The following is a 144,179-nucleotide window of genomic DNA, read 5'->3' on the forward strand; positions in this document are numbered from 1 at the left end:
AAAAAAGCAACTGGGCTTCTTTAGGTGTCTTGAAGACGCTTCACCTCTCATCCAAGAAGATTCTTCAGTTCTAAGAGCAAATGGTGGAGAGTCCCACAAGTGCTTAAATAGCCAGGATTCTCTACCAATTTCTACCAACCATATGCCACAAACCTGTCAAAATAGACCACAAAACTCTCAAAGTTGCACATAAGTCCCAATTATTAAATCTCAAAACAACCACTGTGCATTAACAGGTGTTCTTGCAAATGTAAATAATGCTTGACCTAAATATATGGATCACAATTTGAGCAATTGCTTAACATTGTAATTCCAATATATAAACACTCTAGTATAGGTATATGGTGTATAGAAGTACATATGATTTCACGGTATATATATCATAAAAAAATTCTGTTAAATTTCGGGGGCCTCCTCTAAATAAATGATGTTGGCCACAGAGTGGCCTTTTGTTTACTGTGATTCTCACAGTTGAGCTTTTCTGTCTTTGAAGTGCACTTTTCTTTTGTGCCGCGGTTTGTGATAAGTTTGAGGATTTACTTGTGTGGTGTTTGGGTTCTGTGAGTAGGGAAAACCACTGTTAATTGCAGATTGCTTATCAAGGCCGGGTTGAATTTTTTTTTATTAAGGATGTTTTATAAATTTTAATAATTGTTATTCTAATTCAAAAGTTTGAAGTTTTAAAAGCATTTGACTGATAATCCTGATTTTCTGAACAGCGGACCAGACCAGTTTAAGAAAGTAAGTGGCAGTGGTACGCATACTAAAGACAAAAAACCCTAAGTTTTATTACAATCAATAAAGTCTTTCTTGGTCACTTAAAGTGTGTTTATAGAAATGTGATGTTATATATTTCTGCTGCGTTCTTGGATAGATCGCTTTTTAATGTCAGTGACACTTTTTACCTGGACAAATAAAGGAAATATAAAAGTCACTTTGCCAAAAACTGATTCTATTTTGTGTCAGGAATGTTCTTTCTGGCTCAAAACGAATATCATTAGACCAAGAAAAACAGGCATTTCTCTTGCGTGAGATGCAGGCCATCTTCTTTAAGTCTGCTCAGGACCTCATCCATTTGAGGTGCATCCTCAGGACCACCGACGAGCATGTTGTCCAGGTATCAGTTGGTAGCAATTGGTCCAGTTGGAGCAATTGACCTAGCGAAGCAAACAAGTCCTCAGTGTGTGGAATTGGATACTTATCCACACAGATCTGTGGGTTTAGAAGATTTTGAGCATACGGCACGTTACGTGGTGGGCAGAATTTGGGTACAGTGGGTCTTAGAGGCAGTTCGGCTTTAACCCTTTTCATTTTTCCTAGCTTTTTAGAGAAAACAGCTGCATGCCTCTTTAACACAGTCTGTAACTTGTCTTTTTTTCTTTGCTCTTTGCATGGGACATCTTTAAGTATTTCCTGTTCAATTTAATAAATTTCAACGACTTCCTAACAAACAGCAGTTTAAACACATTAAATCAGGAAGTAAAGACAAATGAATGATTTAGTTCAACAAATGCTCCAGTGAGCTATTGAGGTCCACTAAAACTATGCAGTTTTCAATTGACTTCAGTTCAATTCAATTCAGTTCAATTTTATTTATACAGTACCAAACCAACAGTTGCCTCAAGGCGCTTTATATTGTTAGGTAGACCCTACAATAATACATACAGAGAAAAACCCAACAAGCAAATTACCCCCTATGAGCAAGCACTTTGGCGACAGGGGAAAATCGCCCTTTTAACAGGAAGAAACCTCTGGAAGAACCAGGCTCATTTCTATATTATCATATAGAAATAAAAAAAACCTTGAAGTTGTGTGTTAACTGATGCTGTTTGAACACGCATATCTTGTCATTTAACATGTATATACTTGCCTCAACATTTCAACAAAAACATTCAACATTCACACTTTCCCTCATTCACAGTAGTGCTATGCCACACAACAAATTCTGGTATCAATCCAATACCAAGTAAATACAGGCCCATTATTGCCGATATCGGTATCAATAATTTGAAGTTATTCAGGGAGCTAATTGGGGGAGAGTAGTGTGCCATGACCTTATCGGTGTAACTTTTTGCTGAACATTGGGGGGTGGGGGTCAAGATCTCTGTCTAAATAAATAAATAAATCTGGGTAAATTCCCAGATGATTAAACATGCAACTGTTTTGCTGGTAATACCTGAAATGAGTAAAGAAAATCAACAGCCTATTTATTTTTTTTTGGGGGGGGGGGGGGGGGGGGGGGGGGGTTGTATTGGTTGGGTGTGATTATTGGGGTGGGTGGGTGGGGGGGGGGGGGGGGGGGGGGGCATAATTTCCATGGGCCATAATTATTATGGCCCTGCATGACCTGTGAACTGAATTCTCAATTTGCAATTTCTCGTGTGCCAACTGTGAGAAGGGTTAACTGGTGGCACGGCCATAGCTGGACTGGCCATCGGGCATACGGGCATTTGCTCAGTGGCCCAATGATTTTTTTTTTTTTTTGTAACGGTATAAACAATGAAAGGTGTTGGACTGGCCAGATGCTGGCCGGTGTGTAAAAATAACGCAGTTGTTTGGTGGTGGCATCTTGGAGCTTCCAGAGATTCAGTAAAATTAACAAGTGGTCTTGTTAATTTTAAGTGGTCTTTCTCATCACATAAAAAGAAAAAAGAAAACAAAAATATTCAGGAATTAGAAAAAAACATCAAATCACTAGAAGAAGCCTACGCGTCCCACCAAGATCAGGAAACATTGAACAAAATACGCAAAACAAAACTAGAATTAAATGAGATAATTGATAAAAAAACAAAATTCTTAGTACAAAGACTACGCCTACAAAATTATGAACATGGTAATAAATCCGGTCAATTTCTAGCAAACCAGCTAAAAATAAATAAAGAAAAAACAACTATATGTGCTGTTCAAGATTCATCTGGGAACACAATATATGATCCGATACAAATAAACAACATTTTCAAGGATTTCTATAAAACGTTGTATTCACCACAAATAAACCCATCTAAAAAAGAAATTGATCAGTTTTTGGACAACATAACTCTTCCAAAATTATTAGACACTCAAGCAATGGCACTGGATTCACCACTGACACCAGGTGAACTCCAGGAAGCCCTGATAAGTATGCCCAATAATAAGGCTCCAGGTCCAGACGGCTTTCCTGCAGAATTCTACAAAGAATTCTGGTCGATTCTAGCACCAGTTTTCTACAGAACGCTGTTGGAAATTAAAGAAAAGGGCAGACTTCCATCAAATATGAATTCTGCAAACATTAATCTCCTGCTAAAACCAGGCAAAGACCCTGTATATCCCTCAAGCTATCGTCCAATATCCCTTATAAATGTAGACCTTAAAATAATCTGCAAAGCTCTCTCAAAGAGACTGGAGAAAATAACCCCCCTCTTAATTCATCCTGACCAAACTGGTTTCATAAAAGGTAGGCACTCATCAACAAATACACGTAGATTACTTAATTTGATAGACTACTCATACAGTAAAAACCTAGAAACTACAATATTCTCTTTAGACGCAGAAAAAGCATTCGACAGAGTTAACTGGAAATTTCTATTTGCAACTTTACACAAATTTGGTTTTGGATCTTCTTTCATAAACTGGTTAAAAATATTATATAATTCCCCAACAGCTTGTGTTAGAACAAATGACCAGACATCCTCCAGCTTCTGTCTCTTGAGGGGCACCAGGCAGGGATGCCCACTCTCCCCTTCACTGTTTGCAATTTTTATTGAACCACTAGCAGCAATTAGACAGAATTCAGTAATTAAGGGCATAAAATGCAAGACCATGGAACATAAAATCAGCCTTTATGCGGATGATGTGTTACTCTTTCTCCAAAATTCACAAACCAATATCTCTGGGGTGATTGAATTGATAAACTCTTTTGCAAGAATATCAGATTACTCAATTAACTGGTCAAAATCTACAGTCCTACCGATTAATTGCTCCCTCCATAATTCCTCTTCTACACCACTGCAATCGGGAAATATAAAATATTTAGGTATTAATGTTTCTCCCAAGCTTGCAGATCTAACTAAATTAAACCATATCCCACTTTTAAAGAAGGTAGAAGATGATCTGGCTAGATGGAAATGTCTACCCATATCACTCATGGGAAGGGTTGCCGCTATAAAAATGATGGTCTTACCAAAAATAAATTATTTATTCTCAATGATCCCAACTAAACCGCCACAAGATTGGTTCAGATCGCTAGATTCATGTATGTCCAAATTCCTTTGGAAAAATAAACCCCCACGTCCATCCATCCATCCATCTTCATCCGCTTATCCGAGGTCGGGTCGCGGGGGTAGCAGCCTAAGCAAAGAGGTCCAGACCTCCCTCTCCCCAGCCACCTCCTCCAGCTTGTCCGGGGGAATACCAAGGCGTTCCCAGGCCAGCCGAGAGATATAATCTCTCCAGCGTGTCCTGGGTCTGCCCCGGGGCCTCCTCCCGGTGGGACATGCCTGGAACACCTCGCCCAGGAGGCGCCCAGGGGGCATCCTTGCCAGATGCCCGAACCACCTCAGCTGGCTCCTTTCGATGTGGAGCAGCAGCTGCTCTACTCTAAGCCCCTCCCGGATGGCCGAACTTCTCACCCTATCTCTAAGGGAGAGGCCAGCCACCCTTCGGAGGAAGCTCATTTCCGCCGCTTGTATCCGCGATCTCGTTCTTTCGGTCACTACCCACAGCTCGTGGCCATAGGTGAGGGTAGGGACGTAGATCGACCGGTAAATTGAGAGCTTCGCTTTTACACTCAGCTCCCTCTTCACCACGACTGACCGGTGCAGCGTCCGCATTACTGCAGCCGCAGCCCCAATCCGTCTGTCGATCTCCAGCTCCCTTCTCCCATCACTCGCGAACAAGACCCCGAGATACTTGAACTCCTCCACTTGGGGCAGGAACTCATCCCCGACCCGGAGTGGGCACTCCACCCTTTTCCGGCTGAGAACCATGGCCTCAGATTTGGAGGTGCTGATCCTCATTCCCGCTGCGTTACACTCGGCTGCGAACCGCTCCAGTGCGAGCTGGAGGCCCTCACCCGATGAAGCCAACAGAACCACGTCATCCGCAAAAATCAGAGATGAGATTCTGAGGCCACCAAAGCGAAAGCCCTCCGCCACTTGGCTGCGCCTAGAAATCCTGTCCATAAAAATTATGAACAGAACCGGAGACAAAGGGCAGCCTTGGCGGAGCCCATCACCCACCGGGAACGAGTCCGACTTATTGCCGGCAATGCGAACCAAGCTCTTGCAACGGTTGTATAGGGATTGAATGGCCCGTAGCAATGGGCCAGACACCCCATACTCGCGCAACACCTCCCACAGGACGCCCCGAGGGACACGGTCGAATGCCTTCTCCAGGTCCACAAAACACATGTAGACTGGTTGGGCAAACTCCCATGCACCCTCAAGTATCCTCGAGAGGACAAAGAGCTGGTCCAGTGTTCCGCGACCAGGACGAAAACCGCATTGTTCCTCCTGTATCCGAGGTTCGACTAGCGGACGAACCCTCCTCTCCAGCACCCTGGCATAGACTTTCCCGGGGAGGCTGAGGAGTGTGATCCCCCTGTAGTTGGAACACACCCTCCGGTCCCCCTTCTTGAAGATGGGGACCACCACCCCGGTCTGCCAGTCCACAGGTACTGCCCCTGATCTCCACGCAACATTGCAGAGACGTGTCAACCAAGACAGCCCTACAACGTCCAGAGCCTTCAGGAACTCGGGGCGGACCTCATCGACACCAGGGGCTCTGCCACCAAGGAGTTGTTTAACTGCCTCAGTGACCTCGCCCCCGGAAATCGGTGGGTCACACCCCTCATCCCCAGACTCTGCTTCCTCCCCGGAAGACGTGTCAGTGGGATTAAGGAGGTCCTCGAAGTATTCCTTCCACCGCCCGACAATTTTCTCAGTCGACGTCAACAGCGCTCCGCCAGCACTATACACAGTGCAGGTAGAGCACCGCTTTCCCCTCCTGAGACGCCTGACGGTTTGCCAGAATCTCTTCGAGGCAGTCCGAAAGTCTTTTTCCATGGCCTCTCCGAACTCCTCCCACACCCGAGTTTTTGCTTCGGCCACTGCCCGAGCCGCATTCCGCTTGGCCTGTCGATACCTGTCGGCTGCCTCCGGAGTCCCACAGGCTAACCAAGCCCGATAGGCCTCCTTCTTCAGCCTGGTGGCTCCCTTCACCTCTGGTGTCCACCATTTGGTTCGGGGATTACCACCACGGCAGGCACCAACCACCTTGCGGCCGCAGCTCAATGCAGCAGCTTCGGCAATGGAGACGCTGAACATGGTCCATTCGGACTCAATGTCCCCAGTCTCCCTCGGAATGCTGTTGAAGCTCTGCCGGAGGTGTGCGTTGAAGATCTCGCGGACTGGGGCCTCTGCTAGACGTTCCCAGCACACCCTCACTGCGCGTTTAGGTGCACCAGGTCTGTCCAGCGTCCTCCCCCGCCACCTGATCCAACTCACCACCAGGTGGTGATCAGTTGACAGCTCAGCCCCTCTCTTTACCCGAGTGTCCAGAACATATGGTCGCAGGTCTGGTGATACGATTACAAAATCGATCATCGACCTACGGCCTAGAGCATCCTGGTGCCACGTGCACTTATGGACACTCTTATGTTCGAACAGGGTGTTCGTTATGGCCAAACTGTGATTAGCACAGAAGTCCAATAACAAAGCACCGCTCGGGTTCAGATCAGGGAGGCCGTTCCTCCCAATCACGCCCCTCCAGGTCTCGCTGTCGTTACCCACGTGAGCATTGAAGTCTCCCAGCAGGACAACAGAGTCTCCAGGTGGAGCACCTTCCAGCACCCCCCCCAGGGACTCTAAGAAGGCTGGGTACTCCGAACTGCCACTCGGCGCATAAGCGCAGATGACAGTCAGGACCCGTTCCCCGACCCTAAGGCGCAGGGAACAAACCCTCTCGTCCACCGGGAAAAACCCCAACGTACCGGCAGCAAGCCGAGGGGATATAAGAATACCCACCCCAGCCCGCCGCCTCTCACCAGGGGCAACTCCAGACTGAGACAGAGTCCAGCCCCTCTCCAGGAGACTGGTTCCAGAGCCCAGACAATGCGTAGAGGTGAGCCCAACTATATCTAGCCGGTACCTCTCAACCTCACGCACCAACTCAGGCTCCTTCCCCACCAGAGAGGTGACATTCCATGTCCCTATTGCCAGTCTTGGCAGCCGGGGGTCGGTCCGCCAGGGCCTCCGCTCCTGGCCGCCACCCGGCTCACAATGCACCCGACCCCTATGGCGCCTCCTGCGGGTGGTGGGCCTGCGGGAGGAGCTTAAAAACTTAAAAACACTACAAAAGACCAAGGATAAAGGAGGACTAGAACTGCCTAACTTTCAGCACTACTTCTTAGCCAACAGGCTTCAGTTTATCTCAGGATGGCTAAAACATACCCTCTTAGATGAACCTTGGCTAGATGTAGGACAAGCACTTTGCAATAATCTAGAGATCTCAGACCTACCATTTATCAGCTCAAACATCCAACGACATGAATGCTTTAAAAGCATCAACATCAGCTCTTCTCTGACAGCATGGTGGGAGTTTCTAAAATTGACGGCGTCTTCATTAATCCCATGCAAACGTACACCTATCTGGAACAACCCTGACATATTACAAAACAATAATATGATAAACTTTTCAGATTGGAGTGGTAAAGGAATCAAATATTTAGAACATATACTAGAAGGAACAGAATTTATCTCATTTGACGGACTAGTTACACAATATGGGATCAACAAGAAAAGATTTTTAGAATATCAACAAATTAAATCCATAGTAAAAAAAGAAATTTAACCTCAGTCAAGTTGAATTACAAACACCACCAAGTGTGGTTCAATTTCTTACTCTTAAAACCCCCAAATTACTATCCAAAATATACAGAATGCTTTCTAAAACAGATGAATCAATATCACTTCCTATTGCAAAATGGGAAGCGGATTTATCAGTTAACTTAGACCTAAACTTCTGGTCTCAGATTTGCTTAAAAACCTTTCATCTAATTAGAAATCCCAGTCTTCAATTAATTCAATACAAAATATTACATAGAGTGCACTATACAGGTCATCGGATGTTCAAGATGGGCTTTACGTCTACCAACAACTGCTCACACTGCCAAACCAATTCACCGGACAATTATATCCACGCTCTTTGGTTCTGTCCACCAGTTCAGAAGTTTTGGCGCGAGATATGTGAAGATTTATCAAAGTGTCTGAAATGTAACATTCCAACTTCCCCCTTAGTGTGTTTGTTGGGCAGCTTAGATAATGTCACTTCAGAAAAGAATATCGCTCTCAGGTGGCTGTTTCCTCGCGGCTGCGTGCAGCGGGGCTAGGGGAGGGTCTGTGCTGACGGACATGGGTTACTGACCTGGTAGCCTGGCTGCCCCTGGGTGGGTCCGGGATGGGCGTGAGGTTCTGGGGGCGCTCCGTCTCTGGGCTGGGGCCCGGGCCGGGCCTCGGGGGCTTGGGTCCTGGTTGGTGTGTTGCCGGGGTTGTGGGCGGGTGGGTGCATGGGGGCCCAGCCCTGGAGCAGGGTGCCGCCGGTGCATCGAGCCACCTGGGGGGGCTCTTCAACTGGTGAGCGAGATTGTCACATCTTGCAGGAGCTTTCCTCTCCTCAGGAGCTCTCTCTGCAGGAGGGGGAGATACAGGAGAGGTGGAGGAAGATCTCAGCCTGGGCGTCTATTGTCTTATGTAGTCTGGAAGATGAGTGGATGGTGGGGTGGGTGCAGTTTTCTCTGTGGTGGGGTTGGGTGGACTGTCCCGGGCTCTGTGGGGCCGGGGGGCGCTGCTGCACTGGGCCCCGGTCTGGATGGGCCTGGGCCCCCTTTCCCTGGCGGGTCGCGGAGTATGGGGGTGCCTACTGGGGTCAGCGGGGGAGCTGGCCCCAGGGAGGGGTCACTTGCCCCTCTCTTCCTTCCCTCCCCATCTCCAGCTGCCTCCCTCTTCCCGCTCAACCACCCACACACGCAGGACCTTGGAGTAGGGGTATGTCACCAGGGTGCAGAGGAGGCCACCCCCCCCCCCCCCCCCCCCCCCCCCCCCCCCCCCTCTGTCCCCTTCTGGTTGCCTCTGCCTCAATTTTATCCCACAACTTAGACATTCACATTACTCACACTCTCATTACACATACATATAGGATCTTGGGGGTGGGCGCGATACACGGAATCCAAAGTACCATCAGGGTGTACACCTCACCCCTGGCGTCGTTGCCCACCTCTCAATTTTAAATACACGTAGACATTGAGGGCTAGCAGGAGGGACCATGCGCTTACCTGCTGCTCTCTGGCAGGTAGCTCCATGCCCTCCTGGGTTTTAAATGTACCTTAGAACACACATGCATCAACACTACAATGAGCGGGTGGAGGGAGGTTTGGAGTCTTCTCTCACCCCCATTCTCTGCGACCTGCTGGAGCAGGGGGGCTAGGAGGAGGAGTTGGCCGTCCGACTGCGGTCTGGAGTGTGGGGCCTTCCTGCTGCTGCGGAGTCGGGGCGGTCTGCCTCCCCCCACCGCAGGGAAAAGGGTAACACCACCTGGGTCTGGGTGCAGTTCCCCCTCCAGGGGCAAGGGTACCTAGACCCGGTTTGTAGAGTACGCTTGGGGAGTGTGATCGTGTGTACAGCGTCTCTTTATGTCTGTCTCCACGTTGGTTGAGTGTGGAGTAAGTGCATATGAGAGCATGAGGGTGGGAATGGATGTTTGTATATGTGTGTGCCTGTATTTCTGTGTCTATATGTCAGGTTGGGTGTCAGGCGCCACCTCTCTGGGGACATCTCAGGCCCTCCAAGGTTTGGAGGCCTATCTCCCCCTACCACCACTTCCCCTGCCAGTGGCGGACTCCCTCAGACATCGGTGCGTTGGTGGTTCTTTGTGTCCGGGGATGGGCGTCCAGGTACACACCGGCTCACTCCTTGGCGGCCGCTTATCGGGGCCTGGAGCCTGGGGCTCGCTCGGGCCACTTCGGAGGTGGGGTGCCCCCGGCCTCTCGGCCTGGGGCTCGGTCACTCAGGCTCGGCTGGCTGCCGGCGGAGCTCACGGGCGCGTCACTGCAACTCCCCCTGGCTTCTGCTCCGCGGCTGCTGAGTGAGCCCTCATCTGGGACTCTCCTCAGCTCTTTCTGGGACAGTGGCGCGGCTGCCCCTCTGTTGGTCTTCCTTGGTCTCTTGTGTTCTGGGGGCCTCTGGATGTCTGGAGTTTTGATCTCCTCCATACCTGCTTCATACCCTGGAGGACGGGGCTGTGGCCCCCCCACACCCTCTAGCAGATCATTACATGAAGGAACCTTTTAAAAAAACAAGCGCGTCCATGCTCACAGGTGTACACACGGGTGATCACACCCACAAACTACACCCTTTTTGGCTTCTACCTCAAAGCACACTGTGTTCTGTTGATCTTATGTGCTGCACAATAATGTTTAATATTTAGTATTTACTGTCATATTCCCATATATCATTGTGATGTTGTTTATTCTATTACTGTTGTTCTCTTCTGCTTGTTTTCTTTTTTCTTTCTCAGCAGGTGATCCAGGTGATCGATATATGCATTTTTTTCTTTTTTTTTCCTGCTCGTTCTGTTGGTTTTTGGTTTTTGCCCTTCTCCCCCGTCCCTCTTCTCAGCTGTTTCTCTTTCCCTCTTTCTTTCTCCCCTTCTTTCCCCCAGTCAAGTCTGTCCCGTATTCAGTAAATGAAAATAAAATAAACAATAAAAGGTGAATCAAATGGACCATTATGGCAAGGCTGGGATGGTCAGTTTGGTAAAGTAAATCCGTTGGGCATCTTTCTTTGCCTTTAGACAACAATTCTGATGGCAAAAGAGCCAAACAGGACAGGCAAAAAAAAAAAAAATTAACAAGTGGTGGAGGCCAGCAGGTGGATGAGGGAGATCGGAGGCAGGACGAGGAGAGACCCGGGGCGGCCGCCGGTCTGAGCGTCAGGTGAACTGAACTTCAGGTAAGAAGTTATGACCTGCAGTCTATCTGGGTCAGATATAAACCAAGTTTAGATGGAGTTTATTTTCGTTGTGCTGACTTTTTACAGTCAGTTACAATAACTCGTATGCGTACTAGCTAGCATGATGGAGTTTCTATACAGCTGGGTGGGTGCTTTGATGTTACTGATGTTGAACTTTATTTAATTCATAAGGTTAGTTAGTAGAGTTGCCAACCGTCCCGTAAAAAGACGGAATCCTCCCGCATTCAGAGAAATTATTACGCCTTTCGTGTTAAGCTGAGAGGGAACACAGTTTGTCCCGGACTTCAGCTAGAATGGAAAAGACACAAAGCTGGAGTTATTCTTTGTCTTTGCTGCACAGCTGCCTCTTCTCCTTTCATTCTCTCCCCTCCCTCTCCTGTTGCTACTTCGATCATGAAACTGATCAGTGATCAGCTGATCGGCTTTTCTCTCTTGTTTGTTTATCGCTCACTTTGCGCCAGAAAGAGGAAACCGGCAGATGTCGAGCTAAACAACAGCAGCACGTTTAAGCTTGATCAGCTGTTGTTAGAATTTCTTTAATATTAATTTCTAGTGTCAGCTGATGTTTGCTGGAGCCACAGCTGTAAATAGTGCTGGTCATGATATTGGTTTGTATATGTGGTGAGAGGCAAACATGAAGATGAAACCAGGAGATGTCCTTACTGGATCATCAGAGCTGAACAGGTGAAGGAGAAACAGGTTTACCTTTTAGGTGACATGAATGAGTTGAAGGGAAGTTATGAACTGTTTCTGAGAGACAAATAACACCAATATCATTTTCTAAGTAGCTGACAGCTGGTAACTGTGCAGGGGCGGATCTAGCAAAGTTTTGCCAGGGGGGCCAGGTGGGGCATTAACAAGGAGAGGGGGGCACAAAGAAATACTTTCTTATTTTCATTTAAAATGTCTGGCTGTTATTAAATAATTATCTGAAGCTTACAACCAAAGTTTTTATCTGATGTAAAATGTATAGAAATCATACATATATACCAACAAGACTGTGCATCACTGTCACAACAGCGTTTGTTTTCATTCAAAGGCTTTATGGCTTTAATACCTGGTGGGCCGGTCTTTAGTCAAAATGCCCGGGCTGTTTTTTTGTCCCAGTCCAGCCCTGGGCACGACACACAGTGAGTTAATCTGAGAGGGTGCATTAAAAAATAAATGGCCACGCCAGCGGTGCACATCGCAAATCAGCTCGCATAGACACATTAGTTGTGCCTCTTCTTAATGACGGTATCTTAACTAACAACCCCAACTACCAGATTCTATTTGTAATTGGCTAAAAATAATTTCACCTACTGGTGAGGGGGACGTTGTTAGCTTTCCACATTCTGACACTTCAAAAGCTTCAGGAGCTCTCCGCTCAGCACAGCATCAGCACCACGGAGATACACGGACTCGAGACACAATGCATTTTTGGGACTTTCAGGCATATGGACCAGTGTTTTATTTTCTAATCAAACCAGAAATCTTTAATGAGCTGCTGGATTTGTCTCGCATTAACTGGCTGAGTTAATGCCAGTTAATGCAACATCGAAGCAGCTGGAATCCACAGCTGTGCGTGTTCATGGAGCTGCATTTTCACCTGCTGGACATCACTACCTGACAAGTTTAACTGTCTTCAGAACATTGCAGAGGCATTATTGACAGTATTTGGCTCTAATGTCTGTGTGAGCAGGTTTTCTCTCACATGAATTCAATTCAATTCAATTTTATTTATATAGCGCCAAATCACAACAAAAGTCGCCTCAAGGCGCTTCATAGATACAGAGAAAAACCCAACAATCATATGACCCCCTATGAGCACTTTGGCGACAGTGGGAAGGAAAAACTCCCTTTTAACAGGAAGAAACCTTCAGCAGAACCAGGCTCAGGGAGGGGCGTGGCCATCTGCTGTGACCGGTTGGGGTGAGAGAAGGAAGACAGGATAAAAGACATGCTGTGGAAGAGAGACAGAGATTAATAACAGATATGATTCAATGCAGAGAGGTCTGTTAATACATAGTGAGTGAGAAAGGAGACTGGAAAGGAAAAACTCAATGCATCATGGGAATCCCCGGGAGCCTATGTCTATTGCAGCATAACTAAGGGAGGATTCAGGGTCACCTGGTCCAGCCCTAACTATATGCTTTAGCGAAAAGGAAAGTTTTAAGCCTAATCTTAAAATTAGAGATAGTGTCTGTCTCCTGAATCCAAACTGGAAGCTGGTTCCACAGAAGAGGGGCCTGAAAACTGAAGGCTCTGCCTCCCATTCTACTTTTAAATACTCTAGGAACAACAAGTAGGCCTGCAGAGCGAGAGCGAAGTGCTCTAATAGGGTGATATGGTACTACAAGGTCATTAAGATAAGATGGGGCCTGATTATTTAAGACCTTGTATGTGAGGAGCAGGATTTTGAATTTAATTCTGGATTTAACAGGAAGCCAATGAAGGGAAGCCAAAACAGGAGAAATATGCTCTCTCTTTCTAGTCCCTGTCAGTACTCTTGCTGCAGCATTTTGGATTAACTGAAGGCTTTTCAGTGAGTTTTTTGGACATCCTGATAATAATGAATGAGTGTCCTCAGGTAGCCGTCTGAATGCTGGACACTCGTAGACCTGTGTCTCTGAGTGGGAGACCAGAGATCATATTAACATGTGTGTCTCTGTATTAACAGACATGCCATATTGGCTTAGTTAATTTTTCTTATCATTCTTGTGAGGAGACCATAAATAGCATTTGTATTTTCTGTTGTACAGTTCATTTGTTGTTATGGATAACAAGTGTCTTTCTTTTGTTTCAAAATAGCTGATAACTATTCGCTGATAGCTGTCAACATCTGCAAACAAATATAATTCTAGAAAGTGGTTCTATATAGTGTGTAACTGTTAATATAGAGCGTTATTAAATTTATTGCTAATGCAATCATATGGCACACTGACCTCTGAGGAAATTTTAAATGGCACTCGCCATCAGAAAGGTTGCCGACCCCTGCTTTAAAGTGAGGAAGATTTCATGAGTGTGAACATTTCAGGTGAAATATGTCAAACTTTAGAAACATCAATTTTGGGCAATTTTTGTTTGAAAAATGCTTAAAAACACTCAATTTAATGCACGCGCCATGGAAACGACGTCACTCATTAGAACCTGCGGGAGGCTGACGTCTGACGTCAGTGCGGTCATCCTGGAGTCCTGTTTTTGTATGTGGAGGGTTTGAGTTTACATGTTTTAGCAACTGGCCCTGAATTAGACGATAAAGTTAATAAATTACGAATCTGTATAGAAGCATGATGGAGCTGTGAGAGTTCACAGAGGCACTCGTTGCATTTATAAAGCTGGGAAATTTTGAGGGAGGTTAGGGAGTCCTCGGAGATGTGGCCAAAATTTGATCTTGCACGCATTATGTGCAAAATCAGTTATAGCTACTGATGCTGAATTAAGTATATCATATTTATGTGAGTGCATTGTGTATTGCCGTGTCTGTACAGGTGTCCAGATGTATGTTATGTGCTCGGTGAGAAATTGAAACTGTGTGCATGCAATAAGCAGGTTGGAGGTTTCTCACCTGACTTTAGCTGTTTTATTTCCAACAGACTGATGCTTAAATAAAATAAGAATAAGTGCTGAACATGAATTCATTATTAAACATCACTGAAACTCTATGCAGCCTTACTGACAATGTGTCCATAATTCACAAATATTATGGATGACATTCATTTATCATGAAATGTTGTTCACAGTCACCAAGAACACACAAAGTTATTCTTTACTATGAGCTGTACATTTTTAATTTACATGCAGCTAAAATGTGAATTTGCAAATGAATTCTATCAGCAGGACATTTTTACTGTTTAAACATGCTAACAAGCAGAGTTTGGTGCTGTGATCTTTGGTTTAAAACATGAAATTTAGTCATTTACAGTGCAAAACCATTTTTCTCACCTTCTACCAATCTTAAGGCTTTCATAAAGAGTGAGTTCTGCTGCGGGCCTCTCATTGCTGTGTGTAGAAATAGCATATGATGATATAAAGCCATGTTTTGACATTTAAATCCGTAATTTGTCTGATTATGTCACGATTAACACAGATGATCTTTTTGTTTTCTCGTAGCTGAGCTGGTGAGTCCTGTCAGCATACGCCAGATGTTAATCTCCAACCTGAGGAACCGTCCTTTGAGCCCCAGCCATGTGGACTCTATGAAAAATCTGGTCCTCTCATTAAACCACAACCTGGTTACGGGGACGAAGGCGTTTCCTTATATTGCCTTCAGGGGATTCTTTAACAAACTGCTGCTGACGACACCTTTCACCCATGTGCCAGAGAGCCAGTTGGAGAACACCACTCCATCTCCTCCTACCAACTCACCAGCTGGTTTAATGGTGCTGCCTGCAGGGTCCCACCTCCATTCATGGTTCCTCACACCTCTGCTTCCAGAGAAGGCAGATCTTTCTGTCCTCAAGGCAGATCAGAGGAACTGCGTCTGCACCCTGGATGTCGACGGCGACACGATCACCAGAGTCATTTCCACTGTGTATTGCACAGAGGAAAGGGAAATGACAAATCGATGGAGAGTTACAGACTACACCTCTGACGGCAGAGTAATCATGTCGGTGCTCTGCCAGTTTCTGAAGAGGTTTACACAGGGTGCAAAGAGGAAGCCTGCAGAGGAGGAGAGCAGCAGCAGGAGCCCCACTTCACCAAGGAAACGTCTCCGGCTGTGATCAGCAATGAAGCCTTTCCTGGACATATGGAACATGGATGTTACATATGGATGTTTCCTCGTGCTTTGGAGCAAACTTTCTAACTCCTCATGTCTGCGCTGTGTCTGGAAAGGCTGGAAACATCTCTCCATCTTACACAGAGACCATCATGATGCGGCTAGTCTGAGGAGTTATTTCTGTACATATGTATATAGTTTTTTTTTATTATTGAGATACACAGGTCAGCGTTTTCAGTGCGTCTTGCACTTTTCTTTATTTCTTGGTGCTGGCCTGTGTGTTTGATATGACTGCAAGGACTACAAGACTGACTTTATTATGTAATCTGCGTAAAATGAACCAATAATCCATGAAGACAGTGCAAAGTGTAAATTATCATCTTCTGCATCTCAGACATTGGCGAGAATGAACAATGTGGTAAGTAAAAAGTAATGTTCTGTCTCTAAAATGATGTCCCAAAATATTAGAAAACATCTAGTCCAGCCTAGAAGTAATAAATGCATGAAGTAGTTTTTCAGCGTCACTCTGAGACAGGATATTTCTTATTTCAGAGATATTACACAAAGATTGGAATTGGAAGAAATCAGTTCTAGATATTTATTTAATATGTGCGTTGAAGGGCATATCCTGGTCAATAATGACTCCAAGGTTCCTCACAGCGTTACTGGAGGCCAAGGTAATGCCATCCAGAGTAAGAGTCTGGTTAGATACCATATTTCTAAGATTTTCAGGGCGAGTACAATAACCTCAGTTTGATCTGAATTTAGAAGCAGAAAATTAGAGGCCATCCAGGTCTTTATGTCTTTAAGACATTCCTGCAGTTTAACTAATTGGTGTGTGTTATCTGGCTTCATAGATAAATAAAGTTGGGTGTCCTCTGCATAGCAGTGAAAATGTATACTATGCCTTCTGATGATACTGCATTTAAATTGTAAACAGAATTGGTCCTAGCACATCCATAATTAACCTTAGATAAATATGATACAAACCACTGCAGAAATCAATAGGATGCTCTAATTGCTTTAATAAAATATTACGGTCAAAAGTTTTGAACGTTGCACTGAGGCCATGAGAAGATGATGTGTAACCTTCACTAAAGCTGTTTCTGTGCTGTGATGAGCTCTGAAATCTGACTGAAACTGTTCAAATAAGCCATTCCTCTGAAAATTATCTGTTAGCTTTTTAAAAATTATTTTTTCAAGAATTTTTGAGATAAAAGGAAGGTTGGCGATTCGCCTCTAACTAGGTAGGACAGCAGGGTCAAGAGATGGCTTTTTAAATCAGTGTTTGGGTTTTTTTGTGTGTCTATGTACAGAACAGAAGTCTGAACAGACCAACGACCTGCCAGAGAAATCCTCCTCCAAGCGCTCTGCTTCTCCATCCGTGGAGCTGCAGCTCAACGCTGGCCGGCTGCAGCTTGACGGTCTTCCTCCGGGGGCCGGAGCTGCAGGTCCTGGTCTACGAGTGGCCCAGGTACAACTATTGGACCGCAGAACCAGCAGCAGGCCAAGCAGCCGACCTGGGACTCCAAATTCCAACACTTCATCCACCCCAACCCCCTCAGAGGAGCAGAACGATGGAGAGGAGGAGGCAGCAGAGCCTGAGGATGAAGTTCAGGGTGCAGAGCTTGAGAGTTCTACAGTTTCTGCTCTGACCCGACATAGCGGCTGCTATGGAGAGAAACCCCACTCAGTTTCAGCTGGATTCAGGATGTCATCGCTCTCCAGTGCAGTATCATGCGACACCTATCCATCAAACATAAGGCCTCATCAACAGAGTGGCACTTTGAGCAGAAAGCAAATACACAATCAAGTGGAGCATCAGAGGACATGAAAACTCAGGCCTCATTAGAAAGGACTTCTTCCCCTGACCCCTGCTCTAAAGCTTGCAGTACACCCAGTGACTCCCAGGGGGCCTCTCTTTCCAAGGAAAGCCCATCAGTTCAATTCAATTCAATTCAATTTTATTTATATAGCGCCAAATCACAACAAAAGTCGCCTCAAGGCGCTTCATAGATACAGAGAAAAACCCAACAATCATATGACCCCCTATGAGCACTTTGGCGACAGTGGGAAGGAAAAACTCCCTTTTAACAGGAAGAAACCTTCAGCAGAACCAGGCTCAGGGAGGGGCGGGGCCATCTGCTGCGACCGGTTGGGGTGAGAGAAGGAAGACAGGATAAAAGACATGCTGTGGAAGAGAGACAGAGGTTAATAACAGATATGATTTAATGCAGAGAGGTCTGTTAATACATAGTGAGTGAGAAAGGAGACTGGAAAGGAAAAACTCAATGCATCATGGGAATCCCCGGGAGCCTATGTCTATTGCAGCATTACTAAGGGAGGATTCAGGGTCACCTGGTCCAGCCCTAACTATATGCTTTAGCAAAAAGGAAAGTTTTAAGCCTAATCTTAAAAGTAGAGATAGTGTCTGTCTCCTGAATCCAAACTGGAAGCTGGTTCCACAGAAGAGGGGCCTGAAAACTGAAGGCTCTGCCTCCCATTCTACTTTTAAATACTCTAGGAACAACAAGTAGGCCTGCAGAGCAAGAGCGAAGTGCTCTAATAGGGTGATATGGTACTACAAGGTCATTAAGATAAGATGGGGCCTGATTATTTAAGACCTTGTATGTGAGGAGCAGGATTTTGAATTTAATTCCGGATTTAACAGGAAGCCAATGAAGGGAAGCCAAAACAGGAGAAATATGCTCTCTCTTTCTAGTCCCTGTCAGCACTCTTGCTGCAGCATTTTGGATTAGCTGAAGGCTTTTCAGTGAGTTTTTTGGACATCCTGATGATAATGAATTACAGTAGTCCAGCCTGGAAGTAATAAATGCATGAACTAGTTTTTCAGCGTCACTCTGAGACAGGATATTTCTAACTTTAGAGATGTTGCGCAAATGGAAGAAAGCAGTCTTACATATTTGTTTAATATGTGCGTTGAAAGACATATCCTGGTCAAAAATGACTCCAAGGTTCCTCACAGTGTTACTGGAGGCCAAGGTAATGCCATCCAGAGTAAGAATCTGGTTGGATACCATATTTCTAAGATTTTCAGGGCCGAGTACAATAACCTCAGTTTGATCTGAAGTAAGAAGCAGAAAGTTAGCGGCCATCCAGGTCTTTATGTCTTTAAGACATTCCTGCAGTTTAACTAATTGGTGTGTGTGCTATCTGGCTTCATGAACAGATGGAGTTGGGTGTCCTCTGCATAGCAATGAAAATGTATGCTATGTCTTCTAATGATGCTGCCTAAGGGAAGCATGTATAATGTAAACAGAATTGGTCCTAGCACTGAACCCTGTGGAACTCCATAATTAACCTCAGTGTGTGAAGAGGACTCTCCATTTACATGCACAAATTGGAGTCTATGAGATAGATATGATACAAACCACTGCAGTGCAGTACCTGTAATACCTACAGCATGTTCTAATCGCTCTAATAGGATATTTTGGTCGACAGTATCGAATGCTGCACTGAAGTCTAGCAGGACAAGCACAGAGATGAGTTCACTGTCAGAGGCCATAAGAAGATCATTTGTAACCTTCACTAAAGCTGTTTCTGTGCTGTGATGAGCTCTGAAACCTGACGGAAACTCTTCAAATAAACCATTCCTCTGCAGATGATCTGTTAGCTGTTTGACAGCTACTCTTTCAAGGATGTTTGATATGAAAGGAAGGTTGGAGATTGGCCTATAATTAGCTAAGACTGCTGGGTCTAGAGATGCTTTTTGAGTAAAGGTTTAACTACAGCTAGCTTGAAGGCCTGTGGTACATAGCCGATCATTAGAGATAGGTTGATCATATTTAAGATCGAAGCATTAATTAATGGCAGGACTTCTTTGAGCAGTTTTGTAGGAATGGGGTCTAAAAGACACGTTGATGGTTTGGAGGAAGTAATTATTGAAGTTAACTCAGAAAGATCAATTAGAGAAAAAGAGTCTAACTTAACATCAATGGTACTAAGAGTAGCTGTAGATAATAATCTGTGGGATGATTATTGGTAATTTTTTCTCTAAGGATAAAAATTTTATTTGTGAAGAAGTTCATGAAGTCAGTACTAGTTAACGTTAAAGGGATTGTTGGCTCAAAAGAGCTCTGACTTTTTGTCAGCCTGGCTACAGTGCTGAAGAGAAACCTAGGGTTGTTCTTATTTTCTTCAATCAGTGACGAATAGTAAAATGTTCTGGCTTTGCGGAGGGCTTTCTTATAAAGCAGCAAACTATTTCTCCAGGCAAAATGATGATCCTCTAAATTTGTGACACGCCATTTCCTCTCCAGATTACGAGTCATCTGCTTTAGGGTACGTGTTTGAGAATTATACCACGGAGTCAGGTACTTCTGATTTGAGGCCTTAGTTTTCACAGGAGCTACAGTATCCAGAGTCGTACGTAGTGAGGAGGTGAAATTATTAACAAGATAATCGACCTCTGTTGGGGTAGTGTTCAGATAGCTGCTCTGCTCTGTGTTGGTACAGGGCATTGGAGATGATAACAGTGGGTGGATTATATTCTTAAACTTAGTTAAAGCGCTTTCAGAAAGACATCTACTTTGATAAAGTCTACTCTCCACCGCTGTGTAATCAATTATTGTAAATGTAAATGTTATCAGGAAATGATCAGACAGGAGAGGGTTTTCAGGAAACACTGTTAAATGTTCAGTTTCTATTCCATATGTTAAAACAAGATCTAGAGTGTGATTAAAGTGGTGGGTGGGTTCTTTTACATTTTGAGAGAAGCCAATTGAGTCTAATAACAGATTAAATGCCATGTTGAGGCTGTCATTTTTAGCATCTACATGGATGTTAAAATCACCCACAATAATTATTTTATCTGAGCTCAGAACTAAATCAGATAAAAAGTCTGAGAAATCAGACAGAAACTCTGTGTAAGGCCCAGGTGGACGATAGATGATAACAAGTAAGACTGATTTCTGAGTTTCACAGCTGGGGTGGACGAGGCTAAGCATCAGGCTTTCAAATGAATTAAAAGTCTGTCTTGGTCTTTCATTAATTAATAGGCTGGTGTGAAAATTTGCTGCCACACCGCCCCCTCGGCCTGTGCTTCAAGATTTCTGGTAGTTTAAATGAATCAACACCCCCGACTCATTCTAACTAACATAATCATCCTGCTGCAACCAGGTTTCTGTAAGGCAGAGTAAATCGATTTGTTGATCAATTATTAAGTCATGTACTAACAGAGACTTGGAGGAGAGAGACCTAATATTTAATAATCCACATTTCACTGTTTTACTCTTTGGTTCAGATGTGGATACTGTATTGTTTTTTCTTTGTAATTGTTTATGTTTAAGTTGTTTGTTGCTGGTTTTTAGTTTGTTTTTTGTCTTTTTGGAAGCTGACACAGTCTCTATGGAGATGGGTTTTTGGGGGGTAGCAGGAGGAGAGAAGCTGCAGAGAGGCGTGTAAGACTGCAACTCTGCTTCCTGGTCCCAACTCTGGACGCGGACTCATCAGGGCTAGTTCTTTGCAAATGCACCGTGACACCATGTCAGAACTGTAGGAAACCTAATGGGCCTCTGGAATTGGTTCAGCCTCCCAGAGCCAATGGATAGAAACGGTTAAGAAGGAACCCGAGAGCACTGTAAATGCATGTGCCCAACAGAACTGCCCCACTGCCCCCACGATATGGCCCCACAGTGGCCAACAGAACCACAGGAGCCAGACAGAGCCCCAGGAGGAGTGTGTGAGCACCGATGAAAAGCCCTCCTTCTCAATCGCCAGCAGTTCCTTCACAGATGCACCATCTAGAGGCAGCCAGGAGCACGACACAGTAAAGTTTGGATCAGCACCTACTCCAGGTACACATCAGAAATGTCAAAGCTGCAGTCTTAATGTATCACTTTATACAGCTAATAATAAGAATAAGAATAATATTAATCATGATAATAATAATAATAATAATAATTTATTCTAATAATACTTTAAAGTGTAAGAGATAATGTACAGTAGCTATAGTGAATACGATTTGATCAACTGGTCTCTGAATGCTATTGACACCCTTTTGTCAATGAGAAGTTTGGGCTCGGGAGAGCCCGAGTGCCCTGGAGGGACTTTCCCTGCCGGATACACGATGGACGGGTGACAGACATGGAGGATCGTGTGCCTGGCGGGACTGTCGATCGAGGACGCTGAAGATATCTACCTATTCGGAACCATGATAACAGGGTTCTTGCTGATCGGAGCTGGCTTGGCCCTGGCTTATCGGAGAATTAAGAAAGCGGAACCGGCTGTTCAAACCCCCCCCCCCCCCCCAAGGCTGCCCGCTGGGATTGAAATGATGGGACGAGGTGCGGCTTCTCAGAATGGGCTCACTGAATGCAGCATGGTTAAGAGCTTGGAGGAGCTAACGGCTGCAGTCAAGGCTCAGAATAACACCTCTGAGCGTATATTGAATTACATCAGGGAAGAATCCACTTGGAACAACACCTCTGGGCGGAAGCTGGATTACATCGCGGATCAGCTGGCTGCGGTCGTGAGGTCTCAGAATCTGCTCTGTGAGCAAAAGACTGAAAAGACCACGGAACTGAAGGTAAATAACATCATGGAGAAACTCACAACTACCCAACGGGAGATTGAGAGACCAGTGTCGGTGTTAAAAACAGCTTGAAATTCTCATGAGTTGTTTGTAAAAGAAAAATCACCATTATAATAATGCGTAGCCTCATTCCTCAAAGAGTATGAGGCAAGCCGTCAGGCAACTCAGGAGAGGAAAGCCTGATCTGTGTACAGTGGGGCGCTGCTGACCTTAACTGAGAATATTGTCAGGTGTTGAAAGGAATACTTGGAGGACCTCCTTATCTTCTATAGAGGAAGCAGAGGGGGATGACTTGTCCATCACAGGGGGGTGAGGCCAATGAGGCAATTGAACAACTTCTTGGTGGCAGAGGCCCTGGGGTGAATAAGGTTTGCCATGAGTTCCTGAAGGCTCTGGATGTTGACATTGACAGCTGCAGAGTCTGATGTGTTAAACATGAAACAGGAAGTGTTGATCTGAAATATGCTCAGAATGCAGCTGTGTCACAGGTTCATCCGGCTGGACTGTCAAAGTGACAGTGTAGCATGCGTGGACTAACATCCAGTCTGAGTGCAGATAACATAAAGTGTGAGCTGTAGTTAGGCTGGCAATCCTCACATCACAGAAAGGTTTGTGTGAAGAATAATAACGATGCCAAGATTTACTGAACAGTTTCATGTTGACAAAATTATGATGAGTGCAGACACCTGTCTGGTGGGTTAGGATTAGCGGGAGTTCAAAGCAGCCACTCCACTGCAAAAGATCAGCGACTCCATCTACTCATTTTCTGCTATTTATTTGTGTTGTGGGCGACAAAGATAACCTTTCAGAAATCTCAACTAAATCTAGTAAAAGCAACAAAAATTATTAGTCACTACAACTTCTCGCATCTAGATGATCTGCATCACTCCAGAAATTTATCTTGAATGAGCACTGAAATTCCTCTGTATCAGACGGTCCACAAACAAGTTTGATTCTTTTCTTTTATTTAAACAAATTAAAATAAAAGGCACATAAAACATTGGAAATATGTTTACATAATTATTCTCAATGGACATACATTTAAAAAAATGTAGGAATGTTTTACCTTTCTGCTAATCAGAAAGCCTAATCTTCATATATACAAAAATTACCACTGTTAATGTTCTAATACAAAAAGGATTTATAAAAGTTTTTTTTCCTTGTGTGTCATAACTAGCATGTCTTCTGAACTAAATGGTTTATACAAAGATATACATTCATTTGCCTTCACATCTGCCAAATTACAAACTTCACCAAAAAACAAAACAAAACTCAAATAATTATTTGGCCAAACAAATTGTTTTTCATATTAGGCTGGATTACAAAGTGAAACCACACAGAGAAATGTCAATGATACGTTAACAGGAGCATGCGCTTTTAAAGATCAATCACTTTGCGTTTCAAGATTAGTCCTTAAGTAGAAAACATTAAGTTCATTATTGTTAGCTTTAAAGAACAAAGCCAAAAACTGGCCATGCAGGACCCTAGGCCATTTGAACTAATGAAGGATTCCTTCACAAGGCTATTCTCTTGCACAGCTTAACTAGAAGAGGAAGTATCAATGTGTGAGAAAAGTCTTGTAAAGTATTTTAGGCACACTTGTTAACCAGCCACTAAAGAAGGACAAATGACACCACATACTAAGCTTTCATCCTGTATGTTTTTTTTTTTTTTTTAGTGTTTTTATAAAAAGTCTTCACCCTTCTAATTACCTTCTAATCAATTCATCATCCACAGGCAACATAAAAACAAACAAACAAACAAACAAACAAACAAACAAACAAACAAACAAACAAACAAAAGAACCAGGAAATATATTTTCAACAAATAATGCCATTTAAAATTAAAAGCACCTTCCCTTGTGGACTGTTAGCATACATAAAATGAAATTAATGAGCTAAACAACTGAGTTGACAACATACAGATGAGCCAGGTGAAGTGGGACTGACAGTCATTGTCCAGTTACACCAAACTGGAATGCCCCTCTATGTACCATTGTCCTGTAGTCCCTATATCTTACCATTTACTGCAGGTGCTACGGAGTTCCTACACTGTAAAAGGGTAAAAAACTACAAAATCCAAGTATCAAAAAACTGTATATTCATGTTGCTCAAGACACTCACAGCCAGGAAACATGTTCACCCTTTCAAACAATCAAGCAGACATCTCCAGATGTAATGTGCTCTGTAAACCTATTCCTGCCCAAGAGAGCAGCAGAATATGTGCAAGCTCACAAGTCTCAACTGAAGGGGGCACAAATGAAAATTAAATGGCTGAAACAGCAGGAAAAGGTATGTAAACATTTAGAGTCATGAGCCTGTAACTTCTAAGGGCAACTTAGTGGATGCTGCATGCACATGGTTGCAAATTGTCAAAACCACTAAGTAATAACATCAGTAACACAACACCCATCCTTTAGCATCTTGATCTTTTGTTTACACCTAGGCAAATGTTCTTTATTAATTATCCCAATTATCTAGGTTGCTAGAGTGACAAGAAAACAATAACAACAACAATAAAATAAATAAAATAAGGAAGCATATGAAACCTACAGAGAAAACTCTTTTACACAGAATAAGGCTGTAGTTTATTTCTCTCTTTCTAGCAACAGATAACTTTCCTAAACAAATTACAAACATCGAGAACATTTCTCTGCTGACAGGTTTGATCTGTGCTGCTATAGTTTGATATTACTAACACTGTGCCACGGCTAATGGAAATACAAGCAAGACCTAATGTCCTACTATACTATTGCACTGGGGATTATTCTAGAAGTAATTAATGGCTTCATGTTCAAGCTCTAATTAGTAGCACCGTTTGGAGTGGACAACATGTAGATAACTTTGTACTATGACCATTTTCCTATTTTGGTAATCTTAGATGACAGACAACACTCAGTATTCCGTATTGGAGGGATAAGGTATAGTTAAATCCACAAGCATTTGAATAACATTTTTATTATGTTGCGCTTAAAGCACCACACTGGCAATTTTAATTTTGAAACCAAAAAATTAAAAACCAATATAATTAAATTAAAAAAAATAACCAAGATGTGATTAAGATGGACATTTTCTGCCTTAAGTCAATAGTTTAGCAAAAGTATTGCTTTATCTGTTTACTAATGTTTAGCAACGGTAATAAAAATGATTATCGTTTGCAGTCAATGACTGCTGGAAGTCTTCAACCCATGGACATCACCAAGATGTGGACATCTGCCTAGGTCTCCAGTTTTGTCTTTACTAACTGAAAATATGAATTGACACCAGGTGACTGGTTTGGCCAATGAACATATCTCACTTCTTTTTCTCTTGGGCTGGTTTTGCAGTCTACCTTGCAACCTTATCTATTTGCCATTAATAGAAACAGAAAGTATAGTTGTACACTTCAGAATTCATCCTACTAATCCCATCAGAAGCCACGTCATCAATAAACATTTGTGGAAGCCGTACATGCCCGTGCCAAGGCTTTGTTTGACAAATTATGTAGTATGCTTCGGATCTCTTCCTACTATTCTGGTAAATGATAACATTGGTTTTATTTGTCCAAGACAAAACCAAAATGTTTTCTAACCTGGTCTTCTTTTTCTTGAGTGTAACCAATGGTTTGACTCCCACTCATATTGAGGTTAATAACTACCACATGCAAATTCAACATTTGTAATGATGTCCAGATAATTTACCAGCTAAAAATAATCAAAGAAGAGGTGTCACTTTGCCATGAAACTGTTTGTCAGCTGTCTAATTGGGGCCTGTAAAAAAAGCTGCTGTAATTCATAATAGTTAATACAGAATGTATGTAAAACCTCTTAAATTAAAATTGAAAGTCTGCATTTTAATCACATCCTAATTATTTGTCTTAAAATCCAGTGAGATGGTGTACAAAGGGCAAAATTTAAAAAATTGTGAGTGCGTCCAAATGTTTTTGGACATTTGCAGCTGTATAAAAACTGCAGCAAGTAAAACATGTTTTCCTTTTTAGTGGGATTTTTCTCATAATAAAAATAAAGTGACACCAGGCTTATGTATAAGACTCCTTATTCTCCTTTCTCTCCAGGCTGGACGGCCACATCAGTGTTGATGAAGTTTTTGCACCAATAACATGTAGTTAATAGAAAGGCTTTATCTACCATGGGTAAAGGCAATAAAATAGTGTTTTACATTATTGGTTTGAAAGGAAAGAAAAAGAAAAAAGGTCAGTGTAAAATGTCTGACATGTTGACACAAATGATGGACAGTGATGGGATCCACTATCTGCTAAATTAAAAATCTAACCAACTGAACACACCACAGAAACTTTGGGACTGCGCCACTTAAATTTAATGTCTTCTCTTTTGGCTTTCACGTTTAAAAAGTCTTAAAAAAAGCTAAATTTAATGTTTGACTTTTGATAATACCAGGATTTTAACAGGCAAAGCCTAAGTGACATTTTTCAGGAAGCAATACTTTCACCTGTCACGTTCAAATACAAAATAATACAACCCCTCCAAACTTAGTTCCACATAAACTTGTCTCCAGCAGTAAGGAATGATTGTGCTTCCAGCAACTTTAGCTGTAGAAATTCTACTGGGGAGGGGCGCAAAATTTATCAAAACATACTCCAAATAAACATATCTTGTTTTAACTTTAAAACATATCAAATATAAAATACTGAGAAGTCCACTAAAATAAAAATCAGCTAAAAAGGACAAAAAAAAAAGAAAAGAAGAAGCAACACAAATATTAAGACATTTCCTAAATATCAGTATAGCATCACACATTATCCATATTTTAAGATGTCCAGTTGCACAATATAATTTTTACTTCTCACTCTGATAAGATCAACAGTGTCTTGTCAAATAACTTGACAATAACGATCTTAAATGGTTTGCCTCCCTACAGTATATTGCGTTTACGGTAAAGACTCCTGCACTGAGTTTGCTCAATGTCAACCATTACAGTAAAATTATACATATTTGTAAAAGGGTAAAATGCAAATACAAAGTAGTTTAACATGGAACAGCTGGAAGTGTAATAACTGCCCAATAATTTAAAACCATGTTTAAGTGAAAGAACCTACTTTTTGGTTTGAGTCTATAGGTGTAATTAAAACTGTTCACATGATCAACTGTGAGTAATACAATTGACTAATACATCAATATTAGCATTATCAAACATTAAAATGGTACAAAAAGTAGAATTCATATTTGAGCAATATACTGGGTCCTGGAAACATTTGAGCGTAATCGTGTGATGACCAGGACACGTTAGCATCTACTGTGTTAGTCTCTTTAAAGGCAACAATTTATTCTCTCTGGTTTTCAGATGAAAAAAAAAAAATCTCCATACTGGTTAAAAGATTCCCCCACTTCTTTTTGAAAATATCATTCATGGGCAAAATTACATTTATAAAATTCTTTGGCTTAAACCTATTTCCACTTCTCCCAAACTATGAAATCACATGTTATCTGGTTAAATGATGACGATGTAACAAATTGGAATTACCTGAGCATGAGAGCTCATTCGTGACGTTGAAAGCAAGCAATGACAGCTCTTTAAAACATGGACATGTAAGACTGGCTCTGCCTTCAGGGATCCAACTAATAGGTTTGACAACTATTTATCAATATTATTGGACATATTATTGGATTTACAGATTTTGCATCAATATGATGTAGGACTGTGGTTTTTCAGGTTCACTGAATTAGGCAAAAAAACCCAAACAAACAAAAAAACAAAACAAACAACTCACAATCAACAAAGTCTTCCCCTATTAAAACATTTCTACTAATGTCCTAAGGTAAAATGCATAAAACAAAATGCATATATATTCTATAAAAGAACAATTTATGTACATGCTAGTACTCTGATTAATTAATTTCTGACCATTGCTAAGTTACAAAAATATGTATTTTCTGTATTAACTAAAAATAAAATTCATAATTACCACATAATGTTGTAATAATGCTGACCTCTGTAAGTAACAATCATTGGTTACCATCTACGTGACACATTAGTTCACCTTTTTATGCCCAGTACACTATCAACTCATTTAGAGGGAGATTTTACTAATATCTAATGGCTTTGTCCGTTATTAGGCAGTTAAAACATCACTAACTGTTACATGAGGAACAAAAGATCTACCAAGGAGGGGAGGATGGCAGAACCTGGGAAAGAAAAGGCATAGACTCCATGGGCCTCATAGCAATATTGAGTGGCCCAGTTATATTCATGGGCATAGGAGTGGTGATAGCTACCGGGTGGGCAATATTCATGTGTGCTGTTGTAGGGATTCCAACAGAGGTCAGGTTCACAGGGCCAGTGATGGTGACAGGGTGCTGCAGGTTAACTGGCGATGTAATGTTAACGGTGCTGGTGGCAGTATTAATCTGAGCTGTGATGGTAACAGCATTGCTGGAATTGACACTGCGGTTCACAGCAGAGGTGTTGGCTGCAGAGTTGGTGACAGGTGTCGTAGCCGCAGAGCTGTTGTGTAAGTTGTTGGCATCTGTATTAGAAAAGAAAAAAACAAACAAACAAAAAACACATTTAGGGCTGGTCAGCCTTATAGATACATATTACCCTTTCAAAACAAGGAGACAACAGCCCTCTCAGCTCCTCGGCTGTGGGTGACTGAAAATATCAATACATCATTATCACATAGTGTCAACTGTGGTAATATATTTGAAGAAACCTACCTTTATGAGAGTTGTCAATTAGGACTTGGAAGGAGTTATTTAAAATCTCTCCTACCGTCAACTCACCTGAGGGGTAAATTCAAAAAGCAGGATCAATAGACTAACCAGTTAATTATTGTTAATGTTATAATTAAAAAATTTAAACAGAAACATATTAAGGACATCTTAAGTTCTGCATATTCCTAAGGTTGGACACACACTGCAGTGTAGGTCTTAGACCAGTAATTAGCAGGCCTAGGTAAGCTTAGGATCACTGACTAGTTTCACTCTTGCCCACAGATAATTGGCACATTGCTGGGTCATTTGTGATCCGTTCTCAAAAAGAAAATCTAAATTTCGAAGTCCAGACAGAAATGACAGCTCGGTAATAGCAGATGGCCTGTGATGAAATGTAAAGGAGTGCACATCTACCCCGAGTGCTATGGTCCTTTTTGTGGTTAATTTAATTGATCTACTGATCCTGCTTCATGAAATTTAACCTTACATTAGCAAAATATCTATTATCTACACATGAGAATAGCCTCAACTGTACCAGTGCTTCAAGAAAAAAAAAAATCTCTTTGTACTTAGGTGACATGGTACAACATGAATTAAAACTGGCCACTAATGTTTTGCAGAGGTTATGCTTAAATAATTAGGGATTTCTGCTATTTCTGCTACGGGATTACCTTTTCGTGGCCCTGAGTGGTTCCACTGCCAGTCACTTATGCCTATTCAGAAATACAGACACATATTGGGTTACATAAACAAGGGGAGCACTGCCATTATTCTTGGAATCAACTTGATCAATTAGTCAAGTTGTGTGTAGGTGGGAATGGGGTACAACACCTCGACCAGGGTTTTAGCCTTTCTAGTATAAAATAAAACCAAAATGTTAGTCTCTCAAATTAAACTTTGTGTGTGCGTTTTTTTTTCTATTAGGGTAAGCAAGGCCAAATATATGATTTTCAAATAAATTATAAATGTCTGGGTCTTTGGGTGATTGATTAGCTAGGGCTAAAGAGGGTAACATTCCTCCATCTTGGCCTGTGCTTCGAGGATTCTGACAGTATGACTCATGGTATCAAGTTAAATATGTTGCAAGAATGTCAGTGCTTCTAGAATAAAATTTGGAAACGTGTACAAAACATTCATATTTACTTGTATTTTTTTCCCCACACTTGTGTTTTAAATTTACAGTTACAGAACAAAAATATTGAAAAATGTGTAGGTTGACATTTAAATCATGGCTTGTCTCTCATTTGACCCAGTTACTTCAAACCTACACTGAATTTTGTTACTACAATACACACATGGTGCATGCTTGTACACCTTTATTCTGTCCATAGAAAGTAGAAGTAAAGAAAGATTTTCTAAATGGATCAGTAAGTATTTAAAAGTACAATGGAAGTCAGAGCCTTCACCTTTCAGGCTCCTCTTCTGTGGAACCAGTTTAATTTGGATTTGGGAGACAGACACAGTCTCTACTTTTAAGATTTGGCTTAAAACTTTCCTTTTTGCTAAAGCATATAGTTAGGGCTGGACCAGGTGACCCTGAATCCTCCCTTAGTTATGCTGCAATAAGCCAATGGTGCTGGAGACCAGTACCATTTCTTCTTCACTCACCTTTTTCACTCAGCATTCTGCATTAAATCAGTAGTTATCAATAATATCTGTCTCTCTTCCACAGTGTGTCTTTATGTTGTTTTCCTCCCATCACACCCAACTGGTTTCTGCCCTTTCCTTCCCACTGTTGACAAATGTTCACTCAAAGAGGTAATTTAATTGCTGGGTCCATTAAGCGTCTTTACCTTACAATATAAAGCGCTTGAGGCTGATTTGGCCCTATATAAATAAAATTGAACTAACTAACAGTCCTCTTTAACTGACAATGCTGGTAGAAACTAAGTGAGAAGACACTGCTGGCATGTGGACTGAACGCTTGCCAAATATCTGAGCAAATACTAATGTCACAGAAGCATACTGGTCACTGCATTTATGCTGGATAACTCGTTAGCAGTTGCAGATATACAAAATTCTCTTTCAACTTCATTTTTGCTGGTTGAAAGAATGAGGGATTTTGTGTCTGCAGTGATTTGCTCATGAATCACAGGTGCTTTGTGGTTACAAATCCATGTGGTGGACACAGGACAGCTGAGAATGAGACATCTTGGTCCTCTGCTTTGTAATAAACTGCTCGTTCAGCAGGTTTTGCAACATGTTTACCACAAAAAAAAATTTTTTTCTTTTTACTTTTAGGTAACTGTAAATTTAAAACACAAGTGAAAACATCTTAAAAGTAAAAATGTGAAAATACAAGGTCAAATTTTTATCCTAAAAACTTTCCTATTATGTAACATTTCTCAATTGGTGTTGATACATTTACACCAACATTTTTTTCTCCTGGAAGCAGGTTTCTTTGAGACACTTCGTTGGTCTACGAGCAGACAGTCTTTGGGATAGGATTTTGGAAATCTGGGTGGTCACATTTTGGAAGCTTTAATAAATACTATAAATATCTAGAAATGAAACCTACCATCTAAGGTTAGAGATATGCTATTTCCCCTAATAAGACCAGGTTTTCCTCTGAAAGCTTTCCTTTATAATCCACACGCTTTGTAGACATCACCTAAACTGTCCAACTTCTAACATTTGCCCTTTCATGTGATGTGTGCAGTTTAGTAGTTAGGGATTACTTATAAGAAACATGTAAACAAACAAACAAACAAAAAAAAAGGTGATCTCAAATTCCACCAGCACTTAAACCTGCACAACCACAGTAAGAAAATATAATTAAAACATGATATTGTACAGTTCTGTGGAGTCCATTATCTCACAAGAAAACAAAAAAAATCATTAAAGACTATTTCAAGTATACAGTACAGTGCAAATGTCTTGAGCCAGCTTTCATTTCTTTATGACTTTCCAGGAAAACTGGAAATGGGTGTAGTCATTTTTTAAATGCAAGAAAATAAATGGAAATACAGTATATAAGTTTTTACAATTTTAACAGGCTTGAAAGTCAATATACAAGTCAATATTGCTACCTTTACAGTTTAACACAGCCTGAACTCTCTTAGGCAAGCTTTCTTTAAATTTCTTTAAGTAGTCTTCAGGAATATTGTTGGCCGTTGGCTGCCTTTTGTTCTTTTCTCTGTCAAGATGATACCACAGTCAAATTAAAGTTGAGGTCCAGGCTCTGGGGAGGTCAATCCATAACTGTGTCTGTTTTTCAATTGAAGTATGCTTAAGCAATGATGCCAAAAGGACTGGCAGTCTATTCTGGCATCATTGTTGAAGAATGAGAGAAGCCATTTCCAATCAAATACGTTTTTAGATGGTAATGCACGGTGGATCGAAATCTCTCAGTACTTTTCAACATTTATAATTCTCTTCATTTTGATAAGATCCCCAATACCAATGGCTGAAATGGAGCTGCAAACCATAACAGTGCCTCCACCTTGTGGTAAAGATTGCATTAGACTATCACTCCTGACCTCCACTCTACATACTGATGACAAATTAAACCAAAAATCTGAAATTGTGTATCACTTCACAAGACCTGATGTCACTAATTATTAGTCCAGTTCTTGTGTAATTTAGCATACCTCCACCTTTCCCGTTTCCCCTTTCTTAAGAATAGTTAAAGAAAAGTTACCCTTCAAATTAGACCATTTCTGATGAAGCTTCAGTGAATAATAGATGGATAGATGGAATGATCAGCTGAAGAGCCAGATGCATCTTTCAGGTCTCGTGTTAGGTAATAATCTTATAATGATGCATTTTTAAGTATGTAAAGTGTATTCATTAAAAAAAAGAAAAGAAAAGAAAAAAATAGTATCTTCTAGCTGTCAAACTGCTATGTTTGGCATTTTTTCAAAGATTCAACTGGAGAACTGGGAACAAATTATGTGTTTTTGTCACAGGCTACTAAGGGTGGGCGGTATAAACGGTATACGGTAGAAATTATATAAATTGGGCCAACGGTAGAGATTTTGACTATACCGCTCTATCGCGATAGCGCATGTTGATGGTGTCATCAAGTTGCGCCTGTTTTGGTCGAAAGCATTGCAGCGGCTGCAAACAACATTATCTGCAAATTATGCCGGGTGACAGTAATAGCAAAGAGTCAAAGCACTTTTGGAATATGGGGAAAGCCAAAAACGGTGCTTCCTCCACTTCCATACCATTGATTCATTAATGCTGAATTCTCTCGCAGCTGCTCTGTTCCCATGTTGTTGCAGTATATTAATGACTAACCTCGTATTGTGGATGGATTATCTCAGTTGTTCTCCTGACTGAATTTTGGTCCGTTTATAGCATCCTGCCATGCAATTGCATTTGTCCCTAACCACCAGAAACCCTCACGTTAACTTTTATCGAGTAGAAAGAAGTTTGCGTTCATCCTTCAGCTTCACTTTGCTAATGTTATGCTAACATAGCTGTTTTGCTAGCGATCACGTAGGACATCACTGCTAGTCAAACTTCAGTAACCCTACAAACGTCACTGCGGTTTAGTTTTCTGTCTTCATTCCACTTCATGTTGGAAGTGATAGCAGAGCAGTACGTTTAATTTTTTCAGAAATCTCTCAGTCAGAACATGCTATATCATGTTTAGGTGGAAACTAGCGAGCTAACTTCCTGCTAACTTTAACTGCGTTGAATTTAATAAATTCTGTCTTCATGGATGCCTGGATGTTAAACTTAATTGTTACACCTGGTAAAGCAGCAACGCTGATCATTTTATTAAAGATGAAAGAATTTAGACAGTTGTTAACTCTCAGTAATGCCGTAGTGTTCGTTTGACTTTGGGACCTGAAGCTGACAGAGTTTTGGACCCAGATTACTCCGCAAGGCTCCTGACTACGGCAGCTGTAATGCTCCGACAATCCATCAAGCGGTGCGGCTTCATAGCTTACCAAAGTCGTACTAAAGACAGATTTCTGTGCACATTGTCGATTTTTGAAAAAATTAAAGGATTTTAAGTGTGCCTTATAGTGTGTAAAATACGTTCTACAGAAGAAAAGAATATATCGTGATATATATCATTACCGCACTTGCTTCAAATTATACTGTGATATTAGGACTGGGCGATATATCAAGTTTTTAAATATATCGATATATTTTTATACGAGATTTGAGATGTGACAATATCGTTTGTATGATATAGTCTATGTTATGTTATAATTATACTTGTGGAACCGCAAGTTTGCCTCTCTTTCGCCCACTTTTGTCTCTACGCAACGTTACTCTGCCTCGGCTCTCTCCTTCACTGAACACAACTCCCACTCCCCCATCACTTCACCTGCAGGCAACGACAAGATGGACACAGCAGCTATCAAAGAGGAGCTGGTCGGTAAAAAGAAAAGATTTGGAGATTACCGTTTTAGTGCTGTCAGCGTGACATTAACGCCATAGCTGCATTAACGGGGCAAATCTCTGATAATGAGTTACCGTAGATGACCCTGCGCGTAGGGCTGGACGGCATCAACGAGCTGCGCTAACGCGTTGACGCCTAAAATCCTTTCATTTTCTCAAAGACCGACAGTGTGCCATATGTATGAATTCTGGTTGTGCTTACTAACCGCGAACTGATTTTGTGGTACACAGCGCTCAGAAACCTTTCAAAAAATTTTTTGGTACGACTTTGGTAAGCTACGAAGCTGCACTGCTTGATGGATTGTCGGAGCATTACGGCTACCGAGGAGCCTCGCGGAGTAATACGTACTCTGCTTCAACGTAATATTACCGTACTGTGTGTGTATAAGGACCACAAATGGCACCTGTAAGAGACATGGTTACAAAAAGGATTTCAAACTCTATGGGCTCAAATTGTGGTCATAAATATTTAATCAGAATCAGAATCAGAATACTTTATTGATCCCTGGGGGAAATTATTTAGTACTTGTAAATCAGTTTTGTACTTGTAAATTAGGATTTGTATGTGTAAAAAGAATTTGTGTGCGTGTAAAAAAGATTTGTGTGTGGACTTAGCCCAAAAATACTTGTGAAACTCTGCACTCAAGTTTCAAGTTACAAATACGAATTTTGACCCTGTTTTTCTTCCTTTCATCTGATTGGCCAATGTCATGTCAATCACAAATTTAACTATCCAAACAGAGGGTGGGTTGGATGGGTTTGAAATGAAATAAACATTTCATTGTTTGCAAGGATTCTTTTCTCTGTGATTACAGATGCTGCCCTGAGATTCCGACCTCAGCACCCCCAAGTGGCAACAGACAAATGATCCTATATATTCACTCTTTGTAGTAACTCCAAAATTAACTGATGAAAACAGTACTAAGACTAAAAAGTACCACATGAGATGCTGTCAGTGAAGGCTGCAGCCGTTTTATTGATAAAAGTCTAACATCCAGGTGACTGGTCTCACTATACAGGAGCATAAGCAGTAACTCAGCAGAAACCTGCTGATCTCAGATCTGCACAGCCTCTGCTTTTAACACTGACTGTAGTCAGCTGCATGAAAAGGACATGATTTGGAACGTCAAAGGTCTTTACTTGTATATTGAACTAAAAACTTTCACACTGTGTTTTGCTAATAGTGTGTTATTTATCATAAATTAATTAAGAGCCATTCATACAAGAGTAACAAGAGACAATAATGTGTATTTTAAATTTTAATATGTTTCTACTGGACTGAATACAACATTGTTATGTCAAAGTCCAGGTCCTCTGTGCTTTATCTGAGGATGATGTGCACTACTGCTAACATTACACAAGGCAAAGGTCGCCATCACATTGTTTATGAAGTGCTGGGTTTAAAGATGTTCTGTGATGGGTCTACGATGGAGATCTGAAGAAGATATCCCTCTGAGGGAGCTGCTAGTGAAGATAATGAGTCCTGCTTCATTCCTCCTGATGTTTCTGAAATAATGTCTCTCTCAGTGGGACAACCGAAAATCTGGCATAGGACAGCAGTGATGAAAGAAAGGGAGAAAGTTTCTGGAAACCTCTGGCTCCACAACACCTAGCTTGGTCCTGATGGTATCCTTCACTCATTTTCCCCTGGTGAAATGTGTCTGTGAGTAATAAGGTGAACTCTGGATCCTGGTATTAAATGAAAAGAACAAATTACACTTCTATTAACCTTCCACTGCTGTGTTTTTAAAATCTAATATTTTATTTTAAAGTTTCCATGATACCAGACTGCAGAGTGCTCTGTGAGTGCTATGGATCTAAAACTGCTTAAATCTTCATTTTTATATCATCCTCAGGCTTACGTTAAAATCTCAAAGGACAATATTTAAAAATCTAAGTAGTGCTGTATCATTCAAACCAAGTCTATGAAAGTAACATAGGCGTGTAGCATCACTAATTAGCTAGCAACAAGCCTCTAACACAGTGCATACACTAAAGGCTAATCTAGCTAACACATTAACAATAGGGGCTACAGAGTGATGCCAGATGTTGTAGAACTATAAGATGTTAAGCTGTGTCTTTTTAAATTATAGCAACATGGTTGTATTCACCTTCATTTAACGAACCATCAGTCGTGGTAAACCCATCAGCAGATATCCTCAAAATTGGAGCAGCTGGGCTATATAAAAAGTGTAGGCGGGTTTGTTCGCGGTTTCGTCCAGCGGGTGTGTGGGTGGGAGTGTGATGCAGCAACTCCACTTCAAGTCACTACTGTTCATACTTGGGCTCCAAAAGTGCAATATGGCAGCCCCCACAAAAAGGTAATTTTGACTTCATTTTGAGAGGAATTGGAGCCACGTTGTCCGTCTAAATGCTCCATATCTGTAATCATTACCGCAGCAATATTATTGCAAATGCAAAAGTGAGCAAATAAGGGAAGGAGATATGCACCTACCTTTATTGTTACATGGGCTGTTGAAGCTAGCTTGCCCATGGGTCTTGAGGTGACTTGTGATGTAGGCAGCACTTAGCATTTTGCCACAGATGTTGCAGGTCACTTTGCCTTCATGTCTGATCATGTGAGATCGCAGGCGGTCTTTGGTAGCAAAAGCAGACGTACAAGCCTGAGAAAAATGAGAAATCAGGAAATCAATTTTTCTTTTTCAACTTGTATTGTAGTTTCACTTCATTAACAAAACACTTTGCAAAAAGGACACTCTAGATAACTAGTGCAGCTTGTGCTGCATTGGTTGCCATTTTCTGTGATCAACCTCAAGATTGTTCATGTTACTTTCATGAGCAGCATGACTGATCACAAATGTGTTTTGCCAAAAACCATGGACTACCAGCCACTACATTTCAGAAAATGCATATTTGAAGCACAGAGAACTCAGATATTATAATATACAAAGTAACCATAAGACATGATACAAATGGAAATTAACAGTTTCTGAGTGGCAGCTAATCTCTAAACAAAACTGCCCTTTATTGGCCTGTGATGAAGACACACAATGTAAACTTAAAATAAACATGAAAGCAAGAGACCCAGTCACAACTCTTACCGTTACTTGGCACTTAAATGGCCTCTCTGAGGAATGGACGTGCTTGACATGACAGCTTAGATGATCAGGTCTGAAAGGTGAGATATATACATACCAATTTAAGGCTGGGTAATGTGGTAGTTACAGTAACTGAAAAATCCAGGCTAAGTTTTAACCCAAGAATCCCTTATACTATTAGATTTCCCTTTACCTAAAACCCAAATAACACAAAACCGATCACAAAAACAATTCCAAACATTATTTTGCTTGTCAGGAGGCCAGAAATATAGATGCATGGTTTTCTATGAAGAAGGTAACACAAACTTAATATCTATCTGGGACGAATCACCTAATTTTATTGAGAAGTTTTATCATTTAATTAAAATCAGTAAAATACTCACAATGAAATATTATGTATTTTAGGATTGAGAAATCCTACACTGCATAAATAGGTAGATACTTATGGAACACCAGGACTGCCATAATGAATTAATTAAATACACCATTAAATATTTAATTAAATGTGGCAATAATTAATTAAAATGTGAAAGAAATTATTAAATGTGGCAATATTTAATTAAATGTGTCAATAATTACATAAATATTTACGACACATGTAATTAATTAATTAATTACTTAATTACACATTTAATTAATTATTTATTTCACATTTTAATTAATTATTGCCACATTTAATTAATTATTTAATGGTGTATTTAATTAATTCATTTTGGCACAGTTGACTCCTTCAGGTCTCACCATGAAATAATTTTATCTGTCAACCTCACCCATCAAACTCAGGGGGCGGGGTTAACGCTGATCGAGTCAAAACCATTGCTTTGGCCTGGTGGCCATTGTTTTTACCACACAACAACCGGCATGTGGAAACTAACAGAACTGAACTTTGAAAAACCCTGTTTGTGTGTCACCAAATACCGTTTTAATATTTTTTTTTTTAGCCGAGAATGTAGTGGTTTAATCTTCATATGTCTGGTTGGTTTGTCAAGATAGAGCCTCTTCGCAAAAGTGCTTCGATGATTTCGGAGATGTCTGCCCAGTCTCACGGCAAAGCGTGGGACAGACCCGCTTGCCTCGCAAGCAATCGAGCTGTTATTACCACCGACAAAGCGCAGACCCCGGTACACAGCTATAATAACCCCCGCTGACACTGACTTCTTTTACTGAGGTTATATTCATCGGGTTTTTATTTCCTGATGTTCTTATGTGTCCTACGTGTTTCAGTCGCCAATTCTGAATTATAAATAACATTAAAAACATGTTTAAGGAGGAGAGAGAGGAAATAAATTCAATTAACAGCTGATCTTTGGGTTTTTGTTCAGTAATCAGCATGACCTGCGTATAAATGCATAAAAGAGATAACGTTGGCGTTTCTGTCATGTAGTAACTGCTGGCTTTAACTATACAAAGGTTGTTCAACACTATGAAACGCATACAGACTTCATGATGTTCGGCTAATATTTTTATTGTGAATATTAATCATGAGGGTAAACGGCCCTGTACACCACGGAGCGAGGTCAGCATATCCATGATATCTTCAGCTCTCCGAGTTAGCCCAGTTTCCCGGCTGACTAATCTAACTGTCATCTACGAATATGTCACGGGTCATATTAATATGATTTAACAGAAAATCATCCTTATTAATGCCAACTATTCCAGAGACGTGAAAATCTACAGCATAAAGAACAAGAAAATATAGCAGTCTAACGCAACACTAACAGAGATGAACCGTCAGTTTGTCACAGATCAAAGTGGAATAAAAGTGATTAGTTGAACAGGTGTTTGTGATCTGTGTTTTCTGCATTTTCATCAGCATAAGAGACTCAGCAGCAGATTAGAATAACATTTATACATTTAATAAATCACCAAATGAATACACGCAAGAAACGAGCAAACCTGTTCCGACAATTTGAGTTTGTATTCCCTCAGCTGCAGACTCGCTGCCATTTAAATGTTTGAGAGGAAGATTAGATATAAAGCAAACGTCAAACATAGACTCAGTCTGCGTTCACATTTGATATGAGGCCAGGACAGATAATGGCTGTGTCCTGTTTTAAGATCATATATGTAAAATTGTTGTCTGGCCTGTGTCAATCCAGCCGCTCAGAGTCCGTTGTTACCATGGTTACTGCATAAGCAGCTGTAATGTAAACAGCTGGCACAGCTGAAACCTACCGGCAGCATGGGTGTTTATGTTTTTCATTGCAAAAGAACTGTCTGAATGGTCAACTGAAGTTAACTTGGATAAATTATAGTTAAGGAGTATTACAGATAACGCCCACGTGAGCTGTGTAACTGTTCACCACTACACTGAAATAAGTAGGCTATAACTGAAATACACGTGCTATATCATAAACTATGATATAAATAGGGAGGTCCTATTAACAAATTTAAAGGACACCTTCCTGCCTTTAGTCTCATTCATGAGCAGTATTAGTTTTCTTCTAACATCCAGAAGTCTGCACCATGTGTTTCATAGTTTGTAACAAGCCTTTGACAGTTAAACATAACATGACCGGGGAAGGAGAAAAAAATAAATAAATAAATAAATAATTTTATCTCTCTCTCTCTCTCTCTCCCTCTCTATATCAATCAACAACTAACAAACAAACTAAAAAAAACAAAACAAAAACAGTTAAGCTGGTACACCGGGGCTGTGAGCTCGGTGCACTCTGTCAGCTGACTGTTAGCAGAGCTGAAAACATCTGAGCACTTTTGCAAACATGTTCTATGTCGACAACCTGACCAGACATGTGAAGATTACGCCGCAACATTAGCGGCTAAAACACTATTAAAAGTGTAGTTGGTGACAGAAAAATGGGGTATTTTAAAACTTTACACCACCACCATTGCTGCCTGTGATTTAAAATGCATTCTAGGATACCTGGCTGCCCCAAGTCCACACAAGCAATCGATTATCTAGGATTGACCTGTCTTGACTTACTTTGCAACCAATCAAATGTTAGAGAAGCTGCTTGGGCAGCGTTAACCCCGCCCACTTCGTTTGATGGGTGAGGCTGACAGATAAAATTATTTCAAGGAGAGAGATGAAGGGGACAAAAGTGCCAAAATGAATTAAATAAATAAATTATTAATTAATTAAACCTGTCAATAATTATTTAAATGTGTTAATAATTTAATTAAATGTGTCAATAATTAATTAAATATGTCAATAATTAATTACATGCGTCGTAAATATTTATGTAATTAATTATTTCCGATTGTAAATAATTATTGCTACATTTAATGAATTATTTAATGGCGTATTTAATTAATTCATTATGGCAGCCCTGGCCTTACTGGTAGTGTTACAGGCCATTTATAACTTTTGACAGCAGCGTCAGAGAACCTCAGAGCTGAGCTTATGAAGTCCTCACACTAGTTTTGGTCAGTTTTCGTTTTTTAAACCACAATTAAACTAATTAAACCACATTTATTTTTAAGCTCACTTTAACTAGTAGGTTAAACAAACAAACAAAGCCTTTGATGTTTTGTGACAACATTTTGCAAGGCTGAGATTAGGGCTGAAACAATTCATTGAATTAGAATAACTATTATAAAAAGTCCTCGACACAAATGTTTTGCTTTCATGCTTCATTTATAACATGGCTCAGTAGCACTCAGTTGTTACCAAGTAAATTCAAGTGTTTCACCCACATTTGCAACTAAAAATATACCTGCAATAAAAAAAAATATTTAGGAGCAGGCATGTGAATAAAAAGCATGACAACATTAAGCCCACGCAGCCCCAGTATTTCAAAGAAAAGACTGATAACACAACAGCTGATGATGATGTTGTTATTGTTTCATGTGGAGTCGGTCTGCACACAGCGCAGAGCAAAGAGGTGAAGCCATTATAGACATGGTGACCTTGGATAGAGTGAAAGAAAACGTTTTTTCCAGTGTCATCAGTTCCTAACAAGGACAGCATCCTCTCCATAAGCTCGAGAGCAGTACCATCACCGAGGCCTGAGAGAGAGCATTGGCGTTTGTAGGGTTACTAAAGTTGGGCTAACTGGTATATAATGATGTGCTACACAGCTATGGTTAACATAAAAAACATAAACAGTGAAGCTGGAGGATGAACGCTAACTTTTTCCCCCACACGATAAAGATTTCTGATGGTTAGGGACAAATGTAATTGCATGGCAGCATGCTGTAAACGGACCAAACTTCAGTGAGGAGAACAATACTGCTGCATGGGCTGGGCTGTAGTTACATTGTAAGGTTTTAAAAACTGAGCTTTAAAATGAATAATGATGATAAAAACCGAGAGGCCGACAATGATCAATGACTTTTTTTTTGGGGGGCTTGTTCAGATTAGATACAACAAAATATAAAGCATTAAAACATGTTAAAAACACAGTTTTATTCAGTGTAGAGTAGCTTGGGCGCAGAAGCAGGTTACATCAGGTCATCATTTAAAGATTGGATATCCCACCTGTAGTGCAGTACAGTAGTTATTATTATCACTTGTCACATCCTGTTTATGACAGTTAAAATAAATAACATTCATATAAGAAATAAAATTGTCTGTGTAAACTGTATGTGGTGTTAAGTAGGCCTATACTACTGTACTTTAATGTTGGTGATAAGGGTGGTACTTGAAGAGCCATATACAGTGGAACCCCGACTTACGAAATTAATTCGTTCCAGAGGGTCTTTCGTAAGTCAAATTTTTTTTAAGTTGAAGCACCTTTTTCCATCGCCTTTTGAGTGAGGCGATGCTGGCTGAAGACGAAGTTCTTCATGCATGCGCGCACGCACGCACGCACACACGCACACACACACGGGGTGCAACGATACTCGTATCGATATTGAACCGTTCGATACAGTGCTTTCGGATCGGTACGCATATTCGGTACGTATCGAACAATACAAAAGTTTTAATTTATTTTATCAACTTTGCTTCTGACGATGCTGTCTGTGTTGAGCGCTCAGTGGATCTGCGCTCGACAGTGCAGCCTAGGCGGAGTAGTCGAACGCAGATTCACTGAGTGCAGGGCAAGCTAGCGAGACAGAAGTTAAGCTCTCCTTGCAACATGGCAAATTGAACCTCCCCCACCCTCATTCAGATCTGGCGTTTGGAACTATTTGGGTTTTCATGTGACGTATGACCCTGAAGGTAAGCGCGTCATGGACAAAAGTAAAACAGTATGTTGGATGTGCCACGCAATGCTCAATTACATGGGTGGGAGCTAGTGTGTTAGCGCAGTTAGCTCATTAACGTGTTGGCCGTCCAGCCCCATACACGGGGCGATCCGCGGTAGCTCGTTAACGGAGATTTGCCGTGTTGTGGCGTTAACGTCATTTCAACGAGATTTACGCTGAAAGCACTAGTGGGAACACAACGAATATGACTGCACATTTACGCCGACATCATCCTAGTGCAAAGACAAGTGGAAGCAGACAAAAACAACAAGCACGCATGCTACAAACTTTACCCGAGTCATTTAGACAGCTTTAGCACATGATTCTCCCTCATGGGGACCTGATATGTTTAATATGCTGCTGAGAATATAGCCCAGAAAAAGCGTATAGTATAGCTTTTATTTTGAAAAGAGACATTTCTCTGTAATAAACTCTCTTTTCCAAAGATGAGTGATTCCTCAATCAGATACAGGGCTCGCAAAATCGCTAGCCCGACGTCCCGGGGCTAGCGATTTTTCCAGTCGGGCTACCAAAATCTATCTCTGCCCTGCCCGTCGGGCTATCGTAGGAAGGAAAAATATATGTCAATGCTTTTGCATTCTTTCGGAAATTTAGCTGGGTAATTATGTCATTGGCATCAGTGAGCCACTGTCAATATGTGACATATTGAAATCGCGTTTGAATTTGCGCTTGTTTTTTGCTTTCACTTTGCAATTGCGCGAACTGCGTATAGAGAGCGACAGCACTGATTGGTGAGTGATGATAATTTGCGCACCAATTCCTCTGACATCGTCTTATTAATCGTTAGCTTACTATGCAAACATGACAAGTGAAATCTCCCGCAGCTTAAACATGTGAGAGGTTGATCGCGCAGAGAATCGCTGAGCGTTATGTGAGTGCGTGAGTAAAAGCAGCAGGATATATATTTTAGTTCTGCTGAGCCAAATAAGACAGGTCAGGGTGAAGAAGTGACAGCCAAAGAAAAGCTTACCACAAAACTGAAAAGTTATGACAAATCAGACTATAAGGCAAAAAGAAAGTGCAGCTTTATGGTTTCATGGACAAAAGAATTTCTGTGGCTGCAATATGACAAGCTAAATAACCAGGGGTGCACATAAGTGGTCCGCAGGTGCGCATTCGCTGTCAAAATAAAAAACGCGCACAAGATAAGAAGTTGCAACGCGTGTTTGCGTACATAAGATTTTCAGGAGGAGGACAGACATTTGTTTAGACCACTTAAAGATGTCGAAGAAGCTCCTTTAAGCAATTACTTTGGTGTTCCTCCACCTCCAAACAAATGTCAGAAGGAGTCCGAACCACAAAAGAAGCGCGTATTCTCGGAAAAGTAGTTGCAGGAGGTGAGCTGGCTTCAAACAAATGATGAACGCACAGAGATGCGGTGCGGAATGTGCCGTGAAAATTTAATAAATGACAAATTAAAAAGGCATGAACATTTTTTTTGTATCGAAAAAAATATCGAACCATGACACCAAAGTATCGAACTGAACCGAACCGTGAATTTTCTGTATCGTTGCACCCCTAATACGTACGTATGTGTACATAACATTATGAAATTTAATTCTAAACATTAAAACTAAAACTTACATTTACATTAATTAATGTACGTATGTACACTGTGCAATGATATATTTTAACTTTTTTTTTTTTTTTTTTTTTTAAACTCGCTCATATTTATGCCTTACGATAGGCTAATTGCAAACGAAAAGCACGCGAAATAGCGCACTGCAACAACAATACGTCTTTCACGTGGAACAGTGAAGCACATTTCGCAAACGGATTTCGTTACACAGGCATTTTGTCGTACCACGGGCAAAAATATTGCTGTTCAGTGCCTTCGTAACTTGAATTTTTTGTTAAATGGGGTCTTCGTAAGCCGGGGTTCCACTGTATTTTATGAGGTGGTACTCATTGTGAAAAATTTGAGAACCACTGGGCTATGAATTATTTTGTACTGGGATGGTACAAGCTGAAGCTGGATGTGAAGGTGCTCCACATATCTTGCAGGAAAGTGCTAAACAGTCTGCAAATACCCACTGTGTCCTGGTTGAACTGCCAAAGGCAAGCAGCAACTTAAGTGGTAAACTGGACGTGGTATCCGATTATTAAGCGATGACGTGACGAATCCTACTTCTGGGCCTAAAGTAGTCTGCACTTAATATGGCTTTTGTGTTGTTAACATGTTTAATGCTTTGTATTTTCTTCTATTTAATCTCAAAAAGCTCCTAAAAAAAGTCAGTGATCACCGTTGACCTCCCTCGGCGTTTATTACTGCTAATCATTTATTTAAGCTCAGTTTTTAAAAACCTTACGATGTAACTACAGCCCAGCCCATGCAGCAGTATATGAATGATTAACCTCGTATTGTGGATGGATTATCTCAGTTGTTCTCCTGGCTGAAGTTTGGTCCTTATACAGCATCCTGCCATGCGATTACATTTGTTCCTGACCACTGAGAACCCTCACGTTAACTTTTATCGAGTGGAAAAAAGTTAGCTTGTTTATATTATGCTAACATAGCTGTGTCGCTAGCGGTCACGTAGCACATCATTATATACCAGCTAGCCCAACTTCAGTAACCCTACAAACGTCACTGCTGTTTAGTTTTCTGTCTTCATTTATGTTGGAAGTGATAACAGAGCTGAACGTTTGAATTTGTTTCCAAACCGCCGCAGTCAGGACATGCTATATTGTATTTCGATGGAAGCTAGCGAGCTAACTTCCTGCCAACTTCTAACTCCGTTAAATGTCATAAATTCCGTTTCCAGTTGTTACACCTGGTAGAGCAGAACGCTGATAATTTTATTAAAGATTAAAGACTTAAGACAGTGTTTTAACTCTCAGTAATGCCACAGTGATCATTTGATATATGGACCTGCAGCAGAGTTTAGGCCCAGACACTGCTAGTGACGTCAGACTGAACGATCGGATTGACAGAGGACAATATCACCAAACTGTAGAGCCATATAGGTACTCTTTCTTTGAGAGGGTAAAACAGAGGAGAGAACATCTTTATGAAACTTGCTTTTGTGTTATCTTTGTCCACATTCGTGAAACAGTCTGGCTGACAGTTTCACGAATGACATCCAGGTCGCTTTCTTAGGCTTCGTCCACACTAATGCGTTTTCAAACAAAAACCGATCGTTTTCTCTCCATTTTGGCCTCCCGTCCACACTGAGACGGCGTTTTCCCCCCAAGGAAAAACGCAGCGTTTTGAAAAGGCTCTCGAAAACGCATACATTTCAAAACGGAGCTGTCCCATCACAGTGTGGACACTCGAAAATGCAGACTTTCTAAAACGATGATGCATTTCAGTCATGTGATGCAGTCATGTGACCAATTAAACAAAGATAGTGGAGTGCATTATATAGCAGTTGTTTTGATTGCTCTCAATTTTGACACCCCTAAAAAACATTAATATCAGTTTGTACATGCTCCAGATAGTGTGGACGTAGCCTTAGTACTCCCTCAAATCTCAACAGCTGACATTGAAGCCAAACAGTGTGTTGACCCTGTCAGCCAGCATGTCATAGCTCAGGTTGAGTGAGGACGGTCACCAACACCATCACTGAGGGAAGAACTTCCCAAATAAGGTCACTGCCATCAAGTCTAATATTGCCCCACAGTGTGCTCGGTATCATGCTTACAATTTGCTTTCCTTTGATACTTGGTCCTTCTTTGCTCCTGTTACATTACAGTAAATCAGGGCTCTGCTTGGTCATTTGAAACCAACTTCACGCCCTCTTGTTGTCCTACCTGCTGCATTTTTCATTAGTGTCTTTGACAATTGGCCCCTGTTTAGTGGAAATGATGAATACTTCTCTTCATACTGGCTTACTTCCCAGCTTCTTTAAACATGCTGTTGTTGAGCAAATATTAAACAAACCTCATTTGGATCAGTCTCCAAACAGTTACAGGCCAATATCCAAACTGCTTTTTGTGTTAAAAATGTTGGGGAAATAAACAGTAGCAAAACAACTATTTCTTGGAGAAAAATAATGTTATGGACATTTTTCAGTCTGGTTTTAGCAAATTGCACTCCACTGAAACGTCTTTACTTTAAGTGTCTAGTGACATCGTGATGGCTGCACTGGAGAGTACACAGTTCTGGTTCTGTTGGACCTAGCCTCTGCCTTTGATACCATTGATCACAGTATTATGATTAATAGGCTCAAGGACTGTTTGAGATTACTGGTTTTGTTTTAAAATAGTTTATGTCATATCTGAGAGATCTTTTGCCGTTTTTGTGAATCAAGTGACGTCTGAAACGACAGTTTTGCCTTGTGGGGTACCTCAGGGATCTGTCTTGGGTCTGATTCTCTTTTTGGTCAATATTTACCCCCCAGGCCAAATCATTAGGCATTACAATAATAATTCCCATTATCTCTATGCTGATGACATCCAGTTATACTTTTCTTTCAAAGTCTCTTTAGTTTTGTAAAATTGTCTAGTTTAAGTAATTGCCTGACAGATATCAAGCAGTGGTTAAAACAACTTCTTCCAGTTAAATAAAAAAAAGAAAAAAAAAGAAGAAAAAAAAAAAAAAAGAACTTTGATTATTGCTCATGACCATATGATTTCAGAAATTAGGCCGCATATCAGCTGCTTAAGACTGTTCTGTTTAATCAAGCATCAGAAACCTCAGTGTCATATTTGACAGTTCAGTGTTGCTAGAGCATCACTCCAAATGACTGGTTCAGAACTGTTTTTATCATCTAAGGCAGTAGTTCCCAAACGCTTTTTGCTAGGCCCCCCTTTGTTTTACAAGAAAAATGTTCGCGCCCCCCCACGCACTAACGCATCCTCCAACCACACACACCCATATTTTGTTTATTTCACACCTCAAACATTTAGTAAACAATTAAGCTAATACAAGTAAACTGCAATAAATTACAGGTAGTAATAAAATAAACTACTAACTCTTTTATGCTACGTCCACACCTACTGTATTTTTGAAAACGCAGCTGTTTCGTCCACACAAACGGCGTTTCGAATCACCAAAAACTGAGATTTTTTAAAAACTCCTTTTTTGCGTTTACGTGTGGACGAGGAATACAGAGTTCGTCACGCAATGTCAAAGTTATGTGCCTTTTTTCACGTCACGCTGTGCGCCACGTTATTGTTTACATGAGATGAATTGCAGAATGGCAGATAGAGAAAATACTGTTAAGCTGAATATCTGCAGTTTTACACGCTTACATACACACACGCAGTCACTGTCCCTCCATTTAGAAAGGCAGAGGCATCACGGTGTAATTATTTTACGTGTAGTTGTTTTTTTCCTGTGTAATAATATTCAACATTGCTATCAATACATTTTTTTAAAAAAAATGCGCCTCTGTGCAAAACGGGTTCAAAAACATAAACAGTTGTAGGATACTGTTTGTCCGTGATTTGGACAGGGTGAACAAATCGTGGCAGGATCAGCCTGATATTATTTGTATCCCACTGTAACTTCACTGTATAAAGAGCTAAAACCTCGAAAAATGTCAGGAGTAGTTAGTTATTATGAGAAGTGTTTGCGAACTAAAAATCAAGAATGTGGGATACTGTTTGTCTGTGATTTGAACATCCCAGTGCTGCTCCCGACGAAGGGAAAACCAATTCTGAAGGGGAGACCTACCTCGGCACTTGTGCAGGTGAAACCAAAGGGAAGATATGCTTCACCATATTTTCTAGTCTTTGGCTTAGAATGAAGTTGGTTTGGAAACATATTCAGCTATGCTTCAGCTCCTGCTTTGTGTTTGTGTGGCCATCCGTGCTAGCAGTGTCCAAACGTTTGTTTCCCCCCCCCTTTTCATACCGCGCCAATGGCCCCACACTTTGGTAAGGTCTGATCTAAGGACTGTTTCAAAACTCAAACTTCTAAACACAGCGTCTCTGTGGCTTTTAAACCCCAAAACACGCTGCGCCAAAAACTGGTCCACCCCAAGGATCGGTTCCCCCGTCACAAACAGAGTAACATAGACAGAACACAGAAGAGCTATCTCGTCAGGCCAGGACTCTGCAGTCTATTTACACCTACAGGCCAGTGGACACTCTTTCAATAATGAGGATGTACACATTCTGGACAAGGAGGAATGCTGGTTTAGGCGTGGAGTCAAGGAGGCCAGTTATGTGAAAAGGGAAAGACCATCTCTGAATCGAGGAGGGGGCCTAAGGGTAAATTTTTTGCCATCTTACAATGCTATGATTGCAGCCATTCCTCAACTCTCTGTGAATGGTACTCATGGCAATTGATCAGTGGTCTTTGATCAGTGGGCATAATTATGATGAATGAACTGACCTCGGAGCCCAGTGTTCTTTCAGTGGTGCTAGTTTCAGTCATTATGTAATGTTTTTTTAAGATTGGGGAAAGCTGCAGTCAGCTGAGACTGAAGAAGTCACCTGGATGAGTGACAAAACATTTCTTCCACTGAAAACGCTACATCCAGATGAACAGAATCAACCTTTGGGGATTTATTCTTTGATGAGAAATTTTTTATTTTTTATTTATTTATTTTTAACCTTGATGGTCCTGATGGTTTCCCAACATTATTGGCATGACAAAAACCTGAGATGTTTTCTATGCACCACAGTGGAGGGGGCGTCATAGTAGTCTGGGGTGCTTTTTCCTTCAGTGGAACAATGGAGCTTCAGGAGGTGCAGGGGCGTCAAATGGCTGTAGGCTATGTCCACTGGGTTTTTTTTTTTTTTTCCTCAACAGGACGACACTACAGTACACAATGCCCACAAGAAAAGGGACTTCTTCCAGGAGAATACCATCACTCTTTTGGATCACCATCCTGCGTGTTCCCCTGATCTAAATCCAATTGAGAACCTTAGGGGATAGACTGCAAGGGAAGTTTACAAAAATGGACAACAGTTCCAGACAGTAGATGCCCTTCGTGCAGCCGTCTTCACCACTTGGAGAAATGTTTCCACTCACCACATGGAAACGCTTGCATCAAGCATGCCAAAATGAATTTTTGAAGTGATCAACAATAAGGTTGGAGCTACTCACTACTGAGTTCATGTTTGAAACTCTAATTTCTGTGGGGGGTTTTTTTTGGAGGTGTGGTCCTAAACTTTTGATCAGCAGTTTCATTCTTGTTTTCAATAAATTGCATGCTCCTAAAAATGTTTTATCTGACTCCCATTTCTTCTTGTTGCACGTTGGAGCTCAACTTGGAACTAGAGCATATGGCCAAAAATATTTATCACGATATGTATTTGAAAATTTGCAATAACGATATAACTGACGATATAATTGATGCGATACAAAATACAACTCCACAACTTTACTAGTGCACAAAACCCCCCCATTTATTTATTTTCACTTAAACAAGCTGTTTTTATGTGTATTAAAGCTATATAAAAATGTAACAGTGTAAATGCAAATTCCTTGCTGAAAGTTTAACCAAAAGGCATTTCCAGTAGAAATGGGCTGATATATCCTGAGCATAACCATGTATAATATCCACTGAAGTTAAAAAGAGGTGCTTTGCAACATTAAACTGCAGTGTGCCAAATAAAAAAGTCAAATACGCATTTTTCGGACCATAAGGTGCACAGGATTATAAGGCACATTAAGCGAAACAAAGCAGACAGATAAATAAAACTTTATTCAACTCATTCTTCTTGCTTCCTCCACTTCCGTACCATTGATTTATTAATGGTGTATTCTATCACAGCTGCTCTATTCCCATGTTGTTGCAGTATATTAATGACTAACCTCATATTGTGGATGGATTTTCTCAGTTGTTCTTCTAACTGAAGTTTGGCCCGTTTACAGCATCCTGCCATGAGATTGCATTTGTCTCTAACCATCAGGAACCTTCACGTTAACTTTTATCGAGTGGAAAGTGGAAAGTGTTAGCGTTGATCCTCCAGCTTCACTGTGTTTGTTATGCAAACATAGCTGTGTCGCTAGCTGTTTTCATAGATGCCTGGATGTTAAACTTCATAGTTACACCTGGTAAAGCAGCAATGCTGATCATTTTATTAAAGATGAAAGAATTTAGACAGTTTTTAACTCTTAGTGATGCTGCAGTGTTCGTTTGACTTTGGGACCTGAAGCAGACGGAGTTTAGGACCCAGATTACTCCAAGAATGACGAGCACCTTAGTCTGACAAATACGGCAATAACAACGCCTGCTTGCATGTTCTACCCCCCCAAAAAAAAGAAAAAGAAAAAAAAAAAAAAAAAAAAAAAAGTGCTTTGGTGGGCATCTGATGGATAAACACCGAACCAGTTCCACATCACTGAAGTGGCACCATTTTTACAAACCAATTCTGGTTCATCCGTTTCACTCAACGATCTGCTTTCTCCCTTCTCATTCTCCGTTGCCACCATGCTTTTTCGTTCATGTGTGTATGAAAACAAAAGGCACTGCGCATTTACCCATATTCTATCGCGATATTTCATTTTCTTATCGTTGCCTAACATTGTACCGGTATTACCGTGAACAGTATAATATGGCCCAGCACTAGATTGGAACCATGTTAAGATCCAACCATGCAAATTATTATTTTTTGGCCATTTTCAAGTAGTCATAAACTGGTGATCGGGACTGTATATCCTCCAAGATGACAATGCTCGTCCACACAAAACAGGGCTTATCAGAGAATTTTGAGTTGGAGGGGCTGGAATAGCCTGCTTGCAGTGCTGACCTCAACCCCAATGAACACTTGTGGAATGAGCTTGGATGTGCTGTTCATGCCAGAGTAACATACACAACAATGTTGACCGATTTGCGAAAAATCCTGGTTGAAGAATGAAATGCCATCCCCAAGCAGGAACTAAGCTGATGACAAGAATGAAGAGGTGGTGCCAGGCTGTTATGGATATATATGGTTCTTCCACATGCTTTTGACCATTGTTTGTTAAATGAATAAATTGTTAAATTGCCAATATGTCTTTCTTTAAACTTCAATTATTCAATCCAAGAAATGACACCAAAGAAGAGTCCATAGCAGAATAGGTTGTTTAGCATTGGCAGTGGAGATCTGTTAATTTTTTTTTGTGTGCGCAACCCACATACTCAACTCCGCTTCGGCTCCATTCACTAAAAAGAGCCGAGTCTTTTGGATCCCAACTGGCTCTTCAGGTTGTTTTGTTGCTTTGTTAATTAATTTATTATCAGCAACAATATAAATTTATGCACAAAATGAATTACTAATGTAAAAAAAATGTTTTTTTATTTATATATGTTTATACATAAATATGCTTTTATTTATCCCTTTAAGACCTAGCATAGAGCAAGTCCGCCAGAGCTTATTTTTATGTTTTTACATGCTGTAGTACCATTTTTGGGAGCATTTCAAGTTGCTAAACATCAATACAATTGTTATATCCCAAATGTTAATAATATGTATGCATTAAGTCTATAGTAACTACATAAATTACAAGAAAGTGCAATAAACTAGAAAAAAAAAAAAATTGAAAATCTTTAAAAAAAAAAACAAAAAAAAACAACAACATATTTCTAGTTCGAGAAATTTAAGTGGTTTATCCCTCAAAACTGTAAATACAAAAAAGTTACAAAACATAGTTTCCCACCACAGGAAATTTATTTTGAGTGTCTTCATAGTTTTTTTTTTTTTGGAGACATCAATTTTAATATACTGCAGGAAAATCGAAAATAAATATTATAATGTAAATTTGCAAAAAAAACAAAACAAAAACCAGCATGTGCATCAAAATAAACTATTTCCAGCAGTGCAATTTGAGTTCTAAGCATCCCAGAAACGATACAGAAAAGCATCAAGTCAACATGATTTAAAAGCACCAGTATAGGATTATACGGCCCCGAAGGTAAGAAACTACATTTACATAACTTCAGGTTTTGGGCAGGCAATGGCAGACATGCAATAGTTCACGCTGACGTCTATTCCAACGTAGGAAGTGTTATGAACAGCTGATTGGATCGGCAAAGCATGTTTCTAGAATATTATGTTTTTGTTGCTACAAATGCTTTTTAGGAAATTTTTGCAAGGCCATATGTGGAAGGAAACCATGACTTGGGACAAGGTGATGGCATGAAATTCCTCTGGTTTCATATGCCAAAAAAAATTATTGCTCTAGCTTATGTGGTTGCAGTTTTACAGGGATTTAGAAATAGTTACGCAAAATGAAGCGTGCCCGCTTTGACCGGTCACTCCACATAAAATGTAAAAAATAAATTATAAAATACAAAAAAACAACTATTTACATTTCAACTTCTATTTAAATTTTCAGCTTTTTCCTTTTAAACAAATTTAAAGTGAAACAACACAAAACACTGCAAACCACAACACAATAAAATATAAATTAAAATATGCAAAACAAAAAGAAGATGCACGTTCTCTATCATATAGGCCTGTGATGATTTTTTGGAAGAGTGTTTTCCCTCGCTCTCTCCCCCCTCTCTCTCTCTCCCTCTCTCTGCTATTGGGAGTGTAGCTACCGCCCCCCCCTGTTCACGGCAAATACAAGGCTCACGTGGGCGTGAAGCGAGGGAAAAAAAAAAAAAAAAAAAAAAAAAAAAAAAAAAAAAAAAAAAAGTGAGAGAGAGAGGGTGAGAGAAAGAAAACAAACAAAAAACACCCTTTGTTCACTTCAAAGATCCGACTCTAGGAGCCGTTTCGTTTGCAACCGACACAAGACTAGTGGCTTAGGCCCCTTTTCTTTTTAGGTGCCACTTGTTTGAGATATAAATTTTTTCTTTCTGCACTAGTTGCTCTGCCCTCTTATTCTTTCATATCCCCCCCCATTTTTCTGTCCTCTGTCAATACTGGCATTGGGATATTACATATGCACTCATGAATAATGACAGAAATAAATACGTAAATGAAGAAAAGAGAAAAAAAAAAAAGGAAAGAAAAAAACAACAACAACAACAACAACCCCCCCCCCCAAAAAAAACCCAAAACCAAAACAGTGTGTACCCTCAAATGGAAAAAAACAGTGCGACAGCAGCCTGTCTACAGCCTAAAACTGAAATATAAAATTGAAGTGATTTTTTGGGGGGCTGGCTATTAGTGTGATCCCTCAAAAACAGTGTAGTGTAACAATTATGATTCCTTAAATTGTACAAATTTAGAAGAACTATAACAATAGAGAAATCAGAACCACATACCTAGAGAAGCCCTTCCCACAGACAGAACAGATGTAGGGCTTGTGAACTCCCCCATCATGGGAGCGGACATGGTATGTCATGCGATCCTTCCTTTTAAACCTCTGCTGACAGATGGGACATTCAAACGGCTTTTCGTCTGAGTGTGACAGCTTGTGGCGATTGAGGTGATACACATCTCTGAAGGCCTTACCACACATGTCACAACCATGGTTCTTTTTCACTGGCTTGGGAGGCTTTTTAGGGATGCTCTGTAGTTGTTGGTGTTGCATTGGGGTCATGCTGCTAGTGCCTGTGGATGCTGATGTTGTTGCTGTAGTCAGGACACCTGTGGCTACAGTAGTTATGTATGACGGATTTCCACTATTCTCACGTGGTACAGTGGATATGAGTGGCACCATGGTAGGAGCAGTCTGAGCCTTCTTAGGCCGTGACACCATCTTAACGCCAGTGTGGCAAGACTCGTGCCGCCGTAGATGGTAGCTGTCCCGGAAAGCTTTGTTGCAGTAGCCACAGATAAAGGGAGTCTTTGACTTAGGTTCCTTTTTAACCACAGCAACTGGAGCCACTTCACCAACTCCTCCAACAGCCCCAGTAGCCACATTGTTTTTAAGAAGTTCTGTAGCACTGACAGGTGGTTTCTGGTCCAACGGGATTGGCAGCACTGGTTTCTGATCAGGTGGCTCTGTCCCAGAATTAAGAAGAGGCAACAGGCTGTTTCCAGCTACTTGGTGTTGGTGATGCAGAGCCTCATTGGCCTGCTGTAATAACAAAATAAAACAAAATAAAAATCAAGAAGAGGACCTTTGAAAATTATGTTAATAGATACACATATCATCAAGGATTAGTAAAGTTAAGAAAGTACTGTGTATCTACTCTAACGGTCATGAGGATCATAGAAATGCTACAAATTAAAAAACATTAATAAATAGAATTTCAAAAAATAACAAAAAAAAAAAAAAAAAAAATACTGATGACCACCAGTGCTACCCTATAGCCTCCTTGTAGACATGCCTATCGGTATTAATTTAAAAAATCCTACGCTGCCTTGTTCTCGAGTTATCACATTCATAAGATTTTCAGAAAATGTGACTTCGAATTCATTTGAAACTTAGTAAATGCAGCAATGGCAGGGGTGGGCAACTCCAGGCCTCGAGGGCCGGTGTCCTGCAGGTTTTAGATGCGTCTTTGATCAAACACATGAACTAATCATGTGATTCAGGTGTGTTGATCCAGGGTGATATCTGAAGCCTGCAGGACACTGGCCCTTGAGGCCTGGAGTTGCCCACTCCTGACATATGGTGAAAAACCTAGGTGACTTCATTCTTGAGTTTTCACATTCACAAACTTGGGTGCTCATGCTGCCCGCCTAGTAGGGCGACGACAATACCCCATCAGTCTTTTACGGCTGAGGAGTAAAAGGTTTATTAAATATGTTTGTGGTTTTCACAGTAAAAGCCTTTTTTACTACTACTACTACTGATTTTTAAGGTCATACAGTATGTGGGGAAAAACCAACAAAAACTAAAGCCATACATGTGCTATTGTACTGAAATAAAGGACACCAGGGGGTAATTTTAAATTGGGTTTGAGTTTTTTAAGAGACAGGAAGGAGTTTGTGAAATTAAATGGTTGTTGCTCCTTACGTATGGACACTGCTTGTGGTGTACTGCAGGGGTGAGTTTTAGGCCCCAAATTCTTAAACTTATACATTAATGACATTTGTAAAGTGTTCAAAGCGGTTAAAAAAAAAAGGGTACCATTTGCTGATGATACAAACATTTTCTGCTCTGGTGATTATCTGCAGCACTTATCGGATGAGATGACAAATGAAATAATTAAACTAAAGCTTTGGCTTGATTTTAAAAAAATAATCAAAAAAAAAATCACTGAACTTAAATGAAACTAAAACTAAATGTATGTGTGCGGGTGTGTGGGCAGGAGCACGAGGCAGCCACTACACCTCAAGTCACTACTGCGCAGATTCTGGCTTCAAAAGTGCAACATGGCAGCTTCCACAAACAGGACATTTTGGCTTCATTTTTGTATAATGGGAAGAAGTGCAACCAAGTCGGCAATCTTTTCTACAGTCACTGGTACATATTTACCACAGGTTTCAGGTTTTTCCAATTAGGTCATAGTACCTGGTACTAGGTACTAAAATAGTACCTGCTCGAATGGGTGTTCCAAGCAATCTGAGCAGGTACTAAAATGTGATGTTGTCAGACTGCATGCCCTGCACTGGTGTGCCTAACTTTTTTTTCTTAGGTGCACCCGAATTTCTCAACTGCATCGTTTAACACCGCAGATTTAAATGTACACTTTATAAAAAAAAAAAATTAAAAAAAAAAATTGCTGTCCATACAGGCAATATTGACTTGTATATGATTAACTAACAAGCTTGTCAACAAACTTCTTTATTTGGAGCACATTTTTACAAGAAACATAAGTTACCATATTTTTTGGATCATAAGGTGCACTGGATTATAAGGCGCATTAAGCAAAACCAAACAGTCAGATAAGTCAAACTTTACTCAACTCATTCTAGTTTGAAATCCGCTTTGTAAGCATGTCTCTTAAAAGGTGCCATTTTGGGGTCCTTACATACACACAATACAGTAATTACAGCAGGGCGATATGACCAAAAATATTTATCACTATATACATTTGAAAATTTGCAATAACGATATAACTGACGATATAATTAATGCGAGACAAAATACAAAATATAACTCCACAACTTTACTAGCGCAAAAAAACCCCATCAATTTATTTTCAACAAGCAGCTGTTTTTTTTTAATGTGCATTTATGTGCAAATGCAAATTCCTTGCTTAAAGTTTAACCAAAAGGCATTTCTAGTGGAAATGGGCTGATATATCCTGAGCATAACCATGTATAATATCCACTAAAGTTAAAAAGAGGTGCTTTGCAACATTAAACTGCAGTGTGCCAAATAAAAAAGTATTTTTCGGCCCATAAAGTGCGCCGCAGATTAAGCGAAACAAAGCAGTCAGGTAAGTCCAACTTTACTCAACTCATTCTTCTTGCTTCCTCCACTTCTGTACCATTGATTCATTAATGCTGTATTCTATCACAGCTGCTCTATTCCCGTGTTGTTTCTGATGGAAAAACACCAAACCAGTTTCACATCACTGAAGTTGCACCATTTTTACAAACCGATTCTGGGTCATCTGTTTCACTCAACAATCCGTTTTTCCCCCTTCTCATTCTCCGTTGCCGCCATGCTTTTTCGGCAATGTGCGTATGAAAACCAAGGAACTGCGCATGCGCGTTTTACCCAAATTCTATCGTGAAATTTTATTTTCTTATCGTTGTGTATCATTGTACCGGTATTACCGTGAACGGTATAATATGTCCCAGCCCTAACGGTAATATTATGCTGAGGCATGGTACATATTACTCTGTGAGGCTCCCGACTACTGTAGCCATAATGCGTGAACAACCCATCAAGTGGTGTGGTTTCAAAGCTTACCAAAGTTGTACTTAAAACATTTTGACAGATTTTTGAGTGCCAGTTACCACATAAAATCATTTCGCGGTCAGTAAACACAACCGGAATTCATACATAAGGCACACATTTGTATGAAGTCTGTATTTTAAGTGCACCTTACAGTCCAAAAAAATATGGTACTGAAAAAGTTCCTGTGATCAAAGTTCTTCGCTGAGCTGAAATTTTAACTTAAAATATGATATGATATAATGTGTGTCTGTTGTTGACCACACAGAGACTTTCAGAGTTGCGGAGATTTTTTTCTTTTTTACTCAAACGGCTGGTCGCACTGGCGCTCCCAGCCATGTTTTTTTTTTTTACAAAAAAGGAAGGAACCATCAACACTGACATTTCGACCCTGTGTCAAGCTTATAAACCACAAATGTTTTGAAACACTGTTCCAAAGTGCGGTCCAAAACCCCACATCATGTGATCACAGCTAACTCAGATTTTGGTGCAATTCATCCCGGTGGCTTACCTGCTGCTTCGTGGCTGTTTTTGACAATGTAGAGCAAAACCTGATGACACTGCAAACTCACAGAAAGCCAACCCAGCCTGAAAGCAACTTGAAAACTAATATTTTTCTATACAAACATTTACATATGACAAATATAGCCATTGATACTTTTCTTATTCATTTTAAATTTCCGTAAGCGTTATCAGCATCAAACATCTTCCACACTGATTGCTGTGGCCTATGCTTAACTTACCTAATAAAGTAGGCAACATTCAAATCCTCAAAACTTATCAAAATATAAATAGAAATTAGCAACCTTTTCTCAATACATTTTATTTTATGAACTGGATGCACTGAATTAAGTAACACAATACGAGGGGGTAGTATAGGCATTACATTATTTAACTATTTTAACTCTTTCAATATTTGAACACTTTTCTTACTGTGTTGTATAAGGAGTTTTCCAAAACATACATTGATCATAATTATTGATATTGAAAAAGCAGGTTCAAATGAAATTTATTCTACAAGCCATCAGATTTCTCAACATGACCAACAGGTTGCCAAGTTGGGGGGGGGGGGGGGGGGGGGGGGGGGAGATAGCTCAGGAGGTACAGCCGGTCATCAATGATGCCTGGCTCCCGCAGTCTGCATGCCAAATATCCTTGGGAAAGTTAATAACCCAAAGTTGGTCTCCGATGCATCCCTCAGAGTATGTGTGTGAATGTTAGCTAATAAGAACTAAAAGCAAAGAACAAAGTGCAATGAAGGATGCAAGAGTCTGCATATTGTGTGCTTATGTTTTTTATGTTGATGTGATTGATTTTGTTGTGGTGTGAACGAATGTCAGGTGACTTCTGCTGCAACCCTGGTATAGTATATAGCTTTGTTTAGAATTTTGCAATGATCACCAAATATAATTTTCAATATGTGATCATAGCCACAATGGCCAGCAGGTGTCCCTGTCAAGATGGCTGTAGAACTGATTTAAAACCTTGGCACAATCGCAGCGTAATTGCTTTGACTATTTCACTGATTCACAAAGGCTCACTTTACCTATCATGACTATTTAGTACCGCATTTGTATTAGCATTTTAGCAATTGGCATGGGTCGGCCAAATTCCTCCTTTCCGAGCAACAACAAGTAGAGTAGATTGCTGGATAGTGTAGTAGTAAGACTACACACCTTTGGAGCGGGTATCCAGTAAGGGTCCTGGATAGACCCATGTACTCTGTATGATTGTGTATGTGACAAATAAAGCTTGCTTGCCAGCTGCTCTATCATGCTGCTCCAAAAAAATATTTATACAAATCTTCTAAGCTAAACATCATTAAATAAGATAATGGAAAAAAAATTGTACAACTGCCACTGTTAATACAATGTATAGATTAATTATGGTAAGACTCCTATTTGAAAAACTGTTGGCATGTCTACAAATCTTATATTGATGCAGGTAAATATTGTCTTGCTGTTTATATTCAGATCTCATGAAAAGACTAGAAAAAAAATATCAGGTTATGGCGCAGGGTTTCTTAAGGTTTTGCAGTTAAGATGTACACAAAGTGTAGATTTAATACCAGTTGTTCAGAGAACATGATACACTATAAAAATAGTGCGTGTCAGTTATACTTAAACAGATACAAAGTTGACTGCGGACAGTAAAAATTAAGCAAAAATTAAACACCGACCTTCTATAATATGGGATTATTTCATAAAACTTAATTTATTCGGCATATAGACTATATACAATTTACAACCTCCTTTTCGTTTCTCAAAACAAGATTAAATGATCAAACAGCATGTGAATTGATTCTGAACTTACTTACAAAACTAATGAACCAGATGACTTTATAGTTTATTTTTCTAGTTTGCAAGTCGTGGCTATTGATCATTGATAAGATAAAGGGTAACGTTTGGAGCCTTGAATGTGATTTAATCACTTCTCTTAGCGTGCTAAGTAGCCCCTTAGTTATAGTGCTAGGGTGAGCTCCGTTCTTGTTAACGGGGCCAGTCAAGAGCTTAAGCTCCCCACCGCTTTCTTGCTTTGTTAACCCTCTGTACTATTGCAATAGCCACGGTGCACACGGGAAAAGTGTCTGGTTAGCGAATCCGTTAGCCTATTAGCTTAGCTTACCTATATACAATAGCAAAAGCTTTGCTTAAAGCTAATTTGCTAGCGCGCGCATCACCAAAATCCGAGCTACAAATTAGCTTTATAGTCACATAATGTGACCATTAAGCTGTAAATGGTACAAATTGCAAATTATGAACCGACACAGATTTCTGGCTATTTAACTGATACCAAGACTATACTGTATCTAAGTTGGCAACACAAAGTCCGGAGCTCTTGGATTCGACAAAGCTAGTTAGCAGTTCGTTACAGGAAACCACTCAGCGGAGCTATCTAGCAGGGTATCGCTAACACCTTTGTTTTTCTTGGCTAATTCTTAGTAATTTCAGAAACGGATAAAACCCATTTAGCAAACAATATTTACGCTTTATGGCAAACGTTTATGGAGACTGTGCCACTTACTTGAAATAAAAACGTACTCCAGCTCGGTTCCATTGCAACACTCGGGCTAAAATCTGAAGGAAGCCTATAAGGAATCTACAACAAAGCAGCTAAATATGGCAGCGACAACTTCCTGTAACCCCAAGGACTAAATCAAGTCCAATATACTTTTTTTAAACTTTACTTTAAACAATTCCCCTTTCATATAGTTCACATATATTTTGTCACTAGAGACTGAAAAAAAATGTTACAAGACAGATGTACTTAAACATGTGACATACGTGCTGCTGAATCAAACTGTGCTGTACGGACTATTTCGTTATATATCTCTCTCCTTCTCTCTCAGTCTTTATATGTACTGTTAATAGTAACAAATAACAAGTTATCTATCCTTTATTTATTCCATAATTTAATCCAATATCTCTGCCCCCTGCACAACTGCACCATAAACATAAATATGCAATATATGTTTCTATTGTAAATATTGTCTGTTTTCTATTATGTTACATTGAGAACTAATAAGTAACCAGGCTAGTATCAGCTTTACTGACCATAAATAACTACTGGTCAGTAAAGCTGGTTCTGATAGATGTTGAGGGCAATTCTTTTTATTCCTAAAAAATTCTTAAGTGAGTGAAGTAGGTGATTCACTCACTTGGGAATTGAGTGAACCCAGAATCTTCATTTCTAGCTTTTCTTGTTTACAAGCATCAGGACCAACTCATCTTGCTTGATGTTGACTTCATTCTTTGTTTCACAGTGCGTTTTTTGAGGATCAACTTTTCACAAAAGCGCGACATTGAGCGACGGATTCAGATCCAGAAAATTTGGAAGTTCATGTTGTTTTTTTGTTACACGCTCAGTGTGTAAAGGCCTTTAATCCAAAATTGATAGTTGAGTCTGAAATCAAACATGGCACAAATTCCTCTAATTAATCAACCATTTACTTGCCAAATGCTAAAAACTTATAAAAATTCTTTTCACTGCACTCCAAAGGCCATTAAAGGCCAAGAGTGTTGCAAAAAAGCGATACAAAATTCATAATTTTCCAGATCTGAATTTACTGTGTAACGTATATACAGAACTTAAGTCATTCTGTGATTTACTATAATAAATCACAGAATGCTCACTTACATGTTTAGCTTTTTTCACAGAACTCACAGAGAGTAACTGGTCTCAGAGCAGTGAAAGCAGAAACAGCCCAATAGATCCAAACCCAGGATTTTCATGTGAGGCAGCAGTGCTGACCACCTCACCAACAAATCAGCCAAATTTAAATCAGGCAATCTTCTGTTTTATTAGCTATAAGGTCACTTATCAATTATTTTTGAATAAATGTACTCAGTTCATTTTATTTTACTTTGATTTATGATGTTGTTCACATTTAGCTAACTGGGTATTTTAGTTTTATCCTGCTTTGCTGAAGCTAAATCAGCCTTTTTCTAAATCGGTATAAAATCATAAGTTAGTAACAAATTTGAGAACAAGACACAATTCATCGGAGAAGCTGCTCCTGAACACTTCTCCAGCACAATTATTTCCACTGTTAAGGCCCTTGTGACAAGAGAAGAGAGTCTGTGTTATGATCTACAGAGTCTGGGACTTGATTACATATGCAAAAACCAAAACATTTTTTTCCCTTTTGAACTCCGCTGCTGCATGCTATCAAAGGATACAACAGATGTGAACATACTGACTCCAGCTGAAACCTGCTATAGTCTAGAAAGTAACAAAATTTGTCTGTAACTTGTACTGTTCGAGGTGGTTCAAGCAGAGCCTTTGCAAAGACCTGCATTATGTTTACTTTCCAGCCTGTTCCATATGCTTTTTGTTTTACAGTTCCCGGGTGTTCAGAAAATGAGCCCACTCATTGTGCTTTGTTGTATTGTACATTGCCAGCCTTTTTGTAAAATAGCACAATGTCAGCTTCAGATAGACTGGCTTAATGTGTGTTCTCTCTTTCCACACTCAGCGGGATTCAATTCATCAACATTTTAAATCAAAAATAGCCATGCAAATGGTGCAGTAAAGGCTACATTATGCGGATTTATGCTGCAAACCTTAAGGTTAGGTGAGTTCAAATGGGATTCTATTGAGTTCAAATGCTGCTTTTTCATGGTTGTATTTTTTTAACACTTCTCTGAGTCTACTAAAAATGCACTAAAAAAGTATGTTATTGTCCAGGAAGAAAATTGAAAATGACCAAAATTTGGGTATCCTAAGGTCAAGTTTTCTCTATATGATTTGTTGTTATTCATATAAAGATTTTCAGTGAGACCTTTCAGTAGATTATAAATAATTTAAACATTTTAGAAAAAAATAACCACCATCAGAGTAAAGATAAATATGTAAATAGCTTTTTCTACAATAACAATAATGAGCTAAATACTGTAAAAAAAAAAAAAAAAAAGAATAAAAAAGATAAAAAAAAGAAAACTGAAATGAGTTCCTGTAAAATCCACTGTTTAGGGTTGAGAATGGTTCCTTGATATATTTCTTTTGAAGGGGGGGGGGGGGGGGGGGGGGGGGGGGAAGCACCATTACTATACAACAATAATATTACCAGTGTCAGACATTAGGTTTCACAATACTTCATTTGCTATAATGCTTTATTGATTTGCCTGAGCATGCATGATCAGTAATGTGGTTAAGCTGCTGAATACGCTTAATGAACCAGTCCTATATTTTAACAAGTAAAAGTGTTTTGGGTGAAGATGTAAAACAGATAAAACAAAAACCTTTGGCCATTTGATTTTATTTTAAATTTTTGTCTGCTTGTAAATTTAAATTTCCAAAAAACCCTAACCCTAGCCCTAAACTAATAAAACTGAGAGTTTTATACAAAGATTCTAGGTTTGACAGCCGCAGTTAAGAGCAAAGATGATAGACAGAAAATTGTAAAATATAAAACAATAGTCACATCACTGAGATCAATGAAAAATACTCCCAGGTACTATATTCATCACATAAAAGTTGGGGAATGAAACAGTTCAGTGTCCCACTTGCAAAACGGAATAAAAAATACAGTCCAAATTTCAACAGAGAACAGCAGTTGTCCCCCCAGACTCAACACCCTATACGTAATAGGCTGACAGTCACCAATATTAATTATATATTTCACAGAATAACAGCAAATGATTACTATAAACTGTTTTAATCTAAGCCATCTTGAGTCTGGGGCACATACCTGCAGACAGAAAAATATGACAGCACTGTTTTCAGTGTGGAATATAAACAGTGTAGATTATGAGTACAGTCAGATACACCTGCCCTCAATTAACTCAAGCCAATCACAGCGATTGGCTGACCAATTGTGAAACACACAAAGCCATTTCCCACAGCAAATATGGAGATGAGTTTATGAAGGTGAGTTGCTACATAGGCTGCACTGTAGTCGACCATGTTACAAGAGAAATGCACAACATTTCCCTCTGAAATGAAGTGCAGCAGAAGTAGAAATTAACACATTAAGTACATATTTAAGACATATTTAGATATTTTCATATTTAAGTGTAAGTTCTTCAAATTTGTACCTAAATACAGTTTTCAATAAATGAACTTAGTTACGGTGACAAACCACTCAGAACTGTTGGAAGGTCTCTTTCTGCTCTCTAAAACAGATGTTTCTAAAAGCATAATTGTGATCCTGAGATGCTTCAACAAACTTGACTGTAACAAATATATTTATATATTTCAATTGTTAAGTGATAACAAAAAAGTGTTTTTACATGGCAAATGCTTTATTGTATATATAATGTATTTAAAATCTAATATATAATATATTATAATGTAATATATACAGTAGTGAGTTAATATAAGTTAATATATTTTCCAGAGTTTTCAGCTACATATCAGAGACTTCATCAGTGAATAATATTACTGCTTATCATTTTACCAAGAAATTGGCAATAGGTTTAAGCTAGTATATATTACTTCAGTCAGTTGAACCTAGTCTGAGTACACCCTAAGTTGCCCTATTATTAATAGCCTCTTTTACTTTCTGTCTAAGATTAAGCCATGGGTGACTGGTCCATACTTGGTCGCTTTCTGTCTGAGGTCCAGAACCACTCTACAGTGATAGGCAAGATCTGGCTCACTATGTTGCTCATTTTCCGCATTCTGCTGGTAGCCTTGGTGGGTGATGCTGTCTACAGTGACGAGCAGTCCAAATTCACCTGTAACACCCAACAGCCTGGATGCAACAACGTCTGTTATGACACATTTGCTCCTGTTTCACATCTACGGTTCTGGGTCTTCCAAATTGTACTCGTCTCTACTCCATCTATTTTCTACATAGTTTTTGTACTGCATAAGATTGCCAAGGATGAGAAGCTTGATGGCCAGAGGACACAGCTGCTATCCCAGAGAGTTCCCAAACAAAGGTCCGGGGAAATTAGGAAAGATGGCATGGAAGCAATAAAGGTCAACATCCCCACTTACTACCCTCATTACAGTGGGGAATGGAATACAAGTGAGAGGGAAGATGTAAAGAAAAGCCTTCTGGAAGAAGCTTATGATGAAATGGGAGAGGACCCCACCCAGCAGTCCAACCAGGTTCTTCTTATTTACATTCTTCATGTATTACTACGATCTGTACTGGAGATCACCTTCCTGGTCGGCCAGTACTTCTTGTTTGGGTTTGAAGTGCCTCACCTGTATCGCTGTGACTCGTATCCTTGCCCTACTCGTACAGACTGCTTTGTATCACGTGCCACTGAGAAGACCATCTTCCTGAACTTTATGTTCAGCATCAGCTTGGGCTGTTTCATCCTTAACATTGCAGAGCTCCACTACCTGGGGTGGATTTATATTTTTCGCATACTCTGCTCAGCTTGCTCCACCTGCTGCCGTCAGGAGCAGAATCCTGTCAAATTATACTCAAACCATAACCCCCTGATGCTGCAACTCAGGCATTCTGTGAGGGGTCAGGTGTTTCTGCAGACTCAAGCAACCATGGCCCAGGAAAAGAAAGGAAGCCTACTTGGACATGCCCCAGCTATCTCGTTTGAAACAGACTCAACTGTGGAATGCACCTCCAAGAGAAGTCCAGACAGCAAAGACAAAGTAAAAGTTAAACTGGCTAATATGGCCAGGCTGGGATGGACTAGGAAGTCTTGGCTATGAGAGAGAAATTTTTTGTATTTGTATTAGCTTTGTAAAAAAAAAAAACAACAAAAAAAAAAACGGACTGAAAAGGGAACTAAGGCCTAGCGTACCCCTTTTTTAAAAATTGCTTTTCATTTAAATAATTGAATATATTATGGGAGGGACTTTCTGTGTGGGACTCTACTATTAGTTTTAGCTATTGTGAAATCTAGTGCTCTAAAGTAACCCAGCTAATACCTCTTAAACACCAAAAGTACATCATTATGCAAAGAACACTTTGTTTGGAAACCTGGAGTCATGGAATGATATTACTAGACATGTAATAACTCATAACTGGACCAGGGAAATTTCATTTGCAGTATCTTGTATCTAAAACTTTATTATTTTAACATTTTGAGATCCAAGAGTTCAAAAACTATGAAAAAAAAACCACAATGCAAATGATACAATCACTATATACAATTGACAGTTGCAAGTTTCACAAACACATGTATAAAAAGTTAAAAATGTGAAATTTGGTGAATTGCTAATGCTAATTTAAATCTGTATGTACAACTTTGCTCCACTTTGGATTTAAAGCGTGTGTAGATTTTTATTATTGGAGTGTATAGTAGGTGAATGTTGAGGGGGCTGTAATCTGCATTGTCAATGGGCTTCTTAGAATTGTTATAGATTGCCTTGTGTTGCTCCTTATATGTATTTATTTAAGTATGTTTCTGTTGCACTATCCAGTGAAACGTCACTTATTCCTTTTGCACTTTGTAAACCTTGGCAATCACCAGAAATAAAATGTTGCTTTATGTTACTTCTGTCTTCAGTGTACTGCATTTGAGTGCACAATTAAACCCTACATTCCACACAACAGTTCATGTCAATATCTAATGGTTGTCTAATTTGGGCCTTCAGGCACTACTGCATTACACACATGCATCTGAATTGAAATTCACTATCGTAACTCAGGAACACCTAAAAATTGTGGTCAGTGTAATCGTTTGTTGCTGCATGTAGAAATTTAATTTTAAAATTTAAAAAAAGAACTTTTAGCTGCTCCCTTTTGACAGTGGGTTGCCACAGAAGGTAGCTTCACATACTTGATTTTCTTTTTTAGACGAAATGCCCTTCCTGACAAACATGGACTGAAGTACTGTGGCAGTCCAGATGAGTCATGAAATAAAGAGTTTTGTGCTTTCATCATGAATTGTACAATAAAGTACATTAGTAAATTCATTTAAATTCTAAATTCTAAATTAATCTCTTAATTTTTTATTTTTCTAATTTTTAATTAAAAAGCTGATTTTCAAAGTCTTTTTGAAAATGCAATTTAAAAAGAGAAAATAATAAATGGATATAAAAAAACAGACAGACAGACTTCATTAATCCCTGAGGGAAGTTGAGTTGTCAAAGCAGCATACATACAACAAAAGTCAAGAACCCATATAAAATGAAGTAATAAAACATTTATCAATAGATAAATATTATAAACTGGACTGGACTCATAATTCAGACGCCTTCTACAGGCAAGTAGTGCGGAGACTCAGGTCTTTTGGAGTGAAGGGCCCACTCCTGAAGACCTTCTATGACTCTGTGGTGGCCTCAGCCATCTTTTACGGTGTGGTCTGCTGGGGCAGCAGTATTTCTGCTGGGGACAGGAAGAGATTGAACAGGCTGATCAGAAGGACCAGCTCTGTTCTAGGATGCCCTCTGGACCCAGTGGAGGTGGTGAGTGACAGGAGAATGGTGGCTAAGCTGTCATCCCTGTTGGACAACATCTCCCACCCCATACAGGAGACTGACAGCACTGAGCAGCTCCTTCAGTGACTGCGGCACCCACGGTGTGGGACGGAGAGATTTCGCAGGTCTTTCCTCCCCACTGCTGTCAGACTCCACAATAAAGACTTTAACTGATCAAACACACACATCCACACATGTGCAATAACACTAAGTGCAATAATCTTTTCTGGCATCGTTGTATTTTACTCAATTGTATATAGCATCTTATCTTATTCTATTCTATTGTGTACAGTTGTGTACAGTATCTTATTGATATCTTATTCCAATGTTTTTTTTTCTAATGTTTCTATGTAACTTTGCACTGTCCACTGCTGTAACAAAACAAATTTCCCACGCATGGGAGTAATAAAGGTTATCTTATCTTGTCTTATCTTATCTTAAGATAAATATAGATATAGTTAACCTTCCTGTTGTGTTCGGGTCAAATCCGACCAATTTACAAATGAAAAAACTCATAAATATTGTGTTTTACATCCGATTACCTCGAGTCCTTATGACATCCTCACCACTATGCACTTGAACATATAAAAGTGATGAGCACCTCTTTCGTTGAATTTTGAGTGTTTTAATCAACTTTGTTAGATCTGTGGTGTTCCCGGTCAGAAAAGTGACCGCCATAGCAAATGAATGGAAATCCACCTATGGGAATCCTAGGGAACAATATGAGAACAGCCCCGCAAAGGGTGGAGACTGAGCAATACTGGAAGAGCATTAAGAAGGACGAAACCCATAATGGCAATGCTCAGTGGCTAGTGGATCTAAAGAGCAGACCTCCAGTATGAAGAGTGGGACAGCATCAGGCCCTGACATAGTTCATGGCTACTGGCTGAAGAAGCTGACTGCACTCCGTGAACTTCTGGCAGCACAAATGAACCAGCTGCTAGTCGATGAGACACCTGGAATGGCTAACCGAAGCCCGGACGGTCCTGATCCCCAAGGACCTCCGGAAGGGTCCCATCCAACTACCGGCCACTAACCAGCCTCAGTACTATATGGAAGCTCCTGTCAGGCATCATAGGAGCTAAGATGAACTTGCACATGGTTCAATACATGAGCGGGGCACAGAAAGGAATTGGCAATACCAGCTACAGGTAGACTGAGCAGTCAGCTGAGACTACAAGACTAGACTGACCAACCTGTGCACTGCCTGGATTGATTTCATTTCAATTCAATTCAATTCAATTCAATTCAATTCAATTCAATTCAATTTATATAGCACAATAACAGCCACCTCAAGGCGCTTTATATTGTACAGTAGATCGTACAATAATAGATACAAAGAAAAACCCAACAATCATGTGACCACCTATGAGCAAGCACTTTGACGACAGTGGGAAGGAAAAACTCACTTTTAACAAGAAGAAACGTCGGGCAGAACCAGGCTCAGAGAGGGGCGGTCGGCGGTCATCTGCTGCGACCGGTTGGGGTGAGAGAAGGAAAACAGGATAAAGACAGGTCCAAGCCAGCTCCGATCAGCCAGAACCCTATTACCATGGTTCAGAATAGGTAGATATCTTCAGCACTCAGGCTCACCCAAGCCCAAACTTCTCGTTGAGAAAGGGGTGTCAATTGCATTTAGGGACCAGTTGATCCAATCCATAATTCCTCTTTTAGGTTTTAGAGAACAGACTGTGAGAGAATGTTCCAGGGAAAAGTAATACAAAAAACACGAGACTAGACAAGGACATAAGAGGCTAAGCATGGAAGCTAAGGGAGAGGAGGAGGAGGAGAGGAGAAAAGTGTGACCGCCTTCGTCAAGAGCAAGAGCAGATATGGTTTCATGTAAGGAAACCCAAAGTTCCCTAAGGTGGAACCTGTGAACTTCGAATTTAGTTGATTTCCAAAGGCGTTCTACTTTCCTACAGATTCTTTTGACCTTCCTTACGTCATCATTTATCCATGGATGAGCTCTTTTTGAGGCAACAATGACAGATTTCATAGGTGCCACTGAATTTAAAATTTCCAAGCAGTGATTGTTAAAACACTGTGTAGCAACATCAGCATCAGTGCAGCCACTGATCACATGAGGGTCCAACATATTAGAAAACTTCAAAGCAACATCCTGATTTATGAACCGCTTATGGAACATGAGATTAGAAGGTGGTGTGTACAGAGGGAAGCTAAGATTAAAAGTAACACAGGAATGGTTACTCACTTGTACGTCCTTAACACACACATTAGTTATGTCTAAGCCAAGAGAAAACACAAGGTCCAAGGTGTGGCCTTTAACATGGGTGGGTCCAGAGACATGCTGAATAAAATTAAAAGAGTCTGTAATGGATAGAAAGTCAGAGGCCATGCTACAGCTAAGATCATCCACGTGGAGGTTGAAATCCCCAATCATTAAGACCTTCTCAAGTTTAATAATGGAAGATAAAAAGTCGGTAAAATCTTGAATAAAAACACCAGCGGGGCCGGGATCAAATGGCCAGAAGGCAACATTGCAGACATAGAGGACAGCTACCTGGGGATCCCACAGGCAAATGGGAACCATGAAGAGGCCGCTAAGAAAGCTGCAACCAGAGGGTCAGAGGGCCTGCAGAGGGTCAGGCAACTCTTGAGGAGTCAGCTGAACAGTAAGAACAAGATCCGGGCTATCAACACCTATGCCTTGCCCATGATCAGGTACTCTGCTGGGATAATAAGCTAGCCAAAAGAGGAGATAGAACCCACTGATATCAAGAGAAGGAAGCACCTTACCATGCATGAAGGGTTTCATCCCAAGTCCAGCATCGTGAGGCTGTACATTTCAGTGGATTTTCTATCACATACATTGTGTTAGCTCCGTGCATAAACTGGCAGTCTGTCCTGCCTTTGCCCTGTGGCAGCTGGGATAGTCAACCCCCCTGCAGCATTGACACATTGTATTCCAATTGTGTAATCGGATCATTTGTGAACTCAAAGTATCTAATCAAAATGTAAGTAATTACCAATTATAACAATGAGAAAACAAACATAAGAAGTAATTGTGTCACATAAAACTGACAAACAAGGATAGCTACATGTTGTTAGGTGAAATAAAAGTGGACAGATTACTCAGACAACCACAACTGGAGTGAAACAGGTTTTTTTTTTACAGTGTAGTCATGGGAAACACAAGATGGTGAGGCGAGGGAGATGTGCTGGTGGGAAACTCTAACTATCTAGAGAGGGAAAAGGAGCATGAGGTTTGCGAGTAAACGAAACAGGGCATAGGAGAGCAGTTTACGTACCTGAGGAGAGCTTACTTGTCACATGTTTACTCTGTACTGGGGCAAGGGCAGGGAGCCGTGGTGGAGACAGACGTGGTCCAGTGATCATGCGGGTGAGCTGGGTTGCGGGGTCCTGAGTTGATGTATCCAAAGCATAGTAGAGCTGGCAGATGGGGAAGTCAAGCTGGCAGGAAACACAGAATGAGGGAATCCATGAATACCTTGATGAACGTAGTTAAATATAAAGACGGCTGGCTCATTACCACTTAGGCTAAGAAAATAATCTGATACTTGCTCTTTAAATAGCCCATCTGATGATGTTCCACAGATGTGCCTAGAGAACCCTGAGGATCATTGCCTCGCCTACCTGCTCCAAAAAAGGAAATGCAAGCACACATGCCATCCCAGCTCCTAACACATGTAGTCTGAAAAACAGCAGTTTTGTCAAGTTTGCAGGTATATCAGTACGACACATTCCTACATAGAAAAAACTCTTTAAAGTCTCTAATTCAGTGAACCTCGATTAGTTCAGCCTGTTTGGATAAATACAGTTAGTTGATGTATGATCTTAACTGCTTCAGCAGTTCCAGTTCAGGATCACAGTGAGGCTGCAGCTGGATATGTTAAATAAGCTTTACAAAATTTAACAATAAACCTGCATCCATGTGTTTTATTGTCCACGGGATGAGAAAATCAAAATGGTAAACTGTAAATAACTGTGGAATATGTGAATACATGTTTGTGTGCCTCCAACCATTCAGAGTTCCTCCAGCCTCCTCTGAAAGGATGCACTGAAAGGCTCCCCTACCAGTTTATAGCAGAACCATTAAGGATGCTGAACTGCATGATGGCCTTACTCCTGAGAAGCCATCCTGTTATTGAAGGAACCAATTAGAAGCTATTTTCAAAGCAGCTGAGCAGATTTCATCTCAGGTAAGTGATTAACAGTTTGTTCATTTGTTCTGCCACTTAAAATACATTCTTAAATGTACTTTAAGTGTCTGGATCAGGAGTGGGCAACTCCAGGCCTGGAGGGCCGGTGTCCTGCAGGTTTTAGATGTGTCCTTGATCCAACACAGCTGATTTAAATTGCTAAATTACCTCCTCAACACGTCTTGAAGTTCTCCAGAGACCTGGTAATGAACTAATCATTTGATTCTGGTGTGTTGACACATGGGTGAGATCTAAAACCTGCAGGACACCAGCACTCGAGGAGTTGCCTACCCCTGGTCTAGATTAATGTTATTCACGAGAATTCATTCAGAAAATCCTTGCAGAATTTGAGGTTGGTAGATTGGTTACCATACAGCAAACTAGCTATTCCCACTGAATTTTGAAGGGTAGTAGTAGAGTAAAGAGTAAGACAGTTTAAGCTATTCTTGTAAACCACTGCTATTTACTCACCAGCACCTTAGAACGTTCAAAAATTTGGTATTGGGTGGACAAAATTCCACAAGCAATTCCAATTCGCAACAGTCCTTTAAGTTTCAATGGAGCAGAAAATGTCTAATTTTTGAGAGCTGCCTGTGTGTACCTTGTAGAGTTGGAAATGGAGGTGGCTGACCTCGAGACTGGGAAATCAGGTGCAGTAGTGGTAAAAGTGTTTGTGCAATTTAACAGATGCAAATTTATCTGGTAGTAATGGTAAGAGAGCAGCTGTACCTGTAATAGAGCATGAGTTAACAGGATTTTCCTGCATTTCTAGAACTAATTTTGGTAAATAGACTTGTTCTTATATAACATTTTACTATTCTACCTGAGCACCCAAAGCATTTTTATACAACATGCTCCATTCACCCAAGCACTTTTTCTGTATGCTTCTTTATTTCTATGCTAGCTCTTAGTGCTTCCTATCTAATATTCACACACATTATTAATCTTATGGATGCTTCGATGAGCAACTTGGGGTTAGTATCTTGCCCAAGGATATTTGACATTCAGACTGGGAGCAGCCAAGGACTGAACTAGTAGATGACTTGCTCTACTTCCTAGCACCCAAATAATGAACAACAATGGTTCTTTCCTTGTATTGGGTACCTTTTTATGCTTGAGTAATTCATAGGCCAGCAGGTCATTTACTAATCAGAAGACTCATGATTTGACCCCTGGCTGCTCCTTGGGCTCTCTGATGCATTAATCGGAATATGAATGTGTAAGACAGACAGATGATAGAAAGCACTTCCTTCATACAAAAAAAGTTGTTGTATGAATGGGTGAATGAGAGATGTTGTACAAAAAACGCTTTGACAATAAAAAACCACCCTTTTCCCTGAAAAGTGTCAGGCACAAGGCCTGGACTAAATGAATGGCCTAAATAAATGGCCTCCACTCTGGAACAAAGTGCCTGCTTCCTGCCTGTTTAGAATGTCATCATTGAAAGAGTTGCCACTGGTCTGTAGGTTTAACTAGACTGCAGAGTCTCTTCTATATTGTGCTCTTTAGCCAAAGGTTGTTTGGTTTGAAATCCACAGAGATGCAGTGTTTTGAGAAAATTATGTCTCTGTTCCAATGCCCCTGGCACATAAGGGATCACTAAAAGTTTTTGTTTAGATTGTTGTTCTCTCCTGGAGCATTCCTTAGGTACCTTTCCAGCTTTGTCTGGCTGGGATAACTACACTTACTCAGATATGATGTTCTTCTACTTCCCTGGCCGCTGTCGCTGTGGGAATTTTGTTAGCTCTATGTTATAGCGTCCTGATGACACCCAATTTCTGCACCAGTGGATCATTAGATTCAAACGTTACATTCTGATCTGTATGGTAGGCGCCCAGGACTAGGTCTGTTTACATTATATGTGCTTCTCTTAGGTAGTATCATTAGAAGGTGGTAGAAGTAGTATCAGCTTCAAGTTTGGGTTTAGGAGACAGACACCCTCTCTACTTTTAAGATTTACCTTTAAACTTTCCTTTTTGCTGAAGCATATAGTTAGGGTTGGATCAGGTGACCCTAAACCCACCCTTAGTTACGCAATAGGTCTAGGCTGCTGGGGGATTCCCATGATACACTGTTTCTTCTTCAGTCCCCTTTTTCACTCGATATGCATTTGTTTATACACCTCTATGTACTTGATTATTAGTTATTATTTATCTCTGGCTTTCTTCCACAGTATATCTTTGTCCTGTCTTCCTCCCCTGGCAGCGCTGTCTGAGGGCAGAAAAAGGTCTAAAAAGGCAGGATCACCGATGGCAAGGATCCACCACATCTAAGATCTAACCCGTACACACATGCCACGTATTTTAACCACTTCTACAGCCCTTCTGTTTCGAAAGATTCCAAGGTGGATCACGTCGATGCAGTTCCTCTGGTACCAACACCAGAGGTGGTGGGAGTCCTCCAAATCGCTGGCAATGCAGGGGAGGATCAGCATTGAGTCACGGATATTAACCTCCTAGGACCTGGCATCCACCTATGTGGACATCACATTTTGGGCCTGGTACCCACTTACGAGGACGTTATACTGCCACTGTTCTATCAAAATTTAAAATGAATGTCCTCATATGTGGATCTAATTTTTCTCAGGAACAAAAATCAGGTAAAAAAAAAAAAAAAAAAATCTTGTAATTCTTTGTTTTTACATTCATCGGGTCCCAATCAGACGAATTGGCAAATAGAAATTAAAAATGAACCGAGAGATGGCACCATCTTGGACTTTTAAATATTACCAATACTTTTGGAAAAGCTAGCTTGTCATTTTTCATATTCTCCCTGCTCAACCTGATGTTTATCTATTTTGATGTGATCAGTGATTGTGGTACATCCTGACATTTGATTTTCACCCAGGTGTCATCCACGTACCCAAACCAATGCGTTTTTTTTGGTTTTCTAGAATAGGACAACAGAGCCCTGTTTTCCACTGAGAAGCTGAACAGGTATATCTAACAAAGTGGCTATTGAGTTTATATCAGGCTAAAACCAGCAGTAGTTTACAAACAGTGGACAAACATTCTATGTCCCCAAATAAAGACAGGTCCGGCCAAGTGAGTGCTTTTAGTTCAAACTGTTTTCCTCTTTCTCAGTCTGTACATCCTCGATTTCTTTCCTTGTAACTTGTCCCTCTCCTCGAGGTTTGGAAGGTGCAAAGAAGACATAAGAAACAGGCAGAGTTAACAGGAATTAATGCCATCCTTTTGTTGCAGCTAAATTATGTCAAAAGATGAATGGCACAGCTGCATTAAAACTATTGCATTGTTTCTCTGCATTTTGTGTTTTTTGGCATAACTGAACTGATGATATGCTTTATTTTAAGGGCGACTTTTAATTAAACTCTCAGTGTAGTACCATCTTACAAAAGACCCAATAATTTCTCTCACACACAAAATGAAGGCCAAAGTTTAAAGGCAGTTGATCATCTTAACAACCAAAACAACTTATAGATATGATAAAGTAGCTGTTGGCATAGTTCTCCCGAATTCAAGCTGTAAGACTATTTTATATATTTAAAGTTAATGTGCAAAGGATGCACCCTGTGCATACTCGCTTCCTCCTCTGTCCACGTGGTGCTTGTAGGTATTGAGGCATCATTCAACATGTTACGCAGAAATTAATTTCCAGGTCAGCAAGAAGGCAAGATAGATGAGGTGCAAACCACAAAAACTAAAAAAAACTTGGGAAATTTCAGATCAGAAAAGTTCAAAACTATTACAATAATTTCACAACAATTCTACATGTTATAACAATGTGTTTTATTGCCAGACATAAGACCTCTAAATACTTATAACATTCTTTTCTGGGGTTTTTTGTAACTTTTCACCTGCACTGACATGATTTATAGCGCCATTGAATCTTTAATGGCAACATGCTGCCGCTGGTGCAGTGTGCAATGGGCTTTCAAGAAATTAAAAACAGACAATTGTTGGGTGTCAGAAACAAAAACAGAAATACATTGATCATAACAGCTGGTAAGAGAGAAAATATGCAGTTCACCAAATGATTCTTGAGCTACTGTGATCTATGAATTTTTATCTTCTGTTGTCTTCGTTGTGTCAGTCCCAGCGGACTGCTGCTCTGCCAACATGTCTATCAGTTTCAGGTCAAGCACAGGATCCCTGGACTCGGCCAAAACCTGCAGAATAAAAGCAACACAATGATAATATGCAATAATCAAAACAAAACTGTGTTTGTACTTGTGAATTAGTAATCTCTCTCTCTCTTTATATTTTTGTTTTTATTTTGTAATAAAAGCAAAAAAGCAAGCAAACTTTTTCCCTTTTCGAGGTGAGTTTTGAGGTGAAGAATAAAATGAATTTAATCCATTACCTGACAAAGTTGCTGGTTTAAGAAAAAGTGGCTATAGTAATTTATGACAAGAACTAGTCAAAGAAAATAATTTCAGACATTTCTGAAACAAAAAATGAGTTTAACTTCCCCTCACTTTCCCTTCATCCAGAGAAATCCCTGGGTTAGGCCTTTTTCACAGGAGAAAAAGTATTGAAACAATTAAGACGCATTTATTCTAAACACAGCGTTTCAGTGGCTTTTAAACACCAAAATACGCTGTGCCAAAGATTGGTCTACCCCAAGGATTGGGTCTCCCATTGCCAGTGCCAGAAGAATTGATATGATTTAGACATTGGGGAAACCAAACAACCTCTGGCTAAACAGGGACGAACGCTGGTTTGAGCAGGGAGTCAAGGAGAACCCACTCAGGAACCCATTGCACACCCATTTTTCTGCTGTAGCATTGACCCGTATACATGAATTATATGGAATGAAGACACAGTTCCAAGAGCAAACACACTTGGCCAGTGCTGACAGTGGTCATCCCATAATCTCTGACAAACTATCCCCACTGCTTCACTGAATGGAACACAAGTAAGAGAGATGTAACATGTGAGACCATTGTTCAATCTGCCTCCATAGTGACATCTCTCACCTTCTCAACAAAATCCAAACTGTTCTGGATGTGGTGTTCAGAGCTGCCTACCAATGGGTTGAGGATCGAAGCCAGAAACGTTGTGATTTTATAGGTGACCCAGCTGATCATACAGACAATTGGTCTTAAAGGCACACCCTGTTTATCCTTCTTCAGTAAACAATACAGATTTGGTGTAGCTTCCCCTGGGTGTAGCCTGTGGTAGGAGGTCTGGTCAAGGGGTTTGTCTTGTTGTAACTGCTTCAGACAATCTTTCACCCTCTTCTTGTAGTCACTTCCTGGGTATCATTTCAGGGGCTCCTAAGCATTTCTTTTTCCACCAAGCATGGACAAAATTGTCCATAACCTCTTTAAGATCACCATTTAATATTGTGAACAGCAGATGAGACAGTGACGTTTGACTTTGATTAATTTATCCTCAGCAGCAGAGGTGACTCTTGGTTGTCCTTTCCTGGGGCGGTCCTTATGTGAGCCAGTTTTGTCGTAGCACTTGATGGCTTTTGCGACTGCACTTGGGGACACGTTCAAAGTTTTAGCAATTTTCCAGACTGACTGACCTTCAGTTCTTAAAAGTTATGATGGACTGTCATTTCTCTTTACTTAGAATTCATATTATGGAAAGAACCAATCAGCTAACAGTTGTCAAATAGGGCTCTGAGCTGTGTACGACCCTGACCTCTGCACAACACAACTGATGGTCCCAACCCCATTAAGAAGGCAAGAAATTCCAAAAATGAACACTGACAAGGCACATCTGTGAAGTGAAAACCATTTCAGGTGACTACATCATGAAGCTCTTTGAGAAAATGCCAGGGGTTTGCAGCAATGCCAACAAAGAGTGGCTACTTTCAGGAATCTAAAATATACCATATATTTAGAGTTATTTATCTTTTTTCCCCTTTGCTCCATAATTCTATATATCTTGCTTCATATATTTGATTTCTTTAGTATGTTTCTAAAATGTAAAAGTGGTAAAAATAAAGAAAAACTATTAAATGAGATGGTGTGACCAAACTTTTGACTGGTTAGATGAATCTTTGGATGTACTTGGCACCTTTTTCTTTAGTAAAAACCTTTCGTTTTCACACGACTACATAATTTAGCTGACTGGCATAACATAGTTTGCAGCTGGCAAAAATGTGACCATGTCAAAACAGGGCAAACAACATTTTTGTAGGAACCCAAAGTAATAATTATAACAAGAGTCTTACAGGAGGAGCTCCTCGCCTTCTCAGGATGATACCTTCTTTAAGTAAAGCCTTCCCAGTCTCTTCAAACAAAGAGGACTTATCCAGCATGCCATGGCTTTTTAACTCTCTGTACTTGTCAACAAACCTGCGGGATTAAAAAGATAAGAGGAAGAGTGTGAAAATTGCCTGTCAAACTGTTATCGTTGCATTTTTCATAGATTTAACTTAACTTACGAATGGTAGGTGTATGTGTAGTAAAAATGATTCATGGCGTTACTTCCATTTGCTTTTGACACAGTTGCAATGTATGCTAAAACTGGTTCTTCACACTACTGAATTCCTCTGACCCTTCTTTTCAACAATGTCCTTGTCTTTGAGCCTTGTTTGTTGGGGTCTCATATTCAGTAACGTCACTCAAGTATTCCTTAAAAGTTTCTGTTGTCCTTTTGTCTTTTATTGTCCTCACATTGTACTGATGTGTACAACTGCAGTAGCCTAAGCTTTAACACATGCTCTGCTGGTGGCTGCCCCCCTTCTAAGATCTGTGTATCAACCTAACATGATGTGATCAAACTTTATTCCAACTACATGATTGCTTTGGCATTGTGGGGTTAGGGTTAGTCACTTAGTCCCTAAACCCTAAACCCTTAGTCACTGGTTTGCTGTGTTCTCTGTCAAAACATGGATGTTGAATTTCTACTGGCCATGAACCATTTGTCACCAAGCTCTACTTGAATGAGTCATAGATTATTGATAAACTGCTAAACAAAAATGCAAGTAATAGATTGAAAATGAGTTTAAAAGCATCTAATATCCAGAGACAATTTTAAAAGGTTTTCAGAAAGACTGGAGTACTGTGTGTGTTATTCTGAACTAGGGGTGGGCGGTATAAACGGTATACGGTAGAAACGATATAAATTTGGCCAACGGTAGAGATTTTGATTATAGCGCTCTACCGCGATAGCTCATGTTGATGGTGTCATCAAGCTGCGGCTATTTGGGTCGAAAGCATCGCAGCGGCTACAAACAACATCATCATCTGCAAATTATGCCGGGCGACAGTAATAGCAAAGAGACAAAGCACTTTTGGAAGATGGGGAAAGCCAAAAATTTTGCTTCCTCCACTTCCCTACCATTGATTCATTAAGGCTGAATTCTCTCGCAGCTGCTCTATTCCCATGTAGTTGCAGTATATTAATGACTAACCTCGTATTGTGGATGGATTATCTCAGTTGTTCTCCTGACTGAAGTTTGGTCCGTTTATAGCATCCTGCCATGCAATTGCATTTGTCCCTAACCACCAGAAACCCTCACGTTAACTTTTATCGAGTGGAAAAGGGTTAGCGGCCATCCTTCAGCTTCACTGTGCTAATGTTATGCTAACATAGCTGTTTTGCTAGCAATCACATAGCATATCGTTATATACCAGCTAGCTCAACTTCAGTAACCCTACAAATGTCACTGCTGTTTAGTTTTCTGTCTTCATTTATGTTGGAAGTGATAGCAGAGCTGTACTTTTTAATTTTTTCAGAAATCTCAGTCAGAACATGCTATATCATGTTTAGGTGGAAACTAGCGAGTTAACTTCCTGCTAACTTCTAACTCCGTTGAATTTAATAAATTCTGTTTTCATGGATGCCTGGATGTTAAACTTGATTGTTATACCTGGTAAAGCAGCAACGCTGATCATTTTATTAAAGATGAAAGAATTTAGACACTTTCTAACTCTCAGTGATGTGTTCATTTGACTTTGGGACCTGAAGCTGACAGAGTTTAGGACCCAGATTCCTCCGCGAGGCTCCTGACTACGGCAGCCGTAATGCTCCGGCAATCCATCAAGCGGTGCGGCTTCATAGCTTACTACTATGAAGCCGCACGTCGTACTAAAGCATTTTTGACAGATTTCTGCGCGCCATGTACTACATAAAATCGGTTCAAGGTCAGTAAGCACAACCAGAATTCACACATAAGGCGCACTGTCGATTTTTGAGAAAATTAAAGGATTTTAAGTGTGCCTTATAGTGTGTAAAATACATTATGCAGAAGAAAATAATATACCGCGATATATATATCGTTACCGCATATGCTTGACACAGTTATACCGTGATATGGATTTTAGGCCATATCGCCCAGCCCTATTCTGAACACAGTCAAACATACCTCTGACATGTAGAAACAAAGTTTGATTTGGAGAGATCAAGAGCCCGCAAACCTCTCCCATACTGCTCATAGAATCCCCTAGCAAAAACAAAAATCAAACAAAAAAACCCCAAAAACAACACAAGTTAGAAGTTAGTGAGGCCTACAAAAATATTTCACTTAGTATCAACACTTAGTTATCACTGTTTAAAATGTAAAATTGTTCCAAACCAAGACTAAATGCCCAAAACATGTGTCCACTCTGTGCTGATCAGAATTATGGTTTTGGTAGAAAAAAAGAGGAAGAAGAATATGCAAACTACATGTATTTTGTCTATATTCCTGTATTTATATAAGAAAAAAAATCTGGGTTAACATCTGAAGAATATTTCTCCCATTTCTGTGTAGTGTTATTTATTTAGGAAACAAAGTGGACCTATGGCATATTCATATTCATTTTTTTGTGACAAATAACCATTCATTTCTCCTCTCTCAGTCGAGACATTTAACATTTTACTTTACAGAACAGAGTTTTTTTTCTTCTTTTTTACAGCGCCCATTCAAAAGGCAACAAGTAGGTATTAGTAATCCTTACTGTCATCGTTGTATTTTTACTCAGTTGTATATAGTATTTGTATTTGTATTCTATTTTTATCTTATTGTATATTTATTTTATTTTATTCTACTGTATATAGTATTTTATTCTATTCTGTACAGTTGTGTACTGTATTTATTCTTATTGTATTCTAATTTTTGCCTCATAACTTTTGCACTGTCCACTTCCTGCTGTGACAAAACAAATTTCCCACGTGTGGGACTAATAAAGGTTATCTTATCTTATCTTATCTTAGCAATGTTTCAGGTGATTTTTTCCCTTTCTTGTTGCATAATTTGATGACTTATCAATCTTCAGTGAACTGGCTCATCTTGCACTTGAAGGAACTATATGTAATCAAAATGAAATAAATTTTTAATTATAATAATATAAATGAACCTAGCCCATGGACCAGGTTGCATATGGAATAATGTAACATGCATTTCAGGATAATGTATGAAGAATAATACTTTGCATGTTGTTACTGTGAACAGAAACTTATTCTCAAAGAATTCAAATAGAGTATCTGAATACCAGTCTCTTAGATGCTCCGCTTCCGACTTTTAAATGAATGCTATCAATCTGAGAGACTGATAAAGCCAGAAATGTATATTATGTGTGTGCTAAGGTGCCGTTTTCACAATATTTATAAAGGAGCCTTCAGATATAGGGAAAAAGTTATTTTCGTTGCCATGAGTGTGCCATGAACTTACGTTCTAATTTTATCCTCACTGTAGAAGATTTCAGGCACAGTTTCCTGTTTCTTAGCAGAAGGGCTGGTAACTGGTTTCACATGAAGTGGGGCCCTCTTTGGTGGAAAAGTCTTGTACACATCATACCAGAGAGGTTTTTCCTTTGGCTTTATGACTCCAGAGCGTATCAGGTCTCTAACCCTGTTGATAATGTGAAAACACACAATTCCTTATCATTAACTGTACAGGAGAATGCTTTACAAAGGATGGCATTACAACTTCTAATACTGAAACTCTTTTTGCACAAGTTGTTTATGCTTTAAAAATAAAATAAAGTCAGATATTTTTTACCAAGTCATCTCTCACATCCCATGATTTTTAATGTTTGCTGCTTGTGACTGGCTACAGGACTTTGACTGGCAGGCCCCAGTCCATCAGGATTGGCAACAGGACTAAAGCCAGCATTATTACAAACACTGGCATTCCACAAGGTTGCGTCCTCAGTCTCATCCTCTACACCCTGAACACCCACGACTTTGTCACCTCCAACAAAGTAACATCATTTTGAAGTTCGCAGACAACACTGCAGTGATCAGTCGCATCACTGGGGGGGACGAAGCGGCTTACAGGAGAGACACCGGTCTGGTGTCATGGTGTGAGGACAACAACCTCACACTCAACACTGACAAGACAAAGGAGATAATAGTGGACACGGGGAAGAAGAGGAGGCCTGTTTATCAGGGGGCCTTGAAGTGGAGAGGGTGAGCAGCTTTAGGTACCTGGGCGTCTACATCTCTGAGGACCTCACCTGGTCACTGAACACCACACAGCTGGTCAAGAATGCTCAGCAGCAGCTGTATTTCCTGAGAAGGCTGAGGAATTTTGGTATGTTGGCCAAGATCCTCAGCAGGTTCTACAGCTGCATTGTATTGAGCATACTGACCAGCTGCATCATTGCATGGTATGGCAGCACTACTGCTATGGACTGCAAACGCCTGCAGAGAGTGATAACAACTGTGGAGAAGTTCATCAGGACTCCGCTGTCCTCTCTGCAGAGCATCTACCATCGCAGAGTCCAGAGGAGAGCTGCCTCCATCCTCAAAGACCCCACACACCCCGAACACAGACTGTTCACACTTCTGCTCTCGGGGCGGAGGTTCAGAAGTGAGAGATCCAGAACATCCAGAGTCAACAACCCCTTGTTCCCCACTGCCATCAGACTCCTGAACAGATGACCTATTTTTGACAGTAGTAATAATATATATATATATATATATATATATCATATTAAGCCAGCATATTAAGCTATAGCTCGTTTGCACACATCCCTGTTTCAAATCTCCATATTTTGTCTCCCTATCTATCTTCATTTATTTATTTGTATTTGTTATTTTGTTTGTTTGTTATTTATTTGTTAAAAACTCAAACTCCCACATTACTATTTCATGATCACATTATTTCAAGAATGTAATAAATATGTTTGTAAGAATTTTAACGCTAACTAGGTACACGTATTTGCAATATTTATCAGGATCCAGCAAGCGCTGTTTCGACGCATCAGATAGAGAGCAGAGCTTTTAATGTCGCAAAACTGGTCGCATGCCGATGACGTCATCACGTCGCCCCCTTTTTAAAGGGTCACAGTTCCCGTGAATAATGTTTCTTGATTAATTAAATTATTTTAATAGTTGTAAACCCACGTGTTGGCTGAATAAAACACGTATTACTGCCCAAGGCTAGCACATATACTGTACCAACTAAAGAGTCTTTATAGTGCCGGAAATAGTATCACCATCATCGACATTGTGGATACAGCTAAAAGCCACATTAGCTTCATCATTACTTGATAAAAAGCGTAAACATTGGTCTTACCTTGTGAATACCGTTCCAAATCTCTCTAGTCTACTACCTGCCATGTGGAGCTTTTCGTCGACAGATCTAGCTATATAATTCCCCTTTTCTAGAAAAAATCTGCATTAAAGTTGACCATTGTTTGCAACACTGTCGAAACAACCCGTTCGGATGCTGTCATGCGATTATAGTACGGGTGCCTTGAATGGTCAAATTGTGCGCATTGATACTGAAATATTGGTTCTTCCGATACCAGACATTTATGTTCCAGAATCGACTTTCCTATTACATTATCGATATTATAGTAATTTAGGGTAAATTTGTAGCTTATAATTTACAAGAACACAGTGGAAAGTAACTATATTATTGGATTGTCTGAATAGGAACTACTTCTTCTGCCTATCACAGTGAGTTGGGAAATACGACTGTATAAATGCATCACGGCTCACGTGTGCGCGCTAGTTCAGTTTTCTATCATAAGTATGGGGCTATTTGAGCTCCACAAAAAGCAAAGATGCGGTTTGTGACACATGTGGCAAGGCCACAAACCTTGTCAAACACAAACAAAAGTAAATTGTAACAGAATATGATGAGGCGAACTGGAGGAGGAGGAGAGACTTTGTGTCTAGGCATTGTGTTCAAATGACGGGAATTCGCCGCATTCTTAAAACTGCAGAATCCCATTTGTTCAAATTGCAGAGTATTTACAGCGTATTATATAGACTAGGTATATATAAAATATACAGTAAAACGGTCATTGTATGCTTTAAAAAACTCAAAATATTTCATACATAAGATAAATAGACAATGACATGTATCTATAATGTTTTTTCTCAGCTTTACTATTTTCAATCAGTCACATTTGTTTTGGAATGGAAAGGGAATATTTAAAATGTAGGTATAGATTTCAGGGTTGTTGTTTTTTTTGTTTTGTTTTTTTAGTTCTTGTGTGAATTCTTCATAATTAAGCAAGAAGAACAATAGTCTGATGTCTTGTAGTCATACAGTTGTATTTCCGAATACGGTTTGAAATACACTACTTTTCATTTTTATTTACCAAACACATCAAGTTTTTACGCAAATGGTAAATGACCTGAATTTGTATAGCGCACTTAGTCCCTATGGACCCCAAAGCGCTTTACACTACATACAGCCATCCACCCATTCACACACTGGTGTTGTAGCCACAGCTGCCCTGGGGCGCACTGACAGAGGCGAGGCTGCCGGAGACTGGCGCCACCGGGTCCTCTGATCAATGCCAACAACTCTCTATCGAAAACGTTGTACTTATGCAAAGTATTGGTATCGATACCAGCCTGAATTTTACTTGGTATTGGATCCCAACAATGCTGGATCCTTTTCCAGCCTGATCTCTCCAACTGTGGAGGTATTGTACAGACGACACAGGAGCTGTAACTTTCCATTCCGACTTTATTCATCTCCAAACTACAACTGGACACATTGCGCCAAAAACCAGCAGAACCCCTCCCCCGACCTGGGTGTGAGTGGAGCCCTTTGGTGGGCCACCACACAACCATTCATTATGGAGGTGGATGCCTTGGATCCTGGGGTCAGGGCTGTGGTTTCTCAGCAGTCTGAAGGTAAAATAAATCTGTGTGCTCCAGAAGGAAACTATGATTTTGGTAAACAGGAATTGCTCTCTATTTAGCTGGCAATGGAAGAATTGAGGCATTGGTTGGAGGGGACAGAGTATCCACTGGTTGTTTGGACAGACACAAAATTCTCTCTTAACTGTTGCCAGAGAAGAAAGAAACCGTCCTCTTCCATTATTATGTACATGGTGGTAAGGTGTCTTGTGGGAACTGACGGATTGAAACAAATGAGTGTGCTGTGTGCACAACAGTGTGACAAACATTACCTGTCCTTTTATTAACTGCAATAGTGGTGATCATTAGCCGCTAACTAACTGGGTAAGGGTGTCATGGGCCTGTAGCACTGTCCACTGTTTTAGGGAACATATTTGGTTTTACAGTAAGATACAGGGCTGTTCCCTGCCTTTCTGGGGGGCTTATATTTCACTATTAACAATAACAACAACAACCAAACTATCCAGAATGAATTTTGACATAATTATGAATTATTATAATAATGATATTTAAAAACAACACAGTTTTAAAGAAAATACATTAAGACGCCAATTAAATATATTAGATTTATATTTCAAATATGACAAAAATGCTGATTTTACAGCAGCAAAATTATTGTATCTCTACAGTTTAAATGTGTAATAAGCTCACCCATCTGCCTAGCACAGAGTGGATAGTGAAACTAATTGAATCATTATAAATACAGTATTTTATATTTATTACTTTTTATTAAATTTCTCATTACTTAATTATTATAGCACTAGGAATAAATAATAAGGGAAGGATGTGGATCAGCGCTATGATGCAAACCTGTGGCCATAGTACATATAGTCTTCTGGAGAAGGTAAAAATGTCATTGTGTGTGCATGTGTGTGTTTTATGTGTATAGATTTTTTAAAAATTATTACTCATTGACCAGATATGCCCTGTAAGGACAGGGGGAGGAAACAGCTACAAAAGGAGCTATGTGAGGTTGCTAAAGGTATTGGAGCACCTCACCAGCTGGATTAAAAGAGCACAGGTAACATTAACACATGTACCAGTTGTTGAATTGCAGAGGTATTCAAGAATGAAATCAATAATAAACACAACTGCAATGTTATGGTTCTATAACATGTTTCTATCATTACTTTATTAAGGATTAGGTGCAAGAGTTGTTAAGTGTGGACAATTAAATAATAGATTAATGCAATAGCAAATTGTGCCTTGTTCTCAGATGGACCACAAGTGGAGAGTGACAGATCAGATGAGGAGATGGAAGGAGGAAGAGAGTGAGTCACAGGCAGAGGCAAGTTTATTTTCCACAGTTTTTTTCATCAGTTTCATCACCATATGGTTCCAAGTGCTGTCACCAATCTTTGCATTATATTTTTTTATCTCATAACACTTGTTTAATCAGCTACCATCTCTCCTATGGACTTTTTAATGTCTACAGTCTCAGATCAACACAGTCCCGCCCTCCAGCACTATCAGCATGAGCACCACCAGCAACCCTTTAACAGCAACATTGTATGCCATCAGCTAAAACATAGGCTAGGTTTGCTTTGCATTGTCTCCACGTGATCACAAAGATATAGTATGATGCGATTCCATATTAGACTCTTCATGCATGTCGGTTGTTGTTATTCAGCCTGGTTCTATGTGCTCCTTTTAAACTTTGAGCACCCGCCCCTTCAAACATCTCTGCATGACCCTCGCCACTCCTGTATGGTCCTTCCAAGGTCAGAGGAAAGTGATTCACTGGGCTCATACTGCCAGATTCACTTGCTATCAGGTTGAGAATCTAACTGCTTCTTTCATGCAACAAAACCTCCAGTTCTCCACCTACCAGGTTATTAAAGCTATTACCCACATTGGGTCATTCTTGGGAACATATTGTGTTTCATTTTGTCACACAACTACCACCCTCATGTAATACTGTAATATTAACTATTAGTGATATTTTTTCCAAAGCTGTCCATTTCATAGTTCTCCTTAAAACTTGAGACTGCTCAACTTCAAAGTGTTTTTCGCTTGCATGCATTCGCTGAGGATATTGTCTCCAACCAGGAGCCTCAGTTCAAAGCTCGTGTCTGGAAGGAGTTGTGTTCCAAACTTGGGGCCCAGGTCAGCCTCTCTTCTGGTTTTCAACTGCAGACTAATCGACAGGTGGCGCTGGCTAATCTAGAGCATGAGGCCACTTTTTGCTGTATTACATCTACTAAGCTATCTCTTTGGATTTTCTAGCTTTTCTGGGTGGAATATGCCCATAACTCCATGACCTACAAACTCAAAAGTACTCTGTTCCCTCTGTCCAGCACCACATTTGTTGTTGCCGCTGTCTATGAAGGTGCATCTGTGCCAGAACAGTATAAGGAACAGAATAAATGCATTGCTGACTGCCCTGCTATGAACCAGACCAGAGAGTGGTTGTCCAATAAATATCCCTCTATGAACAGAATCTAAAAAGCTTGCACCTAGTCTTTTTCTCTTTTTCTCTTTTCATGCCTCCCAGCTCAAAGTGGTCTGGACCAGTCAACTGCCCTTTCCTCCAGTCATAAGAAATATAGATCCCCTTCCCTTATTTAAGTCATAGCTCAAAACATACTTGTTTAACCTGGCTTACTCACTTTAATACAGATCTTGTTGTCAAATCTTGTTTATTTGTTTTTTGTATCTTAATTTATTTTAATCTACTGTTTTATTGATATGTTTTTCTCTCTTTGTAAGGTAACCTTGGCTTTTAGAAGAGCACCCTCCAAATAAAATGTATTATTATTATTATTATAATTATAATTATTATTATTATTGTTGTGTGTAAAGTGATTCTGACCGGTGAATCTGTGAAAGAAAATTTACCTTTATTTTCTTTGTTAAGAGATGAGATGAGATGAGAGAGATAGCCTTTATTTGTTAGTTGCAGTTTTTTTGCCCACAACCGAGATGACAGACCTTGCCGACCGTACATACAATACACAAACATCACATTGGGGAGACAGGTCAGGCCAGGTAGCAAGGAAAAAAACATCAAAATGTGTAACACAAAAATGATAATACAGGAATGCACAGATATCAACACACCATAGCACAGTAAACACAGACAAGCAACATGGGAAAGTGTTCCAGTGTGTACATCTGATCTGGGACCGCTGCAATCTTTGATTGCGCCTCCAGCTGATCCAGTGTCCACATCGGATGGTAGGTAAGCGTTGGAGGAGGCGTTGGATCCGGGGTAGGGAGGGTGATGCATCAGTGAGTGCTTATCAGTATCAGTATATGTATGTGTGTGCGTGTCCATAGTTCAGCTGAGACAGTGTCCTTCGCCCTGCCAGGCTAAGTAAACAGTCTTCCAGCCAACCCAGGTGGCCTTGCATGGAACGGGAAGGAACAGACTAAACACAGTCGTTATCAGGGAGTTTTTGTTCAGCTCCAGCCTTGAGCCCACGGCTGGCGCCGAAGGGGTACCCGCATTATGATGGTGATTTTTCTTTTCTTTTGCAACAACTCATGAGAATTTCAAAGCTGTTCTTTAACACTCCGTCACTGGACTCTCAATCTCCCGTTGGAGAGCTGCGAGCTTCTCCATGATGTTATCAAATTTCCGCTCGGTGGTCTTGTCATTCTTGTGCTCAAAGAGCAGATTCTGGGACCTCACGACCGCAGTGAACTGCTCCAAGATGTAATCCAACTTCCGCTCAGAGGTGTTATTCTGAGTATTCACTGCAGCTGTTAGCTCCTCCAAGCTCTTAACCATGCTGCATTCAGTGAGCGCATTCTGAGAAGTCACGCCTCGTCCCATCATTTCAATCCCAGCGGGCAGCCTTGGGGGGGTTTGAACAGCCGGTTCCGCTTTCTTAATTCTCCGATAAGCCAGGGCCAAGCCAGCTCCGATCAGCAAGAACCCTGTTATCATGGTTCTGAATAGGTAGATATCTTCAGCGTCCTCGATCGACAGTCCCGCCAGGCACACGATCCTCTATTTCTGCCACCCGTCCATCGTGTATCCGGCAGGGAAAGTCCCTCCAGGGCACTCAGGCTCTCCTGAGCCCAGACTTCTCGTTGAGAAAAGGGTGTCAATAGCATTCAGAGACCAGTTGAATCCATAATTCTCTTTTAGGTTTTAGAAACAGACTGTGAGAGAGTGTTCCAGGGAAAAAGTAATACAAAAATCACGAGACTAGACAAGGACATAAGGGCTAAGCAGGGAAGATAAGGGAGAGGAGAGGAGAAAAAGTGCGTCCGCCTCCTCCGAGAGCCAAAAAGAGGAGGAAACCCGTGGAACGGTTTTGGGGAACCCTTGGTGCACACATGTTGCTGCTTATAGTGCTGAGTCTGACCCTTGTATGTGAAACACTTGGTTGGTGCTGACAGTGGTCCTGTTGCTGAGGTTGGGGTCATCCTGTAAACTCTTAAACGACCTCCACTGCTTCGGTGACTGGAACACAAGTAAGAGAGATGTCACTGATTTTGTCACTGAGCAGTGACAAAATTCTCAAGATAGTCTCCCTTTAGAAAACCACCAGGATTTGTCTCAGCATCACAGTAAAGTTCATCCCTTTGCAAGGATGTTTTTCTCTGCTTGAGTGAGTTAGTCAGACAAATTTCCCCCCCACTTGTCCATGTCCCAAGTGTGACATCCTGTCTCTGGCCACTGAGGACACACTCTGTATTTTGTTGGTGTTTCCAACGCACAACAAGTAGGTCAAACGTCTTTTGTTGCCTGGTATTAGACTTTTCATGTTGTGGTACACGAACCTTGTCAGTGAATTCAGAACTCTTTTCAGAGTATTCTCATCTGAAAGAGTTGTAAGTCTCTGTCTTGATCTGCCCCTCTTTTGATTTTAGCACACAATGGTAAAATTTGTTTGTCTGACCCATTCATTGAGCAGCTGGCTGTGTGTTCTGGAGGATTTTTGTTGCTTGGAGTTCCCCTAATTCAAGAGCTCATTTGCAGACAAATTAGATTTAAATAAATATTTTAGACTAGATTTATGGGTTTTATTCACTTTACGGATTCATGTTTATATATCTTGGGGTTTTTTTTTAAATGAGAGAAGACAAATTTGCTCAAATTATAAGTTTAATTTTTATGTTATTTATTTCAACTTCGTCATCATCATCATCATCAGTTTCTTTCTCTCATTACTTTTTTTTTTTTTTTTAATTTGTCTGTTTTAGTTTATGCTTAGTTATTACTGTGGTCATTGTTAATCCGTTAATTAATTTCTTATTTTCTCAATCCTTAAATCATATTTCTTAATTTTTTAATTAATTAATCTTATTTTTCCATTCTACCCATGTCTACCAGGGGCTGGGGAGTGGCCTGCAGTATCACCCTCCTTCTACTGGATGGTGGTGCTTTAGCTCAGTCCTACTACTAGTTAGCACTGTTGCATTTTTTTTATGTGTAATACCCTCTTTTGAACACACAATGTCACACTCTGTTGAATAGACCCGTGCTTACACGAAGTCGTGCACCTTTTAAACAAAACAAAGACACGACATAGAACAATAACAAACATTTACACCACTTTCTTTTAAAAAAATTGGAAGTATGTTACCCAAATGACTTAAAAACCATGTGGATATATCAATACAATTGTCACCATGTTGCTTTCATAACATTTTTTTTAAATTAAACAACTCAAAAAGCAGTGACCACTATTTTACCGGCCTCAATTTTTCCCACAGTTTCAAATCCTGTGATTACTTGTTGCTTTAACCGGACCTCAATTTTCCCTGCAAACATCTTTATACGATATCTTTTATGCCGATTATGTGTAGTCGTTGCTTTTCTAATGATTTAGCTTACACGGCTTTAAATGCTATACAAAGTTTATAAGGTCCTCGTGCTTCTGAGAGGAAAATCTCAACACATATGTTGTCGCTTTTCTCCTTAAGGCAGGGGACTTTAAACTTTCTATATTTAAATTGAAAATATTATATCATATATAAATTATGGTTAGAATTTTAAATTGTTTTACATGATGTGATGGACCTCCATCTCTCTGGCTCAGAGACAAAAGCTGGCGCACCCAGGCAGTAAACACTTTTATTGCATGTGGTAAAAACAGAATGTTAACATGATTGATCAAAAAGTTGAAGGGAAGCCCTTAGACCCCATGTCCAACTCGAGTTTCATCTCCTACACCTTTTGGATATCTCCCTATAAGGAGATGACACTTCTCACATCACCATGGCAACTAGCTCCTATCCTCCGCTCAGGGCTGTAGAGAAAAGTGCCCATTCCATAACACCTGATTTATGGCCCTGCTTTTTCTCTAGTAGTCAGCATTAAAGTTTGTACCTTCTGGTGCCATCTCTAGTGCAGGCAAACTAGACAGGTCAAAGGCATTAATCATCCATGTATAGGGATGGGAATCGAGAACCTGTTCTCTACAGGAAATGTTTTCTAGTAGTCTAAATTTCTTGTAATCGCAAGTCTGCTTGCCTATTGATTCAGCCTATCGGTTCATACTCTTACATTACATTTAGTTGATTTCAGTTGTCGGAGGAGCAAAATACTAGTGCAGTCTACAGCTTGGATATGGACATAACATATTTTAATTGCACAAAAGGACAAGTGTAACAATGGTTGCATTCAGTTGTTTAAAGGAGGTGGCAGAAACACTCAGGACAGTCAAAAAGTCATGACCACACCATCAGTTCATCAGTAGGATGAACAAATTAAAGGTTTTCAGGCCACACTAACAGTAATGTTCAGTGATAAGCACAACTGAATTATTCATGATTTTCATAAATTCAAGATCTTCTATAGACATTTGAGGTTAATTCTCTTGCTTTCTCATTGAAGTCACGATTGTATTGCTTTACCAACGGCTCCTCTATGTGAGCAATGGAGATTTGGTTAACTTGAATGGTGGGAATGCTGCTCCCCAACTTATAGACTTCTCTATAAGGTAGCGAGAACTAAAATCCACACATACACGCACCCACCATTGTCCAACATCAGTAACAACACACTTATCATTTCAGTAGCAAGACACCCTTGCAGAAAACAATAAAAAGTGGGAAATCTTGCTGCATGCTTTAAACGTTAAAAAGTACTACCACCTGGTGGAAAAATATAGAAAAAAAAATTCAAAGTAAATAGTACAAGAGCAAAATATTCCTTGATGTTAAGATAAATGTGGGAGCAAATGTTGGTTATCGGCCAGCTTAGCTACTTCAAGCTAATCCAAGGAAGTGAGATGGTGCATTGGTTAGCAATGTTGCCTGAGTTCAATGCCACCATCTGTGTGGAGTTTGCATGTTCTCCCTATGCTTGTGTGTGTTCTCTCCAGGTACTCCAGCTTACTCCCACAGTCCAAAGACATGTGATTGTAATTCTAAATTGCCATAGTTGTGAATGGTTATGTTTCTATGTGTTAGCCCTACGTCAGATTGGTGACCTATCCAGGGAGAAGCTCGCCCCTCGCCCTATAGGATAGGCTCCAGCAACCTGCAAACCTGATAAGAGAATGGATGGATAGGTGATAATTATTCATTCATCCATCCATTCTATTCGGTCAATTCCACATTCTTTATTTAGTTATATGATAATTATTAACATAATCGTTCGGTTTTCCTTTAAGAGTAAATAAAGCAGGAATCATGTAGGTTAGTGAATTCCACAGTAAACCATCTTCTGTTTGTAGAAACTGTGCAGGATCTTTATTTTACAGTAAAGGTTATTCCAGTAAACAAATTCTTTGCACTTCCTTTTTTGGTTGGTACTGTTCAAAGGCAGAGAAAGCAACTTTATTGCTCTGTTGAAAAAAGGAAAAGATGAACTTTAAACTCTCCTTGTCAGCTGACTAGAGATAAAACTATTATGTGGGACAACGGATCAACAGGGTCAGAAACTCTTGAAGAACAAAGGCCAAGAACAAAAACATGCCTTGATTTCATGAAGGGATCTGAGAAATGTAGAAGGCACAGACATTTATAAGCATTTCCAAGTGGCTTTTCTGGTTCTGCAACAGAGAAAGTTTTAGAGCAGAAAGGCATTATAAGCTGGTAAGACTAGGTTGAGTTCAGGAATGTTGGCACATAACAGGGTGGTGCAAGGAGGCAGAAAGAGGGAGGGACACAAACAGAGGAGGGACAAAGAACAGGAGAGAGTCATAAATGTAATAATTACACTGTAGTCATAAATAAGCGTCAAGCACTCTTTCCACAGGTTACCCATGTAGTTAACAACATTATTGCTGTACGGATAGGAGCAAGAGAGGGCTGAGGATTCCCTTTTCTGATCTTAAAATTGTTTTCAACTGTATTCTTTTTTTTTCTTTTCATTTTTCACGTGAATTTCTGATTCCAAGTGATGGATTTATTCCTGGATTCTGGCTAACTATGGCAAATTTCTTTCCACTCATTTCCTCAACACCAAACAACATTTTCCAGTCTTAGTTTTTCACGAAAATTGAGCAATAGATTTCACTATGTCTGTAGCTACCCTGTTCAGGGGTAAGTGGGGACAGAAACCAAAAGACGTCACAGAAAAGCAACCAGTTGTGGTTCAACCAAGCCAAGAGGAACATGATGATGATGACTCCAGCACTGGATTTAGTAGAGAACCTATTCGCAGAAACTCCCGCTTTTACCGGTCAATGAGGAAGAAGAGACTGATCTCATCTGAGCAATCTGAAAGTAAGACAAGAAGACTAGTACAGAATTTGGCTGTGACCACAATTCAACAATGAATTTGCAGTTAATTTGAAGTTAATTTTAGCTGGGCTTTTAGCCCAGCTAAAATCTTTTTTTTTTTTACTTAGATGCTAGATGTATAGTTAACTTTAAATTAATCATTTATATATAACTGTGCTTAAGCTAGGTTATGAATTCATTTCTCACACGTTGTTATCAAAGGCATCGTGTTAGGGACTGCTGTAGTTAATGGTGCAGTTGTTATTGAAAGTAGAACAAAGGCAGTTTCTATCCTTCAGTAGAAATCTACATGAATACAACCTGAGAAACTGGTTCTGTTTGAACCGCATACAGCGGTGAATAATGTATTTCCCACGGGTAAATGGACTGGCGTTCAACCTATGACCTCATCAAAGCAAGAACAACCTTGAGTTTAAATGTTAAAATGAACCTACCTGGATAACGATATATTGTTAAGTATATATACTTAATGTCTTGCTATATATATATATATAACCCCAATATATAACCCCAATTTTGAACAAACAAACAAACAAGCATGCTGTTTAAATGCTGTGTAAATAAGACTGGGATTTGTCTCTGCCTGATTTCCCCAATGACTTTCTGCTTCAATGAGCCCCTCTAGGACTACACTCACTTCAACACCAGGTGAACTACGACTCAGCTTGACCTCAGCAGAAGTGGCCCACATGAAGTTGCAGGCCCTGACAGTATACTAGAATGGACACAGAGATTGTGCCAGTCAGCTGTCAGATAATGGGATCTCATCAGTGTTTCATACAGCCTGCAAACCTTGAGAATAAGGACTTGTATATATGTCTCCTATTCTTGGACCACTTATGCCCTCAGTACAATAATTCAACAAACTCAGCAGCAAAAACTTGCAAAACCTGACCTGAGCTTCTCCCTCTTCAGTTGGTTCCTGGACTTCTTAATCACTAGATCCCCCTAGGTTGTGTATGAGACCTCTCATACACTGCTCGGTAGAATATCAAAGCTCTCACATTGTGACGTTTGTAGATGACACAGGAGTGGTGAGATGGAGAACCAACAGTGATGCGTCTGACTACAGGCAGGAATTACAAAACAACCAGCAGGCTGGTGCTCTAGAAAACCAAGGAGATGATTGTGGATTTCAGGAAGTGTAGAATCCCCCCCGTCACACTCCTATACATCGAGGGAGTAGCTGTTGAAGAGGACTCCAGCTGTAAGGATCTCAGTGTACATCTTTAAGAGGACCTTTTCTGGAGTCACAAGACATCCTTCCTTGTTCAGAAGACGTACCACCGTCACTACTTTCTTAGAAAGTTCAGGTTCACTGTATTTTGGGGCTAAGTATTGACCACAACAGGAAAAGACTCAGCTGTGTTTTAGAAGAAAGGTCACACTGTCAAAAAAAAAGAAGCCAAGTAAGTCCACTGTGACCAACCATTATTGAACACAAGGGGTGGATTATGACACCAGCTATTAGTCAGCTATACTCCTACTTCTACTACACCTTGCTCCAAGTCACCATCAGTAATTCACATGATTGTGTGTTGGAGTAATGTCATACAGAGGTTTTACACCTTGGTCCCTTACAGTCAAAATTATTTTTTCCCCACATCTCAGCTCATGTGACAGCCAAGATGGTTACTAGTGGCTTGTGACTACAATGACCAGAATGAATGAAAACCTACGCAGGGATCTTTTTAAAATCCTAATATCTATATCTATATATCTATATATCTATATATCTATATATCTATATATCTATATATCTATATCTATATCTATATATCTATATATCTATCTCTCTCTCTGTCTCTCTCTCTCTCTCTCTCTCTATATATATATATAGAGAGAGAGAGAGAGAGAGACGGAGCAATACTGGAAGAGCATATGGGAGAAGGACGCAACCCATAACGGCAATGCTCAGTGGCTAGTGGATCTGAGGGCAGACCATAGCAACCTCCCTGAACAGGGTCCAGTAACAATCACGGTGGGAGACATCCATGCAAGGGTCTCTAGTATGAAGAGTTGGACAGCACCAGGCCCTGACATGGTTCATGCCTACTGGCTGAAGAAGCTGACTGCACTCCACGAGCGTCTGGCAGCACAAATGAACCAGCTGCTAGTTTACGAGAGACACCTGGAATGGCTAACCGAAGGTCGGACGGTCCTGATCCCCAAGGACCCCAAGAAGGGACCAGTCCCATCCAACTACCGACCAATAACCTGCCTCAATACTACATGGAAGCTCCTGTCAGGCATCATATCGGCTAAGATGAACAGGCACATGGGTCAATACATGAGCGGGGCACAGAAAGGGATTGGCAAGAATACCAGAGGCACAAAACACCAGCTACTGGTAGACAGAACAGTCAGCCGAGACTCCTGTACATGGATGACATCAAGCTGTATGCCAAGAGTGAACGAGACATCGATTCACTGATCCACACTACCAGGATATACAGCAATGACATCGGGATGTCATTCGGGCTGGAGAAGTGCAGTCGGATGGTAACAAAGAGAGGGAAGGTAGTCAGGGGATCGAGCTACCAGAAGGCAACATTGCAGACATGGAGGACAGTTACAAGTACCTGGGGATCCCGCAGGCGAATGGGAACCATAAAGAGGCCGCTAGGAAACCTGCAACCACCAAGTACCTGCAGAGGGTCAGACAAGTCCTGAGGAGTCAGCTGAATGGTAAGAACAAGATCCGGGCTATCAACACCTACGTCCTGCCCGTGATCAGGTACCCTGCTGGTATAATAAGTTGGCCAAAGGAGGAGATAGAAGCCACTGACATCAAGACAAGAAAGCTCCTTACCATGCATGGAGGGTTTCACTCCAAGTCCAGCACCCTGAGGCTGTACACTAAGCGGAAGGAAGGGGGCCGGGGACTGGTGAGTGTCAGCACCACAGTCCAGGATGAGACAACGAACATCCAAGAATACATTGGGAAGATGGCCCCAACTGACCGAGTGCTCAGTGAATACCTCAGGCAGCAGAAACCCAAGAAAGAGGAGGGAGACGAGGAACCATCATGGAAGGACAGGCCCCTGCACGGTATGTACCACCGGCAGATAGAGGAGGTGGCTGATACCCAGAAATCCTACCAGTGGCTGGACAAAGCTGGACTGAAAGACAGCACAGAGGCACTAATCATGGCACCACAAGAACAAGCTCTGAGCACAAGATCCATAGAGGCTGGGGTCTATCACACCAGGCAAGACCCCAGGTGCAGGCTGTGTAAAGATGCCCCTGAGACAATCCAGCACATAACAGCAGGGTCCAAGATGCTAGCAGGCAAGGCATACATGGAACGCCATAACCAAGTGGCCGGCATAGTGTACAGGAACATCTGTGCCGAGTATAACCTGGAAGTCCCGAGGTCAAAATGGGAGATGCCCCCAAGGGTGGTGGAGAATGACCGAGCTAAGATCCTGTGGGACTTCCAGATACAGACGGACAAAATGGTGGTGGCTAACCAACCGGACATAGTGGTGGTAGACAAACAGAAGAAGACGGCCGTAGTGATCGATGTAGCGGTTCCGAATGACAGCAATATCAGGAAGAAGGAACACGAGAAGCTGGAGAAATACCAAGGGCTCAGAGAAGAGCTCGAGAGGATGTGGAGGGTGAAGGTAACGGTGGTCCCCGTGGTAATCGGAGCACTAGGTGCGGTGACTCCCAAGCTAGGCGAGTGGCTCCAGCAGATCCCGGGAACAACATCGGAGATCTCTGTCCAGAAGAGCGCAGTCCTGGGAACAGCTAAGATACTGCGCAGGACCCTCAAGCTCCCAGGCCTCTGGTAGAGGACCCGAGCTTGAAGGATAAACCGCCCGCAGGGGTGACCTGGGTACCAGTTATTTAACCTGAAAACAATTACAGACCTAGATAATGGAATTTTAATATAAACCTTCAAAACATGTCTAAAAGCACTCTTACCTTAAGCTATGTTTCTTTCCTCTTGCAATTTTTATAGCAAATCTCTGATGTTCAAGTGGAATGGCCTTTAATCCATCCATTCTCTTCCACTTATCCTTATCAGGGTTGCGGGGGGACTGGAATCTAACACAGGGCTGAAATGTTATAAAGCCAGAAGAAAAAATGGAGATTGATTCATTCAGTCTTCATCCAACTACTGGTCCCAGTGAGATTTCCTGAATCCTTGTTGTTGAATTACACTTAGTCTAGCCCCTCACCAATTTGCCTTTGGAGAGCCTATCAGGCACAAATTGCCTCTGAAGACATAGGTCCTAGGATCACTTTGGCACCTAAATCACTTTAACATAATAAGACAGTTACTCATAGCGGAGGGATGTTTACATTCAAGTGATAAAGTACTTTAGTGATAACTGAATAGCAGAGTTACAGGTCAACAAAGAGGGCTTAGTATTCTTTTCATTTCCTATTACCAGTAGACACCTTTTACTCTGACAAAATACTTTACCTCAAAATTGAAATGTTTATCTCATGGCTGCTGGCAGTGACCTGTGTCTGTACAGAGTAATTAACTTTTTAAGGTGCTCTGAGTGTTTGAAAACCTAGAAAAGCAATGACAATCTAACACTTCAGCCAGTTTAATTACAAAAATTCATAAAAAAAAAACCCCAAACTACTTCACATAGGAAACAGGTGTGAGTGAAAGAGAAAGACAGAAAAACAGATAGATTTTTTGTAACCCACTAGAAATAAGTGATTAAAATGTAGCCATTTTAACTACTGTGTAATTTTCAAATTCCTCCCTACTATATCTATAAATACACTCTCTACCTTTCTAACTTTCCAGATTCCACCAGGCTTACTTTGGACCACAGTCCATCCAGTAGTGCAGGATCTTCCTCCTCTCATTCTCCCTTACCCCACAAGTCACCTTTGTTGCCAGGGGCTAGACGGTGAGTCTGCATGCCTTCACTGCCCAACCCTGTAACCAAACACACCCAGAAAACAAACAATCACATAACAATGCTTGCTTGAACATTGTACACTGCTTTATAATTAACACCTGGCACTCTTAGTGGCTTATCATATCTGTGATAAGCACACAAGTCTCTGTGAAAGTTAAGTCTTTGTTCTTCTCGTGGTTCTAGGTCGTTAATCAAGAGTTTTCTGTTTTGACTTTTGAATCGTGTTAATTCATTATTGTTTTGATTGAAGAAGTGGGATTTGTTTCTAGATTCTATTAATTATCTTTGCACTTATGAGTTTTCCTATCTCTGTTTGTTTCCAATTGTATTATTTTATGTAACTGATATAGTCATAAATTACTTTATGTTTGTTAGTTCCCTTCTGGTCTCTTAGTTTCATTTCTGTGTTTTGCCTTTATTATCTCCCATGTTCAGCCGGTCTTGTCTTGTGTCTGTTTACCCTTTTGTGTGTGTCAAGCTCAGGTGTCTTAGTCTTGGTATTAGTTCCTGTTTTATTTTGATAGTTCCTTGCCTCATGTGCTTTATGTTCAGTTTTACTTTTCCCAATTTCTTTACCCTGATTAGCTTCAGCTCTGTTCCCTGGTATTTCCCCATCTCCCTAATTAGTCTCCTGTATATATTCTCTGTTTCCCTCTGTCCTTTGTCAGAGCACTTGCCCTTTTTTTGTCTTCAAGTTCCTGAGTGCTTGTTTTTTAGTGGTCTTCCCCAGTGTAGGTTTTCTGTTGACAGAAGAGTTAAAAAATAAGAGACAAAAATACCCATCAAGTCAAGCAAATTTATAATATTTGAAATTACTAATAAGAACAAAGGATTCATGTGGTGAAAGGCGTAAGATAATCTGATTAAGTATGTCTAAAGTGGTGCATTTTAAGAAAAGATTTGAAAATGCAAAGATGTTAAACTGACTGGATCTTATATACCCCTTTTCTAATGAGCTCTGAGCTCTACCTGAGCACTCATTGTGCTTTATACAATTTGCCTCATTCATCCATTCATATAGAGAGCAACTTGGGATTAGTATCTTGCCTAGTGATATTTGCCATGCTGGAGCATCCAGGGGTCAAATCACCAACCTTCTGATTAGTAGATTACCTGCCAGATATGCTGGCTTGACCTAAAAAGTCACATTTGACTTTTTAGTCACATTTGACATTTGACAACCATACATATGACAGTAAAAAGGCCTGTATTGTAACTTGCGTCTAAAGGGTCACCCTCGCTGCCCCACAGCGCCGCGCTAAATCATCAGAGGGGTCATGCAGGGGCAAGAGGGCATCCTTTTTCATCGGCTACCTCTGTCCAACCCACCTGAGGGTTGCTGACGTGTACCATTGACTCTGGCTTCCAAGGAATCATCTCCTCAGCCATTGGCAAGCTCTAGCTAAACCATGGGATTAGTCACGTTTACAAAACATTGTTTGAGGCTGGACCAGCCAAAATACCAGACAAGTAGATGTGGCAAAAGTAAAGGTACTGTTAAAAAATACTTTGGTAAAAATTGAAGTTCTGATTCAATTTCTTTACTTAAGTAAAACTGAAAAAAAAAGTTTCTGAAATGTACTCAAAGAAAATAAAAAATAGCTCTTCAGAGGACATTTTAACCAGCTATTTTTATGCAAAGCTAACTGAACATTGCAATATATTAATATAATAAACTATATGTACATGGGAATACAAACTTTGTTTCCGTGTAAATTTTATTTCTAATAAATGCACTCAGCTTGAATTAGATATATAGCAGAGGAAAAGAAGGAGAATCTTTAAAAAACAGCTCTATTTTCTGTCTAACACATTGTAGATGGTGACTTTGCCTCCACACCTAAACAGAAACATGAGTACATTCCGGGGTTAAACTGGGATTCAGCAGGTGGGAGAATCCTAAAATCGGTTGTAGCAGCTCAGGGTGGGGAAAAAAATCACAACTCACAATAATTTCTTTTGTGGGCTCCATCGGATTTTCAGTGTATTGGCTGTGATCAGCTGACCATTCAGCAAGATGTGAGCACATTTATGAGCAGTCTTCACTAATTTCCCTCCCCTACATTGACAGCATACTGTTTATACTGTATTAATAGTAGGTGGTATAACTTTGGTATGAAGGGGAAACTCAGTGAATGAATCTTAGCATCATCAGCTTAAACTTAATTCTCAATTTTAATAATTCTTGATGCATTTTTTTTGGTTTGTTATTTTGCTTTGATTCTTTGTAAGGCGCTTGGAAAGTAAAGGACTTCTTTAAATTTCTTGAAGATGTTTCACCTCTCATCCGACAAGCTTCTTTAGTTCCAAAACTAAAGTGTCCCAGTCCCATCTGTACTCCACCATTTCGTTTTAAAACTAGAAACTTAAACCACCACTCTCCTTAGATTACCATAACCTGGATGACTGAGAACCTACACAGATACTCTGATTCTTTGTTTAACGCACAGCTCTGTAACACTTAGTTGTCACCATGTAAACGTGAGCGTTTCACCTACATTTGTGACTAAAAATGGACCTGCAATATAAACATGTATAAGACGAACGTGAATAAAAAGTAAAATAATCTAAGGAGCTTGAAAAGAAAGCGACTGGTCCTTTTGAAGTTTCTTCACAAAACTTAAAGAAATGACATGACATGTCATTTACATCATGGAGCCTTGCTCTTAAAAAACTGACAGAGATGTAACACTGTCTGTGAAGCTGGATTTAAGAAATAAGTGCTTAAAGTTAAAGTTTTAAAAACATGTTTAGTGCCATCTTCTGTCAATAAGTGATGTTATGTGCTTGGTTGGTTGGCTAATAGACTTAAATTAATTTATGCTAGCTAGTTAAGGAGAAAATTGATAACTCAGAAGAAAATAAGGACACTAACAAACAAAGATTTTTATGATAAGAAAACAAGTGTCCACTTTCACTTTACTGGCTGTTGAAGACACTCTGTGTATTTTGCTGTGGTTTCTGACACACAACAAATAAGTCAAACTTTCTTTGTTGCCTAGTCTTAGACTTCTCATGCTGTGCTAAACAAGCCTTCTCCATGAATTCAAACACCTTTTTAAGAGTATTCTCATCTAGAAGCATAGAAAGTCTCGGATCTGCTCTTCTTTAGCACTTCTCTGGTAAAATTTGTTTGTCTCACCTGTTCATTAAGCAGCTGGTGCTGTGCCTTCTGGAGGATTTTTGTTGCCTGGAAGTCCTTAACTGAAGAGCTCATTTGCAGACTTTTAGAAATAATCCTGTTTTGTCTTCATCTGAGGCTGAATTCTCAGGTGGTTCCTGCAATTAGCCATCTTATGTGCTGTTTGCTCATACTGATGTACAAGCTTTAGGCAGTCCTTGCCAAAGTGGGTTAAAATTGTATGTAGTTCACATACATGGGTCAGTACTGCAGACAGAAACATGGGTGTGCCATGGATTCCCCAATCTCACCCACTGTGGCCAACTTGTACATGGAAGAAGTGAAAAAGAGGGCTTTGTTATCTTACCCTGGAACACCACCAAGTCATTGGTTCAGGTATGTAATGGCACCTGGGTGAAAATCAAATCTCAGGACCAACCACAATTCACTGATCACATTAACTCAGTGGACCAACACATAAAGTTCACCAGGGAGAATATGAAAAGTGCCAGGTTACTAATGGGGGACATTTAAAAGTTGATGTGTACCATAAACCTACGCATACGGATTAGTATTTAACGTTCGACTCTCATCATCCACTGGAGCATGCACACCATCCCCACAGACACAGTGGCCAGGGAAGCAGAAGAACGTCACATCAGGAAGGCCCTGAGAATATGTGGTTATCCCAGCTGGACTTTTGTTGAAGCTGGGAAGGCGCATAAAGAAAGCTCCAGTCGATCCAGGGGAGGACAACCACTGCCTAAGCGGAAAAAAAACCCCTGGTGATGCCATATGTGTCAGGAGTATCAGAACAGTTGAGATGCATTTATCCCTCTGTGGCGTTTAAACCCCAAAACACGCTGCACCAAGAATTGGTCCACCCCAAGGATCGGGTCCCCCAACACAAACGGAGTAATATAGCGTACGCTGTTAAGTGCCATGATTTATGTATCGGGGAAACCAAGCAACCTTCGGATGGCACAACACAGAAGAGCTACCTACCAACTCTGCAGTCTATTTGCACCTACAGGCCAGCGGGCAGTCTTTCAATGATGAGGATGTACAAATCCTGGACAGGGAGGAACGCTGGTTTGAGCGTCGAGTCAAGGAGGCCATTTACGGGAAAAAGGAAAGACCATCTCTGAATCAAGGAGGTGGCTTAAGGGTACATCTTTCACCATCTTACAATGCTGTGATTGCAGCCATTTCCCAACCCTCTGTGAATGGTAGTCATGGCCATTGATCAGTGGTCTTTGATCAGTAGTTGTTGATCAATGGTCATGATAATTTGCATATTAATGATCAAGGAACTGATCTCATTCAGTGGTCCTAGTTTCAGTCATTGGGCACTTCTCATCTTTCAACATTGTCAGAATATGTCTTTTTCCCCTTTTCAATTCAGTTGTTTTAAGTAAACTGTGAAACTTTATTTGTTATTTTTTACTGTAGATGAAGTGCAAAGGGTTTAACTATTGCAGTGTGTACTTTGCATTAGATGGAGGAGTTGTACAGGGAGGCATAGGCAGGAATGATTTCCTGTGTCATTCAGTGGTGCATTTGGGTAATCTCAGTCTCACACTGAACTCCTTTGACTGGTCAGCACGTAATGGAGTGGTTGGTCCAGCATTGTACTTATCTTGGACATCATCTGCCTCTCCAACAGCACCTTAAGGGAGTCCATCTCCATCCCCACAACATTACCAGCCTTGCGGATCAGTTTATTGAGTCTCTTCGCATCTGCGACCCTTAACCTGATGTCCCAGTGTGGAACAGCATAGAGGACAGCACTGGCCACAACAGACTAATAGAAAATCCTGAGCATTGTCCAACGTCAAAGATGTCTCAGCCGCCTTAGAAAATAGACAGAACTCTGTCCCTTCCTGTACAGTGCAGTGGTATTTTTTTTTAACCCAGTCCAGTTTATTATCTATGTGTACTCCGAGGTATTTATGGTCCTCTACAATATCGACCCCCTGGATTGAAACAGGGGTCACAGGTTCCTGGTCCTCCTAAAGTCCACGATCAGTTCTTTGGTCTTTGTTACGTTGAGCTACAGATGATTCTGCTCACACCACGTTACAAAGGAGCCAACCACAGCCCGGTACTCTGTCTCATCACCCTCTCTGATGCATTCAGTCACTGCAGAGTCATCAGAAAACGTCTGAAAATGGCAGGTCTCTGTGCAGTGGCTGAAGTATGTGGTGTAGCGGGTGAAGAGGAAAGGGGAGAGCAGCAGTATATTAATGACTAACCTCGTATTGTGGATGGATTATCTCTGTGGTTCTCCTGACTGACGTTTGGTCCGTTTACAGCATCCTGCCATGCGATTGCATTTGCTCCTAATCATTGGGAACCCTCACATTAACTTTTATCGAGTGGAAAAAAGTCCTCTGTTCGTTAGCGTTCGTCCTCCAGCTTTACTGTTTATGTTATGCTAGCATAGCTTTTTCGCGCTAGCGATCACGTAGCACATCATTATATACCAACTAGCCCAACTTCAGTAACCCTACAAACGTTGCTGCTGTTTACTTTCCTGTCTTCATTTATGTTGGAAGTGATAGTAGAGCTGTATGTTTTAATTTGTTTTAGAAATCCCTCATTGTATATTATATTTAGAGGGAAGCTAGCAAGCGAACTCCCTGCTAACTTCTAACTCTGTTAAATGTCATAAATTCCGTTTTCATGGATGCTTGGATGTTAAACTTAATTGTTACACCTGATAGAGCAGAACGTTGATCATTTTATTACAGATGAAAGAATTTAGACAGTTTTTAACTCTCAGTAATGCTGCAGTGTTCGTTTGACTTATGGACCTGCAGCGGAGTTTGGGCCCAGACATGGCTAATGACATCAGACTTACAGACCGGATAGGTCGGGGCTGGTCAAGGATAAGTCTTTCCAGGGTTTTCATGATGTGGGAAGTCAGTGCCACAGGTCTCTAACCATGGGGGGGGCACTGGGACATGGCGTTTTTGGTACAGAAATAAGGGATGATGTCTTCCACAACACTGGACCCTCTGCGGACTTAGACTCATCATGAACAGTTTATGAAAGACTCCACAAAGCTGGAGGGCACAGGGACTCACCTTGTCTGGTCCAGCAGACTTGCCCGAGTGGAGTCTTCTCATTTTTCTCTGAACCTGGTCATGAGTGAAAGTGACAGGTGGGGGAGGGGTGTCAGGACTTTCACAGGAGGCTATGGTGGAATGTGGAGACAGAGGGAGAGTGGATTGCAGGCTGACTACAGGTCAGGTCAGAGGGGTGAGCATTTACCTCAGTTTTGAATCTGTTAAAAAACACATTCAGCTCATTGGCTTTGTCCTCACTGCCCCAGCTTCTTTGCTGTTGGATGACCTGGATGCAGTGATTGTCGTCATGCTACTCCACACCTCTGTCATGCTATTCTGCTGGAGTTTCCACTCCAGCTTTCTCCAGTAATTGTCCTTAGCCTCTCTCATCTTGCCCTTCAATAATGCCTGAACCATTCTCACCTCGCTAATTAATTAACAATACGTTGACCAAGTTAATCCAAGTCTTTCTCCAAGTTTCTTCACTTACATCTACATGAAACTAGTTATATAAACTAGCAGCTAATTTAAAGATTTCTCATGCACAAGGGCAATATATTTTCCTGTGATAATGAAAAAACCTAATTATAATATCCAGTAAATATGCACACAAATTTAAGAATTTGCTGTTGTCAGTTAAGCTTTAGATGATGTGAATGGCTTCTGTACATGTATTTCTAAGGTGTGTTTCTTGTTTTTCTTCTGTCAGATGTAGTCCTCAGCTCTCGCGGCAGCCTCATCATTCCAGAGATTTGTTGCCAAGCAATGGTGAGTTCAGTAGCACACATGCTCTGTACAACCAGAATGCTGCGGATAAGAGAAGAGGAGGAGTGGGAGGAAAGAGGACTGTGGAAATATCAGCTGCTTCATACAGCCAGCAAAGAGATTTTACAGCAGAAATGAGCACGGACTGGACTCACAACAGTGACAGTGAAGCCATAGAAGAGCTTTCTGAGCAAACAGCTAAAGCTTGCACTGTGAAGGATACCAGAAGGAAGACCATGAACTCACAACAGCCTAATTCTGAAGGAGACCAGGATATCCACATGAACCACAGGTCAGATCAAATTACTTTAGAAATAGAGATATAAATATTTTAGAAATAGAGATATAAATTTATAAAAAAAATTAAAAATCATTTGAATTCTGATGAAAGCAAATAATATGACGAGAAATTAGACAAATAAATAAGATAAAAATGCTTATTGTTTTTTCACAAAATAAAATTACACATTGTAAGAATGTATATTATGAATTATATTATCTTATGAAAAGATTTGAAATTTAGTAGTGATGACACACACACACACACACACACACACACACACACACCCAGAGAAAGCGAGAGATAAGCGCTCTCTTCACAAAGGTATGTCCTTTTTTTTCTTCGTAGGGTGCTGAGAAATGGAGAATGCTCACAGACAATCTGCCACAGTCTCAAAATCATCAAAAATATTGGTGAGTTTGACAAAGGGTGAGAGTAGTGCATATATTACACCCACCATCAGAGCTATTGCTAGAAAACCCTTTTGTATTTGTTTCTATATTATGGCTAATATAAGCAGTGGTAAGTCACACCATTCATGTAAGCTCTCTAGCACTTTACTAATTCAATAATATGCATGATAAAATCTTCCTGTATGTAGATTCAGATCGCTGACTGGTTAAGCAATTTTGTGCCTCATATAGAGTTTCCTGGATTGATAGACTACTCCACACAGTCTAATTCACTTTGGATGATTTTTACAGGGATTAGTAGAAATTTACTCATGATGGCAGCATTTAAGAATATAATAAAGAATTCTAAATCTTAAAGTGGAACAATACAGTACACATAGACCATATGTTTCTCTAAAGTCTGTGCATTTATTTTTGCTATGTGTGAGACTGTACTTTCACCCTGCTCTTATGTAATTCAAGTCCAGTTCTACACCCACAAAAGTAATCTGCAGTATATGACTGAGGAAGATTACACAACATGTTCCAATTTCTGCACCAGCAAACTTTCAGCCCACCTGTGAGAAGCACAGTTTAGCTGTGTTGGGGTGTCTGTAGCTCAGGATGTGGAGAGGTTCATCTTATAATTTGAAGGTTGGTAGTTTATATCCCTGGCTGCTCCAGTCTCCAGTCTGCATGCCTAAGTATACTTGGGCAAGATACTTAATCTCAAGGTGGTCTCTGAAGATATGCTCCTCAAGAATAAATGTGTGTGAATGTTAGATAGAAAGCACTTGGGTGTAGGAAAAATAGTGCTTGAATGATTGTTTGGGTTTGGGATTGATTGTGTGTAAATGTGTGAATTTGTAAAGGGCTTTGCATGCTCAAGCAGAATAGAAACAAGCTATATAAGAACCAACCAGTCCAATTATTAATAACAAATTTTAATTATCCAGAGTTTCTATTAATATTTTGTTAGTATATATTTAAGTTTTTCTAAGGAGCTTGAAAAGTAAGTAAATGGACTTCTTTATGTTTTGTGAAGACGTCTCACCTCTAAACGTTTTCTTCAGTTCTAAAACTTATCCATGGAATGAACCAGTTTTTCTACTTCTTCGGTTTTGATTTTGACCCAGGTATCACCACATATCATATCAACTCAGTAGATAGAAACATAGTTCACCAGGAAAGATACAGGGAAGACTCAAAAGATAATGCACTGAGGAGCATATAAGCCTTAACACTGTTTAACGAGTTTACCAGAAGCCCCCCACACAGTCTGGTATCTAGTGTTTCACTCCCATCACCACCAGGAACAACAACTTGTGATGAATCAGAAAAGATGCACAGGAAAAAAGGTCAGACCCCAAGCAGGGAGAAAAACAGAATAACATAATATAACATGACATAACATAACACTGTTGTCACTCATGTAGCAGGATACTCAGACAAACTGATCCAGCTACACTCTCAGAGAAAAACTGGTTCAATCCAAAGACAAAACTAAAAAATACGAACTAAGCAACATAACGTATTCTGTGCAGTGCAGCACATTTGCACTACATTTCTTTAATGCAGAAACCAAACAGCCACTCTATAAATGCATGATGTAACATAGAAGAGCCACCTCAATAGGACAAGACTTAGCTGTACATCTGCAACTAAAGGATAAAGGTCATTCTTTTGAGGATGCCAGTGTTCACATTTTGGACTGAAAACTAAAAGGAGCCATCTATGTCCACTGTGAACAACCATCATTAAACAGCGAGGGTTTGTTATGACACCAACTGTCAGCCACCTACAATGCAGTTTTGAGATCATTTCCCAGGCGCCTCAAACCGCACTCACATCTTAGGTCAGGTGTCCTCAATAGGTCACAAAAAAGGTGGAGACAATATCTCACAATGGTTTCACTTGAAACTTCTGGTGATAAGGGACAACACCCAGTATGGGTTTAAATACCTGGGACTCTCCACCATTTGATTTAGAACTGAATAAGCCTCCTGGATGAGAGGTGTCTTCTCAAAACTTAAAGAAGTCCAGTCACTTTCTTCCAAACTTCTTAGACTATCAAGGCCCGGATGACTGAGAACCTACACAGAAATTAAAAAATGTCATGAGAGTTTGATAATATAACAATACAAAGAGCATGCACACAAAGTAATTTAGACACCCCATTCTCAATAAATATTTGCCTAAATTCTGGATCGTGGTTCTATTGATTATTTGGAAACACCGACACATACTAATACCAAAAACAATTCCTGTATATTTTGGTTTTATTTTTATTTAATCTGTAAGTATCTTTGGTGGAATGGTGATTAGCAATGGCACCTCACAACCAGTGAATTGATCGATAGACTATATGACAGTTAATTTTGAGATAACTGCTAAAATCGACTTTTCAAAAAAATTTACAAATTACCACAGGGGAACAACTTACTGTAAATTAGCCACTGTTAGCCATCCCAAGCAGATGGGACATTAGGCCAGCTGGGTGACAGTGAAGTGTAGCCCTAAACAGAAGCCCCTGGTACACCACCAGTCTCTGCACATTTCAAATTGATTTTCCCCATTCACACATCTGCTGAGGAAAAAACTCTTTAGCACATGTTTTCTATAAACAGCATTCTGGACTTTCTGGACACCACTCGGGTACCTGAGTGGTGCTGGGTTGAGATTCACGAGTCTGGAGCAGAATTAAAAACATGACATTCATTTAAGGTTATCACGTGTTTTGTGAGCAAATGCTTTTGCATATTCGTAGTGTTTCCCCCCTTAAATGAAATATCTACTTTGCAAGTATTGCAAGTTGCCCTGTTGTCATCCGTTCTCGTAAAGTATAATCAAACTTTTGAGCGTTTGAGCCACCGTGTTTCCTGCCAGGTAAATGACGCTCCGCAACGTGGTGACGTCATTCGGGGCGACTGGAATCGATAAGGGAATCGTTTGCAAAAATGGCAAAAAATTCCAAGGAATTGAGACAGTGGGAACCGGTTCTCAACAAGAACCGGGTTTTGATACCCATCCCTATCCTCAACTGTACCTAAAAGTGAAATGTGGATTATTAAACACAAGGTCTCTCTTCTAAATGACTGTTTGTAAATTATATAAATGCCCCCAAACTCCCAAGTGTTAACTCATTTGATCCTGAATTAACACACTTACCTTTGTCCACCCTAAATGGAAAACTCTAAAGTCAGTTTTATTTGTTGCTATCTATCCTCACTGTTTCTATCTGATTTCGCAGACCTTTTATCTGATTTAGTGGTCAGTTGAGCTAAAACTGAATTATAGTATAGGTTTTGTGGTTTCTAACCAATTTCATTTTACAATGACATCTAGAAGTGATGGAATTTTAACTTGTTCTAACAGTGGCATACTATTATAGCACCACACTCAAATTCAGTGAACTCTTTAAAACAATCCTATAACAAATGTTTGTGAAGGCAGACTAAATGGTTCACCTAACCATTTAGTCTGCCTTCACAATTTATACAATTGATTTTATACACTTGTGGCAATGAGACTAAAGAAACAAGTACATTTTCAGTTTAACTGACTAACCCAGAACTTTTATCCATATACAATAGTGTATGCCTTCTGTCTAGACACCGTATGAAAGAATGGTAATTGAAGCCACTGAAAAAATAAGCTGTATATGCATACTTAACGCGCACTAATCATTTTTTGACTCTTTAGCCTTCCTGTACCAGGAATACCGAGACACCTCCAAGCAGCAGGAGATTGAGCAGCGGCGTCAGCGTGACAACCTTTTTCCTGGGGTCAAGGCAGGGACTGTGGGGACAGACTCTGGTGTAATGTCTCCACCAGTGTTACAGCTGCAGCTGAGGAATAGTGCTCAGTCACTGACCTTGTGGCAGAACCTGGAAGCTGTGCAGGCAAGCGGTCTGCTTACTCAGTTACCGCACAAAGAAATTATAATGCAAGAGGTGAGCAATTTTGTGATGCCAAAAAGTTATTTGGATTGAGTAACGTTATTTATTACAGTAACATGTTTGATTTCAATGACGTCTTTAGAACAACTCCTTGTTTCACAAATGTTTGTAAAGGCAGACTGTATGGCGAGAGACCTTTATTGCAAACTGGGTTAAGTGTAACTAGATTATGTGTCTGTTATCTGAATTCACTTACCCTACAATGACAATCAGGATAAACAGTCACATGAAGCTGGTTATGAACTCGCTATATTAATCCAAGGTTTTGATTTTATTCACCTGTGGCAATGGGACTGAAAACACCTGCATTTAAAATTTAAAAGGACTGGCCCACTATGTTTAGTGTACTTTATTAGTCATAAACTTGGGAAATCCTTTAGAAAAAATACACTAAGCTCCAGGAAGTGTAACGATATGTACGTTTGACCTTAGCAGACTCAATCACAACAGGCACTTAATAAAGAGATCTTAGCATATGTGTGCATGCAAAACATATAAATGGCATACAAATAGACGAATGTACCAAGTGATACTAAAATATTTCAGTGTAGACCATAGCTTATGTGATAAGGTGGATAATCAATTAATTGTGGTGTTGGTCATTTGGTATTTGATCCTTCTACAAGTTAAAATTGCCCTGGGCAAGACACTGAACCCAAAAGTTGCTCCCAAGCAAACCACTAGAACTGGTGTGTGAATGGTTAGATAGTAAAAACACACTGTAAAGTGCAATGGTTAGAAAGGACTAAGTAAAGACTATTTGCCCAACTGGTAGACAGACTGACAATGCTGCTGAGAAACAAATTAAAAGACAGCTGCCCTGGTAGTGATTTGTTTATACTGTATTGAAATTTCCTTTTGTCCCTAGGCCATGTTTGAGCTGGTCACTTCAGAGGCATCCTACTACAAGAGTCTGGAAATTTTAGAGACACATTTCCTACGTAACCCTGTTTTAGTGAACACGCTAAGCCAGTCCGACATGCATTTTCTGTTTTCCAACATTGAGGAAGTGATGAAAGCCAGTGAAAGGTGGGACAGTATATGTTAACCAAAATCAGTTTATTAAGTCTTAACTGTGAAGTTTAGCCACACAATGTGCTTGAGTTATAGAAATCTCATAATTTTTTCAGGTTCCTGATGGATCTTGAACACCGAATTGAGAAGTCTATTTTGATTCCTGATGTGTGTGACATTGTTTATTACCATGCAGCAAAACACTTCAATGTGTTTATCACATACGTCATTAATCAGGCGTACCAGGAGAAGAACTACAGACGCATTTTGTGAGTATTATATTTCATATGCCTTCTTCATACACAAATAGTTAAATTATGGAGTGTTGTATGAGTCATTTTTTTTGTTGTTGTTAGAAAAATATGAATGATCGTAATTTATATTTATTTACACTTATATTTTTTAAAAATTCATTTTTCATAGTGTTTTTGTTTCTGTTAAAACAACACAATATAGTTCCTGCTATTTTTGTAAGCATTGCTGTTAATGATAAATACATGCTTGGAATTAGAGAAAGTTTTAAAATAAATATCATCTGTTAATGTTTTAAGTCTCTGTTAAGCAAGTTTTTGTAATGACAAATGTTGAGAAAATGCACAGTGTTGTTGGGTATGACCAGTACAATGGGAGAAATAATTATTTGATGCCTGATGAATTTTGTAAGTTTGCTTATAAATGAAATCTGTTAATAAATTTTTAATAGAGACAGACAAAATATCAACAAAAAAAAGATGCTTTTACATAAAAGTTATACATTTATTTGCACGCCATTGACTGAAATAAGTATTTAATCTCTAAGCAAAACATGACTGGGTCAACTTTGGTTGCCAAGTACAATAGAAAGACATTTCTTGTAGTTGGTCACCAGGTTTCAGGAGGGATTTTGGCTTACACGTCTTTAAGAAAAGTCTTTAATAAACTCAGTTTAACCTAACCTAACCTAACCTAACCTAACCTAACCCCTAACCCAATTTATAAAACCCAGATTATTGGCTTAATCCCTTTCTAGCTTCTAATTTTTTTCCTTTGTTTTCACTTCTTTCCAGGTAATTGGGAAATTTTTAAGGGGATTCTGGTTTCTTTCTTACTTTTTTGAAAGTGTTTTTACATTGTCTTAATTAATGGGGTTCATATGTATGTCATTGTAGTGATTTTCAAAATGTGCTCTCCAAATGTTGTCAGTTTGGATAGGTAATGATTGTGGGTTGTTTGTATTGTAGCTTTTCTGCCTATCTCATATCTAATTTTGGTTTCATTTCATATACAAGTTTCATGGGAAAATAATTTTATTTGCTTTATTCATGCAAAAGGCAGTTCATATTTAATTGCATGTAAGACTGCTTTTTTTCTTCACAATGTTTGGTGTTAGCCATGTATTGTTATTTTTTATTTTGCATTCTTGTTCAAATGTTTAGTATTTTGCATTTAAAGGCTGCAGTTATTGATTTTATGTAGGTGGACACTAAAGGTTTGATGTCATTAGTGACCATATAGGGACCTTATTTGTATCATCTTTGGTAGGGCCATATTTCTTTTGGTTATATATGACTAAAAAGAGACAGGAGAAAGAGCTAGAGGTGGCAGAGATGTTAAAATTTTTATTGGGAGTGATGAGAATGGACAAGATTGGAAATGAATACATCAGAAGGGCACCTCAGATTGAATGATTTGGAAAGATGCTTTGCAATGAGGAAGGGTGAATAGCAGAAGACGAGAGAGGAGATATATGTACTGTATGTAGTAAAGAAGGATATGCAGAAAGTGGGTATGCAAAAAAGGATAGGAACAGATTGAGATGGAGGCTAATGATTTGCTTTTATGAACCCTAAAGGGTGCAGCTGATTGCTCTTGATTCTAGTATGAATCTCTCCAAAGAACCTCCTTTTAACCTACCATTAAATATGTACAGGCCAAAGACATGTCATAGACATACTGCTGCACTGCCACTTTCCTTATCTCTCAACACATATAGAGATAAGGAGAAGAACATATAGTATATGGAGAACATATAGTATTCAAATAAGCAATGTGTTTGAATGTCCAAGTTCTGATTATGACTGTCTGTCCAGAGACGGAAACCAGCAATTTCGGGACACCATGGCTACACTAGAAAACTATCCATGTGTCAAGGGCCTGTCCTTTACATCTTTCCTCATCCTTCCTTTTCAAAGGATTACAAGGCTCAAGCTTCTTGTTCAGGTGAGTTTACCAACACTGTTATATCTATCTATCTATCTATCTATCTATCTATCTATCTATCTATCTATCTATCTATCTATCTATCTATCTATCTATCTATCTATCTATCTATCCATCCATCCATCCATCCATCCATCCATCCATCCATCCATCCATCCATCCATCCATCCATCCATCCATCCATCCATACGTAGGGATGGAAATCGAGAATTGGTTCCAGTAGTTCAGTTCCTTGGAATTTTTTAGCCTGCTAGACAAAGCGTCAGAAAGAATTGGCTGAAATGCTAAAATTGGGAGTAAAACAAGTCACATAGCATGTTGTGTAGCCCCCATAGTTCTTGTGGTGAAGACAGATACGTCTATACAGTTCTGTGTAGACTACTGGTAGGTGAATGAGGTGTCAGTCAGGGTGTTGGGTCTTTGACCCAGCATTTTTAGTTTATTTTGTATTCGTGATTCTTTCCGTTGCATCATGAAGATGTTTTAAGTTCAAGTTTATACAGATTAGTCTTGAGTTAGTTCTTTCATCCCTCAGAGATTATTTTTATTTCTGGTTCATGTTTTCATGTCTTTGTCTCATCTCTGTGTCTCCTCTGAGAGTCTGTCATGTCCTATGTGTATGTTTTCCCTGTCATGTCTCTGTTTATTCCCTCTCCGTCTCATGTTTGTGTTCCCTATTTGTTTCTCGGTTCCTTAATTGTGTCTCTGTGTTTCATCTCCCTCACCTGTTCCCATTTTCCTCACCTTGTGTTTCATCCTTTGTCTCCCCGAGTCTGTTATATGCCTCCATGTTTTGTAGATCCCCATTTCTACTGTCAAGCTTGTGTGTCCTTGTCAATGTTCGTGCGTTCATGTACTTCCTGTTTTATTTTGACAGTCACTCGTCCTGTGCTAAATGTGTGCAGTAATGCTTCCCCTGTCTCATTATGTCTAATTTGTTCCTGTTGTGTTCCCATGTATTTCCACTTCCCTCATCACCCAGTGATATATATTGTCTCTGTCTTCCTCACCCCTTTGTCAGATCATCTGTTCATCTTCCTCACGTGTTCCAGGTTTTCATGTTTCTAGTTTCATGTTCCTTGCTTCATGTGTCACATCCTTAATGATTTAGTTCATGCCCAGTTAATGTTTCCTAGTGACCTCTTGTCATTGTTTTGCATCTTTATTTAGCCTCAATAGCCTTAAAACCTAGTTTTGCCCTCAGAATGTCTGCATTTGGGTCCTTACTACAGCAATGACAGCAGCTGCAGCCAGTGACAGTGTCACAGTTTGACGTTTACTCCATGCCCCAGGTCCTGGATCGGTTTGGCACTGCTTGTTTTTTCACAACATTGGATTTAACTAAGGACTACTGGTAGATTACCTTGCCTCTATAGTTCAAGGAAAAACCAGCCTTCTGCACTCTGTACGGTTTGTAAAAATAAGTCACAGTTCTGTTCGGCTCGTTTGAAGCCCCAACCACCCTTCAATGCCTTATGGCTGTTGTGTCATGCTGCATATCCTTCCATCTACTTGGATGACGTTATCATCACCAGTGGAATCTGACCAGAGTATGTGAGTAGCCACAGTCCTGGAGTCTCTGAGGCTCGCAGCCAACCCAAAGAAGAGTGCAGTAGGACGACCAGATGTACAGTATCTGGAGTACCACTTAAGAAGTGGTCAGATACACCCTCAGATAGAAATAACAGCAGCCTTCACATTCTGCCTGCATCCCAAGACCAAAAAAGAGGTGAGATGGCTCTTGGGGCTGGCTGGTTACTACTGGTGGTTCATGCCCGACTTAGTTGACCAGCCCCTCACAGATCTGGTCCAGTGAACAGAGCAGTGGCAGGCAGGGTTTGTGCAAGTAAAGAAGGCTCTTTATGGGGAACGCCTGCTCCACAGTCCTAATGTTTCCCTACCTTTCATTCTGCCTACTGATGCCTGAATAAGGGGCTGGGGGCAGTACAGTGGAAAAGGAGTGCTTCGCCATGCAATGGGCAGTCGACTATATTCGTTATTGCCTCCTGGGCAACCCTTGTACCCTCTGTTCAGATCCCGGCTGAATTCACTCCATCGCATGAAGAATGCCAATACCTGGATCAACCAGTGATATCTGGCTCTCCAGTCTTTTAAGTTCAAGGTGATCCATAGGCCATGGGCGCAGATGCTTGTGGCTGATTTCCTAAGACAGGTTATTTGAATATCTGAATTTAAGTAGGATGCAGGAACTGGGGTGTGTAGAGCAGCAAAAGGCAGCTGTCCCCAGTTTGGAGAGTTTCCTGTCTGACAACAACCTAAACCTTGCCAATGGAGTCATAGACAACATTGTTGCATTCTTTGTCTCTTTGGTTTGGTTGGTAATTTATTTCAACATGTGAACAATATACAAGTACATTTAGAAAAGAAATAAGAGAGAAAAAAAAACTATACAAATTACATACAAAAAAAATACATTCTTTGTCTCTTTCAGACAACAGTTCAGTAAATATTTTCCAGGGACAGCAGAAGTGAATAGCTGGATGAGAAACGGCATCAGCATCAAAGCATCTGACATGTCTGAAGATTTTACAGTTGTTCAGCAGGAGAGTTTAATAGAACTGTCTTGTGACGAGACACTGAAGTCCCCTTTCAGAAATCAGACATGGTTGGACTTTTGGACACAGCTGCCCAGTAAATACTTTAGGGAAAGCCATGCACTTTCTTTTTCCATTTGTGACAAGCATGTTGAATGCTAAATCAAATCTCAGACTGAAGCTGACCTCAAATGACCTTTATATCACAGAACTGTCTGGAGCCATGCCCATCCTTTTCATTTGGTATGTAGGCTGTTTCCAGGAGCCAGGAGCATAAACCAGCTGTACTCCACTGAACCATCCAAGATCTCAGTGGCAGGGGAACAATATGAGAACAGCCCCACCAAGGGTGGTGACAGAGCATATCGGAGACGGCGGCAACTTATAATAACAATGCTCAGTGGCCCGTGGAGCTAATAACAGACCAAAGTAACCTCCCTAAACAGGATTAAGTAACCATCATAATGAGAAGACATCCAAGAAATAGACTCAAGCATGAAGAGCTGGACAGCTTGAAGAGTTGGACAGTTCTTACATGTACATCTACGGTCTAAAGAAGTTAACTGCACCTGGCAGAACAAATGAACCAGCTGTTAATGGATGAGACATACCCAGACTGGCTAAGTGAAGGCAGGACAGTCCTAAACCCTAAAGACCTGCTTCAACACTACATGAAAGATCCTGTCATTGTAGCAGCTAAGATGAACAGCTATATGGCTCAGAAAGGAATAGACAGAAAAACCAGAGGGGCAAAGCTATATCTACTGATAGATAAAGCAGTCACTCGAGACCATAAAACCAGACCAACCTGTGCACTGCCTGGATGGACTATAAAAAAGCCTATATTTATTTACTTCTATTTATTTATTTATTTATTTATTTAATCGTTTGCAAAAATGGCAAACAATTCCAAGGAATTGAAACAGTGGGAACCGGTTCTCAACAAGAACCGGTTTTCGATACCCATCCCTAAAGAGGAGGAACCATCATGGAAGGACAGGCCCCTGCACAGTATGTACCACCGGCAGATAGAGGAATTGGCTGACATCCAGAAATCCCACCAGTGGCTGGACAAAGCTGGAGTGCTAGACGAAATCAAGCTGTATGCCTGGAGTGAAGGAGACATCACTCCAGGTGGCCTGGAGTGATGTAGTGCACAGAGGCACTAATCATGGCAGGAGAGGAACAAGTTCTGAGCACAAGATCCATAGAGGCTGGGGTCTATCACACCAGGCAAGAACCCAGGTGCAGGCTGTGTAAAGATGCCCCTGAGACAATCCAGCACATAACAGCAGGGTCCAAGATGCTAGCAGGCAGGAACATACATGGAACGCCATAACCAAGTGGCCGGCATAGTATACAGAAGTGTTTGTGCCGAATATGGCCTGGAAGTCCCGAGGTCAAAATGTGAGACACCCCAGGGGTAGTGGAGAATTGCCGAACTAAGATCCCGTGGGACTTCCAGATACAGGCAGAGAAAATGGTGGTGGCTAACCACTGGACATAGTAGTGGTAGACATGCAGAATAAGACGGCTGTAGTGATAGACGTAGTAATACCAAGTGAGAGCAACATTAGGAAGAAGGAACACACTGAGTTGGACTGATTGATGCTGTTTGGTTATTTCTAACCAAACAGTGATCCAGGAGCAGGTGGCAGTGAGGAATGCTGGTTCTCACTTCATCCACAGTTCCCATATGCGTTGTAAATAACCTCCCTCAGTGGGTTTGCTGGCATAGTAACAACCAATTCATTCTGTGTTATCAGTTATCAGTTATCGGTTTGTTCCAGTATCCCTATCCCACTACTCATCAGTATGTCCTGTTTCCTGAAAACTTGACGTGGACCTTGTTAATCTGGGCAATATCTGAGTCAGTTAGACTTCAGTTATTTGTCTCTTGTTCATACTTTGAGGTAGGCTTAGGTACCATGGGGGACCATGATTTTGTTCCAAAGACAGTGTTGCATAAACACACACCTCAAACAAACAAACAAACAAACAAACACACAAACACACAAACAAGGGGTTCTTAAACAGTTTAAGCTGCTTTGGTGTTAATCAAATTAACAACATGTTCACTAGATGTGTAACAAGACAATTCCTCAAAAGGTGAAAGCCACTGACATTTTTTTCCTGATTGTTTTTTCACTATTTTTTGCATTTTGCCAGTGCCACTACTTGTAGCATAAGAAAACAGAAAGTTACTCTAGGTCAGGGGTGGCCAACTCCGGGCCTCGAGAGCCGGTGTCCTGCAGGTTTTAGATGTGTCCTTGATCCATCATAGCTGATTTAAATGACTAAATTGCCTCCTCAACGTTTCTTGAAGTTCTCCAGAGGCCTAGTAATGAACTAATCATGTGATTCAGGTTTGTTGATCCAGGGTGATATCTAAAACCTGCAGGACACCGGCTCTTGAGGCCTGGAGTTGGCCACCCCTGCTCTAGGTCTTCAACCTATCAGCAGGACCGTAATCTGTTCCTCTGTGCAAGGAGGCACAGGATGAGTTCAAGGATAAGCCAGCAAGCCAGTGGTGTGAATGTCTCTAAACAATCAGAAACAGACTTCATGAATGTGGCCTGATGGCCCCACATCCTGTAGTAGACCCTTCTACTCTCTACCCAGAATTCTGGATCCCAGTTGGTATTGCCAAACCACTGGTGCCCTGTGGTTTTTACATATGAGAACAGGTTTGTTCAGAGCACATGTTACAGATGTGAAAGGGTCTGGAGAAGCTGGGGAGAACATTATACTGCCTATAACATCATTCAGTATGACCACTTTGATGGGTCAATGATGGTCTGGGGTGGCATATCATTGAAGGGACGTACAGACCCCTACAGGCTAGGCAAAAGCAACTTGAGGTCCAGGGTTATCAGGATCCTTGGACCCATTGTCAGACTCTACACTAGTGTAGTGGTTCATGGGTTTCTCCTGATGCACAACAATGCCTTGTCTTATGATGCTAGAGTATGCGGGCAGTTCCTGGAGGATGAAGGAATTGATACTATTGACTGGCCCCCACACTTACTTGAATACAGTAGAACACCTCTAGGACATTATCTTTCACTCCATCCAATGCCTCCAGGTTAGACCTCAGAATCTTTCATTTTGAATGCACACAGAACAAGGGATGTCAAAATAAAACAGGAAGTAATGAACACAGAGACCAAGACTAAGAGACAAGAGACAAGACTGAGGGGACAGAATGGGGACACAAAAAGGAAATAAAAACAACCTTGCGGTAACTCAATGCAGAAATAACTGGGACATAACAATGACACTATAATAAAAGGTCAGAATTACAACAGTACAAAATGTAAAAACTATAATACAAAGATAATCAAAACTAGAAACCACTAAGCATCCCCAAAACTCAAAACGGACCATCACAAGTAGCCTGCTGTTTTTTTGTTTCAGTTTGACTTTTTATAGGTGAATAGTTTTGCATTCCATCAAATGATGTGGTCCTTTCTATCCCAACTGACTTTAAATTTCAACATTATCTACCATGCTGTTTTTTTCCAGTGAAATCTGATGTGATTTTGAAGTGTTCCTTTAACGTTTTAAGCAGTGAACGCTTGCAAAGAAAATGTATATGATGATGATGATGATGATGACCACTTTGTCTTCGACAGAACATTCTGAAAAAAGCTGAAGAAAACTCAGAGAGGGAAGCAAATGCCATAAAAGCACATCATGAACTGGAGAAGGTGAGCAACATTTTTCATTTTATTTCCTTTTTCAGCGTTTGATTTTCTAATAATTAATTGATTTATGACACTATTACTACTGCCCCATTTTAAAAACATTTTTAGTTGAACTTGAACTTGGTGGCAGCAACATGTCTCGAAAAAGTTTTGACAAGGTTTATTACTGTGTAGCGTCATCGACTTTTCTTTTAACAACAGTCTGGAAATGTATGGGAACTGAGGAGAAGAATGCTTTCCCATTCTTGTCTGATATAAAATCCTAAGAGATACAATCAAAAGGTCTTATTTCCCATTTTGTTTCATTATGTTTAGTGTTTTCAGTTAGTGAGAAGTCTTGACTGCAGGCAGGTAAATCTAGACTCTTATACGATGAAACCTTGATTTTTAAAAATATCTACAGTAAGCAGTTCAGCATTTTTAAAATGGAATTCACATAAGGCATCATCTGGATGAGCGCATATGTTGTTGTATATACCTTGGTGTGCAAGGTTGCCAGTATCACTAATGAGGCCTCATATTGTCAGAGATGCAGGCTTTTGAAGCAAGCTCCCATTAGTCAGATGATCGCTCTTGTTTTTAGACTGAAGGATACAATGAATATCATTTAAAAAACAAATTTCAAATTTTGATTCATAATGCTCTTTGCACGATAGAACTTTTAGGTCAAACTAGTACGGTAACTTTTGTACCACTGGTGCAATAGTAAAATTCCAATGGTTCCTGAAAGCAACAACTGATATTTGGGTCATTACAGTAATCCCAGTCAAGGTGCCACATTAAAATCATTACAGATGTTTTAAAAAAATGTTGCAAAATAACTGTCTGACACCAGCAACATGTTAGGCTTTAGAGTATTAAACTGTATTTTTTGGACGGCCAGTTTTGTGGAAACTGGTGAATCACATCTTTACTTTTGCTAACTTGTCTACAGCAAGTTAAACCAATTAGCTGCAAAATGTTCCTCCCCTTGTTTCTTTTTAGCATTACTTTTTCAGGCTTTTGTCAACTTTTTAGAGAATGTAACAAATTCAAAGTGATTAAATATTTTCATGAAATAGTCAAATGTTTTATTTTATACTTATTTCATTCCTTGTGTTGTATTGTAGCTAAAATATTGGTTTATGAGATCTGCAGGTATTTGAATTCTGTTTAATTCCATTAAAATGTTATAGAGTTGGGGTTGCAATATATACAACATACATAATAATATAACACTATGGACAGTTTGAATTTATGTTTAGTCTTTTCCTGTTTTATGGGGTAAATCATTTTTTTCTTTGTCTCTAATTTTTGTTTCTTTCTCAGATTGTAAAAGAGTGTAATGAAGGGGTGCGGAAAATGAGTCGCACCGAGGAGCTTATCAGCATTGAAAAGACACTTGAGTTTAAATCCAAGGTAAAATACATGTTATTGTAACAAGCTTTTTCAATCAAGGGGGAGTATATTGGTTTTTGGACCGAAGTGCAGACTCATTAGACAGAGTGAATAAACAAAAAATAACTTTTTTTTGTAGTTGGTCACCAGGTTTGCACACATCTCAGGAAAAATGCTGGCCCATGTCTTTTTATAGAAACTCACAGCACAATGACTTTCTTGCCTGCCTCTTGGCAACTCAAAGGTTCAGCTAACTCCACAGGTTTTCTTTAGGATTGAGATCCTCGTTTAGGTGGCACTCTCACTTGGTGTTGACTTTCTGCAGTACAGTATCACTTTTAGTCAATTGGTGTGTAACTTGGCCAAAACAATGCCGGACTCTATAGTTTTCTCTGCTCCCCTTCCCAGTTCCCCTTCAGTCACTCTCTGTCTGTCTGAGTGGTGTCCAAAACTGATGTGGACTTTAAAGTTAATTGAGAAACTTTCTGGGGAAAACCTGGTCTTGTTAGAAGAGACATCCATCGCACTTTGAATGGAGCTGTTTATGTGTATTATTTCATAATAATATTTAAATTTACAATAATGAGGAACACATTTCATCAACAGTAGATGTCTTTCTGAAAGTGCTGTAGCTAAGGGTTCTCTTTAGCATTATAGCCAGGATGACAAAAAGTCAGAGTTCTGTTGAGTCAAAGCATAGCAGCAGTCATCATTGGAGTTAATTATTGCTTGGGCCACATTGAGTGCTCTGCCTCTCACCAGACTGAAACACAATAGGACTCTAATGGGATACATGGCGATGATAATTACTTCCTGTTTGGAAGTGAGGTGGTAGAGAACCATCATCTCTGCTTTTCCAGCTGAGCTCCATGTGTGGAGAGGGGTTTCTGGAGGGAGTCTGAATCCAGTGAGTTCATAATGGCCATAATCATTCTGTCACCAAGCCAATGCTAGGCCAAGATGCACTTGCTGGACACAAAAGGTCAGCATTAAGGGTCAGTCTGCACTAAGATAAAAAGATTTCATACCAGGAAGCAGACACAAAACTAAGAACTGTTTTAGACCATTAAATTGTGACTGGGACTGTAACAATCTGGTTGTGACTGTGGAGAAACGTCAGCCTTAAGATGACAGCTGTGAATGACGGCATGGGCTACAGGTTCGATAGCAAGGGAGGACCAGGGGACTGTGAAAAACACTTTTTTCCCCAATATTTTTAGTTGAATCTATGATCATCACATATTTATCAATAATAACACAGTTTGAAGGGCATAGAATATAATATTTTTTCTCCCAAAAGGTGATTACCAAATAGCTATTAGCTGAAAACTTGGGATATTTTGGCATTATGTGGAACACATTTGAAATTTGAGGAAACTAGCAAGTGGATGGTAAAAGAAGAAGTGGCATAAAAACTGATCTGCAGTAGATGAACAGTACCTGAAAGTATCTAAAAGTCATGTCCTTAAAAATAGGAAACAAAAAACATTCAGCAGAGACCTGACACAGGAGAAGAGAGATGCATGTCCACTAAAGCCTCATCAGACATGGTCTTAATGGTAGGGTACTTCTGGTAATGAGGATACAATTACCATCCTAATCATCAATGCTTCACAGAGGTCAAGTAGCAGACTCCTTTTAACATCGGGAGTTAGGTTTTCTTGCTCAAATTGCAGCAAAGAAAACACCTAACGGAGATCAAGAACTGTTTGACCTTCATTTGTTAATTTGTTGCAAGACATGCAGCAAATGAGAAGTCTAAGGAGAATTCTGGTCAAGTTCTGGTTCCAACATGTACCTGTTTCTTTTTGACACACAGAGAAAATGTATTGTTTCAGATAATTGATTTAGATTTATGGACATCTTGAGCTGGCTATTATTCTCATTGTTAATTAAACATTCATTAATAAACAGTTGTGTTTATCTCTTTGACTGAGATGTTTTCCATATCACCCAAAGCAACTGCTTTCTCTTTGCTTGTGGGTAAATGGTCACTGCTATGTTAATTGAATTTCCAAATGTATTCTGTTTTGGAACAATTCAGTAAGTCTGTACCCCTTTTTGTTTGTTATTTCTCTTAACCTTGTAGTCTGTGCCCATCATTTCCCACTCACGCTGGTTGCTAAAGAAGGGCGACGTACAGCAAATGGGTGGACCAAAGAGTACTAGGACCATGCGAAGCCGTAAGCTCTACCAGCCTGTCTACCTGTTCCTTTTCAATAATCTGTTGCTGGTCACCAAACGCAGGTAAGCATTTAGTAAAGTACTCTAACACAATAGTTTTGTAAATTTTTTGAATAGATATTTAATTGGCACCTGACATTGATTTAGGTTCAGTTCTGAATTTCAGTCTTTTGACAAAAACCTTTATTTGCTTGGTCAAATATAACACTTCTTAAAAATCTCATCAACCAAACTAAACATCCAGGGTATACCCACAGCCGAGATCTTTTTCCTGCTCATGGATGGTAGGATTCATAACATAACATAACATAACATAACATAACATAACATAACATAACATAACATAACATAACATAACATAACATAACATAACATAACATAACATAATTTCCTTAGGGATTATTAAGGTAATCTGATTCTGATTCCGGATCATGTTCAGTAAGACACTTAGTTATGTTTGTGGTGTGATATACATGTAGAAAATTGTTTGGCCGTGCTTGGTAGGACATATATGTTGATGTCCACTGGAGCGTTGTGTTGTAGCTTGTATTTTGCCCCTCTGGTGTTCCTGCTAATTTCTTTCTGGAACAGGAGGGTCGAACCTACAACACGCTAGCTTAAGATTAGCTAGTCTAGACTTCAGATAAGCGGAAGAAAATGTATCGATGAGTTATTGTTTTGTTATTTTAGATGTTAACTCTTATTTAAGTGATTTTTATGAATTTTTGAACAGCTTGCATTATTCATAAATGGTTTTCAAATTTTCTTAGTTTCTTAGTTTTAGACTAGTTAATTAGTCTACCTTTTTTGCTAGTTTAGTCAATTATATAATTATATAATAAGCTGATATTCCCTCCTACTGTACTGACGATAAATTAAATAATGTGTTTAAAACAGCTTCACTAAAAACTAAAAGCTATCTTTACTAAGGATTACTGTTTAGACTACTTTACTAAAGTGTGCCAAATAAAGTGGAAACTGCGAAATGTTTAGATTACAACAGATCATTTTACTGTTGCTCTGTAAAACAGGGGATATTAATTCTGTTACACTGTTACCAGTGGGGACAAGTTCCAGGTTATTGACTCCTGTACACGGGCCATGTTGAGAACAGAAGATCTTGAAGACCAAGGTCAGCAGCTGGCCAATGTTTTTAATCTTAAGCTGCTTGAGAACCAAGATGAGCGTGAGGTCAACTATATGCTCAAGACCTCCAGTATGTGAGTATTCAGAGAAGAATCCTCTTAGGATTCCATTAAGCAGTTTCTATCATGTCTTCTATTTCCATTATTTGTAAAATACAGTGTAAAGACAGGAAAAATATGACAAGGCAAGAAAAATATTGTGACAGTCAAGAAACCTAAAGGACTGGGCCTTCCTTTGTATGTGAGCAAACTTTGCAAAATTGTTTAAGTAAAGCAATTTAGTCCTTCTGAAGCTTTTTACCACTTCTGAAATGTCTCCAGTTATGCCACAGAATGGGTGAAATCATGAACTTCATTGTAGTTTGTAAAGAAATTTCCATAAGTTCATGTAGGAAACAAGTCTGTGCATGATATTGATAAGCTGAACTACTGAGACAAACTAAAGTGTACATTTGCCTGGATCATTAAATGCAGAGTAAGTGCAGGTCAGTGGGGAGCAGGAATAATCATGCTCCAAGTATGGTCCAAGATCACATGTTCTACAATTCCCTCTATGGAAGGAGTCATGGCATTGGCTTGGATCTTACAGGTTTAAATTGTTTTGTATGGACTGTCTGCTTGCAAAAAAAGGTGAAAATACCATAAAGCAACGTGGTAGTCGGTTTTCTTTAAATGATTATTAATCAGTACTATCATGTGGGCAGGAGTGATAAGCTTCGATGGATATGTGCACTCACTCCTAACCGGCGCACACGCTTTATGTCTACTAGTGCCCACCAACCAGGTGAGACAGAATACGGAACCCACAAGTAAATTTCTTTGTCTGTGTAGACATGAATTTAAGTTGTCTATGACTTTTATCAGATTCTCCACAGGTGCAGTGTATTCAGTCATACTCAGCTCAGGAACCAGATGAACTCTCTACTGAAATGGCTGATGTTCTGAACCTCCTAGAGAGAACAGATGATGGTATGTAGATACAAAATCTGCTTATGTTTGTTATCAAAAACAATTGCTTTTTCTACCTAATACGTTTTGGTTTCTGCATTATTTTCTGTAATTTTGTCTTTGGTCACCTTGGGTCTGGTCTTCTTTATTCCAGGCTGGATGATGGGTGAACGGCTCCATGATGGTGAAAGGGGATGGTTCCCTAGTCGAGTAGCAGAGGAAATCCAGAACAAGGAAGTCCGAGCTCAGAACCTGAGAGAAGCCATCAGGATCCAACAGGCCCATGAAGGTGGCCTTCATGCTGGAGCCAAGAGTGGCGTAAGGGCAGGAAGACATGCACCAAAAGGCTCCATCTTCTCCAAATCATGAAGTAATCAAATGGGGGCAGCAGTGAAGAATAGCAGTTAATTTATAACAGTAATGTAACTTTATTTTTAGACAATTGCATCGTATGCCCTCACAACATAAAATATTTTTGAAACTCCACAATTGTAGCGTGAAAAGGGAAAAAAAATATAGTACTTGAGTCAAAAACTCAAACCAGTGATATTCTTTCAGGGCAAGCAAGGCAGATAAAACTAAAACTAAAAGTCACCATGCACAACTGGTGCAAGAAATGCTTCATATTGCATAAATGTTTACATGTGTTTGCAGGACCGCACATTTGTGTGCAATGGATTAATAAGTTAAATGTTGTCAAACCCCCTTATTGAGAAGGTTTTAAAACTGTAAAGCTGTAGTCATTTCATTATAAAGTTACTTTCATTACACTTACATAAAAAGACCCAACACACTACAAATGGACAAAATGATGAAAAGATGTTCATCAATTTACAGAATTTACGGAAACTATAACAATAAAAACAAAGAACGCTTTGTTTTGTTTCTCTTTGGCGGTCAAGCTATCTATCACTGTATATTATAAAGTAATGAAGTTTTCAATTATTAAATTAAATCTTGTATCAGCAACCAAGAAGGAGGACCTAATGCTGACTTCAGTTTAATGAGTTCAACAGAATGCATTCAAGAACTAAAATGTACTCAGAAATAAGATTCTTAGTGTTCATTTAAACTCACTCTGTTTTGTCTCAAGTTTCACATACAATAAGCTCTACCCTCTTTAGACTGACAACTAATGAAAAAGAAATTTGACAACTTCTGATTACAACATTGCCAGTGATTTGTATGTCAAGACCACTCTGCTGCTCTCCATTTCTCTATAACCATCATTATCTGCTTGATTCGTTGCAGACCTGTACTATAATTGTGATAAACATTTTCTGCACTTTAAATGTGTACGTATGTACAATTTTATATATATATATATATATATATATATATATATATATATATATATATATATATGTATATATATATATACAGATACAAGTAATTAAAAACCACATGCATGGCTTTTGTTGTACAAAAAGGGGCTATTTTGTTTCTAGTGTGTGTTGAACACACACAGTTCTCCTGATTTTCTCCTGATTTCTGTTCTACCACAATAACCTCAAGCTGCAACTCTTGTTTGCTGTCAAAGAAAAAACTATTCGGAGTGAAATAGCACATAAAACACAAAATTTCATGAAAACAAACACAAAAGGGTAAAAAAAAAAAAAAAAAGCAAAAGCAATTGATTTTAAATTAACTGTCTAGAATGTAACTATGAACAGCTATTCACTATGCATGACTCCAAAATTCTGTTATAATATAATGTTTGTGCACAGTAATGAAGCATTTTCATCCTTGGATCTAAAGGATTACAATTAGTAATTTGTAAGATGTATACTAATGTTAATAAAAACAGATGTGTGAAACTTGCTGATATCAACTGAATTTAGAAATCTGAAAGTTTGTTTTTGTCTACCCAGTGCAAGGAACAATACACACTTCCAGAAGCCCTTGTTGATTTGATATATGCCAGTGGAACTAATGGCGTGCTTAGAGTAGAAAATATAATTGGTTTAGAAAATATTAAAAATCCTTTTTGTTTTTTTTCCACTCTCTGGTTGCATTCTTGCACTTGCAGCCATTGTCATGTGTCACAGAGATGGACCCAAAAAAACAGAACAGCTTAAATCTGATGGGAGCGCAGGTGCTCCCATTGGTTTTAGGTCAAACGTTTAGGCCAAAGTACCATAATCTTGAACCTTTGGCAGCAACCCTGTGCTTTTCAGTGATATTAGGGTCATTACAGTAAACAGTGCATATCCAAATATTGGTATGTAACACAGAAAACAACACAGCAAACAGCAAAAACAAAACAGTAAAAAAAAAGAAAAGAAAAAAAAAACATTATAAAAATAACCCTAAATGCCCAATAAAATGTCTGTTTTTGCCATCCAACTCAATCATTCTCTCTTCTCTTAACCAACCTTCGTTGTCATTGGGCTGCTTGACACTGCCTGGGATTACCATAATCACCCTAATATCACTGAAACACGCAGAGTTGTGTAAATCACAATGCAAAATAACAAGGCATAGGAGCTAATCAGGCTGAAGATCTCAGGCAATCTAAGAAGAGAGGGAAACGACAGTGGCTGAAAAAACATTTATCCTTAGGCAGCAGTTTCAGGGTTCCTTCTGTGTCGCCTGGTCTGGCTCCTGGAAGAAAACTAACAGTGGAAAACAATATCGGTTGGTGTTTTACCGAGTGGGGAAGAACAAAATGATTAGAGATGTGAACAGGTTGGGGGCTTCTGTTGATTGAGTGCCTGCACCACATTTGCCTTGTAATGATAGAAAAAGTAATTAGTTAGATTACCCATTACTAAAAAAAGTAATAGTGTTAGTAATGCCGTTTATTTTAATGTCATTATTCCCATCACTGACTGCCTGGTTCTGAGGAAACAAGAACTTACAGGGAAATATAATATTCACAGCAGTTCATATCTTCCAGATTTTGTCAGGTTTCAGCCTTATTCATAAGTGGATTCAGTTCACTTATTTCACCTTGAAGTTCTACACAGAAGTTGTAAGCAATTCGAATCTTATAAAGCACCTCTCAACGTCACATGCTTCAACAAAACTAGTCACCAAACATCTGTACAGCAAATAATAAAAGCAATTTTGGTGTAAAATTACCATAATATTGCTGTTGAGTTGGACAAGATTCACTCACACTACGGCATATCCCACAAAATAACATCAACTGTGATGGACAAGGGCCTTAATTTTGTCAAGGCCTTCAAAAAGTACCAGCCAGTTGAGGAGGATGACTCTAAGAATGATGAGGATGAGGATGAGGTAACTTTTACAAACATGAACGATGCCTTAAAAAACCGTGTTGGTGATAATGACAATGATGATAATGTTGGTGTGGTGATCACTTTGCGACCACATCAGAGATGTGCATCGCACACATTAAACCTTGTTTCTTGAAATGATGTTGACAAGCAGTTACTATCACGACCAGAAGTAAAAGTGGTATATAGAAGTGCTACCACAAAGTGCACAGGGTTATGGAACAAGGCCAGTCATTCAAAAGTGGCCGCAGAGACAGTGGATGGCATTATTGGAAAGAAACTGCTAGTTCCTTGCACTACCAGATGGAATTCGTTTTATGACTCCATGGCTAAAATCTGCGAGATTTCTCTGGTTGAGCTGAACACCATCTTCTCCAAGTTTGGGTTGACAGCCATGACAGAGCAGGAACATGAGTCCTAAAGGGAGTACTGCACTGTCATGAGGCCATTTACAGTGGCCCTCGACATTCTTCAGGGAGAAGACAACACGTTTCATGGGACACTCCTACCCACACCGGAGACACTGATGTTTAAGAACCTGGAATTGAGCAGTAGTCTCCAAATTCTTGATAATATTCCAGAGGTTCACCTCCCCTGTGGTGTCATTATGTTTATTTCAGTCAGCTGTTTCCCCATGTGTTCCCACTTCCCCTGATCACCTCCTGTGTGTATTAAGTCCTCTGTTTTCCTTTGTTCACTGTCAGGTCATCTGTTATGCTCACCATAGTTGCCACAGTTCTTCATAGTTGTCACAGTTTTTTCATAGTCATCATAGTTTTTTCATAGTTATCATAATTTTTTCACAATTTTCATGTTTGAAAACAGCAAAAAATGTGCATGCTCGTTGTGAGCTTGTTCACCCTCGATGGCAGAGCACGCTTGCTCAAGGACGAGCATTGGTTAATGGTCGTCATGTGACTAACACAAGCCAGATCCTTTTATTTAGCAAAATTGTAATTAATAATAAAATGTTATTGTTGAGGGGTACAGGCAGGACTGCATACGCACACACACACATTAAAAAATTTTAAAAAAAATAAATGTCTCAAGAAAAGGGCACTTAGGGCACCCTTCTGGAAAGGGGCAGGTGCTCAAACCCCTTCTGCCACCCCCTCTGCACAGGTATGGAGGAGGTACAGAATTTGTCACCAGAAAACAATCTGAAGCTGAAAGTCCTTAAAATGAAAGAACTTCTCATGGATATCAGGAGGCACAGACAGATCCACTCCACTCTCATCATAAATGGAGAAAAGGTGGAATCTGCCTCCACCTTCAGGTTTCGGGTCATCCACTTCTCTGCTGATCTCACCTGGACCCAGAACACCAATGCCCTGGTAAAGAAAACCCAGCAGTGGCTGCACTTCCTCCATGTCCTGAGGAAAAATAACCTGGATGGAAGCTGCTGCCGGCAGCACTGCTCCTCAGTGGAGAGCATGCTCTCCTACTGCCTGGGTGCAGTGTACTTAGGGGCCACTAGTGAGAACAGGTAAGCTACACAGAGGGTAATAAACACTTCCCAAAAATCATTGGCTGACACTATTCAGACCAAGTCTTTTTTTTCCTATGATTATTTCCAAGTAATAAATAAATAAAGATTATTAGAAGATTAGGATTATTTTAAAAACAAACAAACAAAAAACATTTATTGTCTGAGGGGGCTGTAGAGATTTGCTAAAACAACTCTTATTCTCCAAATTAAATTCTCAGTAACCTGAACTCATTTATTGAATAAACTTATAATAAAATATTACAAATACACTTATTCAGCAATGGCGATGGTTGACATTTTCCCATGATGTTCCCCATAACACCTGGGATTGATTATTTAAAGATGACTTATTTTTCACAATGACCATCGACTGTGGGACAGACTTGACTGGGGAAAAGAAAAGGGAGAAAGAAAGAGGGAAAGAAAAAGAGTGGGGAAGAGGGACGGTGATAAGGGGCAAAAACTAACAAAACAAACAGACAAAAAATACATATATCAATCACCTGGATCACCTGTTGAGAAAGAAAAAAGAGAAAACAAGCAAAGAAAAAGAGAGCAATATAATAAACAACAACATCGCGATGATCTATGTGAATATAACAGTAAATACTAAATATTAAATATTATTGTGCAGCACGTAAGATCCACAGCGCACAGTGTGCTTTGAGGTAGGAGCCAAAAAGGGTGTCGTTTTTTTGTGTGAGCACCCGTGTGTATACCTGTGAGCGTGACCACGCTTGTATTTAAAAGGTTCCTTCATATAATGATCTGCTAGAGGGTGTGGGGAGCCAAAGCCCCATCCTCCTGGGCAAGAAGCAGGTATGGAGGAGATCAAGGCTCCAGACATCCAGAGGCCGTAAGAGCAAAGGAGACCAAGGAAGACCAACGGAGGGGAAACCGTGCCACTAACCCGGAAAGAGCTGAGGAGAGCCCCAGATGAGGGGTCACTCAGCAGCCGTGGAGCAGAAGCCAGGGGGGGTTGCAGCCAGCTGTGCCAGAGTGACCGAGCCCCAGGCCGAGAGGCCGAGGGCACCCCACCCCCGAAGGAGCCCGAGCGAGCCCCAGGCTCCAGGCCCCGATAAGCGGCCGCCAAGGAGTGAGCCGGTGGGTACCTGGACGCCCATCCCCGGACACAAAGAACCACCAATGCACCGATGTCTGCCACTGGCAGGGGGAGTGGTGGGGGGAGAAAGGCCTCCATACCATGGAGGGCCTGAGATGTCCCTAGTGAGGTGGCGTCTGATACCCAACCTGACATATAGACACAAACAAACAGGCACACGCAGATACAGACATCCATTCCCACCCTCATGCTCTCATATGCAGTTACTCAGCACTCACCCAACGTGGAGACAGACATAAAGAGACACTGTACACACAATCACACTCCCCAAGCGTACTCTAAGCCCCAGGTCTAGGTACCCTTGCCCCTGGAGGGGGAAACTGCACCTAGACCCAGGTAGTGTTACCCTTTTCCCTGGGGTGGAGAGAAGCAGACGGCCCCGACTCGGCAGCAGCAGGGAGGCCCCACATTCCAGACCCCAATCGGACGGCCAACTCCTCCTCCTAGCCAGGCCCATCCGGACCGGGGCCCAGTTCAGCAGCGCCGCCCGGCCCCACAGAGCCCGGGGCAGCCCACCACAGAGAAAACTGCACCCACCCCGTCATCCACTTATCTTCCAGACATAGACGCCCAGGCTAGGATCTTCCTCCATCTCTCCTATATCTCTCCCCACCTGCAGAGTCAGTTCCTGGAGAGAGGAGACCTCCTGCAAGATGTAACAGCTTCCCCCACCAGTTGAAGAGCCCCCCAGGTGGCTTGATGCACCGGCGGCACCCTGCACCAGGGCTGAGCCCCCATACACCCACCTGCCCACAACCCCGGTGACACACCAACCAGGACCCAAGCCCCCAAGGCCCAGCCAGGGCCCCAGCCCGGAGACGGAGCACCCCCAGAACCCCCCGCCTGCCCTGGACCCACCCAGGGAGAGCCAGGCTCCCAGGTCAGTAACCCACGTCCGTCAGCACAGACCCTCCCCTAGCCCCGCTGCACGCAGCCATGAGGAAACCGTCACCTAAGAGCCAACAGAGCCCTTAACAGGCCATGACCACAACCCCGGGTTGAGCCCTCCAAGCTAAACGCTTCTGGGGAATCCCCCGACGCCCCAAGCCTGTCCCTACCCCCACACCAATCACAACAGCGAAGGTGGGACCAAACTATGACCCCCCCACCCCCACTAGGTGATGGAGCTGATCAAAGGAGCCCAGAGCAATTGATCTGATGTGGTGGCAGAGGCTGTATCAAGACTAATGTAATCTATTAGATAATTTCTATATTGGTTAGAATTAAGATTATTTTTATTTTCTACTTCATGAGGACTGTTTTCTTGGCTATGCATAGGGCAGTGAAAACCATATGGGCTATATTCTTTTCTGTAGTGACATAAGCTGTTGTTTTGTATACAAATACACATAGAAATATACATATATTTCTATGTGTATGTGGGTTTGTTTTCATCCAGTGTTTGGGGTGTTGTATCTTAAATTTACAAACATTACATCATAACAGACATCCAACATGACAAAAATCCTGTCCCCCTGCTGGCTGGGCTCTCCTGAACCCCAACATGACACACGAAGCTGCTGGTTGGGCCCTAAACTCCCAGCTGACACAACAAGATGCTTGGTGGACTCTCCTGAGCACCGAGCTGAGACCGAGAAATTAAGCTGCCAGTTCAGTTTCTGCACAGGGCCTGGGCTGAGCCTTAGTCTCTGAGGACACCAAGTTAGCAGCAAAGCTTGTCTCTCTAGACATTGCCAAGGTTGCACAAACACCAGAGCCAGTCTCTAAACACACAAGTCCTAGTTCCATGAAAGCTGACTTTGACCCTTCAGAAGTATAATATTCAGTCCTGGAATGTGCTCTCCGACAAACTGTTTCATTCACAGCAGACTGTAATGAACTAAAAGTCTTTGGAAATGCTCATTTGGAAGGTAAAATTATCTTTAACTTGGCAGGATATTTAACACAAATTAATTGTTTGCTGCTTTGCTTAATTGTTTTTCTACTTCTTAACCGATCTCTCTGGTTCAGAAGGAAACATGACAGGCCCCAACATGTTACATACAGACATGACATTTGATTCAGAATTGGACAAATTAACACTGGCAAACTTGGAAACATAAGGTAAGGTATCACGAACAGATTCCAAGATGCAAAGTTGTTCTTAAGCTCACACTCTGAGACAGCAGTCTCATTTATTAGAAAGGCAGCCTTTTCCCTCTCAGCCCTGATATTCCCAAAATCTGACTTTAGTCTTTCATTTACAGCCTACGACTCTGTCAACACGGAGGAAAGCAACACAATCTCTCTATTTGCCGACCTGAAAACAAAACCTAGTGAATCAAGTTCCGCTGGATCGGCGGTGCATGGGACAGACAGAATCTGAAGTCAGTATTGTCTTAACCCTCAGGGAGACCTACGGCCATTTTTTCGTCCTTAGCGTTTTTTAATATTAGGCCATTTTCACTGTGTTGAATAGAATATAGCCAAACCTTCCAACACTTTTTTTTTTCCTTTTTTCTTTAGAATTGCAGTCTCCGTTTATTCGATTAGCTTAAAGTGGCTAAGCTACAAACCGCCATCCACTTGAGGTCCTAGAGCCATAAATCGCCCCATTGACTTCCATTATAAACGCTATTTTTCACTGCAGAATTATTACCGTTAACATCTGGGTGACGGCTTAGGTTTCGTTTTTGTTTTGTAGAAGAGGCCTTAGAATTGTAATTTTTTTTATTTGTCCACCGGGTGGCGCCCTTGCTCCACATTTGACCCGGGGCTGGAAAACAGCGGGCTGCTTAGACAGACCTGCGGGGAATGAAGCCTCATTTCCGGCGTGCAGCAGCGGCTTCGCCCGCTGATCGGGCGGGACCATTTTCGGCCCCTAGGACCATATGAGGGTGCTTTTTTTTTTTTAGTCAACAGGAAATGACGTATTTGTTGTCACGTGGTATCGGATGTGTGTGCTGCAAAAATGAGTCCCCGGTGATCGTGCTCCGGTAATCGTCGCGACTTACCCCGGCAAGAATGCACTTATTTCGGCCTAGAGGAGGAGCATTTGCCGCCTGGAGACCATTTTCTGGTCCTGAAAAAAAAAAAAAAGGCGATCGAAATGACTGTTGGTGCCAATCTTTAGTCCATCTAAAGGCCTAATTATAATAACAATTGAATATTACCTCAAATGTTTTTTTTGGAAAATATTCAAGTTTTATGTTTTTTGGGGCAAAAAAAGCAGTGCGCTCATGTGACGAAACCGGGATATAAAGGGTTAAAATCCGCGAAATGTAATTAAAACTTGACATGAATATTTCAAGGAGAAGTAGGTCTAAAAGATTGGCTAATTTAAAGTGGAATAAAATATTAATGTATAAATTTTTTATAGCACTTTTTTGGGCGTGGTCGATTGGGACCGATAGTGTGTGCATTTTATGAAATGCACTCCTGCAAAAAAAATAAAAGGCGATCGAAATGACTGTTGGTGCCAATCTTTGGTCCATCCAAAGGCCTAATTAAAAGTACAATAAAATATAACTTTCAAATGTATTTTATGGAAAATATTTCATTTTTTCATTTTTTTCGCCAAAAACGGCCGTGCGCTCATGTGACAAAACCGGGATATAAAGGGTTAAAATCCGCGAAATATAATTAAAACTTTATATGAATATTTCAAGGAGAAGTAGGTCTAAAATATTGGCTAATTTAAAGTGGAAAAAAATATTAATGTATAATCTTTTTATAGCACTTTTTATGGCAAGGTCGATTTTTGGCTCTAGGACCTAGGGATCTAGGGGTACTTTTTTTAGGACCCCCCAAGGAATCCCAGCTCTCTCAGTTCTAGAGAGAGCTGATGGCGAGAAGCTGCCATTACTCTACCCCACTACTTGATCCAATGGCTTGATGTCCACTCTATTCAGAGAGGCTGTGGTTTCCTATGGCGATGGGGTGAGCCGACAGCGGAGGCACCGCTTCTTTCTTGCCAAGGGTGTAGAGGAAGCCACTGGGTCAGCTGACTCCTCATCCTCACCCCACATTCTGGCCATAAACGCAGCTGGGGAGGACTAGTCTGATGGCGGGAAAGCAGCAAGGTGACACCTGGAGAGCTGTAAGGCAGTAACAAGGCAAGGAACCTCAGGGTCTACTCCTCCACCTCGTCGTTGCCCATCAACTCTGCCACAACAGTCCCATGCAGCATGTTGGATGTTCACACCAGAAGTCCCCTCTTCCCAGGGAAGACTGTCGTTGCTGTCATCGTACAAAAAGTAAAACAAGAACTGATAGTGTGCCACTATTTCAAAGACTGTTTGCTTTGTTTCTGTGGACTTTTTCCAAACTAAAGAAGCAGATTTTTGTAATGGTAAATGGACTGTTTCTTACATAGCGCGTTCCTATTCTGAGTACTCAAAGCACTTTACACAACTTGCCTCATTCACACATTCATACAAGCACTTTTTTCTGTGCAAGTGTTTTCTATATAACATTCACACACATTCATACTCTGATGCATCAGAGAGTATCTTGAGGTTAGTATCTTGCCAGTGATATTTGGCATGGGGACTGGCGCAGCCAGGGATCAAACAAACAACCTTCTGATTTGCAGATAATCTGCTCTGTCTCCTGAGCTACAGCAACATCTTTTCATGTGTTTGTGAAAAGACACACTAGCTGAATGCTTGGACATGAATTGAGCTGCGGTTTGGGGAAGGCCTCGAAGGGGACTGGCGACGGCTCCCGGGCCTGGCAGATCCCCATGTACTAAATAGAAGTGAAGAAGTTAAAGAATTGAGAACAAGGAGGGAGGGTGGGGCACGTAAACGAGAATGAACAGTTGCAGAACTGGGGGGAACCTATATAGATGGCAACTGAAAGGAGCGTGTTTGGAGGCGTGGTCCCACTCCTGAAATTCAGATACATAATCTCCAATTAAAAAAACATTGTTTGGCATGTCAGAGAGCCCCTCTAATAAAACAATGTTTGGTGTCTCTGAGAAAGTAAAAAGAGGTTTATTTTTTCTTTGCCCACCAGTGTGTGTGTGTAGACTACAAACCAGTCTTTGACATTTCTATTGCTATGCTAACTATTAGGAAAGAGACAATGTCTTCTGCTGCTAATCTAATCATCCTGTTTTTGTTTCCAAGCCAGCACTTCCTATAATTGTTAACCCGTTGAACCCCAATGCCCCCTGTACCAGGGCAGATGGGGAACATCTGGTTTTACAGGCTGTGCCGTTATTTAAATATAGGTGTTTATGGTATTTACAGAAATGCCAGAATATCAGCTAAAAGCTTAGGAAACAATTTCCTGATTACTAAACACAGCTAAAACAACAAATAATTAAAGAGCAGGTAAACAGATTCTGCAAAAAGATCTAAACACAAAGTGCCGATTTCTACGTTCAAAAGATGGCATATAAAAATGGACAAACAATGTCTCTGCTGAATGCACAGATCTCACAGATATCAGTTTTTTGTCCGCTCCAGCAGATATTCATTAGACAAGAAACAAGAGACCAAAATTACCTTTTGCGTTTGAAGAACGTTAGCATGAATTCTGTCTTATCTTTACTGTCTTGCTCCAAAGAAAATCTATCTCCTATTGTGCTTGAAGAGCAGTTTCCCATTGAAAACATTATTTTTCTGCTCAGTGGTTTACACTTAAAGCCCCAGTCCGCCGTTGTTTAAAGCATGGCTGTCTTCTTTTGTATTTTTTTTGTTTTGCTAGAATTACCAACAGGAAAGCCTAATTTCTGCTATTCAATACCTAAGCAATTTCATCTTTCAGAGATGGTGCTGAATTGTGCCAAACTGAAAAACATCAAGCTATGCTGTTTTTCACTTCAACAGCATCAGTCATGCATTGGTAATGTCCATATGTTGATTGATGATTTTCTTTAGTATTTGTTCTACTGCAACATATTTTCAAAGGGGTTATCTTGGGCCAAGATCTCTGGCTCAGGCAACCCGAGACCCTTTGGCTGAGGTGGAGCTGGCTCAGAAAACACAGGACCGTCTGGCACTGGCTCTGGCTCAGGACTAGACTGAGCTGGGCTAGACTTGGTCAAAGGTGCAGAGCGGAGACCTCTGGCCCCAGCACAGACTCTGGTGGTGGGAAAGCTGGTCCAAGCTCTGGCCCAGATTATGGTGGTGTGGACTGCAACAGTTCAGGCAGGTGGGCCTCGGAGCCATTTCTTCTGACAACCCAGGCTCACCTGAGGTACAGGAATAGGTGAAAGGACTGCCTGAACCTTAGCCTCCCTCACCCGAGGAACAGAAACAGTTGCAAGGACAAGCTCAGGTATGGCCCTAGGAGAAGCATCACAGCCCACATACAACACTCACAAAAAAAAGGTCTTGGAAAGTAAGCAATGTTATACTTGACCAGCTCAGATACCCCACCGATTGTTTTTGCTTTAGCTGGCAAAAACAAAACAAACAAACAAACAAACAAAACCCCGCAAGCTCAAACTCAGAAATGTGCATTTCTGGACGCACGAAGGAGACTATTTTTTTTTATCACTGGTCATAAACAGAATACTCAGTTGTTTGCCCACAAACGAAACAGCTTTATTTCCGGTTGTTTTAGAAACATTACACTTGGTTTAGGCAAAAAAGGCAAAAAACAAAACTCAAACATGTCTTGGGTCAATGACCTCTGTCCCCCAAGTCATCTTCAGAGATTCCTGCATCTTATCCCTGTGTATCCTGTACCATCTCTTTACTCTGTCAAGGTGCGTTTGTGTTTCCGAGTTCTGTTTCTTCCCGTTTAGCTTTTTTGTGTGCGTGTTGTGTTCAGGTAGCTTCCTCTGCCTTCCTAGTTACGTTTTGTTCAGCTGTGTTGTCCTAATCTCCTGTGTCATCTTTGTTGCGTCCTCCCCACATGCTCTGTGTTCGGTCTTTCTATTATGGCCGGTTGGCTAAAACCAGTTCATTGGACCCAAACACAGAAACAACGGAGGCAAAAGGTTCAAAAGTGATAACCAAACTTTTATTTAGAAATCACTCTGACAGTCAGGTGATGGCTATGAACTACACAATCTCGAATGTGAGCAATATGTCTGAACATGAGCTCTGAACTAAGAAATGGAACATGAACTAGAAACTATGAAGTGAACACATAAGCTATGGAGACAACTCAGGGAGAGAATGGTGGCTCAGGCAGCGGAGGTCAGTGGCACTGGAACACAGAAAGAGAAATATAAGTGATGGCAGCGATTTTTCATGTAAGAGGAGTAAGTAAACAGGAAGTGTTTTACAGGTTTTGCAGGTGGAGGCTGGCGTTAGTGGAAGGCAGTCAAAGTGGTCCGGGTGAGTGTCCAGAAGCCGAGGGCCCCTTTGAGCAGCAGCAGGGAGGCAGGCAGGTGAATGAAAACCCAACAGAGCTTGGCTGTGACTGTGATTACCAAGTAGACCAGCATCCACATCCACAGCATGTGAAACCTGCTGTGAGGACAATGAAAGTGTGGCCAGAGGGGACAGACGCAGTGCTCCAGGACAGATTTAAAAACACAGACTGGAATATGTTCACCCACACAGACCTGGACCAGTACGCCTCATCTGTACTGGATTACATCTCCGAAACCACAGACAGTGTCACCACCCAGAAACGGATCACCATGTACCCCAACCAGAAGCCTTGGATGAACCGGGATGTTCGTCTCCTCCTGAAGGCCCGCAACATCGCCTTTAGGTCAGGAGATGCACACGCCTACAGCACAGCCAGGGCTAATCTAAAGAAGGGCATCAAAAAAGCCAAACACCATTACAAAAAGAAGGTAGAAGAACACTTCTCCAACTCCAACCCCTGACGCATGTGGCAAGGACTCCAGACCATTACAGACTACAGGACCACCAAACCCTCCCCTGCATCCTCTGATGTCTCCTTCCTCAACGAGCTCAACAACTTTTATGCTCGTTTTGAGCGAGGGAACCCCACAACCACAACCGAAGCAGACGTGACGCCAGACCACCAACCTCTGACTCTCTCCCCCACCGATGTAGGAGCGGTGCTGAGCAGGATCAATGTCCACAAGGCTGCAGGTCCTGATGGCATCCCCGGGCGTGTTCTCAGAGCATGTTCTGGGGAGCTTGCAGGAGTGCTCACAGACATATTCAACCTGTCCTTGGCCCACGCTGTGGTACCGGCCTGCTTCAAATCCACCTCCATCGTCCCGATACCCAAAAACTCCAACCCATCTTGCCTCAATGACTACCGCCCAGTAGCACTCACCCCCATCATCACTAAGTGCTTAGAGCAGCTGGTCCTAGCACACTTCAAATCCTGTCTCCCCCCCCCCACCCTGGACCCCCACCAATTTGCATACCGCCAGAACAGGAGCACAGAGGATGCAGTCTCCATCGCACTGCACTCTGTCCTCTCACACCTGGACAACAACAACACATACGCCAGAATGCTGTTTATAGACTTCAGTTCAGCATTCAATACAATCCACCCCTCACAACTCATCAGGAAACTGACAGACCTGGGCATCAGTTCCCTCATCTGCAAATGGTTACTGGACTTCCTGACCAACCGCCCCCAACACGTCCGGCTGGATAACCGCTGCTCATCTACCATCACAATGATGAGCCCTTTCCTCTACTCCCTCTTCACCCACGACTGCAGACCTGCTGATGGTTCCAACACCATCATTAAGTTTGCAGATGACACCACGGTGATTGGCCTCATCAGTGACAACGATGAGGCCGCCTACAGGGAGGAGGTGGATCGTCTGGCTGAGTGGTGCGACACAAACAACCTGCTGCTTAACACCGAGAAGACCAAGGAGCTCATCGTGGACTACAGGAGGAATGCTGACCCACATCCACCCATCCACATTAAGGGGACGGCTGTGGAGCGTGTGAGCAGCTTCAAGTTCCTGGGAGTCCACATCTCCGAGGATCTCACCTGGACGACCAACTGCTCCAAGCTGGTCAAGAACGCTCACCAGCGCCTCTTCTTCTTGAGGACTCTGAGGAAGAACCACCTGACCTCAGACATCCTGGTGAACTTCTATCGTTGCACCATCGAGAGCATCCTGACCAACTGTATAACAGTCTGGTACGGGAACTGCTCTACCTCGGACCGGAAGGCGTTGCAGAGGGTCGTGAAAACTGCCCAGCGCATCGCCGGAGCACCACTTCCTGCCATAAAAGACATCTACAGGAAGCGGTGTCTGAAAAGGGCTGGGAAAATCATCAAAGACCCCAGTCACCCATCACATGGACTCTTCACCCTCCTGCCCTCTGGGAGGCGCTACAGGAGCCTCCGGACTAAGACCACCAGGTACCGGAACAGCTTCTTCCCCACAGCCGTCAATTCAATTCAATTCAATTTTTCAATTCAATTTTATTTATATAGCGCCAAATCACAACAAAAGTCGCCTCAAGGCGCTTCATAGATACAGAGAAAAACCCAACAATCATATGACCCCCTATGAGCAAGCACTTTGGCGACAGTGGGAAGGAAAAACTCCCTTTTAACAGGAAGAAACCTCCGGCAGAACCAGGCTCAGGGAGGGGCGGCCATCTGCTGCGACCGGTTGGGGTGAGAGAAGGAAGACAGGATAAAGACATGCTGTGGAAGAGAGACAGAGGTTAATAACAGATATGATTCAATGCAGAGAGGTCTATTAATACATAGTGACTCCTGAACTCTGCCTCCTGACATCTGACCCACGTTAATACATGGACTGAACATACACACACCCACAATGGACAACTGTACCCTCAAACACACAATAATAACATGGACTGAACCACCACTCACAACCACTAGCACTTTATATAGCCTCTGTAGGAATTACAGTATATCTCACTTATCTTAACTGCACTACTGTATAGCTCTGTGTAAATAATCATTCTGTACATTTGATAATTTTTAATCCTACAACTGTTTACAACTTGCATAGTTCCCATTTCTGTATAACTGTATATCTCAGATTCTGTAAAGTTATTTATTTCATATTCTGTATAGTTTTTCATATTTATATCCTTTTCATAGCCTGTACATAGCTTGTACATACTTATACTTCTAGTTATAGAATATTCACAACATACTTCATACCATGTACATTATAACATACCATAATAGACCTATTTCTGTAATATATTCACATATCTATATTATTGCTAATATATATTGTAATATATCTATATCACTAAAGCACTTCTGGATGGATGCAAACTGCATTTCGTTGCCCTGTACCTGTGCATGTGCAATGACAATAAAGTTGAATTCTATTCTATTCTATCCTGAAGTGGCCGAGAGTGAAATGGTGGACCGGAGGATTCCTGAAAACCACAGGGAGAAGAACATCAGGTAAGCATACGCCAAAAACTAAGATGCATAGAAACAAATTGGTGGCTTCACACTAACACAGGTTAGCAGAAGATAGATCGTGATTTGAATGAAGTAGCTCCACCCAGGGGTGGAAACTCCAGCTCTATGGAAAAATATCCACTCACCCACTCACCCAAATCATGACAGTTTCCCCTTTCTTTTCCCATATTTACATCTCTGGCTCCAGCTCCATAGCAGCAGTCCCCAACCCCCGGACCGGTCTGTGAGTCGTTTGGTACCGGGACGCGAGAGTTGAGGTTCGGGTGTGAAATTGATGGTTTTCAGGGTTTTTATTGTTTTTATTGTAACTTGGTTTCCCTGGGTCTTTTCCTGTGTGTTATGAATAAATCTTCTTTCTTTTTTTGGTAACAGTACTGGTTTGACCTCAGTTGTAAACATATGCAGCAGTAATATAAATCCATTTAACACTGATAGGGAACTTTTCTTGCAGAATTACAATTTTTACTTTTTTAATGCTTTATGTACAACTTTCCAGTTATATAGTTTTACATGTAGTGAGGTGTTTTCATTATATTTTATTGCTTCCTTTCCTAAAGGAGTTATATGAATAATTCCTCCACCAACTGCCATTTCTAAAAGGTCATTTCTGTCAGGTCCGTGGCCTGGGTCTTGGGGACTGCTATAGAGCACATGTTTGCAGTAGGTGTCCTGTGAGGACCAGACCAGATAAAAAAAAGTTAATGAGCTCAGAAATCCTCCACATTGGAGGGTTTTCGAGAATGAACTGTCTTTTTAAAGTTATGCCACAGCATCTCAATCAAATTCAGGTCAGAACTTTGACTAGGCCACTCCAAAACAGCCCCAGACCATCACACTACCAACACCATATTTTACTGTTGGTAATGTGTTCCTTTTCTAAAATGCTGTGTTACTTTTACACCAGATGCAATGGGACACACATCTTCCAAAATGTTCAGCTTTTGTCTCGTCACACAGAGTATTTTCCTCAGTCTTCATCAAGATGTTTTCTGGCAAAACTGAAACGAATACACCACAAATAAACCCATCTAAAAACGAAATTGATCAATTTCTCTACAACATAACTTGGGTGTCTAACAAAATTATTAGACACCCAAGCAATGGCACTGGATTCACCACTGACGCCAGGTGAACTCCAGGAAGTCCTGATAAGTATGCCCAATAATAAGGCTCCGGGTCCAGACGGCTTTCCAGCAGAATTTTACAAAAAGTTCTGGACGATTCTAGCACCAATTTTTCACAGAACGTTGCAGAAAATTAAAGAAAATGGCAGACTACCACCAAATATGAACTCAAACATTAGTCTCTTACTAAAACCAGGCAAAGACCTTGTATTTCCTTCAAGCTGTCGTCCAATATCCCTTATTAATGTAGACCTTAAAATAATCTGCAAAGCTCTCTCAAAGAGATTAGAGAAAATAACCCCCCTTTTAATTCATCCTGACCAAACTGGTTTCATAAAAGGTAGGCACTCATCAACAAATACACGTGGACTACTTAATTTAATAGACTACTCATACAGTAAAAACATTGAAACCATAATATTGTCTCTTGATGCAGAAAAGGCATTTGACAGAGTTAACTGGAAATTTCTATTTGCAACTTTACACAAATTTGGTTTTGGAAACTCTTTCGTAAGCTGGTTAAAAATATTATATAATTCCCCAACAGCTTGTGTCAAAACAAATGACCAAACATCCTCCAGGAGCACCAGGCAGGCAGGCAAAAGGAGAGGATCAAAAACAAAGACTGGACATTTTGGGACTAACTTGGATATATAGAGAAAACAACTTCTATGAAAATGTCATGTGGTGTAAGTAATTCTCATGTTTTGTTCTGTGCATATGTATATGCTATAATTTTAATATATATATATATATATATTGCATGTTTATTCAATTCAATTCAATTTTATTTATATAGCGCCAAATCACAACAAAAGTCGCCTCAAGGCGCTTCATAGATACAGAGAAAAACCCAACAATCATATGACCCCCTATGAGCACTTTGGCGACAGTGGGAAGGAAAAACTCCCTTTTAACAGGAAGAAACCTTCAGCAGAACCAGGCTCAGGGAGGGGCGGGGCCATCTGCTGCGACCGGTTGGGGTGAGAGAAGGAAGACAGGATAAAAGACATGCTGTGGAAGAGAGACAGAGATTAATAACAGATATGATTCAATGCAGAGAGGTCTATTAACACATAGTGAGTGAGAAAGGTGACTTGAAAGGAAAAACTCAATGCATCATGGGAATCCCTGGGAGCCTACGTCTATTGCAGCATAACTAAGGGAGGATTCAGGGTCACCTGGTCCAGCCCCTAACTATATGCTTTCGCAAAAAGGAAAGTTTGAAGCCTAATCTTAAAAGTAGAGATAGTGTCTGTCTCCTGAATCCAAACTGGAAACTGGTTCCATAGAAGAGGGGCCTGAAAACTGAAGGCTCTGCCTCCCATTCTACTTTTAAATACTCTAGGAACAACAAGTAGTTCTGCAGAGCGAGAGCGAAGTGCTCTAATAGGGTGATATGGTACTACAAGGTCATTAAGATAAGATGGGGCCTGATTATTTCAGACCTTGTATGTGAGGAGCAGGATTTTGAATTCAATTCTGGATTTAACAGGAAGCCAATGAAGGGAAGCCAAAACAGGAGAAATCTGCTCTCTCTTTCTAGTCCCTGTCAGTACTCTTGCTGCAGCATTTTGGATTAACTGAAGGCTTTTCAGTGAGTTTTTTGGACATCCTGATAATAAGGAATTACAGTAGTCCAGCCTGGAAGTAATATATGCATGAACTAGTTTTTCAGCATCACTCTGAGGCAGGATATTTCTAATTTTAGAGATGTTGCGCAAATGGAAGAAAGCAGTCTTACATATTTGTTTAATATGTGCATTGAAGGATATATCCTGGTCAAAAATGACTCCAAGGTTCCTCACAGCGTTACTGGAGGCCAAGGTAATGCCATCCAGAGTAAGAATCTGGTTGGATACCATATTTCTAAGATTTTCAGGGCCGAGTACAATAACCTCAGTTTTATCTGAATTAAGAAGCAGAAAGTTAGCGGCCATCCAGGTCTTTATGTCTTTAAGACATTCCTGCAGTTTAACTAATTGGTGTGTGTTATCTGGCTTCATGGACAGATAGAGCTGGGTGTCATCTGCATAGCAGTGAAAATGTATGCTATGTCTTCTAATGATGCTGCCTAAGGGAAGCATGTATAATGTAAACAGAATTGGTCCTAGCACTGAACCCTGTGGAACTCCATAATTAACCTCAGTGTGTGAAGAGGACTCTCCATTTACATGCACAAACTGGAGTCTATTAGATAAATATGATACAAACCACTGCAGCACAGTACCTGTAATACCTACAGCATGTTCTAATCGCTCTAATAGGATATTATGGTCGACAGTATCGAACGCTGCACTGAGGTCTAGCAGGACAAGCACAGAGATGAGTCCACTGTCAGAGGCCATAAGAAGATCATTTGTAACCTTCACTAAAGCTGTTTCTGTGCTGTGATGAGCTCTGAAACCTGACTGAAACTCTTCAAATAAGCCATTCCTCTGCAGATGATCTGTTAGCTGTTTGACAACTCTTTCAAGGATGTTTGATATGAAAGGAAGGTTGGAGATTGGCCTATAATTAGCTAAGACTGCTGGGTCTA

At 40.6% G+C, this 144,179-nt stretch overlaps 4 protein-coding genes and 1 long non-coding RNA gene across 11 annotated transcripts; 2 read left to right on the plus strand and 3 right to left on the minus strand.

The window, feature by feature from the left end:
• Positions 1-23,203: 23,203 nt before the first annotated feature.
• On the minus strand, positions 23,204-60,251 carry vezf1b (vascular endothelial zinc finger 1b). 4 transcript variants are annotated; one of them, XM_004572480.3, is made up of 7 exons: positions 60,114-60,251; positions 53,614-54,371; positions 37,349-37,418; positions 36,742-36,910; positions 29,597-29,638; positions 28,929-28,994; positions 23,204-28,738 (listed from the first exon to the last, which is right to left on the minus strand). In XM_004572480.3, exons 1-7 carry the CDS (start codon positions 60,144-60,146, stop codon positions 28,371-28,373), a joined length of 1,506 nt encoding a protein of 501 aa, XP_004572537.1. In that variant the 5' UTR covers positions 60,147-60,251; the 3' UTR covers positions 23,204-28,370. The 4 variants fall into 4 exon arrangements, with proteins under 4 accessions (XP_004572537.1, XP_004572538.1, XP_004572540.1 ...); XM_004572481.3 differs by lacking the exon at positions 29,597-29,638; XM_004572483.3 differs by lacking the exon at positions 28,929-28,994.
• Positions 60,252-62,028: 1,777 nt separating this feature from the next.
• On the plus strand, positions 62,029-65,997 carry LOC101469270 (gap junction delta-2 protein). 2 transcript variants are annotated; one of them, XM_076892134.1, is made up of 2 exons: positions 62,029-62,158; positions 64,102-65,997. In XM_076892134.1, exon 2 carries the CDS (start codon positions 64,110-64,112, stop codon positions 65,214-65,216), a length of 1,107 nt encoding a protein of 368 aa, XP_076748249.1. In that variant the 5' UTR covers positions 62,029-62,158; positions 64,102-64,109; the 3' UTR covers positions 65,217-65,997. The 2 variants fall into 2 exon arrangements, with proteins under 2 accessions (XP_076748249.1, XP_012780523.1); XM_012925069.2 differs by having other exon boundaries at positions 62,030-62,163.
• Positions 65,998-74,845: 8,848 nt separating this feature from the next.
• mrps23 (mitochondrial ribosomal protein S23) lies at positions 74,846-82,726 on the minus strand. Of its 2 annotated transcripts, XM_004572478.5 has the most exons (5): positions 82,541-82,724; positions 80,690-80,869; positions 79,403-79,480; positions 77,264-77,387; positions 74,846-75,242 (listed from the first exon to the last, which is right to left on the minus strand). In XM_004572478.5, exons 1-5 carry the CDS (start codon positions 82,582-82,584, stop codon positions 75,129-75,131), a joined length of 540 nt encoding a protein of 179 aa, XP_004572535.1. In that variant the 5' UTR covers positions 82,585-82,724; the 3' UTR covers positions 74,846-75,128. The 2 variants fall into 2 exon arrangements, with proteins under 2 accessions (XP_004572535.1, XP_004572536.1); XM_004572479.5 differs by lacking the exon at positions 79,403-79,480 and having other exon boundaries at positions 82,541-82,726.
• Positions 82,727-92,541: 9,815 nt separating this feature from the next.
• LOC143422014 (uncharacterized) lies at positions 92,542-103,395 on the minus strand. The gene is made up of 5 exons (XR_013101599.1): positions 103,047-103,395; positions 97,537-97,687; positions 96,966-97,045; positions 96,709-96,842; positions 92,542-92,751 (listed from the first exon to the last, which is right to left on the minus strand). It is a non-coding gene; the product is annotated as an uncharacterized LOC143422014 (long non-coding RNA).
• On the plus strand, positions 92,542-126,204 carry ngef (neuronal guanine nucleotide exchange factor). Of its 2 annotated transcripts, XM_004572477.5 has the most exons (15): positions 92,542-92,757; positions 97,553-97,658; positions 104,572-104,919; positions 105,256-105,320; positions 109,002-109,252; positions 110,127-110,287; positions 110,389-110,541; positions 112,342-112,471; positions 118,662-118,736; positions 120,042-120,131; positions 122,200-122,357; positions 123,356-123,514; positions 124,144-124,223; positions 124,304-124,408; positions 124,542-126,204. In XM_004572477.5, exons 1-15 carry the CDS (start codon positions 92,550-92,552, stop codon positions 124,754-124,756), a joined length of 2,304 nt encoding a protein of 767 aa, XP_004572534.3. In that variant the 5' UTR covers positions 92,542-92,549; the 3' UTR covers positions 124,757-126,204. The 2 variants fall into 2 exon arrangements, with proteins under 2 accessions (XP_004572534.3, XP_076748250.1); XM_076892135.1 differs by lacking the exons at positions 92,542-92,757; positions 97,553-97,658 and adding an exon at positions 103,395-104,055.
• The last annotated feature ends 17,975 nt before the right edge of the window (positions 126,205-144,179 follow it).

The sequence above is a fragment of the Maylandia zebra genome, linkage group LG14 (assembly GCF_041146795.1).
Source record: "Maylandia zebra isolate NMK-2024a linkage group LG14, Mzebra_GT3a, whole genome shotgun sequence".
In the NCBI taxonomy this organism is placed as follows: Eukaryota; Metazoa; Chordata; class Actinopteri; order Cichliformes; family Cichlidae; genus Maylandia; species Maylandia zebra.

Bases quoted from the DNA above. Each gene is read 5' to 3' on its own strand.
- vezf1b (XM_004572480.3), bottom strand. From the start codon at position 60,146: ATGGAACCGAGCTGGAGTACGTTTTTATTTCAA. The intron at 37,419-53,613 runs GTATGTGGTTCT...CTCACCTTTCAG, and splicing joins TGTGGGAAGGGCTTCTCTAG to ACCTGATCATCTAAGCTGTC. The intron at 28,739-28,928 runs GTAGGTTTCTTC...TTTCTAATACAG, and splicing joins AATTGACAACTCTCATAAAG to ATGCCAACAACTTACACAAC.
- LOC101469270 (XM_076892134.1), top strand. From the start codon at position 64,110: ATGGGTGACTGGTCCATACTTGGTCGCTTTCTGTCTGAGGTCCAGAAC.
- mrps23 (XM_004572478.5), bottom strand. From the start codon at position 82,584: ATGGCAGGTAGTAGACTAGAGAGATTTGGAACGGTATTCACAAG. The intron at 79,481-80,689 runs GTAAGTTCATGG...TGTTTTTGCTAG, and splicing joins AGTGAGGATAAAATTAGAAC to GGGATTCTATGAGCAGTATG. The intron at 75,243-77,263 runs GTAAGACTCTTG...TTTATTCTGCAG, and splicing joins GAAGGCGAGGAGCTCCTCCT to GTTTTGGCCGAGTCCAGGGA.
- ngef (XM_004572477.5), top strand. From the start codon at position 92,550: ATGTCTGTAGCTACCCTGTTCAGGGGTAAGTGGGGACAGAAACCAAAA. The intron at 109,253-110,126 runs GTGAGCAATTTT...TTTTGTCCCTAG, and splicing joins AAGAAATTATAATGCAAGAG to GCCATGTTTGAGCTGGTCAC. The intron at 124,224-124,303 runs GTGAGACAGAAT...GACTTTTATCAG, and splicing joins TACTAGTGCCCACCAACCAG to ATTCTCCACAGGTGCAGTGT.